The sequence below is a fragment of the Pinus tabuliformis genome, chromosome 3_2 (assembly GCF_031772625.1).
Source record: "Pinus tabuliformis cultivar Carrire ecotype Pingquan chromosome 3_2, CPIR1, whole genome shotgun sequence".
Taxonomy (NCBI): Eukaryota; Viridiplantae; Streptophyta; class Pinopsida; order Pinales; family Pinaceae; genus Pinus; species Pinus tabuliformis.
Window position 1 is genome coordinate 352495537 of NC_142302.1, and position 144179 is coordinate 352639715.

A 144179-nucleotide genomic window follows, 5' to 3' on the forward strand; every position below is an offset into this window, starting at 1 on the left:
TGGGGTAGTGATTCTATCCCTCCCGTGGTTCCCTGCATCAAGAACCCTTCCAGATCAAGGTGTTCTTTTTCTAGAATTTCTTGCAGTTCATGGTCTTCCAGATCTGTTTCAATTTGGGTCATTTCCATATCCATTTCTGCTTCAGTCTCACTATTCAGAGTTTCTTTCCTATTATAAATCTCTTGTGCTATGTTGTAGTTCTCCTCCTTCTCTTTTTCCTTATGTCCATCCTCCATTGCTTGATTTACCCTTGTCTTTTCTTCCTCTCCTTCCAGTGCTTGAAACCAGTTCAGGTTGATCTTTTATTCCTCGTTGCGTTGTTGTCTTGATCCTTTTCTAATTCCTTTTCCTTTACTTACAACTTTCTTGAATGTTTTCAGTCTCCTTCCCAGTATTAGGTTTTCCTTTATTGTCTACTTTACTAAGAGGACAGTCTCAAATTAGGTGATCATGTTCGTGACATCTACGACATATGAACAGGATATGCTCATAATCCACCATTTGGACCCATTCCTCATCAAAAAATTCCAAGATTAGTTCATCCGGGAGAGAGCCTCATAGATCCATTTCTACACAAATCCTAGCATAGGAGATATATTTACCCCATCTTGTGGTTTCCAAAGCTTTCACAAAACGACCTAGTTTATTGCCAATGGCAGCAAGTGACCCATGTTGCCAATAATTGAGAGGTAGGGAATAGATCCTTACCAAAACAAGTACAGAGGTGAATGTCTCTCTTTCTGGAACGAATTTCATCTTCCACGGCCTCATATAGAGGCTTGTAGCTACAAAAAAATAGGGTCCTCCTTCGAATATTCTGTCTTTATCTTCAATGTTAGTAAATACCACTGTAAAAAACCTTTTGACCTCAGATGTAGTTCAATACTACCTTTGGGTTTCTAGTGGTATTTGATCCATGTCTGTAATGCCTTTTCAGAGGGCCAAATTCCCATGAATTTGCAGATTATGGCGTAAGTCCCCATATGTTCCCTGTGCTCCTGTAGAGCAAGATCATTCAACACTACTCTAGGAGTAATCTTTGTTCTGGGTCTGCACGGTCCCTTTTGATATTTGTCCCTTGTTCCTTGGCTTTTGTCTTCTTCCTCTTTGTCCTTTACGCTACTATTTTTATTGGACCTGGCCCCATCTGAATCCTTTTCATTATTTTTTCCCCCTTTTTCACCAAAACCTCTGACTTTTCCCAGTGGTGACTTGTCTCTGTCGGCAATCGCTTCCTTGTAGGAGGGAGTGGAGCTCCATCCTCTACCGTGCTCCATGGGGAGTAACCTAAGAGCCCCTATGTAATCCTAGTTCCGCGCCCTCGAGTTCACAGTCCCTCCTTTCAAACAGCTTCAATCATTTATAAATAGTTGATCTTCATGGTTCGTGTCAATATGTGTTGTTATTATGTGTTCATGAGATGATTTGATTTTGTTATTACTTGTTGTTCACATATTCAATATGTTGGTCATTATTTGTTAAGTTTCTCATATAGTGTTTCAATTAATGAGTTTGAAGAAAATAATATTAATGTCCATGAGTATGCTAAATTGATTCACCCCCGCTCTCAGTGTAGTCAAGTGTTCATAACCTTTCTCACGTCATTTTTGATAAGTGTAATTGTCGACACCTCAACATGTGTACTATTATTTTGGAACTAGGTTTTTTATTTTTATTTTTAACCTATAGTCTCACCTTTTTTTATAGTTTTGTTTATTTATTTGTTTATTTTATTATTATTATTATTATAATTATTATTATTATTATTATTATTATTATAATTATTATTATTATTATTATTATTATTATTATTTGTTAAGCTTGGTGGATCTTCCTTTTTCATTAATATAAAGCAAATTTACACCACATAGAGCTCGCTAGGTGGCCTGAACTTTCCTAGTGGGAAACCAAGCCTATTGGCCACCTATCCACATTATATGCCATCCAGCAGAAAAGAATCTTAAGTCTCTCTATCCAAGCAATATAATTTTCAATTTCCTATCCATTTCCATACTCTAGAGTTCTACATACATATATAATTGCATAGACAAATTTAAAATCTATCCTCATATATAAACAAAACTATCATCAAGTATGCATGTTAATCATGTTGTTTAGCTAACGTTGATTCCACCGTGCTGGATCTTCAGCATTCATTCGAGGTAGCTCTGTCTAAACCAAGATACATGGTAGGTGCTGCTCAATTCGACCAATGAGAATATCCTATTTGTATGGTTGGAACTAAACCTTCTGAAATTCCTGCTTGTAGTTTGGTATTCCCTGAACCGTGACTGCCATGCCTATCGAGAGCTACTCCATCGCCTTTCCCAACAGGATTTTCATCAACCAGTACTAGTAAAGGGCCTATTTGAATTGGGTGATTCTTCCTCTAATGTTTCCAAGATCTAGTACAAGGACTTTCCAGTCCTCCAACTCCATATCCGTCTCTCTCCTACTTCACTTATGCTTCCCATTTCTCTAACAAATTTCAAATTTCAGCATTGGTTCCCTCTCGGTAGGCGACTACTGCTTCACTAATTAAACATTCAACTGTCTTCCGACCTCGTCGGCCACTCGAAGGACCAGGTTCCATGTCATGCTTGGTCTCTCGAGGTCTCTTACCTTGGCCTTGGTTCTTTGTAGGTCGGGCCATGGTCTCACTTACCTAGTCATGTACAATGCGACAAATTGTAACCTGTTCAGTCCTGAAGTTGCCTTGTACTAGGGTAGTTTTATCACGCAGTACAATTGTTTTCATACCAAACATTCAATTAGCTAATTAAACCTCAATGTATTACAACAAAGTTCATGTACGCAGTTGGTAAGGTTGTGTCGCTCCATCCCTCGAACTTCATACCCCCCCCGTGACGTTTGCAGTAACATGCCCCTCTTGGTCACAAGCAGGTTTTGTAGAGAGGACCTGCCCATGCCCTGCACCAGAGTTTCCAAGTCCCAAACGAAGCCCCCCCTTAGCATCACTCATGCATGCAATATCTCCCCAATCCCAGTTATAGAGGTCTAACTACCTTTGTGCCATCAGCCCAACCTAGCAAACTTGCCCTTTGTTACCCACCCAACAAGAAAAAAGGGAGCCCAACACAAGCAACCAGCCTTCCCTGATCCCCTAACATTGTCATTGCCAACCCCCCCTCCATAGCCAGTCTCAATTCCCTACCAGGTTTCATGCCCATGGTAATTTTCCACCTTCTCCCCCATTCTCAGGTCCCTCGAAACCCTCCTCTCGCTCTGCATGGTCATAATATAGAGGTTTCCTCCCAAAATTTGGGTGTATAGGTAGACATTATACCCATAACCCAACCCCCCAACTTCTCCAACGATGCACCTACATGCTCCTACACTATGCTCCCTACTCAAAGCCATCAAAATTCCCATATGGGAAAGGAGTATCTCAAAGTAGAGCAAGATGGTAAGGATGCCCAGCGGTTTCATGAGGAAGAAGAAGGCTATCACCACCAGCCTATCCCCCCAACCCTTCATATCCTTATGTTCCTTCCCCAAAACTATTTCCCTCTCCATGAGACGAAACTAGAAATAGGGTAGCATAATGAGATAAGAGAGATGATCAATAACATACCTAGTTTCCTTCACTTGCAGATGGTGGATTTTAGGCTGCTCATGGAGCCACTAAACTAGCCTATTGCTCCAATCTCCTTGCACTCAGTGATTCTAGTGCTCACCATACTTCTCTCCAAGGCGATTACAAACTAAAACTCTCCCCCTCCTCTCATTGCCACATTTCCTTAATGCATTATCCATCATCATGCAAAAGACCACTGCATCCATCGCCTTGAGCATGTGGGGGGAAGTGGTTCTATACCTCGCATTAGTGCCAACCATTATCCTCGTCTTAATGAGCTGATGTGTCAGCTCGCACCCTAATTGGGGAACTATTATTATTATTATTATTAATTAATTAAATATAATAATTTTATTATTATTATTATAATTAATTATTATTTTTAAATCATTAAATATATTTTATTATATAAATTTAATGTTATAATTATAGTTATATAATTCGTGATGGTTTATGGGTGGGGCAATGATGGTCAAATGGTGGAGGTGTGATGGTCGAATGTGATGGTTGGCGGATAGCGAGGGTCAAAGGAACTAGTGGACAATACCGTGGTAGAAGCCTGCATAATGATTTAAGGGAAGGGGCATCAGAGGAGTGATATCATGTAGAGAGGAATATGTTGATATATGAAATGGAAGACGTTGTCGATCAACAGCCAATGCAAATAGCGACAACGTAAATTATAACAACGGAAAAGCTTTAATGATTTGGAGACTCTTGTTGGGAATGTGTCGAGGCAGGAGTTGAAGGAACGATATTGTTCCTAATTCTTTTGGTGGACGACGAGATGGACAATGATTGTGTGTGAAGATTTGTTGCATACATAGAGCAGTGTACACAACGGGGAACAGTGGTGGACATCAAATTGAAACGGAGGCATACATAAATGAGGTGGTTACAATAGGTGAAGCTTGATTGGTGTTAAAGCTTCAACCAATCTCATCGTCATGAACTACACCGTTTGACTTCAGATCTTGTAAACGGGTAATGCAAGGTATAACTACATTCACCACAACATCCACATAACATTCAAATTCAATGAAATCAATCTGCATCCCCAAGCAAATGCCAAGATAGCATATTCAAATTTTTTGTGCATATTTTGCTGCCAGTATTTTTCCTTGCACACCTCGATCACCAAAACCTCGTGGAACTAGAACACCAGCAAAACCCTTCAAAATGTTCCTTGCAGAAGCATAAATTTCTACTCTCTATTTTGCATCTTCATCTTCAATATCAGAAATGCAGACCCATTCTACAAACAATTTTAGTGAACATCCAACACAAGCATGTAAAAGAGCCTTCAATACAGAAAGGAAAGAATCTGACAACCCAGTATATTTTTGAACAATGAAAAAATTTATAGGAGTTGTAAGGTTATCATGGCACACTGCTCTCACAACCAACTCCTCTAAATCCGAGGTTTTAGAAAAGCTTAATATATTCAATTGTTTCATTATTGCTGGAACATGAAAAAAGTGAGACAACTTCTCCTTAGTATTCTCTAGTAAGGGCTCAGAACCTCGACAAACTACCACATGAGGTGTCAAACCCAATTCTCTTAGTTCCGGAACACTATGTTGTGTTGGTTTGGTTTTCTTCTCTCCAACAACACCTATAATAGGTACAAGGCTTTCATTGAATAGGAAAAAGCTTTCTATCCCAACAGGATATGATAGTTCATGCGAGGACTCAATTAACGACATTGACTCAATATCCCCAATTGTTCCACCCAATTCAATGATGCAGAAATCTGCCTGGCCTTCTTTCCCATCAACAAGAATTCATGCTAGAGGTATAATCCAATCTCTAATGGCATTTGTAATATGTGGAATTACTTGTACAGTATTTCCTAGGTAGTTTCCCCTTTGTTCATTGTCGATAACAGACTGATATATATTCCTAGTGGTGATATTATTATTTCGAGTCAATCTCACATCTAAAAAGCGCTCATAATTACCATGATCCAAATCAACCTCAGTATTTTGATCTACCGCAATGAAATAAATAAGAGGACATGATATTCAAGACACCTTGGCAATATCATTTTTATTATCAGAAATTGACAAAGCCTCTTCCTGATATTTTGCATAATGTAGTGCTTTTTCATGAATAATTTATGTCGATTCATTTTTATCATTATTTTCTTCATTATGATCATCATGATCAATATCAATTTCATCGAGACTATAATTATCTTCTACATCATTTTCATCTTCAACACTATGATCTTGTGTATCTTGTAGATCTTCATCTTTGTCATTTGGAGTGATGACCATCAGTTTCATCTTCTTCATTATCTCTTTTACATTCTCTTTTTCATTGATAACTTTATTTCCATCATTATAATCTTCTATATATTCATCTTCTACATCATCAATATCAATTTACTAACATTTTCTGCAACAACTTCATCTTCAACATTATAATCATCTACTGCTTCACCTTGTTTTGTTTCTTCACCATCATTATCATCTTCCTTATTATGGATTTCAGCATATTCTTCATTTGATCCTCATCATTTTGAGTTTCTACAATTTTGTCTTCTTCAATATCTTGTTTTGCATCATTTTCTTCGTTAGAACATTCTTTAATCTTAGTCTCCTTCATGCTAATTTGTTCTTCCTTTAGACATGTTGTAATTTCTGCACATGATTTTTTTAATTGTAAAAATGTTTCTTGAATTTCACTTAGCTGCACACTCAATTGATGGCAAAAACTTAACCAAATATTGTGCAACGTATAATGTCCAAAGGCTCGCATAGCTCTGATACAATTGAAGCAACAAAACTTAAGAGTGTTTGTGTTTTTCATATAGACTACATAATTGTATTTATGAATAACATTTTATTAATATATGAAATGTACAAGGATGATTGAGTGGTAGGATGAGGCCCTGCTTATATATCTAGGGAGGTGTCCTTTAATGATTGGGCATGTCTTTTAGACATGCCTTTTCAGTTAACTAATGGCTATTTAAATAATCATTATTTTGATTATTTATTATTTATTATTTATTTATATTCATTTTATTTTATATAATTTTATATTCGTAACACCCACTATCTCTCCCTTCTTGCGTCTCTCCCCCTTCTAAATATATCTCTATCTCCCTATGTCTCTCCTTCTTCATCTCTCTATATCACCCCACAAATATACACATTGTGTCTCCATATCTATCTATATCTCCCTCGCTCTCCCTCCCCCTCTCCCTCTCCCTCTCCCTCTCCCTTCCCCTTCTCTCCCTCTATTTCCCCTTCTATCTCTCTTCCCACCTAGTCTCCTCTTTTTGTCTCTCTCCATCTCCCTTTCCACTCCCTCTCTCTCTCTCTCTCTCTCTCATTCCCCTTGCTCCTCCATCTCTCTCTCCACCTTTCTCTCTTTATATTTCTTTCTTCTTACCTCTCTCTCTCCCGTTCAACTCCATCTCTCTCTCTCCCTCCATCTCAAGTCCTCTATCTCTTTCCTTCTCTCCCACATCCAATTATCTTCCCCCATGTCACTCACTCACTCACTTTCTCTCTCTTAAGCTTCATCCTGCAACTCCATTGAATATCTCCCTCCACCTCTCATTCTCTCTCCCCCTTCTCTCCATCTAGAGACCTTTGTTATCTTTCTATCTCACCCCCAAACATACTCTGTGTGTGTGTGTTGAACTTCTTCCTTCCCTATATTTTACTCCAACTCCATCTCTCAATATCCCTCTCTTTCTCAGAGACTCTCTCCTCCTCTCCCTCTCTCCATCTTTGTTTCCCACCATCTCTCTTTCTCAACGTTCTCTCTTGTTCTCTCTCAATCTATATTTCAAAATTTTTAAAATACTTTGACAATTAAGATATTATGTTCACATATATATATATATAAATATAAATATAAATATATATATATATATATATATATATATATATATATATATATAGATATAGATATATATATATATTTGATGTTGTACAAAGTTTTGATTTTTTTATATAATACATATTTAAAATACAATATTTCAAATGTGTGTTGTGCATTCACCTAGAGGGAAAATGATAATTTTCCATGGAAATATTATCCAAAATTTTCCAAAATATTAATGTTTCAGCTACCTCCATCAAATATCAAATATACATGGAGTGCTTCACGTCTTTGAGTTAAAACTATTTAGCTTCTAGTTATTTAAAGGTAGCTTTAGGTTATGATTTCTTCAAGATTTAAAAAATATTATATATTTTATTATGTTGGATTTATAAAACAAATTGGTTAAATAAAATTAACTTATATTGAGTGAGCTTGTCCATCCCTTTTTATGTTAATGACTCTTTTGTTGAGGCCTATGGCATATATCAACCACATTTATTAATGTGGTTCTTCTAGTATATATTATAATATAAGAAATTTTATATTATATTAAAGTTAATAATATTATATTAATCCAAAATTATTAAATTGAATAATAACATTAAAATATATTAATATTCAATTTTTTATATTAATATGATTTCATCATCTAATTTAATAATAATAATGATAATAATAATACTCTTTTTAAGAGTGATGAGTCAGTTTACATTCACGATTAGCACTTAGAGATGGTGACTCAGTTTACATTCACGATTAGCAACAAGAGATGATTGGTTTTCCTCGGTGAGTCAGTTTGCATTCATGATTAGCAATTAGAGATGGTTGGTTTTCCTCGGTGAGTCAGTTTACATTCATGATTAGCAGCTAGAGATGGGTCGGTTTACGATTAGTAGCTACAGATGGTTGGTTTTCCTCGGTGACTTAGTTTACATTCATGATTAGTAGCTAGAGGTGGTTTTCCTCACTGATTGTTTGATAGGTTTTCACACTTGGTAAAAAACAAAAAAATAAAACAAAAACAAAAAGCCCCAAAAAGCAAAACTAAAAACTTTTAATATTAATATTAAATTTAATAATTCCATGGTGACTTGGATAGACGGTGATCATGTGCTTTGTTAAGGCACTCCTTCATTTGAAGTCGCCCTTTCAATTCCCCACCCAATCACGGCGATATATATATATATATATATATATATATATATATATATATATATATATATATATATATATATATATATATATATATATATATATATATATATACATACATACATACATACATACATACATACATATATATATATACATATACATATACATATACATATATATATATTAAATTTAATAAGGTTTTTATATGACATTATAACAAAAACTCTAATAAGTTTTGGAATTTTAAAATGAGGTAAAAGTTTAATTTTAGACCATTCAATTTTTTTTTATAGAGGCTCGATCAAGCATAATAGCTCGATCGAGCCATAACACTCAATCGAGCCCCTATTAAGTACCTAAATATTTAAATTTGAAATTGCACTTAATTGAGCACTTTGAGCCCTAAAAACAACAATTAGGGATAAATTTGCACTTAGGTGGCAGAGTTGATCATGTTGGATATTGCATATGTGTTTGACATTTTGGAATTCATATAATATTTTTCATCTAATTCTTTTTAAGCGTAATGTTTGAAATTTTGTTGAACTGGTTTAAAGAGGTTGAATAAAAAATCAATATCCCAAAATATACACAAAGAAAAAATTTCAAGAATACCTCTATATTCGTTTATACTCTTTTAGTTTTTCAATTTATTTAAATAGTTGAAAATAATCTTACATCAACACATATACATCATGCTCATATATATATATATATATATATATATATAGACTAGGTTATGCTATGTGAACACACACATACCTCTTAATATATGTGAAAATTTGCAAGGACAAGAATTTCATTTAATAGAAAATTGACATATTATATGACACTAAATATTTTTGCAAAAAATATCATTAGGAAAACAACATACTTATCCATAATTCATCTTTTTACTCTGAATCAAAATTCATAGTGCCTATATGAATTTTTCGGGCTTCAATTCGATCAAAGAGGAAAAACTTGAAATTTCATCGCCACATTTGGCCCAAAAGTGTAATCCATATTCTTGCTTTCATCCACATATATATATATATATATATATATATATATATATATATATATATATATATATATGATTAAAATAATTTTGGTGTGTTTTAAAATCTCACTTTGGTTCTTTTGAGAGGATGAAATTTTGAATTTTAAACCCTTTTTAAGTTTTGCCCTCTAAAAAAAGGGTTTGAACCTTAGATTAATTTTTGTTGTTTGATGAATTTAGATTTAAAATAAATCTAATATACTACCAATTGGGAAAATCATCTGGTCACCAACAAAGCTCATCACTACTAAATGGATGGATGTGCTTAAAAAGTGACAAAATATTCAATACAAACATTATTAATAATTATTTAAACGGTTGATTTTATTCTAATTTACATATGCTTTTGATACTCACATTAGAATCTATGAGCCCATTAGATCTCATAACATTGAATCCAATCTCTCTCTCTCTAGCTTAAATCCAGATCTTCTTTTTAGTAAAATACTTTTTCAAAAAATAGCATGATATATACATTTTACATGATTAGTATTAGTTAGTAAAGGTTGAGAAATAAGATAGCGTTTCCTTAAATGTTTTTTTGGTTTAAATATGTGTGAAAGAGAAATTATCTCCATAATTACCTTCTTCGTAATATATAGTTACATAATATGCTTGCTTGAAGTTGTTTGAAATTTTTAATGATTAAAATTGAACACTGAAGTCAAAGAGTCAATATGGTGACTATTAAACATGGTGGAGTATTTCAAGCTTTATGTTTATCTTTTAATGCAAAATTAGGAATACTAAATTCAATAATAGTAATTCTTCTGTGAGTTCAAGACTAAGGCTCTCTTGTCAAAATCTAATCCTTATTTTTTCAAGGAGGAAAATGAACTTATCCTTATTTTTTCAAGGAGGAAAATGAACTTCTTCGATTGTCAGAATCTGTTGGTTTAAATATGTGTGAAAGAGAAATTATCTCTGTAATTACCTTCTTCGTAATATTATGTTGCATAATACTCTCGCTGGAAATGTGTTTGAAATTTTTAATGATTAAAAGGAGTGGTGGATCATGAAATCAAAGAAACAATGTGGTGGATAATGAACATGGCACATTATTTCAATATTTATGTTAGAAATACTAAATTCAATAGTGGTAATTCTTCGAAGAGTTTGAGACTAATGGGGCAAGTGTCCAAAAAATAAAAATTTAATCCAAACAACATGGTACATAGTGAACATGGCTGAGTATTTCAAGCTTTATGTTTATCTCTTAAAGTAAAATTAGAAATACTAAATTCAATAATAATAATTCTAGGAGACTAAGGTTTAGGAGGATTTAAATGAGCCTTTTTGATTGAGTAGATCTCCCCAACAAAACTCATCATAAAAATAATATTAATGTAATTAAAAATTATATAAAATTTGATTCTCTTTAATGTATTTTATTAAATACATTAAATTATTATACTAAAATATAGAAAAACACAAATTCCTTGTCCATGTTGACCCAACAGTTTGCTAATTAATTAATTTCTATCTAAATGGTGTCCCCCCCCCGCAACACTTTTCTAATTAATTTTCTGTTCACACCTTTATAATTAATTTTCACTTAACTCATATATAAAGAAAAGAAATTTAATTTCAGATATGAGAACCGCTGAACGATACAGGAACCACAGGGCTTTGATTTCTGTCTGTATAAGAATTTTGATTTCTGTCTGGAGCACGGATTGGCTGAATTGTGAGTGCTTTCCACTGAGGATTTGAAGTTCATCAGTTTCGATCGTCACACAACTATCCTCCCATGTAAGAACCCCAAATCCACAAATTTATATAAACCTCACATAGAAGATTGTAGCACGCTTAATATAATAAACATGTTATAATTATAAAATTATTATAATTAATTTATTATTAATATATTTATATATAATAGTTGGTATAAGAATGTTATAATTATTTATCGGGTTGAGATGTAGCTTTAAAACTTATTAGGAGTATTTTAATTTTAATTTTATAACACTTTTATTTTCAATTATTTTACTAATTTTATATAAAGTAATTGAAAGTAAAAAGTTTTAAATTTTATTTGTGATTGTTGGGTTAGTTCAACTTGTGAAGCATATTTCTTACTCGGAGCTTAATTATCTCAACACATCCTTTTAATTAGATACCTTTGAGGCCAAGCTTCATGTTTGAGCCAATGGGAAGTGATCGAGTGATCCTTTCAAGTGAATTTACATCGAATAATATCTCGTGGATGTGACTATCTCTTAGTGGAAAAATACTTTGTGGATGTAGCAAGTCATTAATCTCCAATGACGATGAACCACATAAAAAATGTTTTCTGGATGTACAATTGTCTCACTACTCAATATGACATTGACGCATGGAACCCAAAAATATAGTGATGTTACACTTGAACATAAACTAGATATGTGACTTCTTGATGATGAACCACATAAAAAAAGTTTTCTCGATGTACAATTGTCTCACTATTCAATATGGCATTGACACATGGAACCTAAAAATATAGTGATGTTACACTTGAACATAAACTAGATATGTGACTTCTTTTGTGGTCAGCTAACATGTAGTATGTAGTATTTTAAATAGCCAAAAATAATATATTTTAGTGTTTATATTAAGTAACATAATTTTGCATGGACATTATATAGAGAGTTAAAGTAATTGAGTATAAAACTTTTCTTATATTTTCACTTTTCATGGTGAGGAAGATGTATAGCTAATTTAATTTTTGATATTTAATTAATATGTAAAAAATATTAATAACAATTTTCTTTTTGAATATGTGTTATAAATATATTATTTCACTATACACATTGTCTAAAATATTATATATACATTTTACTTCTCAATGTCTACTTAAAATTATACTAATAATAGAAAAAATAATTTAATGTGAATAATGTGGGTTAGTAGCCATGTTGAATAAAATACTTTACTGTCAACTGTGTACATTGTATAGAACAAATGAAAATAAAAACATTTTCTTTTATGATTAAAACATTTTATTAGTATGTTGCTAGACATGTGTGATTCGTTAAATGGTCACCAAGGAGTTAAGACATGACAATTCTTTGAATTGTAAGATCAATCAAATTTCTTCAGATGCAAACCATTCTCCAATATTGCATTTTTAAATATGGATGTACTCATGTCTTTCCTTTTCTTTTTGGTAGTTGTTGCCTTCGGGTGATTCATAATTCAAACACACACAAAGCCCAATCTAATTGTTGTGGCCTACCATAAGGGAAACGAGAGCAATGACACTAAAGATCTTGCAAAGTTCTTTTATCTATCAAAATTACCTATATCAAAGTTACCACATAACTATTTCTAGACCATGATAGATGTTGCAATGGCATCATAAAGATTACAAAGCAAAAACTACCTATAAAAAATAGACCATAGTTGTACAACATAAGAAACATAAGAATGAAATTAAGAAACATAAGAATAAAATTATAGTGAACCTGGGTTTTCAACCTTCCTAGAAAGAAGCTGCAAGGGTCACATGTTGTGTGCTTGGAGCTAGTGGGGTGTGTCTCGCACATTGAAGATGCATCTCTGTATGTGCCAATTGAGCAAAGCGGTTGAATAAACAAGAGTGCAAATTCTTTTGGCCCTATTGGATATCGTTGAATTCAACACGGATTTCATTGTGGTCACTTCCTTCTTTTCATATATGACATGGCCCAACGTTGTTTTCATCTATTAGTACAAATTAGTGTATAGTGGAAGTATTAATTCTTCTAACCCCTTGTGTGTCTAGGGTTTAGAACCCAATCAACAACATTAACCTAAATCTTAGATTTAGAGTGAGTGTTCTTGTCATGAACTAACTGAGCTTTGAGTAACTGAATTTTATCCTAAATTTTCAGGAGTTGGGGATGAAGGGTAAAGATACATTGTTTTTTGAGCTTGGGATTGGGATTAAGATTTACCATTACAACCTTAGCCTCTAGAGACACACCTCCAACTCATGCATTATTGTGACATTGTAATAGGGATAAGTTCCCAACTAGAGGAGAATCATTATATAGGAGAAGGGAAATGGGTTGAAGGCCAAGGGGAGACCATCGTGAGGTAGACATGGGGGAGAGCTTTATGGGTTGGAGCTTCAAGTATGAAGAAATCCAATCAAACTATAAAGAAGTGATGGAAGCATAATTACGCAATAGAGAGCCCTCCAAGAAATGGACAAAATCTAGGTAACCTCCCCACAATATACAACAAGTCATCATCACTAGCCCAAGGGCCAAAGCTAAGTTCTTGAATTAGAAATCCAAAACCGGAACACTACAACTACAATATGACCTAGAAAGGTCTTAAGTAATAAATATTACCAAAAATCTTGGGGCATATGAGTTCAAGAAGAGAGAGAAGAATCTGAGTACTCACTATACCACAAGAGAGTGCACAAACCAACTACATTAATCCCTACGGATAATTGAGGTTTGTAAAGTGTCCAACCAACAACATAAAATGAGTAATGGAAGGCCAAACGAGGACGATGCATACCTTCCTCAAATCGACATACCACAAGTGTGAATGAAGGGGAAATAAAATCACACAAGCATCCCATTGATACAACAAAGGATCGAGATAATTGCAGAGCATCGCCAACAACATTAGGAAGACGACGTGGTTGCAAATGTTTCTGTTATATTGTTGTATGTAATCATAACTCATTAACATGTGCTAGTGCATGGAGTCACTTGGCCAAGATAGCTAGCCCTCTCTTCTCCCTCCTTGGAACACTTTCCAACACCCCAATTGGGGTGGATAAAGTCAAAGTTAACATACATCTACGTAGGTAAAATATAGAATGGTATAATTATATTTGTAGTTATAAAAATTATATATAATATATAAATATAAATTCTAATATTTTATTATTATTCTTAAAAAAGTTAAATCTTAATAAATTATTAAATTAAACAAATCATATTTTAAAGAATTTACTAAGTTAAAACTAATTAATTGTTACACTAATAGGCCCTCTAGAACCCAAGATAAGGGAGATGTGTAGGCATAAATGTTTGCCAACATAAACATTTAACATTTATAGGGAATCTCAATTAAAAATAATAAAGTTACAAGTAATGCGGAGACCTGTATGGAGAGATGTTGTAATATCTGTAAATGTGTGTAAACATTTAAATATTCGCTCAATTCATAATAAAATATTAAAAGTAATAAAAATAAAAAAATTCAATTTGTTATATTGTAATTTTATTTTGCATGGCATCTTAGACCCTCCAACTCAAGTTATAAATCATGATTTGGGAAAAATCGCATAAATAATTATAAGCTAAGTTGGTTAATGGTAAATTCAAAGTAATAAAAATAATCAAATTCAATTTGTTATAATGTAATTTTATTTGGCATAGCATCTTAGTCCCTCCAACTCAAATGCTTTGGGAAAAATTGCATAAATAATTACGTCGCAAGGCATTTCATTTGAAATGAACATCCCTCTGGGCTTAGCTGTCTTCACTATGCACAGTTAGATGAAGTGTTAGACTATTACAATGCTCCGTGCCATTGATCCACAAAAAAATTTGAACTGAATCCTTGATTTACTCAGATAAACGAACTCACAACCTTTGATTTACTCTTTCAACCAACTTACTCATTAATTTTTCAGTTGGACCATTTTATCCCACCGTCTGAACTATCATTAATTTTTTCAGTTGGACCGTTTTATCCCACCCGCTAGATTAACTGGCTGTCTGCAGACTCTTAAGTGTTTCTGCCGATCTAAACTGTAAGCCGACTCATTAGGTTTCCCGTGCTTTCGCTTTCCTTTCAGTTGGGGTCTTGATCAAAGAATATTATTGAGCACCACATTTTCAAGGGGATTCCTGACACTTATCATTCCATGTGAGTATTCAAATGGAATTCAATCTCACTATTACGATTGCATGGTAGGCTCATAGAAGAAAGTAGCGGGAATTTATTCTTTTTTCAAGAATTTTGGAAAGCATTCTATCACAAAGTAAATGAATAGAAGCGTAAGAGCCATCTAATATCAAATGTGTAAACAAGATCAAAGATGTTGAATTTGGGTAGAGTGGAAGATACGCAGCTGAATGGAAGACGTAGAGAAACACTCTATATTAACCGAAATGGCTATTCTGCCATAATATTGCAGGATTAAATGGAATGGAGCGGGTATTGAAGGAGAAGAACGGGTGCCTTAAATAGATCTCCAAGTGCTCAGATGAAGTTATGCGGATAGACATGAGTATTGTAGATAGCATCCTCCTGCATGGCCCCATGATTTCAAGTTCATTTGATTCCAACGTTATCCGACTCCAAATTATTTTGTTATTTATATGAAGAGGATTCGTTCAGGGTTTTTTCAATTGAAAAACCTGACCTGATAATGTGTGTGCCTTGTAGATGGCTTCCTTTTCATAGGAATTTGGCCTTTTGTCAGAATTTTGGAGTCTGAACAACCAGGTCAAAGCAATGGGGAATCTACAAAGAGAATTTGAGTGGTCGCCAGGTGATACATAATTGTTCAGAGCCATTCTATAAATCCTAACCGTGGTTAGAGTGAGATTGGGAGGATGGCGATTTGGAAATGGACTCTCAGCATGTTTACTTCCTTCTAGATAACAATGGACAAAATATTTTATTGTATTTGAAGTTAAGGATTTATTACAGAATTGGGATAGTTGCCGAGTGGAACATTGTTCCACTATAAGAGCCGAATGACATTTTATGTGTGCCCTCTGAAGAGAATCAATGCCCTTTGGAAAAGGCTGGTAGAGAATTTGATTGCTTACCGATAGGATTTGCTTAACACAAGTTGCCTTTCTTTTTATTGTTCGTATGGAATATATGAAGAATTAGGTGACAAAGAACACATATTTTATCTTATCATATTCTTTTAGATTACATTCTTTTGGTAGGAGAAATAAGTTTATATTTTTATACATTTTCCCCTAGGATATCTTTTAATTTTCGCTTGTGTTTGGATTTTGTAATTTGACCTTTTATGGAATGATGCTTGGAAGGAGGATGGAGCGACTGCTTTTACCTTAATAGAAATTGAATTGGTTGCTTTTTCATTATCTTAAATTGAGGTAGAAAAGCAATCTTCTAGAATAATCTCATCGCGCACAGAATTGAACGTTGCATTGTTGTCTTTATATGGTTGTTTAGTTTGAGTGTGGAATCATTACTCATTACATTACCGTCAACTGTCAGGATTAGTTTGAGATTCAAACTACATGAAGGGGTTAGTGCTATTGTTGTGTTACTTTGACATTGCATCATGCTTCTTTCTGTTGAAAACACCCCTCACAAAGGGTAGGGATTTTCTTTGAGAGATTATAAATATCCTAATCAAATTATTTATAATATGTGTTTTTTCATTTCTAATAATATTTAATGTATTTTGTGCAGGACACCATCATGCTATAAACACTACAATCTTGTAAGAAATAGATGTGATAGAAACAATTCAAATCAAAATATCCCCTTAACACTTTGAAAATCATTACTCATTTGCAATGAAATTTATATCAAGTGATCAGATGTCGTGGAGTAAAATTATAGCTTTATCCATTTCATGTTGCTGATTTCAAGGAATAACATTTGATGTATATTAAGAAACCTATATGGGGAAACATATCCCATAGTTCCTAAAATCCAAGTGCATATTTCACCATTCCACTTTTCATAAGCAAGTTTTCTAGTCCAAAATCAAACACTTTGACATTGTAATTTTTGTCAATTAGGATGTTGTTGGACTTAAAATTCACTTTCTTTTTTACTTCTTGAGTTTATTTGTCAATTACTTTTTTAAAGACCATTAAATGAGGAGTGGTTTGAAGGCTAACCCATTGGATGGATTCCTATATTATTGAGAGAGGATAGGATCCAATTGGTAGATGCTCTTCAATGACCATTGTGCTTGCTAGGACAAAGAGTGGTTTCATGGCTAACCCATTGGATGGATTCCTATATTATTGAGAGAGGACAGGATCCAATTGGTAGATGCTCTTCAATGATCATTGTGCTTGCTAGAATTGCATGTTGTTTCTGTTCCATGAATGCTCCAAATGATCTTTATAGCATAATACAATTATGGGATTGGATGTCTGAGTCCTTATCAATGGATGAAAAAATTATTTTTGAAGTCTTTAACATGGTGGAGTGGGATGGTGACTGAATTATTGGTCATGCTTGCAATCTTGGGCCAGAAAAAGTGGCAATCTTGGGCATTGTAAATCTAATATAGGTATTCTAATATTAGGTAGAAATCTCTTGATATTGGTCAGTGGTGCTCCTAGTGCAATCAAAGAGATGTCTGTCCTGAGTTCAAGTAAAATTGCATAGATTCTAATTTCTATGTGAGCTTGTAGAAGGCCAATATAAAACATATGTGAGTTTTTGATGCAAATTTAGATTTGGAAAGATAACCATCATATTGTTAGCTATCATATTTTTCATGAATTAATGTTATTTTATTTAGCTTATCTAATGTCATCTACTAGTATTTTTTCAAAATATATCAAATATTTGCTATTGGAACTTGAAACACCATCTTTGAAGATTAAGAGGCAATCTATGTTGGAAAGGTAAGTGATTTCTCTTTATCTTCTAGTTCTGAATGATATTTTGTTTACTAATTTTTATTTTCGATGATGTTTTATATGGTAGCATTCTTCTTGAAATTATGCCTTACGGTGTTTCCTTTGCAACATTTGGTGCAATTTCTAGTTATATTTATTTACATCTTATTACTATCCATTTTTTTACGCAAAGATTTACTTAAATTATGGTGGGAAATAATTGATGGTAAATATGTTATTTACCTAAATATAAGCTATTTTGGAGGATTTTATTTTTGAATGTCTTTCCACAAAGCTTAAGAATAAAAAATTACTACACAAATATCTAAAAATCATGCATGAATATTGAAACCATATCTATAAATTATGGTATAAAATATATAAGGAGGTTATCCATATGACATTATATTATGCAAAGGCTGAAAAATTACCTTCAAGTTATGGTGCAATCAACTTTTTGAAAATTAGTTTTTTTAATAGTATTGAAAAAAAAATTCAAATTTAAACATTATAACTGAGGTATATCCATAAATTATCGCATAAAATATATAAGGAGGTATAAAATATATAAGGAGGTTATCCATTTGGCATTATATTATGCAAAGGCTGAAAAAATACCTCCAAGTTATGGTGCAATCAAATGTTTGAAAATTAGTGTTTTTAATAGTATTGAAAAAAAAAAAATCAAATTTAAACATTATAACTTGCATTGCTTAATGTTGAACTAATAGTATCAACAAATAAATCGATTATTATAGGGATTAATAATGATTTTATAATCATTTTTAAACTTAATTAATAAGCCCCTAAAAACCATAATACTTACAATAAACTTACAATATCATAATATTCTTAACTATAAATTTTCACCCTCACTTTTCCATGAATATTATTAACTTATAAATAGCTTTTGTTACAATACCATGGGCTAATACCATTGATTATCAATACCACATTCCAAAAATCCATAACTCATTTCATAATCAAATATTAAAATGTAAAATATATTAGACCATACATATATCATTGATTACATAGAGTAATAATTCTTGATCATATGAATGGAGAGGGGAGAGTGAGAGATAAAGAGAGAAGGGGGCTAGAGAGTGGGGAGAGAGGAGGTTATAGGGAGGGATATAGTGACAAAGTTGGAGGGTGGAGAGAAAGAGAGTTGGAGGTGGAGAGAGGGAAGGAAGAACAAAGAAAAAAAGAGATACATGTAAAGAGAGGGAGCAACAAGGGAGATATGGGGAGAGAGTAGGGGAGAGAGGAGAGGAGGGCAGAAAAAGAGAAGGACAAGAAAGAGAGATGAAGAGAAGGGGAAGAGATAGAGAGAGAGGAGACATAGAGATGGAGGGGGTGGAAGGGGATGGGGAGAGAGAAGGAGAGAGGAGATGATCCAAGTGGATATTAGTGGCCACCCACCTTTTCCACCTAGACTCCCCAGTCAGTTTCATCTGTTTCCTTAATTATAGCAAAATTTATTACTTTTGGTAGCTTTTTGGGTCCTGAACTTCGGGAGCTATTTTGATGCCCTAAACGACTTTTTTTTTTGGCAAAATTCATTGAGTGATTTCCAAAGAAATCATGTCAACAATTGTATTCCTCAGAGAGATCTTTCCAACGAGGTATCATTCATGTCAAGCATAGATAATATGACCAAGTTACAACCGCGGGAAGTTGGCTACCCAACTAACCTCAACGGGGACCATAAACTCTTGGTGTTACTTCTCCTCGGGTTACGGTTTCAGTTGTTTAGGATTTTCTCTTATTGTTCAATAATAAAAAGGCCCTTGATCCTTGTTGTAACTTAGATCAGAGGTATATAGCCACCACATCTCTTCTCAGAGATAAAATACCATCGCCCGAGCTAGTCTTATTTCCATTATGTTTGTAAGCATACTTCAGTATTTGATATTAATGAAATGAAGTGTTATTTCTGCTACATCTCTGTATTTATGTTTATATCAGTAATTTGTTGTGTTCTTGTTTAAATATGGATAAGTGTATCATAAATGTCTACTCTTTCTCTATTTTTCTTTGCATGTCCCCAACGAGGCTAGGATATAAGGAGTTAGGGATTGAACTCATTGAACGTTTGCAAGACAAACCTCACAAATCTTGATGGCCTCCCATGGTGGATGAAAAGAAAGACGAGGGGGTAGGAGATCATATTATCTTGCTTGAAGAAGCCCTCAAGCAACAAAGAAATGTGATGATGGACAACGTTTCCTAGATCCTTCAACAGATACCCAGGGCTGACACATCTATGTCCAGCAGCTACTTTGGAAGTGCCACACCCTTTAAGATACAAATTAACTTTGGCATTCCCATATTTGAGGGTTAGATATATGCAAATGTCGTAGATAAATGGTTAAATCTGCTATAAGGATATTTTTCTGTTCGTGATTTTTCCAACTGGGAAAAGATCACCGTCACACTTCTCAAATCTACCCCCAACATCAAGGACTAGTGGGAAACCTACTACGAGTAGAAGGATGAGATTACAACCTCACTGTTTTTAGTCGTACCCACTTGGAATTCGTTTCAGGATGCCAGCAAGGAGAAGCACTACCCTATTGGAAGCTATGAGGATAAATACATAAAGTGGGCCATGTTGTAGTAAGGAAGGGACCAAGACGTGCTAGAGCTTACCAATATTTTTCATACCCTTCCCACAAGGTTGGGTATCAAGGATTTTGAGCAACATTTGGTACTCAAATACGACAACTACCTACATAGGTACATCCAGGATGAGATGGAGTTCCTGGACATCTCCTTGCTTGGAACGATGTATCAATACACTATCAAGATTGAGCATAAGTTTAAATAAAAGAAGCGATACTTTGGATCTGAGAATCCAAAGAAAAAAGGACAAATCCAAGGTGGGGTGACCCAAGACAACCCGTTGAAGTTGCAAGAAAAGAACACCACCACAAAGTCAAAGAAGTACACAAGAAAGTGGTGTGAGTTCCTTAAAATCCCCACTCACAACACAAGTGAGTGTTGGGCCAAACAGTCGTTGGTGGCTGAGTTGAAGGCTTTAGAATCAGATTCATATTTTAACCCTGAATGAGAACCCAATAAGAGGAATGTTAAAGGGAAGCCAATTATTGATGTGGATCCCAACGCCATTGGTTCCACCACAAGATCCAAAAGAATGATCCCGAAGATCCAGAGGAAGGGGAGCGTATTTTCGACTCACAAATGTGGGTGAAGGGTCTGTCGTTGCAATTCACTGTCGACAGTGGCAGCCAAAAGAACCTCATTTCAGCAGAGGTCATGAAGCGGTTGGGCCTAATGACGATACCACACCCGCAATTGTACAACATCAGGGGGCTTCACCAAGGACGAGATCTCTGAGCTAGCCAACAGTGTCACCTTCCATACAACATCAGACCCTTCATAGATGAGTTATTGTGTCATGTTACTCCTCTCGACATTTGTGATGTATTATTAGGACAACCATACATGTGGAAGTGACATGTTGTATATGAGTCTAGACCTTGCTCTGTGATTATTTATTTGAGTAATACGTTATACAGGATACCGGAGGTTTCCCCACATATCGCCACCTCTTTGATCTCTACTAAGAAATGCAGCAATATCATCTCCCAGACTAGGAAATTTATTTTCTTTCTTGTTTGCTCTCAAAGTAAGGGGAAGATCGTAGCCACATCCATGGCCCACAAGAAGGGTTCCTGCATGTAGCAGAAGCAGGTGGATAATGTCATGAAAGAATATAGGGACATCTTCTCCTCACCCACAAGGGGTACCATTGCACTGTCAGGTCAAGCGTTCATTTGATCTGACTCCCGGAGTACCTCTGCCCAATGAGCCGATATATTGTCTCTCCATTGTGAAAAATGCCAAGTACAAGCAGTGACATGATCAACATCAACTGCCACACAAGTTTCAGGAGGGTGATAAAGTCTCATTACATTTGAAAAAGGAGCACCTCGTTAGGCCCAACTGCAAGATTCACCTGCTTCGATATGGGTCATCCACTCTCACCAAGGCTATGGGAGATAATGCTTTTGAGCTCAACATTCCCCCATTCCTTGGCCTGCAACCATTGTTCAATGTTAAGCACCTTATGTCATACTTTCCATGATTACTTGACACAAAGATCAAGATCACTCAACAGCAGAGGATACAGCTATATCGAGTTGTCAATGTAGGCCAACTCCTTCACTAGGGCAAGTGGTTCACTAGGGACCAGGTTCAACAGAAATTTCCTCACCTCATGGAGGATTTGCACGCAATGGGAACCATTGCTTCCTAAGGGGGGAGGAATGGTCCAAGTGGATATTAGTGGTCACCTACCTATTCCACGTAGACCCCCAAGTCAATTTCAATTGTTTCCTTAATTATAGCAAAATTTACTATTTATGGCAGTTTTTTGGGTCTTGAACTTCCAGAGCCGTTTTGAGCCCGTAAACGACCTTTTTTTGGCAAAATTCATTCCATGATTTCCAAGGAAATCACATCAACAGTTGTAGTCCTTAGAGATATATTTCCAACAAGGTATCATACGCATCAAACGAAGATAATATGACCAAGTTACGACCCCGAGAAGTTGGCTACCCAACTAACCCCAATGGGGCCAATAAACTCTTGGTGTTACATCTCCTCGAGTTAAGGTTTTTGTTGTTTATGGTTTTTTCTTATTGTTAAATAATAAAAAGGCCCTTGAGCCTCATTGTAACTCAGTTCAGAGGCATGTAGCCACCACATCTATTCTTAGAGATAAGTTAGCATCCCCCGAGCTAGTCATATTTCCATTTTGTTTGTAAGCATACTTGAGTATTTAATATTAATGAAATGAAGTGTTGTTTCTGTTGCATCTATATATTGACGGTTATATCTATAATTTGTTGTGTTCCTGTTTAAATCTGGATCAGGAGAGAGATAGTGACAAAGTTGGAGGGTAGATAGAGACAAAGAGAGTAAAGGAGAAAAGTGACAAAGGGAGGTGGGAGAGAAAGGGAGACCAAGGAAGTAAGAGAAATAGGTCTTGAGAGAGAGAAGAAGAGAGGGAGGGAGAGTGAGATGGAATTGGAGGGGGAGAGAGAGAGGGAAGAACAATTACATAGAGAGATATAGGTGGAGAGAGGGTGCGTGTGATGAGGGAGAGGTGGAGAGAGAGTGAGTGAGAGAGGAGAGAAGGAGCAAAGAGATAGAGAAGGAGAGGAGATAGAGAGGGAGAGAAAGGGAAGAAAGAGAGATGGAGACAAAAAATTGAAGGTGGGAGAGAAGGGGAGAGAGAGGAGGAGATATGGACGGAGATAGAGACAGAGTTGAAGAGAGAGAGAGAGAGAGAGAGAGAGAGATGGGGGAAGAGATAGAGGGGGGTGGGAGAAATGGACAGAGGGAAGGAAAGAGAGAGGACTTGAAAGAGAGAAAGAGAGAGTGAGGGAGAGAGAGATGGAGTTGGTGGGGAAGAGAGAAGGAGGGAAGAAGAAGGACAGAAAGAAACAATGGTGGAGAGAGAGAGGGAGTGACAGAGGGGAGATACAGAGACAGTGAGGGAGAGATGAGAGCATAAAAAGAGAGAGAGAGAATAGAAGAGAGATAGAGGGAATGCAAGAGGGAGGGACATAGAGAGTGGATACAAGGGGAAGAGAGATAGAGGGAGTGGAAGAGGGAGGGACATAGAGAGATAGATATGGAGAAAGAGTAAGAGGTGCATATATATGGAGAGAGTGATGTATTTTAGAGGTGAGATAGAGAGGCAAAAAGGATAGATGAAGGGAGATAGAGATTTAGATGGAATAGGGAGAGGGCGAAGAAGGGGGAGATAGAGAGAGGGAGGTAGGAAGAGGTCAATATATATGTAGAAAGAGTGCGTGTTTGTTTGGGGGTAAGATAGAGATACAAAGAAAGAGAGATGGAGGAAGATATAAATATATATGATAGGGGTAGAGGGAGGAAAGAAGAGAGAGATAGAAAAAGGGAGGGAGAGGCACAAAGAAAGAGAGGGAGAGAGAGAGAGGAAGGGGGAGAGAGAAGGAGAGATGTATGGGAGAGAAAGGGGGAAGAAGAAAGAAACATATAGAGACAAATACAAATATTATATAGTATTATATAATATTCAACATTATTAACCATAGAGGAAGAGGAAGTAAGGATTTTACCAAAGGTAAAAGAAGTTGGATTTTGAAAAGCCATGAATATTTTACTTTTTCACGGAAATGGATGTATTGATTTTAGTGTAGATGTTGGTTCTTGATCCTATTCTATTGATTGCACTAGATACATTGAGTTCAATATAGTTCTTGCTTTCTAATCCTATTTGGTTCTTTGCAATAGATATAATGATTCCAATGTAGATGTTGATTTCTAATCCTATTTGATTTCTTACACTAGATGCATTGATTTCAGTGTAAGTTTATGAAATTATCAATGACGTGCATTGATTTTTGTGTCACGTAATTCAACAATAAATAAAATACTTAAATTTTCATCTCAAATAAAATGTTCATTTACCTAAAATATTTCCTTCTTGAAACAATAAACTATTTGTAATTAACTACATTCTTATTATTCTCATTTTCCATGATTTAAAATTATTAGTCACATTGCATTCATACGAGGTAATATAAAACAACTATCATTGAAAATTACTTGGGGTTTAACACTCCGTAGGTCACAATGATTAATATTGGAGAGATATACTATTAATATTAGGGAGCAAGAGAGATAAAGTATGATGGTTAGTACAATAGCTCGAGTTAAAGATTTGAATGGTCCACAACTTTTAACCACCCTTTTCATATGATCGATATGAAAAGATGGAAAAGCTAACAAGTGTAAAAAAACGAACAATAGAAAAAATAGCTTGAGAATGATCACAATGAAAACTATTTGTAATATAACATTCTTATTACTCACATTTTTTATCGTTTAACATGGTTACATTGCCACTTTGCATTCAAATTTTTTATTTAATCATTTTTCATGACTCAAATTATTAACAGTCTCTATCATCTCAAAAAGGTAAGGTAACTCAGAAAATTGAAAACTAAAATGACAAGATTATTCCTAGATATATTTAGCATATTTAAAATGATCACAATAATTAGATGTTCAACAAAGTTTGTTTGATTGTGAATGAGTGAGACCAACCTAGATCCATTTTAACCTCAATCTATGAAGCATCAGGAGGGATCAAATCTCTCAAGATGAAAAACTCTTCTTTGAGTGCAAAATTTGAAAATACCTTTACACCTTGAAATATTTTATACCTTTTGGTGCTTTATAGATCTAGGGTCAAAATAGATCAAATTAAAAACAAGTAAAAACAAAAAACATACTTACTAAAAAATAAAATTAATAATAATAACAACAAACAAATATGAAATAACTAAAGTTTTTAATGTAAGAATTTAACTATTAAAATCTATAAAAATATAAATATTTTATTGATATTTAAATTTGAACTTCTAAATCACTTAAAAATATATATATTTCTAAATATTAAATTTATTCAAACCATACTATGTAAATAACGTAATTAATATAATATCTATAAATATAATTTATAATTAACATAATATATAAATTATAATATTAAATAGTTAAAAATGACATACCTGTTTTTTCAATTTTTAAAATTTAAATGTTTGCCTCTATGTTTATTTTATTTTATCACATAATAATTATTACAACTTAAGCTTAAATGAGAAGGAGAACAAAACAATCTATCCAAGCACCTACCCTATACACTAGCTTTACTAAAGTATACTCTATCTTCAATTGAATTTTGAAAAAAAGATAATCCTTACATGTTATATTACTTATTAGACTTTGTTTAAATGAAGGAGAACAAAACAATCTATCCAAGCACCTACCCTATACACTAGCTTTACTAAAGTATACTCTATCTTCAATTGAATTTTGAAAAAAAGATAATCCTTACATGTTATATTACTTATTAGACTTTGTTTTGAATTAAAAGAATATAATAATAATTAAATGGATATAAAAATGATAACAAAAGTTAAGAATAATAGTTTTGGGTGGTAGATAGTAGGTTTAATTAGCCCCAAGTTTTATTCACAATTTGTGTAGTAAATATTAGAATATGTTAGAAATTATGAGGAAAAATTGAATACCTAAACAGTGAGCAAGATAGTAATAATAGTTGGGAAACTTAAGTCCTACAAAATTATCAATTTATTAAACTTGACCAACCATTTAAACTGAAATCAATCTACAAAACAATAATCAACTGGCTTCTTTTAAAATCTCACTTTTCTGAATATACTGGATATTTTACTAAATTTGGGGCACTACAAAGACACAGAAATTGAGGTGACGGTTACATCAGCCGGGTCATATCATCCCCAAACACATAGATTTGGTCTTCGCTAAAAGGATAAGCACAACAGAAGCACTTTTTAAGACTTGACTTGTGACAAACCGCGATTAGAGGGACCGGCCAGAATTTTCTGGTTCACGAAAAGGTGGCCTGCTGTTAAGAGTCAATGCAACGCATACACTTTCCTGATGTAGGGCACTTGTGGGGTATAATTGAAATCCTCTTTGTCCTGTGATACAAAAAAAAAAAGAGTTTTATCCATAGCTGTTTCAAGGTAACAACTATATGGCTGTTTCAAGTTTATTAAACTTGACCAACCATTGAAACTGAAATCAATCTACAAAACAATAATCAACTGGCTTCTTTTAAAATCTCACTTTTCTGAATATACTGGATATTTTACTAAATTTGGGGCACTACAAAGACAAAGAAATTGAGGTGACGGTTACATCAGCCGGGTCATATCATCCCCAAACCCATAGATTTGGTCTTCGCTAAAAGGATAAGCACAACAGAAGCACTTTTTAAGACTTGACTTGTGACAAACCGCGATTAGAGGGACCGGCCAGAATTTTCTGGTTCACGAAAAGGTGGCCTGCTGTTGAGAGTCAATGCAACGCATACACTTTCCTGCTGTTGATTAATGTCAATGTAGGACACTTGTGGGGGTATAATTGAAATCCTCTTTGTCATGTGATAAAAAAAAAAAAAAAAGAGTTTCATCCAGAGCTGTTTCAAGTTAACAACTATATGGCTGTTTCAAGATAATAAATATGTGGTTTGTTAATGGTATTAAATGAGTTACGGGTATATATTTATATAGTTAGATAATTAGCTAGCTAAAATTTAAAAAGGATATATACAATTTTATGCTCATTTAATGTTTATTTGTAAATTATTTACTTTTAACTTTTTTAACTTTTCCAATATTATGAGATAAAAAAATAAATTGGAATATAGTTTTTATTATTATTATATATTACTAAAAAGTTGATTATAAGTCTATAATATTTTAAAATATAATGAAAATAAACTATGATAGATATATCCTGTAGACGATTGGTTTTGTGGCTAGTTGACATTTGTTAAGTCGTCTTTGCCGCTATGCAAGTCACGAGTTTGAGTCTGTCTTACCCGAGGGCCATTCTTGCGGGCTAGGTGGTTCCTTCTAAAAGGTATAGTGGTAGTCCATAGAATTCGACCCCATGTAAAAGGAGTACTATACCACCACCGTTATCGATTCGGCTAATCAACAAAAAAAATAATAGATATAAGTAATACTAAATTATTAATTTTATATTAATTAATTTTTAAAATACTATTAAATTGATTATAAAATTTGGAATATATAAAAATATGATAAAATATAATGGATATAAAATATGATCACTTTAAGTAATGTCAAACAGTTAAACTGTTCATGTTTGTTCACTTTTAAAATATTATAAACATTATCATTGAATTACCTTACTTTAAAACATCTCCTCTTACTACACCCGTCACCATATCTCCATTTTCAACATGTACATTTTGATTTGATTTGATATGATAGAGATGATTTATAAATTGTGTAATAATTCGCTACTCAATATCCATGTTATATACCTCCATTTTGAACATGTACAATTTGGTTTGATTGGATAGAGATGACTTATAAATTTTATGTAATAATTTACCACTAAATATAATAATACCATTTCTAATATCCACGCTATTATACAACATTTAATGTTGTGAGGTATGAATTATTTAATGTTATCAAGAATGAATTATAGGTTATTAAATTTTATAATAATTAAAATATAACAATCTATAATTCACATAATAGAATATACTACAATATGAAATGCTATATAGCAATGTGGATATCGGTCATCCATAACGACAACGGGTCCCATTTTTGTAAAATTGACCCTCAATAATATCTCCTCTTATTAAAAACCTTTTTGTAATGCTCTAACTAGTGACTGTGATTTTCACATCTTAAATATCATGGTATTTTTGTCACGAAAAAGACCATGTTATGTAATAATTCACCACCTATCATAATAATGGTCAAGATTCAAAACCAGCTTGAGCCTATTCATTAGGTAGTTGTATTTTTTACCATAAATAATTCATATTATTATGTAACTTTGTATCTGCTCTATATTTTACCTATTAAAAAGTGGTTTTGATTACTTTTAATTTGAATGCTAAGTGTATTCTTATTTTCACATTTTTGATATTATAATATTTTGTTTTGATCGTGTTTATTTTACATAACAATTTATTGTTTATATGGATAAGAGTCAAATTTAACTTTTATTTATGATTCAATTTAGATTTTTTTTAATTTTACATTTAATAGAGTTTAAATCAGATCAAATTTCTTAATATATATCTATTGTAAATTTATATATTTCTGATTCAATTTAGTTTTATTTTAATTTCACATTTAATAATCTTTAAATTAGATCAAATTTCTTATTATATATACATATAAATGTAAATTTATAACTAAATTTTATATTTTAATTGTTTAAAATAAATTAACATTGTAGCATTTTATTTAAGGTGGTCATTGAATTTATATTATTATCTATAATTCATGTATTTTTATTTTCTCTTTAAAAACTTATATAAAGTTGGTATTAAAATATATTAGTTAACATGGATATTCAAATAATTACACATCTTTCTGACATTGAATATATATATATATATATATATATATATATATATATAATATTTATAAATTAATATATTTTTCCAAATACCACATGTCTCCTCAAAGGAATTGCACATCTCCTTTGTATTGGGTTCTAATATTAACAATTAATAATTCTTTTAAATGAAACTAACCAATTGCTTATATTTATTTTTGTTATTTACTATAGCTCACATTGTTTTCATTTAGTGATTGTTTTATTTTTATTGTTAAAGAAACATGTGTAACTCCAAGTTGAACTCTTCCTCATGTTGGGATGTAGAATGTGCCTCCTCACTCAATTACATGGCTATGTATTGTTTTTTGTAAGTTAATATTACTATTAGTGAAATCAAGTTCCATAACTCATTATTCTTTGTTTGTCAATGGTTGGAGACATGGGAATCCAAACACCTAATGGAATAATAGTTTGCTATGGTACAAAAAAAATAATCAAAGATGATAGCAACAAGCATGTAAAGTATTGTATAAATGTTTGTAGCCCTCAGTGGAGCCAAATAGGCATATTTTCTTATAATGTCATTTATTTAAAATCCTATGAGCATTAGTACGCTAGATACTGTAAGTTCAAAAACACAACAAAAACCTAAACATATGAAAAATAAGTAGAAACAAATGCACCAACTTATATGGGCTTTCAAGCACTGAGACCTCGACAACATGGTTTGGTTCTAGGGTCCACGACCTCCTTAGTGTGCACTAGCTAGGAATTCGTACCTTTGAGATGCAACATGACATTAAAACCACTGGAAAATTCCCTTTCATCCATCTCTAACTAGGAGTAACCTACCTAGAAGAGACTACATGAACTAATAAAAATATATAGTTTAAAATTATTAATTTTTCAATATTTGGTGTGACCGACATCCAAAACATAGGTCAACATAGGCTCCACAACCTCTGAGCCTAAGAGATAGTTACATTCCGCCATTAAATTTTATTCTACCTCTTCAATTTGCTCCTTGACACATGTGGATTTCATCCTTGTAGAAGTGGGTCACTCTGTATGAACGTAGATGCACCATCAATCCAATTTGAAACGCCTTCAATCCACATTGGGAGCATCGAGTCTCTCCCCCATGGCAATAGTGAGTCCCATGTTGTTGTTGGGAAAAGTATCCAATACGGAATGACCCTATCCCACTCTAAGGGTGATAGTTCCTTAGCAACAATCAAAGCAAAGCTATCTGAGATTACTTCTTTATGAAATGTAAAAGAGAGGAGAAAGAGATCCACTAACCGATGTCTTTCGCTAATGGTTGATCCAACCTTCTCCCCTTGCTGCTTGCCCCCAGCTCCTTGTTCTTTCACTAGCCCAGCTACACCAAGATCCTGCAAAACGGCAAGAGAGGGAAACTACAAGAAGCATACATTCATAATTGATTCAAGGATTAGAATAAATCAAATACACAAGTATAACAATACACCATTGAGACACATGCATATAGAAGAACCTCAAATGCTTTATTAATGGAAGAAGTAAGGTTCAGGAAGTGATACAACCATAAGAGGCCCAATCCAGCATCACCTTCCCAGCAGAAAGAAATCTCCTCTTCACCTCCTTCAAAGCAAATCACCCAATAGTTCTAAACTCAAACCAACAGCAATTCTTTACATTCACAAGATTCCAGCCTCCCTAGACCTCATGAGAGAGATCTATATATAGGAGTTTTGGAGAAAGGATGAGTCAGCTTGAGGCTGGCATGAAGCTGACTAGTGTCCTCTCTCACTTCAGTTCTTAAGTCCACTTGGAGGTTCTTGCTTCCACTTGGAGATTTGGAACCTCTTACTCATCACCAGTCGAATTCTCTGATCCAAGTGTCATTTTGGAAGCTTCCTGGGCATTGACACCTTGAGGAATGACTCTGCCACATGTCCAAACTCGCCCAGCGCAGGTAGCCTTCTTTGCAGTTGACATTCAACGCAGGTAGACAGTGGAGCACTTGACATTCAGCGCAGATGCTCAGTGGAGCAGTTGACATGATCCAGAATTGCCTTGTTTTTGAGTGTTTTCAGGTGGAGAACTTTTATTCAGTGCTGTGGTTTGCTGACCTTGTTCCCCTAGGGGTAGGAACAACATGTTTAGGGGCTTTGGATCCCTTAGATTATGGACATTTCATGCTTCATGCTGTAAGGCACAAAAATGTCTATAACAGTTGCCCCCTAAAGTATGAGGTCGTTTATCGGGTGAAATGCTTTATCAGGAGGATCCGAAGTTCATTCAATCGCTGAGTGGTGACCTGTAATAAGATACAATACAATACATTATTTTTCATACTGCTTTCATGATCTAGCTGAGGCGGGCATTCCCATGCTCAGCTTTATAAATACATTTTTCTGTACATAGAACAGACAATCGTCTGATGGTAGACAGATAATTCTTTGTTGAAATTATCATCCTTTGAGTAGGATGATCATCTGCTGCACATGTCAATGTCTTTATTTCCTGAATATATATCGCAGCCTGGATGGATGAAACTAGATCCGGGGTCTTCAAACTCGTCCGATCTTCACTCTAAGTACAAGTCGATCCATGTGAGAATTTCTTGGAGTCGAACATGGAAAGACATCGCTTGATTACCGGTCAATGATGTAAACCGTTAACAAGTGCGAGAGGAATCACCGATAATGATGATGACCCTCAAGGTACGGCAGTACAATCCACGTGGTGTGAATAAAGGACTTGGCGTCGAACACCACGCAGAATCTTTCGGTCGAAGGTCATTGATGTATACCTGTCGCCGGAAGTGAGAAACTTGCCATTGAGGCATGCAAGCTTCAAAGTACTGGAGGGGTTGTTCCTAGATCAACTCCTTGGATAATGAGCTGATGTCGACAAGGAGCGATCCGTCAAAGGAGGGCCTTAATGAATCCCACATCAGTGACGCGGAACGGAGCTAATGATTGTGATGAAGGTGAAAACGATCTGTGAAATATGATTCAGGGTGGTGGTCATGGAAGGATGAAAGATGATGTATGGTAGTGGATGGGACACGGTTGACTCTTTCTGAACAACATTTCTTGAACATATAACGACACTGATGCGATGGATCGGTAGCATTACCCCAAATGTGGATGGTTTGGCGAGACCATGGTGATGAGACCGGTGAATGAAACAACCCAACCCGATGTGGTACGGAGGAAAAGTGTCATGTTCAAGAGCGACTTGCTACCATTAAAGCTTTGAGGTTCTCCCAATTTTTCCCCAGTCATTTCTGACCAATACCTCTTTATTTTTGTCAAGCTTGAGGAGGATAACATATGCTTGTTCTATAACCTGCCCTTCGGGCAAGCCCATCGCTATGTTTTAACGAGCCTAGCGATAGGGAAACTCATTCTCGTCTAAAGACAAGTTTGTCGCTATTTAATCATTTTAACGAGTCTAACGACAAGGAAAACTCGGTCCTTTTCATTTTTAGAGAGTCTGAAAAGGTACATAAAGTCAACTCCAAAGTTCCTTTTTCATCATCTTAATCCCTTAAGTCCGAAAAAGTATAAAACAATACAGAAGGGATGAGTTTTCGATAACTTTAACGAGCCGAATAAAACAAGCGCTCGACCTTTTTGTGCAATAATCCCTCAGGTCCAAAAAGATTAAAATCTAGAGGAGGGATAGCTTTTCCGGTCCTTTAACGAGCTGGAAGGCCAAAACTCGGCAATCTTTTCATATTTTACGATTGAAAAGAGCTTAAAGAAGACTCGTCTTTTGAGGAACGAATGATAAACAGGGATAGCAACTGATTCCAGGTACAGGTTGGAATTTTCCAATCACGGCAGTGTCACAAGGATGGCTAGGTGAAAGCACTCTTCATAGCTGTTCCTCAAAATGGGTAAACAATCATATGGAGGTGAACGATCGGCCAAATGAAAGTGGAGGTGGCAGGTGCAAACACGACCAAGGCTTTTATGGCTGATAAATTTACGATCACAGCGGTTATTTACCGGGATAGGTTCATTTTTTATTTAAAAATGAGCTTAAACTCTGGAGGAAACATTGCTCATTGCTTATATTTATTTTTTAAGCGAGCATGAAGACCGCGTTAAAACTGCTCGGATCTTGCGTTTATTTTTTAACGAGCATGAACTTTATGCTAAAACTGCTCAATTGTGCGTTTATTTTTTAACGAGCATGAACCTTGCTAAAACTGCTCGTATTACCAGTCATAAGATAAGAAATGTCCCCTCAAGATTCTATTTTTTATGGAGCTTCATCTCACTAAGCTTTGCTCCGCTCCTTTCTTTATGCAAGTTCGGAAACGGCTAATCCTACGAGTTTAAAGGGTTAGACCTACAGGTTTAAAGGGAGGACCTAAAAATTTAAAAAATAAATAGTCGCCCCTTGCTTGCACTCCAAAAGGTTTGCATGCCCCCAGGTATAAAACAGAGTTTCAAGGTTACCTCTACCTCAATTCCATTGAAACTTTTCGTTTCACCGGGAGAGGCTTACCTCTTTCAGGTTACCCAAAGATTGTCTCGTTAATCTTTCAAACAAAACACTTCCTCGGCAATGTCTACCGAAATAGACAGAGGTGAGTGACGACCCCCGCCCTCTTACATAACTTTGACAAAAGAATCTTATTCCAGAACAACCCCTCTTCCATCCACGGACGGGGTACGGACTAGTCATATTCTCTCGCGGAAATTCTACCTTATACCCAAGGTTTTCTCTGCCCAACGCAGACCAGGATGCATGCCCCCTGGGTTCCAGTCCCATCTTTCTGAATCACTCGCATTCATCGGGAAGAAGGACTGGGGGTGGAGACATCTCTTGATTGAATAGACCATTCAGGGTTGGTATGTGACTATTTGCGATGCGTGATCCCGGAAATGAAAGTTGGTCTACGAGCTTGACCATTCTTCCTTCGTGTGGAAAACACATTACTCTAAAGAGTGAGGAGACTATTGCTCCCATGCAATATATATAGTCTCATCAAAGGAGTAGGTTATAATCCAAGGGTCCTTGAACGACCATCTCGTTCATTTGAACGGCCTTCCCTTTCAATGTAATGGGCACATTGGGGAGGATCCCTAATGGTCGACTGGTTCCTTTATCGAAACCCAAGAGATTTCTTATCTCAGGCAAAAGCGCCGGGGAACCCAATGCTTTCCAAGCAACAGAGGAAAGGATACTCACAGATGCCCCTTCATCAATGATAGTGCCAGCCATTACCATTCTGTATATTTGGACCATGATTCTGAATGGTATACTGGCTGGAAATCAGGGTCTGCCTAGTTGGTTCCAATCAAAGGACACAACCAGGTTGCTTGGTGGTGGGACCGAATACACGGCCGGATATGACCCTGACGATGTTCCTTCCTGCGATAAAGGAATGGGCGCATTGCCCTGACGCTCGTCAGAGTCTGTGTTGATGAAAATAATCTGGATGGTGTCATCCTTATTCTCTTCAGTGAGGGTGTCATTTGAAGATGAATCTTCAGTGACGGTGTCATTTGAAGACGAAACTTCTGAAGGGAGAACCGGGTCAACTGCCGTTTCGACCTTTGGACTTTCGTTCGGTCTGGATTCAGTAGGTTCATTTTCAATGACTGACGCTTCAGCTGACCACTTGAGCGGGCCAGCTGTATTCTCAACCAACGAAGGACTTGGCACGAGTTTTTTGTATCCAGGAGGAAGTCTCAACGGTGAAACCGGACGATCTTCCAAAACTCTCTTCGCTTCATCTAAGAAGGGACAACGGTGGATGGCGTGATCGCCTTCACACAGTCTGCAGGGGAATCTTGCTCCCCCTCTTTGTCTTGAACCTTCACTTTCGCTGGTTGACGGTAAGCATTCAACATGGTTATCAGAGGTTGATGCTCCCGAACTGTGCAAACGAGGGGACCAGTCCCTTAGTATCCGGGGAATACAGGGACAATCTCTATGGAAGTGGTCTCCTCTACATATGACACATGGCGATTTAGGCCCGGTCTGTGCTGTGTGTGGATTTTTGTCAGATGTCTTTTGCTTGCCCCCAGTCGCCTTAGGCTCCTTCTTCTTCTTCTCTCTCTTCTTCTTCTCCTTCTTCTCCATGGAAGCTTGGCTTTTACCGGCTCTACCTTGCGAAGATGAAGGATTGGAGGAAGAGTTATAGGAAGTAGAAGGCTGGTCGGCAGCTCTAGACTGATCTAACTGTTGACTCGACTGTTCAGGAACCATGGTGTTTTGAACTACATTGGTTGAGAATAGCCAGATTGGCAGGCCAATTGTCAGTCCTGGAAGCGACAATGTGGCCATGTGGGGCGCACCAACTTCTCCCCAAGAGGAGAAAGGACTAGGATTTCCATCATGGGGAATTCTTTGGTTGGTGTGTTCCATGTTCTCAACCTACAGATCAACGCAGGAATAGGAGGTGATTATGTTCCGTTTAAAATAAATTTTATAACGACGCTTTAGACACAACTTGCTTTTTCACTTTTTAAGAGTCGAGAAAAAGCTAAAGATGACTCTAGTCTCCTTCGATGTTTTAACGAGCCCGAAGTGACAAATGCTCGGATGGACTTTTTCAGTTATAGAGTTTGAAAAAGGCCAAAAGAAACTACTCTGGAGTTCTAGGCAGAGGGTGTGCCAAACTTTTCGCAAAACCACAGAATACGTTTTACGGTACGGGTGGTCGATCTTCGTGAATGCTGTGTTCACTGCATTGCGATCAGTAGGGCGGCCGACACGGCTTCCTATGGATAAAGGCTTTGTTCCTATAGGGGTCTCCCAATATATACGCGACGGTACGTGGGAGCACAAGTCCGTATTGATACTTATCACTTCACCGTGGAGGAATCACCCAACCACTCAACGCTAAGATATCACGTTTAACGACGCCGGAACACGTCTCTAGCTTAGACCTCTATGTGTTTGCGTTATGTTTCAAAGCGTTGTTATGTAAATTCAATTTATTTTAGGTTGATCTTGTTTAGCAGTTTGCCTTTATGGATCACCACGTGATGTATGGTACAACTCCTAAATGCAGTCTAAAGATGAGAAGCAAGCTTTTTCAATCTTTTCAACTTATGAAAATCTTAACTACTGAGGGAAAAGAAAGACATCATCTTTTCACACAGATCATAAAGCACACACTAATGCACTTTTTCCTAAATCAACATGCAAGTTGTCAAAATGCACATGCACAATGCAGGTATTTCTTTTCTCTTTCTTAATGTTGGTGTACTACAAAAAGAAAGCTGTTGTATAACTTTGAATTCAATTTCAAGTGAAAGCAAACAAGCTTTTGTCCAAAATCAAAAGACACCTTAAGGTTTACTTGTTTCAACACTAGAAATACATAAATTCAAACCATATGACGAAAGCAAAAGCTCAATCAGCTATGAACAACAAACAAACTAACTCTTAAGATCAGAACGACACTTATCACAGGTCTAGATCTAAGAGGCCACAGCAAGACTAGTTCACTTTCGTTATGGGAAACTGCAAAATATGTAAGAAATACACAAAGAACAAATACAGTTTCTTTATACAACCGAGGCGGAATAGTGGCAAAGAAAGGTGGTTTCAGATAGGTACATTGACTGATAACAGGCTGCAAAAACAGGGATGAAAACAGGGCAACAGAAAGCAGAGAACCCCAGTTGCACAAGGCCACACTGGTTCAGCGCAGGTAGAACACTGTCAGTTTGACATTCAGCGCAGGTAGCCCCTTCGGGACCTGCGATGAAATGCAGACTGCCTTCACAGTGCCTGCAATGAAGAGAGAAACTCTCGTTTCTCTGGGTTCTATGTCACAGATTGCTCAAAAATCAACAGTTTTTGGCCAAATCAAAGCTACCAATCAAGTACACACTAAAGGATGATTCAAAGGAGGATGAAAAGCTATCACTAAGAGCTGTTCAGAGTCCTTGTGGATCAGCTCTTCAAATCATAAACATGCCCAGAAACTGAGCTAGAGTAATTGCCCTCTACTTTGCATTTGAAAGATCCAAATGCAGTTCGATTCGGTACTCCCTGTGTTTAGGAAATGAATAGCAAAAACACAAACAACCAACAAGATACGATCCCCAGCGGAGTCGCCAATTTGTTGTTGGGAAAAGTATCCAATACGGAATGACCCTATCCCACTCTAAGGGTGATAGTTCCTTAGCAACAAACAAAGCAAAGCTATCTAAGATTCCTTCTTTATGAAATGTAAAAGAGAGGAGAAAGAGATCCACTAACCGATGTCTTTCGCTAATGGTTGATCCAATCTTCTCCCCTTGCTGCTTGCCCCCAGCTCCTTGCTCTTTCACTAGCCCAGCTACACCAAGATCCTGCAAAACGGCAAGAGAGGGAAACTACAAGAAGCATACATTCATAATTGATTCAAGGATTAGAATAAATCAAATACACAAGTATAACAATACACCATTGAGACACATGCATATAGAAGAACCTCAAATGCTTTATTAATGGAAGAAGTAAGGTTCAGGAAGTGATACAACCATAAGAGGCCCAATCCAGCATCACCTTCCCAGCAGAAAGAAATCTCCTCTTCACCTCCTTCAAAGCAAATCACCCAATAGTTCTAAACTCAAACAGCCAACAATTCTTTACATTCACAAGATTCCAGCCTCCCTAGACCTCATGAGAGAGATCTATATGTTGGCATTATGATTCAAGTGTTGTCCTTGATGGCAACTCACTCAGAGGTTGGTACAGGTGCTCAGAGGTTGGTACATGTGATGGCAACTTAATCAGAGGACAGATCTTAGTACAGCATGCCAAGAAAGTTCATACACGTAGGTTCGTTAAGCCCAAGTCGCGTATACAAGTAGGTTCACTATATACCAAGTCGCGTATACGCAGGTTCGCTATATACCAAGTCGCGTGTACACGCTGGTTGGCTTCAGTAAAAGCCCGTGTATGTGGAAAACTTATCTTTGGTCCACGGCGTTTATTCCTTGGAAGTTGTGCCTATGGTTTTGGACCTTGGTGTCTCAACGAACGTGTTGATCCCTAGTTTTGAAGATGATGGTATTGGATTTCTATGGTTTTGGCTCTTGGTATTGAACAAGGCCTAAGGCTATATAAGGAGAAGATCATTAGGCAAGTGAAAGCAAGCATTGTGTGTCTGACGAAGTGAGAAGATATGGTATTGCTGTTTATCTGTTCGGGACGCTTGGCAAGGGTCGGATCTGACAGCGAAGGCATAAGAAACTATTTCTAGATCTGCACGGGGGTTGCCTTTGGTGAAAGCGCGTATACACGCGGTTTTGGTACAGTGAAGTAGCGTATGCATAATAAGATTTGATATTTCAGGTTGTTGCTGATTCTGGTGGTTGTTGCAGAGTTCTGGGCTCTGGTTTGGGTTCTGTGTTCTTGATGACAGGGTTTCAGTGATTCAGTATTGGGTTGTTTAATGAATTATGATGCAAGTATAAGTTGATGATTGTATTGTGGTAATGTTTGTTTTTGTACTCTTGGATCCAGTCTGAAAATTAATGAAACGTGGTCCCTGAAGGAAATCAGGTTGTAGGGTCAGCACCTACGTACTAGTAAATGGATCGGCTAGTACAAGAGCTGAGGGGGTTGTAGCTCCCTTCCAAAAGTAGTTGGAAAACGAGAGAGGGTTGTAGCCCTCTGCAGGTTGTAGCCTACGTACTGGTAAAGGACTGCACCAGTACATTATAAAAGAAGTTCTTATTAAAGAAGAAAGAGACAAATTGCAGCAGGTGGTTTTCACCCACATTGGGTTTCCACCTTATATCATGGTGTTCATGTGTGTGGCTCTTGTGTGAGGTTCTGTTCTGTTATTCTGCACCTGTTTACTGTTAATATGCTTAATAATGTCCTGATGCATTTACTGAAGATTAAGCTAACTGAATTATAAGATCTCTAGATATACGCGAGTTTCATTAGACACAATAGCGTGTACACGCGGGTTCACTTAATTGAAGTAGCGTATATGTTTCTGAGTATGAAATTGGAAAGTTTTTACTGATCTGATAATACTGATTCACCCCCCCCCCCCTCTTAGTATTATTTCCAACAATTGGTATCAGAGCGGGTCCTTCAGAGGAAGCTTGATCGCTTGAAGGAAAAGATCCATCAGAATGGCTAATCCAGAAAGAGAGGCACACATCAGGCCACCAGTCTTTGACGGGAACAATTTTACTCACTGGAAGATAAGAACCACTGCATATCTACAATCACTTGGAGCAGAAGTTTGGGGAATCGTAGAAGGAGGATACAAATTCCCATCAGCAACTCCTACAGATCCAGCAGAGAAAAAGCAATATGAGCTCAATTCCAAAGCTGTTACTGTCCTATTGAGTAGTTTGACTCAATCAAAATTTATGAAGATCATGCATTTCAAATCAGCTAAGGAAATATGGGACAAAATCGTTACAAGCTACGAAGGAGATGATCAGGTAAAAAGAGCAAAGCTTCAAACTCTCAGAATCTAGTATGAAACTCTTAAGATGCGTAGTAATGAAAGCATAGCTAATTATTTCCTGCGTATGGATGAGATTGTGAATTGTATGAGGGATCTGGGTGAAGAATTTGAGGAAGTTGTCTTAGTTGAAAAGGTTTTGAGATCTCTGTCTACTAAATTTGATTCGAAAGTATCTGCCATAGAAGAAAAGGAGAATGTGCAGAAAATCACCATGTCACAGCTTCACGGGATCTTAACTGCTTTTGAAATGCGACAAGAGGTACCACCAGAGGCCGCATTCGAAGTGTCAGAGGAAGAAGATGAGGTAAATTTTGTCAAGAATCTTGAACGGGGAACTGGACGGTTCAAAGGTAAGCTACCTTTCAAATGTTTTCTATGTGGTAGAGTTGGTCACTATGCTGCTAGATGTCCTCATAACAAAGGAAAGATATCTGAAGAAGATGGTAGAAGCTATTATACCCATATTAAAAGTTCATTCAATGATAGTGAAGATATTAGAAGTCTCATGGCACATAAGAAGAAGAATGCTTCATCCAATAATACCGAAGATATTAAAAGTCTCATGGCACATGAAGAGAAGAATGCAGAAACTGAAGAAGTTGCCAAATTAAAAGAACAATTGGAGACAGAAATCAGGGTAAGGGAGCAATTGCAGGATATAGTAAAGGATCAGAGTACAACTATTCAGAGACTTGAATCAAAGATCCTCTCTCTAAAAGAAGATCTTAAAAAATCAAGAGAACAGAACAGAGAAGATCTTGAAGATCAAGAACATGAAGTGACCAAACTAAAGCGACAAGTGGAAGAAGGAAGAAAAGCTGAAGAAGACCTAAGGAATCAATATCTGAAAAAGGAAGAACAACATCAAGTTGAGGTAAATATCTTGAAAGGTAAAATAGAAGAAAAGGATAAGCTTTTACGATTTCAAGATAGTACTAAAGTCTTGGATGATATTCTTAATAGTCAAAGGTCTCCTGCTATCAAGACTGGTCTTGGTTTTCATGAATATGTTGAAGGTGAATCTAGTTCACAAGGTGAGGCAAGAAACTCTAATGAGAAATCTGAAATGCTCAACAAGGAACAACCAAGGAAAGAAATTCCTCAAGGAAGATCCTTTACTCCTAACTATGGACGTGATAGACGATTATTTCCTCCACTGAATAATGTTGAATGTTATGTATGTCATAATCTTGGACATATTGCAGCCAGATGTAGAAGTAGAATGGTTCAAGAAAGATCATCGCATCCCAGGTATTTCAGAGGATATTGCTTTGCCTGCAATGCATATGGACACAAAGCAATTGATTGTGATAGAAGGAACATGAAAAATGTAAGGTGTTATACATGCAACAACTATGGGCATAAAGCAAGGGAATGCAGGAGCAGATTTCAAAATTCAAGACAAGAGGACCATACATCATCACAGTTGCAGGAATTGAAGAAGACAGAGACAGAAAGGTGTGGCATAATTCAGACAGCGGACATAACAGACACAGGGGAATCTGAAAGTGATGAAATTCAGTATTCCATCTTGCATACGCTGATATAACGAAGACAAGTCGCGTATATACGCGAGTTACAGGCTGCAAAGTCGCGTATATGAAGAAAGGGCAGCAGAACAGACCCAGGTTCAGTCATGGTTGGCTCAGGCTCAGGGGGAGCAGAACAGACTCAGGAAATGGTTCAGTCATGGTTGGCTCACACTCAGGGGGAGCATATACTTCAAATAATTCATTGTTGGCATTATGGTTAGAAGTTGATGATGAAACTAAATGATACATCTTATTGTTTAAGGAATGGTTTTGCAGGCTTATGATAAATAGTTATTGCTGGTCTTAGAACCTGCATCTGCTCAGGGGGAGCATGGATGGATTGATACAACTTGGCATATACAAAGGGGGAGCCAAATCAGAAACTTCAGCATGTACTCAGGGGGAGTATGGACAGCAGTATGGACAGCAGGAGGTATACTAAAGAAGAGAACATCTTGGTCTGCCCTTTGCCCTTGATGTCAAAGGGGGAGAGTGACTTGGTGTGGTGGTTGCCATCAAGTCCAAAGGGGGAGATTGTTGGCATTATGATTCAAGTGTTGTCCTTGATGGCAACTCACTCAAAGGTTGGTACAGGTGATGGCAACTTAATCAGAGGACAGATCTTAGTACAGCATGCCAAGAAAGTTCATACACGCAGGTTCGTTAAGCCCAAGTCACGTATACAAGCAGGTTCACTATATACCAAGTCGCGTATACGCAGGTTCGCTATATACCAAGTCGCGTGTACACGCTGGTTGGCTTCAGTAAAAGCGCGTGTATGTGGAAAACTTATCTTTGGTCCACGGCGGTTATTCCTTGGAAGTTGTGCCTATGGTTTTGGACCTTGGTGTCTCGACGGACGTGTTGATCCCTAGTTTTGAATATGATGGTAATGGATTTCTATGGTTTTGGCTCTTGGTATTGAACAAGGCCTAAGGCTATATAAGGAGAAGATCATTAGGCAAGTGAAAGCAAGCATTGTGTGTCTGACGAAGTGAGAAGATCTGGTATTACTGTTTATCTGTTCGGGACGCTTGGCAAGGGTTGGATCTGACAGCGAAGGCATAAGAAACTATTTCTAGATTTGCACACGGGTTGCCTTTGGTGAAAGCGCGTATACACGTGGTTTTGGTACAATGAAGTAGCGTATGCATAATAAGATTTGATATTTCAGGTTGCTGCTGATTCTGGTGGTTGTTGTAGAGTTCTGGGCTCTGGTTTGGGTTCTGTGTTCTTGATGACAGGGTTTCAGTGATTCAGTATTGGGTTGTTTAATGAATTATGATGCAAGTATAAGTTGATGATTGTATTGTGGTAATGTTTATTTTTGTACTCTTGGATCCAGTCTGAAAATTAATGAAACGTGGTCCCTGAAGGAAAGCAGGTTGTAGGGTCAGCACCTACGTACTAGTAAATGGATCGGCTAGTACAAGAGCTGAGGGGGTTGTAGCTCCCTTCCAGAATTAGTTGGAAAACGAGAGAGGGTTGTAGCCCTCTGCAGGTTGTAGCCTGCGTACTGGTAAAGGACTGCACCAGTACATTGTAAAAGAAGTTCTTATTAAAGAAGAAAGAGACAAATTGCAGCAGGTGGTTTTCACCCACATTGGGTTTCCACCTTATATCATGGTGTTCATGTGTGTGGCTCTTGTGTGATGTTCTGTTCTGTTATTCTGCACCTGTTTACTGTTAATATGCTTAATAATGTCCTGATGCATTTACTGAAGATTAAGCTAACTGAATTATAAGATCTCTGGATATATGCGAGTTTCATTAGACACAATAGCGTGTACACGCAGGTTCACTTAATTGAAGTAGCGTATATGTTTCTGAGTATGAAATTGGAAATTTTTTACTGATCTGATAATACCGATTCACCCCCCCCCCCCCCCTCTCAGTATTATTTCCAACACTATATATAGGAGTTTTGGAGAAAGGATGAGTCAGCTTGAGGCTGGCATGAAGCTGACTAGTGTCCTCTCTCACTTCAGTTCTTAAGTCCACTTGGAGGTTCTTGCTTCCACTTGGAGATTTGGAACCTCTTACTCATCACCAGTCGAATTCTCTGATCCAAGTGTCATTTTGGAAGCTTCCTGGGCATTGACACCTTGAGGAATGACTCTGCCACATGTCCAAACTCGCCCAGCGCAGGTAGCCTTCTTTGCAGTTGACATTCAACGCAGGTAGACAGTGGAGCACTTGACATTCAGCGCAGATGCTCGGTGGAGCAGTTGACATGATCCAGAATTGCCTTGTTTTTGAGTGTTTTCAGGTGGAGAACTTTTATTCAGTGCTGTGGTTTGCTGACCTTGTTCCCCTAGGTGTAGGAACAACATGTTTAGGGGCTTTGGATCCCTTAGATTATGGACATTTCATGCTTCATGCTGTAAGGCACAAAAATGTCTATAACACATGTCTGTAACACCCTTATGTTCTACTTTTTAAACATTGACTATTTTTAGACATTGAACTATTATTTGATTGAATGGTTATGGAAGCCATGATGAGACTAATGTAATGATGTAATATTTTATTTTATTCTTAAATTAATAAATACATTGTTTGGTATATTCAGTAAATAAGACTACAGTTTTGGAAGAGTTCTTTCCACCTTATACAACGTTATTAGTGATTAGGTCTACATGATGGACCTTCCCTAAAAGTCTCCTAGAAATCCCTAGGAGAAAATAATTAAAAATATTAACATAATGGGAGTCTGTGGAGAATGATCATGTTAATTACTTAGTTGGAGAGAAATACTAAGTGGGGTGGAATAAAGCATTGCGACAGAGAAAGGAATGCTTTAAAGAAAAATAAATAATAACTTTCGAAAGAAAATTAAAAAACCAAAAAGCTTAGGAAAAATGTGGGTTGAGCTTAAAGTAGGAGACTTCTAAAAATCTGTTAGGAATAAATATATAAAGGAAACCACTTAGGAACCAAAGGTTGTTGATTCATGAGAGCAAGAATATCTTAGCTTAGGGCGAACTGGTGCAGGAAATTCGTGGTTGGGATGAACGTGCTATATTCATGAGTATTCCCAAGAAGTATTTCTAGTTAGTTGAAATTCCATTCTTACCCTAGTGTTGCTTTTAATTCTTTCATCGTTATTGATTGATAACATCAAGAGATTATGGATGTAGAGTTTACTATTTTAGCTATGTTACTATATTATACTATTATAATTATGTGTGGAGACATAGATGAAACAACACAAATCGACATTCAATTAGACTCTTTCTAGATTTGCATGCATAATTAAATTATTTTCCTATATTTTACAATTATCTGTACACAAATTTTGGGTATGTGGATGGAAGGAAAGAGTGACAAAAGAAATGGTTCATATATATAAACTAGAAATCAACGGTTGATTATCCTAGTGCTCCATGGCAGAATTAGAAAAAATAAACTTTGCGCATATGTTGTGAATGTGTACCGAGGTAGTGCCTATTATTAACCATAAATTATAGGATGCAATAAACATAGTTGAATTTTTGTGGAAATTGTTTGCACAATTATGATATTATACTTAGTTTCACCCTAACTCTCTAAGCGAAGAATTTGTTCATATGAAAGGTATTAAATCTCATTCGACAAGAAAACATGTTAATATTCTTGGTCATGAAAAGATAAATACTTCTATTAGAGAGAAAAAACAATAATTAATTGTCTAATTTTTGCACGCATTTATGATAAACTCCATGACTGACTTCATGTTAGACTTGACTTAGCTCTCAATTAGAGATCAATATGAGTAAAGAGGATGATGGAGGTAGAATGGAGAACTAACATAAAAAATATAAGACCCAAGTCAACACAAATTATCAACCATATTAAGGAGATAAATTAATAAAGATAGAACATTAAGTGAGAAGTTACATATAGATGTTAAAGTTATGTATCTCATATTGAGTCTTAGTGGACACACTATCCCTGCAAGGAAGGGTGGTCACCAAATATATGCAGTGACAGTGATCCAGGTGTATATTAGTGGCCACCCACCTATTCCACTTGGACCCCCAACACTGCCTCTTTTATTTTTTCGATTTCCTTAATTGTAGCACAATTTACTATTTCTGACAGTTTTTCAGGTCCTGAACTTCTGAAGCTGTTTTGAGGCCCTAAATGACGTGTTTAGGGAAAACGGAGAGACCAAAAACACCCCAAATTTGGCTTGCCTATTTATTTATAGCCTTCTCTTTGAGATATTTGAAACGAGGTATTATAATAGCCAAATGGGGATCGTATGCCAAAGTTACAACCCTGGGAAATTGATGTACCAATTTACCCAAATGGGGCCCATAGTTTTGGCACATCATCTTCTTGGGTCAGGTTTCTGGATTTTAGGGTTCTCCATTGTTTCTCAATAATAAATAGGCCTTTGAGCCTCATTGTAACATAGTTGAGAGCCATGTAGCCACCACATCTCTTCTTAGAGATAAGTTGCCATCACTCGAGCTAGTCTTATTTCCATTATGTTTGTAAGAATATTTCTGTATTTGATATTAATGAAATGAAGTGTTAACTCTTCTGCATCTTTGTATTTATGGTTATATTTGTAATTTTTTGCATTCTCGTTTAAATCCAAATTAGTTGTATCAGAGCAATATTCTCTTTCCCTGTTTTTCTTTGCATGTCCCCAATGAGGTCGGGATATCAGGAGGTACGGCTCGATCTGGTTGAACCTTTGCAAGATCAACCTCGCAAATCACAATGGCCTCCCATGGTGGAAGAAAAGAAAGACAAGGGGGCAAGAGATCCTTTCAAAATGTTGCTCGAGGAAGCCCTCAAGCGACAAAGGGACATGATGATGGATAACTTTTCCTAAATCCTTCGACGACTACCCACAGGCGATGCATCTTCATCCAATAGCCACTATGGAGGTGCCACTCCTTTTAAGGTACAAGTTAACTTCAATTTTCCCATATTTGAAGGCATGACGAATGCAGACACCTTAGGTAAATGGTTAAATTTGTTGGAAGAATATTTTCAGTTCATGATTTTTCTAGTTGGGAAAATATTACTTTTGCACTTCTCAAAGGCACCCCACACATCAAGGATTGGTGGGAAACCTACTGTGAACAAAAGGATGAGAGTGAACCCTCGTTGTTTTCAGCTGCACCCACTTGGGATTCTTTTCGAGACGCCATCAAGGAACAATATTACCCTGTCGGGAGCTATGAAGATAAATACATAAAGTGGACCATGCTACAACAGGGAAGGGACCAAAATGTGTCGGAGTTCACAAATATTTTCCATACCCTTTGCATGAAGATGGGTACCAAGGATACTTAGTAGTATTTGGTGCTCAAGTACGCGACTGTCTACGCAAGTACATCTAGGATGAGATGGAGTTCCTGGACATTTCCTCGCTCATCATGACATACCGGTGCATTGTCAAGATTGAGCAAAAGTTTAAACAGAAGAAGCAGGACTTTGGATCCGCGAATCCAAAGTAAGGAAAAGGCACCCCCAAACCACAAAACAAAGGACCACGCTAAGGCATGGCTACCCAAGATAGCCCGCCGAAGCCGTAAGCAAAGAACAATACCATGAAGACAAATAAGGCCACAGGAAAATGGTGTGAGTTCCATAAGAACTCCACTCATAATACAAGTGACTGTCAAGCCAAGCAGTCACTAGTGGCCAAGCTGAAGGCTTCTGAATCAAATGCATGTTCTGACTTTGAATTAGAACTCAATAAGGGAACTGACAAATGTAAGTAAATCATTTATGCAGATCCCAGTGCCAGCATGGCCACCACCAATATCCAGAAGACTGAGCCTGAAGATCTAGAGGAGGGGGAATGCCTCGTCCACTCATAGGTGTGGGTGAAGGGTTCTCCGCTGCAATTCATTGTCGACAACGGGAGCCAAAAGAACCTCATTTCAGCAAAGTTCATGAAGCGGTTGGGCTTAATGACTATGACACATCCACAGCCGTACACCATCGAGCGGCTTCACCAAGGACAATATTTTCACGTCAGCCAGCAGTGCCACCTTCCCTACAGCATCAAGCTCTTCACGAATGAGGTAGTGCATCATGTTGCTCCTCTTGAAGTTTGTGATGTATTGTTAGGACAACCATACTCGTTGAAGCGACATGTTGTATATGAGTCTAGACCTCACTTTGTGATTATTACCTTGGCCAACAAGTTGTACAGGATATTGGAGGTAGCACCGCATACCGCCATCTCTTCAATCACTGCAAAGAAATGCAGTAAGATCATTTCCCAGACCCGGAAATTCATTTTCCTTATGATTCGCCATTAGGGAAAGAAGAAGGTTGTGGACATGGCTTCCAAGTAGGGCTCCTTTGCATAGAAACAACAGATGGAGAAGGTTGTGGACGAGTACAAGGATATTTTTGCCTCACCTACAGCTGTACCTCTACACTGTCATGTCAAGCACTCCATCGAAATCACCTTGAGTGCGATGTTTCCCAATGGGTTGATCTATCGACACTCTGTTCTGGACAATGATGAGATTAGGAGGTAGATTTGGGAACTATTGCAGAAAGGGCACATCAGGCCAAGCTCATCACCCTGTGGAAGCCCGATTGTATTGGTACAAAAGAAGGACGGGACGTGGAGGCTCTGTATTGACTACCCAGAATTGAAAAATATCACTGTCAGGAATAGGTGCCCAATCCCGCAGATTGATGAACTAGTGGACCAGCTCAAAGGGGCCAAATATTTCAGCAAGATTGACTTGAAGTCAACTTATCACTAGGTGCCTATCGAGCCCTCTGATCTATGGAAGATTGCCTTCAAATCCAAGGAGGGCCTCCTCGAATGGTTGGTCATGCCGTTTGGATTGATGAAAAACCTTGCAACCTTCATGATACTGGTGGACGACATCTTGCGACCCTTCACCAATGCATTCATTATGGTGTATTTGGATGGCATCTTGATCTTGATCCATATTTGGAATGAGAACCTCCACCATATTCAATAGGTCCTCCAAACCCTACGATAATACAAGTTGTGTGCTAACTTGGAGAAATTTACCTTGGGTGTACCAAGGTTCAATATCTAGGGTACATAATTGATGAGTAGGGTGTACATGTTGACCCATCCAAGATAGAAGTCATTTAGGATTGGGTAGCCCCAACCACTCTAACAGAGTTGTGTAGCTTTTTGGGTCTTGCCAACTTCTACCGTAGGTTCCTCTTGGGGTTCTCTCATATCACTTAGCCTTTAAGTCAAGACTCCAAAGGTGGAGCAAAAGCAAAGTTTTTTTGGTCTAAAACCCAACAGCAAGCATTCTTTGAGTTGCAATATCACCTCTGTTCTACACCAGTGCTCACATTACTAAACCTGCAACAACCATTTGAGATTGAGATAGATGCCTTTGACTATGCAATTGGTGCATTTCTTACTCAACATGGGCATCTTGTGGCTTACCACAATGAGACACTTTCAGACACATTATAAAAGTACCCCACTTATGACAAAGAAATGTATTCCATTTTGCAGGCCTGTCGTTAATGGAAGCATTAAATTCTAGGGAAGGAAAAGGTCATCCACACAGACCACTGACATCTACAGTTCATACAGACACAAAGAAAGTTTCCAAATGTTCGCCATCAGAAATGGTCAACCTAATTGCAACAGTTCCATTTGAATAGAAAGTATAAGAAGGGAAGCACCAATAATGTAACTGATTGCCTCAGCCGACCAACGTTCATGGCAATGATGAATGTGCTCGACTCATGTGGGCACGAAACATTGGGTTGGCCGCATCTTTAGAAGAGAAATCCAAAATTCAACAGCACATACCACACAATCCTGGAAGGGAAGCAAGTTCAAAGTTTTCACTTTCAGGATGCATTGTTATGCCACCTGGTACACATCTGTGTTCCTTCAAGTGAGCATGCGAAGATGATTTGGGAGGCATACTACAGTTGGGTCACTAGACATTTCGAAGTAGAGAAAACAGTGGTGGTATTGCAAAAGTATTTTTATTGGCCGAAACTTTGTTAGGATGTTGGGAAGTACATTAGAACCTGCATCTCCTACACCATTTCCAAACCAACCATCAAGAAGCAAGGCCTGTATGCTCCTCTACTTACTCCTAGTCATCCTTGGGAATATGTCTCCATGGATTACATGTTAGACCTTATTTCTACTAAGCACGACAATGATTGTGTTTTTTTGGTCATCGACAGATTCTCTAAGATGGCCATCATGGTAGACTGCAAGAAGAGTATCACAGCAGAGGCCACTGCTATGCTCTTCTTTGAGCAAGTGTGGGTACACTTTGGGATCCGACACTCCAATGTCTCATATTAGGACAACATATTCTAGAGTGCATTTTGGTCAAGTCTCTGGTCAATGCTAGATATAAAAGTTACTAAGTCCACAACTTTCCATCCCCAAACTGATGGCCAAACATAGGTTGTCAACATGATGACCATACACATTCTACACATGTAAAACTTGAAGCATCCATGCACATGGGATGAAATCCTCCCCTATGTCCAGCACAGCTACAATAGAGCTCTCCATAGTTCAATGGGCCACAACCCCTTTCAAGTAGGGCTAGGATTCCAGCCATTATGTCTTATTGATGTGTCCATGTCATTTGTAGCTACTCAAGAAGATTCAGCTCATGTCCAGTCCGAAGCCGATAGGGCTAACAGCTTCATTGAGCACATCTAATACATCGCTAGCAAGTCCATGATATATTAGACAGAGCCAATTCTAAGTACAAGCATCACCATGATGAGCACTGGGTGTTGCACAAGTTCCAGATGGGTGACAAAGTTTGGCTACATTTGTAGAAGGAGCATCTCAATAGACCCCATCGAAAGCTTCACCCACTCCAATATGGGTCATACACCATCACCAAGGCTTTAGGGGACAATGCCTTTGAGCTTAGCATTCCACCATTCCTTGCTCTGCACTTAGTGTTCAATGTAGACCACCTTCGGCCATACTTTCGAACATTGTGCGACACATCCGTCGTTGCAAAACAACTCACACCAACAGAGCTAAACCTAGACTACATGGAAAAGGCCACCATCGATCATATCATTGAAACACCAATTAATAACACTCACCAACAGAAGATCCAAATATATCAGGTTGTCAAAGCTGTCCAACTCCTTCACCAAGGCAGGTAGCTCACCAGGGACTAAGTTCAGCAGCAGCTTCGCCATCTCATGCAGGCACTCAACATAATGGGGACCATTGCTTCCTAAGCAAGGAGGAATGATCCAACTAGATTTTGCTGGCCACCCGCCTATTCCACTTGGACCGTAATGCAGGAGCATTTGACCCTCCTTAATCAAAAGAGGAACCCAAAGTGGAGAACGAGAGGACGTGGACCATCAGAGCAAAACAGGGGAAATTCTGTTTAAAATAGAGCCAGTTTGGTGGAATGGATAAGTCTTTAGAAGACTTAATTAAATGTAATTTTCCATGGATGCGATTAGTTCAGAGATTTGACTAAAAGATATGATTGGATCCTTTACAGTGATCCGATTCAATGTTTCCTTACATATATATATATATGATGATGATGAACCTGCGTGTTCAATAGAGAGAGCAAGATAGAGAAAGACAAAGATAGAGTATCCAAAATTTAGTCAAGAGGAGAACTCACTCTAAAGCTGAAATGACTTTTCGTGTTGTTTGTATATATATATATATATATAGATATATGATGATGGCTTAAAATCTTATGTTGTGAGACTATTGATTGACCATCGATCACTATAAGATCGATGGGGATCCAACAAAATACTGTTATATATAATTGTTGTGTCGTGTGTTGACGGAGTGTGGCACAGGAAAGCCTCAGAAAGGCATAAATCCATCAAAAGTAAGCGAAGACAAGTCCAAGAGGAAATGAAGAATTGATGTACAAGAATAGTTAGATATGTTAGTTCAACGGCTTGGATGGAATCACAGAGGAGGAAATATTTATGAATATTGCATCAACGAAACCATTGGAACGATATCAAAACAGGCCGAAGAGATGATGCGATAGTGATTGTGCGATTGAATGAGGACCATCAAATTGGAGTTGGAATCGATGGTCGTGATTTAATCGTTGATCACTAATCACAGAGGCCAAGCAGGAAGGACATCGAATATGCCGAAATGTGATTATGCGATATGCCGAAACTTTAATATAGTGATAGCTGGTAATCGAAGATCAGAGATCTGAGGTATCGATGTTTCAGAGATTGGAGCAACGCTGAAGAAAGGCTAGAAGGAGCAGATCTGATGAAGTTATAGTTGCGGGTGTAATGTTTTTGAAGTCTGGCTTATGTGTTCGGAGCGGGGTTTTCCCGTGTAATCTTGTGTAATCAAATACATTGAATGGTCCCAATTTAAAGGCTTAAGTCCTCAATTTATGCTTCCAATAGGTTTGTGGGCCATAACCCACAAGCCTCAGGATCAAAAAATTTATAAAGAAAGGGGAAATTGGTATACCCCAAAATCTCCTTTCATCTAGTGGTATCAGAGTCGGGAAAGGATTTCCTGCAAGAAGGAAGGAGTAAAAGAAGAAGGAGAAGAGGTATAGTTGATGAAGCTTGAGAGCTATGGTCTTTACTGTCATGCAGAGAACAACAGCGGAAGGTGAGAAGATTTGCAGCGGACTAAAGCATGAAATGCTCAAGTGGTTCCAAAGAAGAGAACCAAAAGAATGCCAAAAGACTAAGCTCAGGAGAAATCTTGGTGAGGTATCGTGTAGCGGAGGAAGAATGTTACTGCAGAGGTTTGGTTGCAGCTCACAGAAGATCATAAGGTAGTTTCATTGAAAAGTGGGTGGAATTGTTAAGGAGAAGGAGAAGCATATGACCAGGAGGTCATGAATTTCTGTGCCTTGGGAGTCTGATGCAGGAGCATCTGACTCTCCTTAATCAAAAGAGGAATCCAAAGTAGAGAACAAGAGGACATGGACCATCAAAGAAAAATAGGGGAAAATCTATTTAAAATAGAGCTAGTTTGATGCAACAGATAAGTCTCTAGAAGAATTAATTAAATGTAATTTTCCATGTATTCGATTAGTTGAGATATTTGAGGAAAAGATATGATTTGATCCTTCACAGTGATCCAATCCAATGTTTCCTTATATATATATATATATATATATATATATATATATATATATATATATATATATATATATATATATATATATATATATATATATGATGAACCTGCGTGTTCAATAAAGAGAGAAAGATAGAGAAAGACAGAGATAGAGTATCGACAATGTAGTTTAGAGGAGAACTCGTTCTGAAGCTAAAATGCCTTTTCGTGTTATCTTTGTATATATGTGATGATGGCTTAAAATCCTGTGTTGCGAGATTGTTGATTGACCATCGATCACTGTAGGATCAATGGCGATCCACCGAAATAATGTTATATATAACTATTGTGACATGTGTTTACGGAGTGTGGTAGAGGAAAGCTTGAGAAAGCCATAAATCCGTCAAAAGTAAGTGAAGGAAAGTCCAATAGGAAATGAAGAATTGATGCATAGGAACCATTAGATCTGTAAGATCAACGGTCTGGATGGAATTGCAGAGGAGCAGAGATCTATGAATATCGCATCAGAAAAACCATTGGAACGATATCAGAATGGGCTGAAGAGATGATGCAATAGCGATTTTGCGATTGAACGAGGACCATCGGATCAGAGTCGGAATCGACGGTTGCGATCTAATCACTAATCACTAACCGTAGAGGTCAAGCATGAACGACAATGAATATGTCGATATGCAATTATGCGATATGCCGAAACTCCAGTATAGCGATAGTCGATAATCGGAGATCGGAGAATGGAGGAATCGACGTTTCGGAGATCAGAGTAGTGCTGAAGAAAGGCTGGAAGGAGCGGATCTGATGAAGTTATAGTTATGGGTGTAATGTTATTGAAGTCTGACTTATTTGTTCGGAGCGAGTTTTTCCCGTGTAATCTTGTGTAATCCAATATGTTGAATGCTCCTGATTTAAAGGCTTAAGGCCTCAATTTACGCTTCTGATAGGTTTTTGGGAAGTAACCCACATGCCTTAGGATCAAAAAATTTATAAAGAAAGTGGAAATTGGTATACCCCAAAATCTCCTTTCATCAGACACCCAACACTGTCGCTTTCAATTTTTTGGTTTCCTTAATTATAGCACAATTTACTTTATTTGGTTCTTTTTCGGGTCCTAAACATCCGGAGTTGTTTTGAGACCCTAAACGACGTTTTTAGTGAAAACTGAGAGACCAAAATTTCCCAAAATTGGCTTGCTAGTTTATTTTTAACATTTTCTTTGAGATCTTCGAAACGAGATATTATGATAGCCAAACAAGGATCATATGCCAAACCTACGACCCCGAGAAGTTGATGTACCAAATTACCAAACAGGGCCCACTATTTTGGCACTTCATCTCATAGGGTTAGGTTTTTGGATGTTTAGGGTTTTCCATTATTTCTCAACAATAAATAGGCCTTTGAACCTCCTTGTAACTCAGTTGAGAGGCATGTAGCTGCCACATCTCTTCTCAGAGACAAGCTATCTTCGCCTGAGCTAGTCTTATTTCCATTCTATTTGTAAGCATATTTCAGTATTTGATATTAATGAAATGAAGTGTTATTTCTACTGCATCTTTTTATTTATGGTTATATTTGTAATTTGTTGTGTTCCCATTTAAATCAGGTTAGTGGTATCAATGCGGTCAGCTCTTTCTATGTTTTTCTTTGTATTTCCCCAACGAGGTCGGGATATAAGGAGTTAGGGCTCGATCTGGTTAAAGCTTTGCAAGATCAGCCTCTCAAATCCCGATGGCCTCCCATGGAGGAAGAAAATAAAGACGAGGGGGCAGGAGATCCTTTCAAAATGTTGCTCAAGGAAGCCCTCGAGCGACAGAGGGATGCAATGATGGATGAATTTTCCTAGATCCTTCGACTGCTACCCAGAGGCGATGCATCTTCATCCAGCACCCACTCTAGAGGTGCCACTCCTTTTAAGGTACAAGTTAAATTTGATATTCCCATATTTGAAGGCCTGATAGATGTAGACGTTGTACATAAATGGTTAAATATGTTGGAAGGATATTTTTCTGTTCATGACTTTTCCAATCGAGAAAAGATTACTTTCACACTTATCAAAGCCACCCAACACATCCAAGGACTGGTGGGAAACCTACTATGAATAAAACGACGAGAGTGAACCCTTGTTGTTTTTAACCACACCCACTTGGAATTCTTTCCAAGACACCATCAAGGAAAAATATTACCTTACCAGGAGCTATGAAGATAAATACATAAAGCGGACCATGCTACAGAAGGGACCAAGATGTGTCGAAGTTCACAAATATTTTCCATACCCTTCGCACAAAGTTAGGTATCAAGGATAATGAGCGGTATTCAGTGCTCAAGTACTGTGGATGTCTACACAAGTACATCAAGGATGAAATGGAGTTCTTGGACATTTCCTCGCTCGACACGATGTACTCGTACTCTTTCTAGATTGAGCAGAAGTTTAAAATGAAGAAGCAGGACTTTGGATCCGCAAATCCAAAGAAAGGAAAGGTGCCTCGAAGCCAAATAATAAAGGACCACGCCAAGGGCGGACTACCCAGGATAGCTTGCCAAAGCCGCAAGCAAGGAACAACACCATGAAGACTAAGAAGGACACAGGAAAATCATGCGAGTTCCATAAGAGGTCCGATATAAGTGAGTGTCAAGCCAAGTAGTCACTGGTGGTTGAGCTGAAGGCTTGTGAATTAGACAGACGTTCTTACTCTGAAGCAGAACCCAATAAGGAAATTGGCAAAGGGAAGAGAATCATGTATGCAGAGCCTAGTGCCACTGTGGCCACCACCAAGATCCAGAAGACTGACCCTCAATGTACAAAGGAGGGGGAACGCCTCTTCCACTCACACATGTGGGTGAAGGGTTCTCTGTTGTAGTTCATTGTCGACAGTGGGAGCCAAAAGAACCTCATTTCAGCAGAGGTCATGAAGTGGCTATGCCTAAGTGCTACAACACATCCATAGTCGTACACCATCGGGTGGCCTCGCCAAGGATGAGATCTTCGTGTCAGCCAATAGTGCCACCTTCCCTATAGCATCAAGCCCTTCATGGATGAGGTACTGTGTCCTATTGCTCCTCTTGAAGTTTGTTATGTATTGTTAGGACAACCATACTTGTGGAAGCGACATGCTGTATATGAGTCTAGACCTCACTCTATGATTATTATATTGGCCAACAAGTTGTACGGGATACCGAAGGTAGCCCTACCTACCACCATCTCTTTGATCACTGCAAATAAATGCAGTAAGATCATTTCCCAGACTAGGGAATTTGTTTTCTTTATGATTTTCCCTTAAGGAAAGAAGAAGTCTGTGGCCATGGCTTCTAGGTACATCTCCTCTGCACAGTAGCGGTACATGGACAAGGTTGTGTAGGAGTACAAGGATATTTTCGCCTCACCTACAGGGGTACCTCTGTGCTGTCAGGTCAAGGACTCCATCGATCTAACCTTGGGTGTGTCCCTGCCTAGTGGGCCAATCTATCGGCACTCTGTTCTAGAGAACGATGAGATCAAGAGGTAGATTCAATAACTATTGTGGAAAGGGCACATCAGGACAAGTTCATCACCCTGTGGGAGCCCGATTGTATTGGTACAAAAGAAGGATGATATTTGACAGCTCTGTATTGACTACGGAGCGTTGAACAAGATCATTGTCTGGAATAGGTACCCAATCTCGCAGATTGATGACATTCTTGACCAGCTCAAGGGGGCCAAATATTTCAGCAATATTATCTTTAAGTCAGGTTATCACTAGGTTCCTATTGAACCTTATGATGTGTGGAAGAGTGCCTTCAAATCCAAGGAGGGCCTCTTCGAATGGTTGTCATGCCGTTCGGATTGACAAACGCCCCTGCAACCTTCATGAGACTAATGGAGGACATCTTGCGACCCTTCACCATTGCATTTGTGGTTGTGTATTTGAATGACATCTTAATCTTCAACCAGAGTTGGGACAAGCACCTCCACCATATTTGATAGGTCCTTCAAACCCTGTGACAACATAAGATGTGTGTTAACTTGGAGAAATGCACCGTTGGCCTGACCTAGGTTCAATATGTAGGGTACATAATTGATGAGAAGGGTGTACATGTGGACCCATCCAGGATACAATTCATTCGGGATTGGCCAGCCCCAACCACTCTAACAAAGCTCTGCAGCTTTTTGGGCCTTCCCAACATCTACCGTAGGTTCGTTTTGGGGTTCTCCCATATCACTTGGCCTTTAAGTCAAGTCACCAAAGGCGGAGCAAAAGCAAAGCTCTTTTGGTCTGAAACCCAGCAACAAGAATTCTTTGAGTTGAAGAATCCCCTCGATTCTGTACCAGTACTCACATTACTAGACCTGAAACAACCATTTGAGATTGAGACAAATGCCTCTGACTATGCTATTGGTGTGGTTATTACCCAGCATGGGCATCCAGTGGCTTACCACAGTGAGACACTTTCAGACACAGTCCAAAAGTACCTGACTTACGACAAAGAAATGTATTCCATTGTGCAGACCTGCCATCAATGGAAGCATTACATTCTAGGGAAGGAAACGGTCATCCACACAGACCACTGACCTCTACAGTTCATACAGATAGAAGGGAAGTTGCCAAACGATTCCCACCATAAATGGTCCACCTACCTGAAACAGTTCCATTTGAACATTAAGTATAAGAAGGGAAACACCAATAATGTCGTTGATTGGCTTAACCAACCACCGGCCATGGCGCTAATCACTGTGCTTGACTCCTATGGGAATGAGACATCAAGGTGGCTGCATCTTTACAAGAGCGATCCAAAATTCAGTAGCACATACGGAACACTCTTGGAAGGGAAGCAAGTTCCAAGTTTTCACCTTCAGGATGCATTGTTATGCCACCTGGGACACATCTATGTTGCTTCAAGCGAGCGTGCCAAGATGATTTGGGAGGCACACTACAGTCAGGTCGCCAGACATTTCAAAGCAGAGAAAATACTGGTTGTATTGCAGAAGTATTTTTATTGGCCAAAACCTCGTCAGGATGTTGGGAAGTACATTAGATCCTCCACTGCCTCTGCCATTGCCAAACCAACCATTAAGAAGCAAGGCCTATATAATCCTCTACCTACTCCTAGTCATCCTTGGGAATATGTCTCCATGGATTACATGTCAGGCCTTCCTTGTACTAAGCACAACAATGATTGTGTTTTCATGGTTGTCAACAGATTCTCTAAGATTTCCATCATCGTGGCTAGCAAGAAGAGTATCACAATAGAGGCCACTGCTAAGCTCTTCTTTGAGCAAGTGTGGGTATACTTTGGGATCCCACAGTCCATTGTCTCAAATTGGGACAGCATATTCTTGAGTGCATTTTTGTCAAGTCTCTGGTCGATGTTGGATACAAAACTTACTAAGTCCCCGACTTTCCATCCCCAAACTGATGGCCAAACAATGGTTATCAACAAGATGATCGTACACATTCTACGCATGTACAACTCAAAGCATTGATGCACATGGGATGAAAGCCTCCCCTATGTCCATCATAGCTACAATAGAGCTCTCCATAGCTCAACGGGCCATAACCCCTTTTAGAAAGGGCTAGGATTTTTGCCATTATGTCCCATTGATATGGCCATGCCATTTGCAGCTACTCAGATAGATTCAACTCATGTCTGGTTTGAAGTCGAAAGGGCTAACAGATTCATTGAGCGCATCCAATACATTCTCCATCAGGTCCATGGTATATTGGACAGAGCCAATTCTATGTACAAGCATCGCCATGATCAACACTAGGTACCGCACAAGTTCTAGGTGGGCGACAAGGTTTGGCTACATTTGCAGAAGGAGCGTCTTGCTGGACCCCACTGCAAGCTTTACTCGCTCCAATATGGGCCATACACCATCAACAAGGTTATAGCGGAAAATGCCTTTGAGCTTATCATTCCACCATTCCTTGGTCTACACCCAATGTTCAATGTATACCACCTTTGGTCGTACTTTCCACCATTGTTGGACACATCCACTGCTGCAGAAGAACTCACACCAACAGAGCTAAACCCAAACTTCATGGAACATGCCATTACTGATCGAATCATGTCCACATAGATCAAGAACACTTGCCAGCAGAAGATCCAACTCTATCTAGTTGTGAAACATGGCCAACGCCTCCACCAAGGCAAGTGGCTCACCAGGGACCAAGTTGAGCAGAAGTTTCCCAATCTCATGCAGGCTCTCAACACAATGGGGACCATTGCTTCCTAAGCGGGGAGGAATGATCTAGGTGGATATTGGTGGCCACCCACCTATTCCACTTGGACCCCCAACATTGTATCTTTCTATTTTTTAGTTTCCTTAATTGTAGCACAGTTTACTATTTTTGACAGTTTTCAGGTCCTGAACTTCCAGAGCCATTTTGAGGCCATAAATGACGTTTTTAGGGAAAACAGAGAGACCAAAAGTATTTCGAAATTGACTTACTACTTTGCTTTCAAGTTTCTCTTTGAGATCTTTCAAACTAGGTATTATGATAGCCAAACGGAGATTTTTTGCCAAAGTTACGACCCCGGGAATTTGATGTACCAATTTAGTCAAATGGGGCCCACAGTTTTTCCACTTCATCTCCTAGGGTTAGCTTTTGAATGTTTAGGGTTTTCCTTTTTTTCTCAAAAATAAATAGGCCTTTGACCCTAATTGTAACATAGTTTAGAGGCATGTAGTTGCCACATCTCTCCTCAGAGATAAGCTACCATCGCCTGAGCTAGTCTTATTTCGATTATGTTTGTAACCATATTTCAGTATTTGATATTAATGAAATGAAGTGTTATTTCTACTACATACTTTTATTTATGGTTATATATGTAATTTTTTTCTTTCCCGTTTAAATCCAGATTAGTGTTATTACAATGGTCACCTCTTTCTCTATTTTTCTTTGCATATCCCCAACGAGGTCGGGATATAAGGAGTTAGGGCTCGATCTAGTTGAACCTTTGAAATATCAGCCATGCAAATCCCGATGGCCTCCCATGGCAGAAGAAAAGAAAGATGAGCGGGTAGGAGACCCTTTCAAAATGTTGCTCGAGGAAGTCCTTGAGTGACAAAGGGATGCAATGATGGATAACTTTGCCCAGATCGTTTGACCAGAGGCGATGCATCTTCATCAAGAAGCCACTTTGGAGGTGCCACTCCTTTTAAGGTACAAGTTAACTTTGATATTCCCAAGAAGCCACTTTGGAGGTGCCACTCCTTTTAAGGTACAAGTTAACTTTGATATTCCCATATTTGAAGGCATGATATATGTAGACACCATAGATAAATGGCTAAATATGTTGGAAGGATTTTTTCAGTTCATGACTTTTCCAATAGAGAAATGATTAATTTTGCACTTCTCAAAGCCACCCCACGTGTTAAGGACTAGTGGGAAACCTATTGTGAACAAAAGGATGAGAGTGAACCCTCAATGTTTTCAGCCGCACCCACTTGGGAATTTTTCTGAGACACCATCAAGGAACAATATTACCCTCTTGGGAGCTATGAAGATAAATACATAAAGTGGACCATGCTACAACAGAGAAGGGACCAAGATGTGTCATAGTTCACAAATATTTTCCATGCCCTTTGCATGAAGTTGGGTATCAAGGATACTGAGCGACATTTCGTGCTCAAGTACCACGGCTATCTATGCAAGTACATCCAAGGCGAGTTGGAATTGCTGGACATATCCTTACTCGGCACAATGTACCAGTACATTGTTAAGATTGAGTATAAGTTTAAATAGAAGAAGTGGGACTTTGGATCTGCGAATCCAAAGCAAGGAAAAGGCGCCCCCAAACCAATGAATGAAGTACCAAGCCAAGGTGGGGCCACCCAAGATAGCTTACCGAAGCTGAAAGCAAAGAACAACACCATGAAGAGAAAGAAGGACACAGGAAAATGGTGTGAGTTCCATAAGAGCTCCACTCACAATACAAGTGAGTATCGGGCCAAGCACTCACTGGTTCCCAAGCTGAAGGCTTTTGAATCAGACAAACGTTTCGACTCTGAATCTGAACCTGATAAGGGAACTAACAAAGGGAAGCAGATCATTGATGCGGATCCCAGTGCCACTGTGGCCACCACCAATATCTAGAAGATGAGCTTGAAGATCCAGAGGAGGGGGAACACCTCTTCTACTCATAGATGTGGGTAAAGGTTCTCTGCTGCAGTTCATTTTTGACAGCGGGAGCCAAAAGAGCCTCATTTCAACAAAGGTCATGAATCGGCCAGGCCTAAGGGCTGCAATGCATTGATAATTGTACACCATCAAGTGGCTTCAGAAAGGATGATATCTTCGCGTTAGCTAGTAGTGCCACCTTCGCTACAACATCAAGCCCTTCATGGATGAGGTACCATGTGATGTTGCTCCTCTTGAAGTTTGTGATGTATTGTTAGGGAAACCATACTACTGGAAGCGACATGCTGCATATGAGCCTAGACCTCGCTCTGTGATTATTACCTTGGCCAACAAGTAGTACAAGATATCAGAGGTAGCCCTGCCTACTGCCATTTATTTGATCACTACAAAGCAATGTAGTAAGATGATTTCCTAGACCATGAAATTTGTTTTCCTTATGATTCGCCCTTAGGGAAAAAAGGAGGTCCTAGCCATGGCTTCCAAGAAGGGATCCTCTTCACAATAACAGAAGATGGACAAGGTTGTGGAGGAGTACAAGGATATTTTCACCTCACCTATAGGGGTACCTCTGCACTGTCAAGTCAAGCACTCCATCGATCTGACCCAGGGTGTGATGTTGCCCAATGGGCCAATCTGTCGACGCTCTATTATGGAGAATAATGAGATCAGGAGGCAAATTAGGGAACTATTGCATAAAGGGCACATCAGGGCAAGCTCATCACCCTGTGGGAGCCCGATTGTATTGGTACAAAAGAAGGATGGGATTTGGAGGCTACTTATTGACTACCTAGAATTGAACAAGATAATTGTTCAGAATAGGTACCCAGTCTCATAGATTGATGACCTTCTTGACCAGCTCAAGGGGGCCAAATATTTCAGCAAGATTTACTTGTAGTCAAGTTATCACCAAGTGCCTATCGAACCCTCTGATGTGTGGAAGACTTCCTTCAAATCCAACGAGGGCCTCTTCGAATGGTTGGTCATGCCATTCAGATTTACGAACGCCCCTACAACTTTTATGAGACTAATGGACGACATCTTGCAACCCTTCACCAATGCATCTCGAGTGGTGTATTTGGATTATATCTTGATCTTCAGCCAAAGCTGGGACGAGCACCTCCACCATATTAAACATGTCCTTCAAACCATGTGACAACACAAGCTATGTGCTAACTTAGAGAAATGCACCTTTGTCCTGACCCAGGTTCAATATCTAGGGTATATAGTTGATGAGTAGGGTGTACATGTGGACCTATCCAAGATACAAGTCATTCAGGATTGGATAGCCGCAGCCACTCTAAGAAAGCTCAGCAACCCTTTGGGTATTGCCAACTTCTACCATAGGTTCATGTTGGGGTTCTCTCATATCACTTGGCCTTTGAGTTAAGTCACCAAAGGTGGAGGAAAAGCAAAGTTTTTTTGGTCTGAAACCCAACAACAAGCATTCTCAGAGTTGAAGAATCACCTTTGTTCTACACTAGTGCTCACATTACTAGACCTGAAACAACCATTTGAGATCGACATAGATGCCTCTGATTATGCTATTGGTGTGGTTCTTACATGGCATGGGCATCTGGTGGCTTACCACAGTGAGACACTTTCAGACACAGTCCAAAAGCACCCCACTTATGACAAATAAATGTATTCCATTGTGCAGGCTTGTCATCAATGGAAACGTTACATTCTGGGGAAGGAAACTATCATCCACACATACCACTAACCTCTACAGTTCATATAGACACAAGGGAAGTTTCCAAATGATCGCCATCAAAAATGGTCCACCTACCTGCAATAGTTCCATTTTAACATTAAGTATAAGAAGGGACGCAACAATAATGTCATTGATTGCCTCAGTCAACCATCGGTCATAGCACTTGCTAGTCCTTAAGAAACCAATTTCTTGGCTGTGGAGAAATTATGCTTAAGACATTAATGATTATTGTTTGTTGTCACTATATTGTTTGTTGTGTTCTCCAATGAAGGCCCTAGAAAACTTGGTCTTTAACCCTTAATACATGTATGACCAGAACATCTCAGAATGCCATTTGTTGCTAGATACAAATGATAAAAGAAGAAAGATTGAAGAAGGAGTTAAAGATAATATGCTAGTCTTTCACAGAAACTACTATCTGTAACTTAGAAGAATTATGAAAATGAGAATTCAATCATGGACAATATGCTGCTTAACACAGAAACTACTATCTGTGACTCTTGGAGAAGTTAAAGATAATATGTTGGTCTTTCACAGAAACTATTATCTATAACTTATAAAGGAATGTGAAAACTTCAAGTGTAGGAGCGCTCTTTTAAGGAATTTTAATTTTATCTACATAAACAAATAAGGACTTGCAGCTTCATTACTATACTTGAAAGAAGAAAATATAAGATTACTCATAACAGAGAGGGTTTCAAAATTACACCCAACAATTCATGGAAACTTCTGATTCCTTCATTAAGCAACAATTATATTAGGAATACAGTGGCCTAGTCTCTGGGTTCTCTAAAGTTCAAACAACCCACCCCATCTCTGTAAATTTTCCTCTTCTTATACATTTTGAAACATTTGCTGATCTTCGAAACTATCAAACCATTAAACTGCTTCTCTAACTATCTTAAGTAAAAACTATTACATAATTTTACAGAGGGTATAAGACACCACAAAGGACATACACTAACAAGAAATAACTGAACTAGAAGATGAGAATAATTGCTGGCTTGCTCTGTTAATCAGTCGCTGAGTTTTTATATATATGCCTTAATAATGATTAATCCACTTTAACCATAATAAACACTGCTTGACTTTGACTTGTGAATAAATTTGGACTTACGCATGTATCAGGCATTTTGATTGGCCAAAATACAAAGAAAACATGCCCAACGGCCTTCCTCTTCGGATTCAGCTTTAACAGTGAGTTTTCCTTTTACACAGCAAAATTCACGCAAACTTTTGATTATTATGGAACTCAAAACTAATTAATTATGCTTTATAAATCCATCGGATCCGCATTTTCAGCGCTCCGTTGACTTCCCATCGCAAATTGCAATCGGCCCCTTCCAATGGTGTATTAACCCAATCCTTTACAAACTACATTACTGCAGACCTGCTAGAGTTATAAAATGTGATATATAACAATATCGGGTCTGAAATCCCATCGCATATCACAATTGGTAGAATGAGCCAACACATATACATAAGGCGCTTTACTGACCCGCCAAAATTATAAAACACGATAAATATGTTTTCGGGTCCAGCCATGGCATATCGCAATCGGCGGAACCCAATGCATATGTATAAAGCATTATGCAATATCCCGGACCTGCCAGGGCTTATAAAACATAATATATATATATGCTTCGAGTCCAGCCCGTTCAACACTTATTTCTATTATAATCCTTTATAATAGAAATACATATAAAATGTGTAACCATAATGTATATGATGGGCTTTTCGATATAGCGGACCCGCGAGGACTCTACAACAATATATATATATATATATATATATATATATATATATATATATATATATATATATATATATATTTCGCGTCTACCATCACAAGTCGCAATCGGCAGAACCCAACATCCATGGCTCTACGCTGCGGTGGACCCAACAGGACTTTAAACCACGATTTATATACCTTCCAGGTCCGACCAGGGGTGATTTCATATAACTACCACTGTGGTTTGCGATTGCAATTTGATCACATCATTAAAACATATGTATATATCTATTGATTATGGCTTCATATAACTATCTATATTGTGATTTAAGTTAATCGCATGGGCCAATTCTTTAACAATTGCTTCCTTTGTGATTCTAATATATAATAAATAAAATGCTTCATTTCTTTTAGACTTTGTGGATAAGAGAGCCTCATTAAGGTTGAACCCCTGCAATGATTTTTAGACCACACATTGTGATAAAAATGAATAATAAGCTTAAACAAAATATAAGCTACAACATTTGGCTCCAACTGGGGATAGTGCTTTTGCCACAGAAGCACTAAGAACTGTAGATTAGTGCCTTATCCATTGGGCATGGAGTCATATATTGCTTCGCCAAGCTTAACTGTGTGAAAATTTTGTACATTGATCCCACACCGATATCTGCAGTGATAAGATGCTTGCACTTTGATAACAAAATATTGAGAATCGTAGATCAGTAGCCTTAGTTGGGCATGGAGTCCAAAACTGTGAAAACCCTGAAATTTAACAAACTAGAACCTGACAATCTTGAAATCTGAGCCTCTGGAAACTAGTTTCCAACTGAGAAAGTAACCCTTATTCATCAACTAATGATTAAACTAAAGAACTGCAACTGGAAAACCAAATGCTCAACACCTGAGCTTATTTATGTACAAGTTCCTACATATGTACATGATTGATCTCCATCAGGTGAATTCAATCTTCTAATGGTACCAGGTTAGCATTTGAGTGCTTAATCTAGAACCATTCTGCCAATGAATCTTGAAAATGCAATTCATTCTTAACAAAAAATAAATTATGCATAAAACCAGCGCACAACAAAAATTAAGAGTATATCCACAAAATGATATGTGTATACTGTTGATAAATTCTTCCATGTAATCTACCACAGGATCTTCAAAAGTATGAGAAAAAATATGTTCTTAATCAGCTCCAAAAAAAAAAATCTCTATCTATGAAGGTCCCTATTAAATTGAACCTTCTGTTGGGAGAATATGTTGAACAAAACAATCAGCAACATCTTTAAGAAAATGATCTATGTAACTTTCATGTCTCCACTTTTCATCTTTAAGCTCTGATTGAAAATAATTTTTAATTCTAACGTCACGAAGGAAAAGAATTTTTTTCACATTATTATATGACATATGATCAACTTCAAATTAGATTGTTTACCTCTGATCCATGGGCATCCTTATGTTCTTCAATGCAATGATATACAACTTCTTTATCAGCTTTCTTTTTACATAAGATAGCCTCTTTTGCTATGATAGATGGCTCAATATATTGCTATCCAACATATCCCTCTTGTTGGTTTCTTCCTATATGTTCAACACCGAACTAATGAACTTGAAGAGCTTCATCATGTTCCCCATTTAAACCATTTTCATTATAGATAGGAGGATCATCAAATTTAACAAAATAGGAACTCTGGGGATTTATTTACAACTTAATTATTTCTTCCTCTTCTCGATTGTTGAGCATAAATTCTTGATGCATGTTTGAACTCTCCTCTATCTGAATACTCTCTTGGTTTGCTTGGAACTGGCTCAACCAATTCTTTGTTTGGGAGATTATTGAAGAATTCTCTGCATCATTTTGAGAAAATGATAGTTCTTTGCTTTCAGAGACCTGCTCATAATTAGTCTCACTATAAGCTCTCTGAATGCTTGATATATTATCAATAAGATCATTAGTTTCTTCAACATGATTATCATTAGCTTTTAAAGTTTCTTCAGCATCATAATATTCACAACAACGTTCGAAAAGAAACATGTGTGGATAATAAATTCTAGAAGAAGAATTGAATACTGAATGGAAACCTTTCAAAGATGAAATGGTTGAAAGAGGCAGAGACTTGAGCCAAAGCCTAGCTTCTAGGTCCAAAGAAAACAAAAACAACTTCATCTTCACATCTTCATGAATGATTCCCTGCCACTCCATGTATTCATGCAACTCTTGGAGGTGCTGAGCTGGATCTTCATATTCCTTTCTACTGAATTTTGAAAGATACTCATTCAACGTAGAATATGTAGGCATATCATGATGATAGCCATAGATCCCAGTAAAATAAAATGGATCAAATTTATGGACTAAGAATGCAGGGAGAGCCATTAAAACCCAGAAAAGAAAACTTTGAATTACAATGGAGTCACCAATCAATGTTGTAACTGAAAATCACAGGCGTGAATGTACAACCAATTGCTAAACTTGTCACTCTCAAGGATCAGCTTCAAACTTAATGAACCCAAGAGAAAGTGTTCTTATTCTATTTCTTTGTAGGTTGTGGTCTTCGTTACAATGGAGTCGCCTTTTATTGATTTTATTCGAAACAGCCAGGTATTCCCTCCTCACTGAACAACCAGAGGAAAACATGAAAAACCAAGGGAAAAGTGTTCTTGTCTTCTCTCCCTAGCAACGACACCAATTAATGTTGGTCCTTAAGAAACCAATTTCCTAGCTGTGGAGAAATTGTGCTTAAGACATTAATGATTATTGTTTGTTTTCACTTATTTCTCACTTTATTGCTTGTTGTGTTCTCAAATGAAGGACCTGGAAAACTTGGTCTTTAACCCTTAACACATGTATGACTAGAACATCTCAGAATGCCATTTGTTGCTAGATACAAATGATGAATGAAGAAAGCTTGAAGGGGAAGTTAAAGATAATATGTTGGTCTTTCACAAAAACTACTATCTGTAACTTAGAAGAATTATGAAAATGCGAACTGCATCATAGACAATATGCTTCTTAACACAGAAACTACTATCTATGACTCTTGGAGAAGTTAAAGATAATATGCTGGTCTTTCACAGAAACAATTATCTATAACTTAGAAAGTAAGGTGAAAAATTCAAGTATAGGAGTGCTCTTTTAAGGAATTTTAACTTTATCTACATAATAAAATAAAGACCTGCAGCTTCATTACTGTACTTGAAAGAAGAAAACATAAGATGACTCATAATAGAGAGGGTTACAAAATTATACCCAAAAATTCATGGAATCTTTTGATTCTATCATTAATGAACAATTATATTAGGAATACAGTGGCCTAGTCTCTGGGTTCTCCAAAGTTCGAACAATCAACCCCTTCTCTATAAATTTTCCTCTTCTTATACATTGTGAAATAGTTGTTGATCTTTGAAACTGTCAAACTACTAAACTGCTTTTCTAACTATCTTAAGTAAAAACTATTATAGAATTTTATAGAGGGTAAAATACACCTCAAAGAACATACACTAACAAGAAATAACTGAACTAGAAGATGAGAATAATTGTTGGCTTGCTCTGTTAATCGGCTGCTGAGTTCTTCTGTATATTCCTTAATAATTATTAATCTGTTTTAACCATAATAAACACTGCTTGAATTTGACTTGTGCATAAATCTGGACTTACGCATGTATTAAGCATTTTGATTGGCCAAAATATAAAGAAAACATGCCCAACTGCCTTCCTCTTCAGATTCGGCTTTAACGCTGATTTTTCCTTTTACACAGCAAAATTAACGGAAACCTTTGATTATTATGGAACTCAAAAATAATTAATTTTTCTTCATAAATGCATTGGATCTGCCTTTTTAGCACTCTGTTGACTTGCCATTGCAAATCGCAATTAGCCCTTTCCAATGGTGTATTAACCCAATCCTTTACAAACTACATTACCGCGGACCTGCTAGAGTTATAAAACGTGATATATAACAATATCGGGTCTGAAATCCCATCGCATATCGCAATCAATGGAATGAGCCAACACATATACATAAAGCGCTTTGCTGACCCGCCGAAATTGTAAAACATGATAAAAAAAAATTCGAGTCCAGCCATCGCATATCGCAATCGGCGGAACCCAACGCATATGCATAAAGCATTATTCGATATTGTAGACCTACCGAGGCTTATAAAACATAATATATATAAACTTCGGGTCTAGCCTGTTCAGTGCTTATTTCTATTATAATCCTTTATAATAGAAATACATATAAAATGTGTAACCATAATGTATATGAAGGGCTTTTTGATATAGCGGACCCGCGAGGACTTTACAACAAAACATATATATATTTTGAGTTCGCCATCACAAGTCGCAATCAGCGGAACCCAATGTCCATAGCTCTGCGGTGCGATGGACCTAACGGGACTTTAAACCACGATGTATATACCTTTCAAGTCCGACCAGGGGTGATTTCATATAATTGCCATTGCGGTCTGCGATTGTGATTTGATTGCATCGTTAACACACACACACACACAGATATATATATATATATATATATATATATATATATATATATATATATATATATATATATATATATATATATATTGATTATGGCTTGATATAACTATTTATATTGTGATTTAACTTAATCACATGGGCTAATTCTTTAATAATCGTTTCCTTTGTGATTCTAATATAATATATAGCTTGAGTGGGCCTAATGGTTAAGAGCATGTGTTTCCTCCTAAGAGGTCACAGGTTTGAAACCGAAGGGGGATTGAGTATGTATGCCTTCATAGACTTAGCAGTCAAATCGTTGCGTGGAGGTGGGTCCCTTGTCCCACAAATAAGGGGGTCTCATACACCAATTCTGTGTCTGGCTTGGCTGTGACCTTAAAAATGGATATTATATTATAATAAATAAAATTCTTCATTTCTTATAGACTTTGCAGATAAGAGAGCCTCATTAAGGTTGAACCCCTGCAATTATTTTAAGACCACACATTGTGATAAAAATGAATAATAATCTTAAACACAATATAGGCTACAACATCTGGCTCCAGCTGGGGATAGTGATTTTTCCACAGAAGCTCTAAGAATCGTAGATTAGTGCCTTATCCATTGGGCATGGAGTCATATATTGCCTTGCCAAGCTTAACTATGTGAAAATTTTGTACACTAATCCCACGCCGATATCTGCAGTGATAAGATGCTTGCACTTTGATAGTAAAATACTGAGAATCGTAGATCAGTAGCCTTAGTTGGGCATGGGGTCCAAAAATGTCAAAACCCTAAAATTTGACAAACTATAACCTAACAATCTTGAAGTTGAAGCCTCTGCAAACCAGTTTCCAATTGGGAAAGTCACCCTTATTCATCAACAAATTATTAAATAGAAGAGCTGCAACTGGAAAACCAAATGCTCAACACCTGAGCTTATTTATGTACAAGTTCCTACATATTTACATGATTGATCTCCATCAGGTGAAGTCAATCTTCCAAAGGTACCAAGTTAGCATTTCAGTGCTTAATCTAGAACCATTCTGCTAATGAATCTTTAAAATGCAATTCATCCTGAAAAAAAAAAAATTATGCATAAAAATCGCTAACAACAAAAATTAAGTGTATATCCACAAAATGATATGTGTATACTGCTGATAAATTCTTCCATGTAATCTACCACAAGATCTTCAAAAGTGTGAGAAAAAACATGTTCTTAATCAGCTCCGAAAAATAAATAAATCTCTATGTATGAAGGTTCCTGCTCCACTAAACCTTTTGTTGGGATAATATGTTGAACAGAACAATCAGCAACATCTTTAAGAAAATGATCTATGTAACTTTCATGTCTCCACTTTTCATCTTTAAGCTTTGATTGAAAATAATTTGTAATTCTAACCTCACGAAGGAAAATAAATTTTTTCACATTATTATACGACATATTATCAACTTCAAATAGATTGTCTACCTCTGATCCATGGGCATCCTTATGTTATTCAATGCAATGATATACAAATTCTTTATCAGCTTTCTTTTCACATAGGATAGCCTCTTTTGCTATGATATATGGCTCAATATATTGCTATCCAACATATCGTTCTTGTTGGTTTCTTCCTATATGTTCAACACCCACTTGATGGACTTGAAGAGCTTCATCCTATTCCCCATTTAAACCAGTTTCATTATAGATAGGAGGATCATCAAATTTAACAAAATAGGAACTCTTGGGATTTATTTGCAACTTAATTATTTCTTCCTCTTCTCGACTGTTGAGCATAAATTCTTGATGCATGTTTGAACTCTCCTCTATCTAAATACTCTCTTGGTTTGCTTGGAACTGGCTCAACCAATTCTCTGCTTGGGAGATTATTGAAGAATTCTATACATCATTTTGAGAAAATGATAGTTCTTTTCCTTCAGAGACCTGCTCATAATTAGTCTCACTATAACCTCTCTGAATGTTTGATATATTATCAATAAGATCATTAGTTTCTTCAACATGATTATCATGAGCTTTTAAAGTTTCTTTAGCGTCATAATATTCACAACAGCGTTCAAAAAGAAACTTGTGTAGATAATAAATTCTACAAGAAGAATTGAATACTGAATGGAAACCTTTCAAAGATGAAATGATTGAAATAGGTAGAGACATGAACCAAAGCCTAGGTTTTAGGTCCAAAGAAAACAAAAACAACTTCATCCTCACATCTTCATGAATGATGCCCTGTTGCTCCATGCATTCATGAAACTCTTGGAGGTGCTGAGTCGTATCTTCATATTCCTTTCTACTCAGTTTTGGAAGATACTCATTCCACGTAGAAAATGCAAGAATATCATGACGATAGCCATATATCCAAGTAAAATCAAATGGATCAAATTTATGGACTAAGAATGTAGGGAGCGCCATTAAAACCCAGAAAATAAAACTTTAAAGTACAGTGGAGTCACCAATCAATGTTGGTGAAAATCACAGAATGAAATGTACAACCAACTGCTAAACTTGTCACTCTCAAGGATCAGCTTCAAACTTAATGAACCCAAGAGAAAGTGTTCTTATTCTATTGCTTTGTAGGTTGAGGTCTTTGTTACAATGGAGTCGCCTTTTATTGCTTTTATTTGAAACAACCAAGTATTTCCTCCTCACTGAACAAGCAAAGGAAAACATGAAAAACTGAGGGAAAAGTGTTCTTATCTTCTATGCCTCGAAACGATGCCAATTAATGTTGGTCCTTAGGAAACCAATTTCCTGGCTGTGGAGAAATTGTGCTTAAGACATTAATGATTATTGATTTTTGTCACTTATTTGTCACTTTATTGTTTGTTATGTTCTCAAATGAAGGACCTGGAAAACTTGGTCTTTAACCCTTAATACATGTATGACCATAACATCTTAGAATGAAATTTCTTGCTAGATACCAATGATGAATAAAGAAATCTTGAATGGGAAGTTAAAGATAATATGCTGGTCTTTCACAAAAACTACTATCTGTAACTTAGAAGAATTATGAAAATGAGAACTGAATCATAGACAATATGCTGCTTAACACAGAAACTACTATCTATGACTCTTGGAGAAGTTAAAGATAATATGTTGGTCTTTCACAAAAACAATTATCTATAACTTATAAAGGAAGATGAAAACTTCAAGTATAGGAGCACTCTTTTAAGGAATTTTAACTTTATCTACATAAGCAAATAAAGCCCTGCAGCTTCATTAATATACTTAAAAGAATAAAACATAAGATGACTCATAACAGAGAGGGCTACAAAATTATACCCAACAATTCATGGAAACTTCTGATTCTTTCATTAATCAACAATTATATCAAGAATACTGTGGCCTAGTCTCTGGGTTCTCAAAAGTTCGAACAACCAACCCCTTCTCTATAAATTTTCCTCTTCTTATACATTGTGAAACAGTTGCTGATCTTTGAAACTATAAAACTACTAAATTGCTTCTCTAACTATCTTAAGTAAAACCTATTACAGAATTTTACAGAGGGTAAAAGACACCTCAAAGAACATACACTAACAAGAAATAACTGACCTAGAAGATGAGAATAACTACTAACTTGCTCTATTAATCGGCGGCTGAGTTCTTCTATATATGCCTTAATAATGATTAATCCGCTTTAACCATACTAAATAGTGCTTGACTTTGACTTGTGCATAAATATGGACTTACGCATGTATCAGGCATTTTGATTGGCCAAAATACAAAGAAAACATGCCCAATTGCCTTCCTCTTTAGATTCGGCTTTAACGGTGATTTTTCCTTTTACACAGCAAAATTAATGCAAACCTTTGATTATTATGGAACTAAAAAATAATTAATTCTGCTTCATAAATCCATCGGATCCACCTTTTCAACGCTCCATTGACTTCCCATCGCAAATCACAACTGGCCCTTTCCAATGGTGTATTAACCTAATCCTTTACAAACTACTTGACTGCGGACCTACCAGAGTTATAAAACGTGATATATAGCAATATCAGGTCCGAAATCCCATCGCATATTGCAATTGGCGAAATGAGCCAACACATATACATAAGCTGCTTTACGGACCTGCCGAAATTATAAAACACGATAAATATGTTTTCGGGTCCGGCCATCACATATCACAATCGGTGGAACCCAATGCATATGCATAAAGCATTATGCAATATCACAGACCCGCTGGGACTTATAAAACATAATATATATAAACTTTCAGTCTGGCCTGTTCAATGCTTGTTTCTATTATAATCCTTTATAATAGAAATACATATAAAATGTGTAACCATAATGTATATGAACGGATTTTCGATATAGCGTACCCACTTGGGCTTTACAACAATATATATATATATATATATATATATATATATATATATATATATCTATATATATATATATATATATATATATTTCGGGTTCACCATCACAAGTCGCAATCAGCGGAACCCAACGTCCATAGCTCTGCAGTGTGGCGGACCCGACGGGACTTTAAACCACGATGTATATACCTTTCAGGTCTAGCCAGGGGTGATTTCATATAACTGCCATTGCATTTTGCGATTGCGATTTGATCGCATCATTAACACACACACACACACAGATATATATATATATATATATAGATATATTATGGCTTCATATAACTATTTATATTTCGATTTAACTTAATCGCATGGGCTGATTCTTTAACAATTGTTTTCTTTGTGATTCTAATATATAAGAAATAAAATGCTTCATTTCTTTTAGACTTTGCAGATAAGAGAGCCTCATTAAGGTTGAACCCCTGCAATGATTTTTAGACCATACATTGTGATAAAAATGAATAATAAGCTTAAACACAATATAAGCTACAACAACATTGAACACTGTACTTGACTCCTGTGGGCTCGAGACATTACGGTGGCTACATCTCAAGAGAGATCCAAAATTTAGCAGCACATACCAAACACTCCTGGAAAGTTCCAATTTTTCACCTTTAGGATGCATTGTTATACCACCCGGGACACATCTGTGTTCCTTCAAGCGAGTGTGCGAAGATGATTTGGGAGGCACACTACAATCAGGTCGCTAGAAATTTTGGAGTAGAGAAAACAGTGTCAGTATTGCAGAAGTATTTTTATTTACCAAAACTTCATCGGGATGTTGGGAAGTACATTAGATCTTACACTGCTTGCACCATTTCCAAACCAACCATCAGGGAGGAAGGCCTGTATACTCCTCTACCAACTCCTAGTCGTCCTTCGGAATCTGTCTCTATGGATTACATGTCGGGCCTTCCTTCTACTAACCACGGGAACGATTGTGTTTTCATGGTCGTCGATAGATTCTCTAAGATGGCCATCATGGCAGCCTGCAAGAAGAGTATTACAACATAGGCCATTGATAATCTCTTCTTTGAGCATGTGTGGGTACACTTTTGGATCCCACAATGCATTGTCTCAGATCGGGACAACAGTTTCTTGAGTGCATTTTTGTCAAGTCTCTGGTCGATGCTGGATACAAAACTTACTATGTCCACAACTTTCCATCCCCAAACTGACGACCAAATAGAGGTTGTCAATAGGATGATTGTACACATTCTATGCATGTACAACTCGAAGCATCCACGTACATGGGATGAAAGCCTCCCCTATAGCTAGCAGAGCTACAACAGAGCTCTCCACAACTCAAAGGGCCACAATCCCTTTCAAGTAGTGTTGGGATTTCAGCCATTATGTGCAATTGATGTGGCCATGCCATTTTCAGCTACTAAAGAAGATTCGGCTCATGTCCAGTCTGACGCCGACAAGGCTAACAGCCTCATTGAGTGCATCCAATACATCTGCCAGCAAGTCCATGATATATTGGACTGAGCCAATGCTAAGTACATGCAGTGCCATGGTCAACACCGGGTGTCACACAAGTTCCAAGTGGGCGAAAAAGTTTGGCTACATTTGCAGAAGGAGCATCTCTCTAGAGCCCACTGCAAGCTTTTCCCGCTCTGATATGGGCCATACACCATCACCAAGGGTGTAGGGGAAAATGCCTTCAAGCTTAGCATTCCACCATTCCTTGGTCTGCACCCAGTTTTCAATGTAGACCACCTTTGGCCATACTTTCCACAATGTATGGAACAGGCAACCAGTGATCGGGTCATTGTTATGAAACCAGCTCAAGAAAAGATAGAAAAGATAGATCAACACCTTAGAATTCAGCCTCTTCGAGGGGGCAACCTCCTTTACATTACATAAATGAACAATTCTTGGATGATGCAAATGAAAAGACCTCCTTTCTATATATAGGAGTCTAAGGGGTCATAACATAATTAGAGCCGACATAACAATAATAATGTAAGGGCACAATAATAACAATAGTGGGCTTCTATGGGGCACAATAGTAACAATATGGGCACTAAATGGGTACATCAATATAATAAGTGGGTTGTACTGATAACAATAAAGGGTTACACTAGTAGTATAGGGGCCTAACATGCCCCTCTCCTTCAAAAAGCGTTGTCCTCAATGCTTAAGTAGTTCTTGATGCTTCTGTATAAAATTCTTGTCCTCCCATGTGGAATTTTCAGCGGGTAAGTTCTTCCACTTGATGAGATACTCTGAAATTGACCGATTTCGTAGCTATCGGGTTCTTCTTTCTGTGACTGCTCCAGGTTCCCATATGATTTTTCCTTCCTTTTCAATATCTGGCAATATTGTTTGAATTGGGATATTTTTCAACTTTTGAATAAGTGGCCATACTTCTTTGTCCTTCCTCAATTCATCCCTTGCTTCGTTTATCCAATCTGGTTGGATAATAGAAATAGCACAAAACAATGCTTCCACATCCTCATCTTTGAAGAGTCTTCCCATTCGGTAAGGTCACCATTTTTTAAGTGCATGTAGTATTGCCAACATTTCCTTCTCATAAATAGCTTGCTTTAGATGTAGTAGTAAAAATACCCAGTCGCCTACATCAAAACATTTTTCACTATGATGTTGATCTACCTGTTGTTTCATTTGATTTTGCACCGAAGTGGCGTTATCCTTTAAAAGTTGGAGAACTTGTTGTTGATGCTTGATGTGATCTTTCACTGCTTGAACCTTTTTCTTCTTGATATGTCCTTCTATCTTTAGAGTTTGAGGAGTTCTAATTTCTTCCAATCCTTTACAAGATATGGTCGGATTCATTTCTTGACACTCGATGTGATATTTCACTTCTGGAACATTTTTCTTCTTGATATGTCTTTCTATGTTGGTAGTTTGAGGAGTGGTAATTCTAACTAGTGAATTACAAGATATGGCTGGATTCATTTCTTCTTTCTTGATGTGATCTTTCACTTCTTGCACCTTTTTCTTCTTGATATGTCCTTCTATCTTGAGAGTTTGAGGAGTTGTCATTCTTTCCAATAGTTTACAAGATATGTTCTGATTCATTTCTTCTATCTCTGGGGTCGGGTCCTGGCATATATCCTCTTCTTTTGATGTTTCTTGATCCTTTTCTTCCTCCTCTTCATACTCTATGTAAAATAATTTCTTCTCAGCACACTTATGACCTTTAGTGCATTTTCTGTCACAATTGTAACAAAGCCATTTTTCTCTTTTTTCTTCCAATTGTTGTGGTGTAACCCTTGTAGGTTGTGGAAGGCTAGGAGAAACAACACGTCCATCTTTAAATTTGTGAGGGTTAGACTTCCTTGTTGCCATAATTTTACTTTCAAATATGTCACAAATCCCTTTTACTCTTTCCAATTGTTGTGGTGTTGCTCTAAAGAAGGTGTTTCTCTTTGTATCCTCATAACGTGCTATCATTTCCTCTGTGAGAATTGACCACGTAACAAGTTGTTTATGAGAACAAAGCCCTTTATACCACAAAAGTTGATCCGGTTCTAAATATGAAGATGCAATACATACCTTTTGTAATAGTGGTACACCATGTAGATTAAAATATTGCTCCATCTGAAGTATCCAATTTACCGGATCCTTGCCATCAAACCTCCTCATCTTGCTTTTTATTGATTTTAGGACCTCGATCTTGAAACGACTGTAACTCTGTACTTGCAGATATTTAAGTTCTAAAATTGCTACCTGTAGTAGACCTCTATGTCCTCTTTCCAATGCCACCAGTCTAATCCAAATTGGATTCTCAAAAAAAGAGTTATGCACAATCTCCCAAGATGACCTGATTATAGACCTTTCCAGAAGAGCGAACTTGCATGAAGTGCCACGTGTCAATTTTTCTACCTTTGGCTCTGAAAACAAAATACAAGAAACTACAGTCCGTCCTCTTTCTATACCTTCTTACTAAATTTCAATCCAATGCTTAGAGAGAAAGTTATGACTATTTTCCCGATGTCACCTGTTTGGAATGTAATTCAGGAGTCTGCAAAAAGACCAAATTCCTCAGATCATAACTCTGCAAATATAGCGCGAAACGCTCTAAAATTCAGACCCAAGGTTCAGCGCAATTTCTTCTCAAATGGGTTTTTTTTTCGACTTCTGAAACGTCACAAAAAAAAGTTATAGTCAAAATACCTCGATGACCTGTTTGGAGCAGCGAAACCCTAGAACCCAAAGCTCTGGTACCAAATGTTATGAAACCAGCTCAAGAAAAGATAGAAAAGATAGATCAACGCCTTAGAATTCAGCCTCTTCGAGGGGGCAACCCCCTTTACATTACATAAATGAACAATTCTTGGATGATATAAATGAAAAGACCTCCTTTCTATATATAGGAGTCTAAGGGGTCATAACATAATCAGAGCCGACATAACAATAATAATGTAAGGGCACAATAATAACAATAGTGGGCTTCTATGGGGCACAATAGTAACAATATGGGCACTACATGGGTACATAAATATAATAAGTGAGTTATACTAATAACAATAAGAGGTTACACTAGTAGTATAGGGGCCTAACATGCCCCTCTCCTTCAAAAAGTGTTGTCCTCAACGCTTGAGTAGTTCTTGATGCTTCTGTATAAAATTCTTGTCCTCCCATGTGGAATATTCAGTGGGTAGGTTCTTCCACTTGATGAGATACTCTAAAATTGATCGATTCCGTAGCTGTCGGGTTCTTGTTTCTGTGACTGCTCCAGGTTCCAATATGATTTTTTCTTCCTCTTCAATTTCTAGAAATATTGTTTGAATTGGGATCTTTTGCAACTTTTGAATAAGTGGCCATACTTCTTCGTCCTTATTCCATTCATCCCTTGCTTCATTTATCCAATCTGGTTGGATAATATAAATAGCACAAAACAATGCTTCCACATCCTCATCCTTGAAGAGTCTTCCCATTTGGTAAGGTTTCCATTTTTTAAGTGCATGTAGTATTGCCAACATTTCCTTCTCATAAATAGCTTGCTTGAGATGTAGCAGTAAAAATAACCAATCACCTACATCAAAACATTTTTCACTACGATGTTGATCTACCTGTTGTTTCATTTGATTTTGCACCGAAGTGGTGTTATCCTTTAAAAGTTGGAGAACTTGTTGTTGATGCTCGATGCGATCTTTCACAGCTTGAACCTTTTTCTTCTTGATATGTCCTTCTATCTCTAGAGGTTGAGGAGTGTTAATTTCTTCCAATCCTTTACAAGATATGGTCGGATTCATTTCTTAATGATCGATGTGATATTTCACTTCTTGAAAATTTATCTTCTTAATATGTCCTTCTATCTTGATAGTTTGAGGAGTGGTAATTTTGAACAATGAATTACAAGATATGGTTGGATTCATTTCTTCTTTCTCAATGTGATCTTTCAGTTCTTGTACCTTTTTCTTCTTGATATGTCCTTCTATCTTGAGAGTTTGAGGAGTGGTAATTCTTGCCAATGCTTTACAAGATATGGTCTGATTCGTTTCTTCTTTCTCTGGGGTGGGGTCCTGGCGTATATCTTCTTCTTTTGATGTTTCTTGATCCTTTTCTTCCTCCTCTTCATATTCTACGTAAAATAATTTCTTCTCAACACACTTGTGACCTTTAGTGCATTTGCTATCACAATTGTAACAAAGCCCTTTTTCTGTTTTTTCTTCCAACTGTTGTGGTGTAACCCTTGTAGGTTGTGGAAGGCTAGGAGAAACAACACTTCCATCTTTATAGTTGTGAGGGGTACGCTTCTTGGTTTCCATAATTTTGCTTTCCACTATGTCACAAAGCCCTTTTACTCATTCCAATTGTTGTGGTGTTGCTCTAAAGAAGGTGTTGCTCTTTGTATCCTCATAATGTGCTATCATTTCCTCCATGAAAATTGACCACATAACAAGTTGTTTACGAGAACAAAGCCCTTTGTACCATAAAAATTGATCTGGTTCTAAATATGATGATGCAATACATACCTATTGTAATAGTTGTACACCATATAGATCAAAATATTGCTCCATCTGAAGTATCCAATTTACTAGATCCTTGCCATCAAACTTCCTCATCTTGCTTTTTCTTGGTTTTAGGAGCTCGACCTTGAAACGACTGTAACTCTGTACTTTTGGATCTTTAAGTTCTGAAATTGCAATTTATAGTAGCCTTATGTGTCCTCTTTCCAATGCCACTAGTCTGATCCAAATTGGATTATCCAAGAAAGAGTTATGGACAATCTCCCGCAGTGACCTGATTGTAGACTAGTTCGGTAGAGCGAACTTGTATGAAGTGCCACGTGTCACGGTTTCAATATTTGACTCTAAAAAATAAATAAAAGAAAACTACAGTCCGTCCTCTTTCTGTACCTTCTTGCGAAATTTCAATCCGATGCTCAGAAAGAAAGTTATGACGATTTTCCCCAGGTCACCTATTTTCAATGTAATTCAAGAGTCTGCAAAAAGACCAACTTCCTCGGATCATATCTCTGCAAATATTGCGCCAAAAGATCTTAAATTTGGATCCAGGGTTCAGCGCGATTTCTTCTCAAATGGGTTTTTTTTTTTTACTTCTGAAACGTCACAGAAAAACGTTATATCAAAAATGCCAAGATGACCTGTTTGGAGCAGCGAAACCCTAGAATCCAAAGCTCTAATACCAAATGTTATGAAACCAGCTCAAGAAAAGATAGAAAAGATAGATCAATGCCTTAGAATTCAACCTCTTCGAGGGGGCAACCTCCTTTACATTACATAAATGAACAATTCTTAGATGATACAAATGAAAAGACCTCCTTTCTATATATAGGAGCCTAAGGGGTCATAACATAATTAGAGCCGACATAACAATAATAATGTAAGGGCACAATAATAACAATAGTGGGCTTCTATGGGGCACAATAGTAACACTATGGGCACTACATGGGTACATCAATATAATAAGTGGGTTGTACTAACAACAATAAGTGGTTACACTAGTAGTATAGGGGTCTAACAGTCATGGACACACAGATCAAGAACACTCGCTAGCAGAAGATCCAACTATATCAGGTTGTGAAAGCAGGCCAACCCCTTCACCAACGAAAGTGGCTCACCAAGGACCAAGTTCACCAAAAGTTTCCCCATCTCATGCAAGCACTCAACGCAATGGGGACCATTGCTTCCTAAGCGGGCAGGAATGATCCAGGTGGATATTGGTGGCCACCCACCTATTCCACTTAGACCCCCAACACTGTCTCTTTCAGTTTTTCTGTTTCCTTATTTGTAGCACAATTTACTATTTTTGGCAGTTTTTCGGGTCCTGAACTTTTGGAGCCATTTTGAGGCCCTAAACGACGTTTTTAGGGAAAACGGAGAAACCTAAAATTCTTCAAAATTGGCTAGCCAAATTGATTTGAGCCTTCTCTTCAATATCTTCGAAACGAGGTATTATGATAGTCAAACGAAGATTGTATCCCAAAGTTACGACCCTAGGAAGTTGACGTACCAATTTACGCAAACGGGGCCCACAGTTTTGGCGCTTTAAATACTAGGGTTAGGTTTTTGGATGTTTAGGTTTTCCCATTTTTTCTCAATAATAAATAGGCCTTTGAGCCTCATTGTAACACAGTTGAGAGGCATGTAGCTGCCACATCTCTTCTCAGAGCTAAGCTACCATCACCCGAGCTAGTCTTATTTCCATTCTATTTGTAAGCATATTTCAGTATTTGATATTAATGAAACGAAGTGTTATTTCTATTGCATCTTTGTATTTATGGTTATATCTATAATTTGTTGTGTTCTCGTTTAAATCTGGATCAAACAGAAAATAAAATAAGAATCTCTTAGTGAAGTAGGAAGTTTTGGTCTTTTTTAAAATAATATATAACTTGCAACTCCAAGCAGAAAAGAAAAAAAGCAAACACGATACAGATTCTTGAACATAGTAAAACTATAGGAATTTAGCGACATATTAACAATTGACTAAATGATAACTTATAATAATACCGAGTACTAATAACAATAGAATAATGATTTATTTGAATGTATAATGAATTTCTAAAAAACCTACGAAAACATACTACAATGTAACACGTAGAACCACAACAAATTAAGTAGCCATATTTTGTGAAAATCTACTATTTGAAAGACTAAAATTTTAAATTGTATCAGAAAATACACACAACATTCTCCAGGCAAGAATTTCCAAGCATATAGAATATGTCTAGAGGAGAACCTTATAAATTAAATTAACACATCATTTGTATATAAAATTTGAAAGGATTTATAGCCTTATCTGTAACCATCAAAGCTCAAGGACAAATATTAAAAAGATGAAATAAAATATTTAAAACCCTAAAAGGGTGGACTATAATACACCACAAATAAGCACGACCCTAATTTGGGGTGACAATGCATAAAGTCGTAGAATGGATATATTCCACAAACTGCATAGAATGTTGGGTAAAGTGTAAAGACCAACCTTTAAGTACATGAGTTAAAACAATCAACCCTCTGTAAAATTGAGGATTTTCTCAAGTGAATTAACCCTTAAAATGGGCATAGGATATTACCTACCTATGAGCTAGTGCATAGATAGAAAAAAGAGTTACATCTAGAGAAAAGATAAACCTAAAGTAATGAGAACATAAACATTGAGCAAATATGAGACCAATAGGGAAGAACCATTTACCTATTGAAGAAGAAAAGTAACTCAATATTTCCCCTTTGATAATAGGAAAATATTAATATTAGAGGCTAAGTACTTTAGCGAGTTTTTTCCTTTAAAGAAAATCCCCAAATCAACATAAGAGGTTGTGGTTTGGTAAAAATATTAAGAGGAATAACCCAAAGAACAAATATAATTGTTAAAGAAAACTATTGTAGTTGTCACATGAGCATTGTGACTTAAATACTAGGACTCCATCAATACAATACTGAATTGACAACATAACTAAAATAGAGGAACATTCTTGGAATTTTCTTAGGGGATACCTTAAGAAACTCGCTACAAAAAAGAATGTCAGGGATACAGGGTTAAACCCCTATAAATATACCTTAATGACTACAAACTAGAAACTCAAACAAGTAACAACATAATTTTTCTTACTAATAGTCTAGTCAAGCATTGCGAGGAACTAGGACTGCCATGATCTAGGAACAAAAAATGAGGGTTGTGAATAACCCTTACCACCATTGTTGAAAAGGTATGAAGGGAATAAATAATAATAATAATAATAAACTAGAGAAATAGTAGAGCTTAGTTATACAAGGAATGAAATAACCATTAGCTCCAACTTAAAGCTCTTCAAAAATTTATTTGAAGAGGAAATGAAAAGAAAAAAAAAAGAGAAACCATTTTCCATAATTTTCCTGTTCATCTTGGTGAGAAACAATGATCCGGATCTTTCGGAGGGTCTCAACATCTGAGTAATTGACACACCAAGAAAAGAAAAAAATAACCCAAACCAGAAAAGTAAATCATCAGCCAAATTTTATTAGATTAGAAAATAATAGTAGCAACTACATTCTGTTGGACCCTCCCTGTCATGCCCCCAGGCCAGCGGTAGTCTTTCAATCGCTCTTGGTGAGATGCGGCACCACCGAGCACCTTCTTTTAACCAATACTTATGTTCATGGACTACGCCTAACCATATGTCCTACTTAGTTTGTGTTTCTCAACCAAGTGATTATTATGTTTCCTTTATACCAATGAACACCCATACACATTCATTATCATGAGCAATTATACAAGAGAACACAATTCCACAATATAAAGGGAGGGGCAACTCCCTGAACAATGAGTCTGCCCGAATAATATATCATACAATCTTTCAATGTTACGAAGCTTTACAACTATACTTGGGAAACACCAAGTTTCATACTTAGCCAAATTTACAACTTCTCACACCTCCGTGTGATAACCAAGATTCTTTGCCCAAGCCGAGCGGGCATGCCCACACACGAGCTGCCTACCACACTTCACAATCGAACCTTGTGCATGATGGGCAGGTGACTCCACCAAGTCAGCAAGACACCCTCATTTCCCCTTCGCACAACAGACTCACCAACACCATGTCATTATGTTTGCACGCCAGGCGACTTCACCAAGTCTCACCTGCGCTCCTTCGTTAGAACGACGGGTGCTCCTACTCGTGTTCTCACCCAAGACTAAGACCCATGCGTTTTCCTTCGTGCGGCCTTGCCCAAGGCTGGGCGCATAGAACTACGCCTCACCTTCTTCGCTATGGCTTCACTTAACTGTGCACTTCCTTCTTGCTCGAGTTCCTTGACTGAAAGTTCGATGTTCAAATGCCATCCTCAACGCGCCAATATATACACTCTCACACATGGTTAACCACCTCTCGGCCGACGTGCGTTATATTGCCAATTGACGCCCTTTCTTGCTTTACCGTTCGGTCGGCCCATCGGCCAACACTCCAAACGCAATCCTTCCATCGTCAGATTTACCAAGTGAACGCCCATGTTGTCCACCATATATACATGTGACTCGCTTAACACTTCTTTGCACACATGCTAAGTGTTCACTTTTCCAGGTTCGTGTAGTTCGTGCACACTTTGCCAACCAACCTTCGCACTTCATGTTTTTCCTTTGCTCATTCACCAACAAGCTAAGTCACACATCGGGTGGGTGTGCCAAGGATTGCAGGTCCTTACATCCTCCTCCACCTGAAGTCGTTGTCATCCTTGACAACATCCCATCCTGGTATCCATCTACCAAGATCATCATCAACAACTGTCTCATCCTTGGTCCACGATATCAACTCCTCCACATACTGCAAACATCCCTACAACCTATGTAGAACTACCATCTCCATCATGTGTTGTCCCATCCTATGAACTGTCCTCCTTGCCTGCCTGATGCCAACATCTCTCCATGTACTTCCGGACCCCATGTTTGAACTAGTTGGGTAGCTAATCCAACTATCACGCTCAAGCCATGAGAGTGAACATCCTTATGCCTTCACCAGTCTATCTTAGATTCTGCCACATCCTGGACTCACCAAGAATCTCACCCATGCTCAGGTCCATGGAAACTCCATCCCATCTGCAACATGTCATGATTCTTGATGCCAAACCATCCCTGCACCATCTGTCATACCTGCTCAACCTGCTTTAAGGACTCACTGCCATGAGAAACTAATAATGAGCCCCATCTTCTATGTCATCTAAGAAGATGTAGAGGGATTAGAGCGTGAAGGCTCACCCTCACTAATAAGCTCAATCCATCTGTCAGGATCCTCTATCTCCATCCTCTATAGATAAGTGACCCAATCCTCCTCCCAGACATTCGGCCTCACATAAACCTCCTCCTCATCATCATCATCCTCAACCACTTCTAGCCTTCTTGACAAATCCAAGATACTATCAAATAGTGTCCTGATGACCAATGACTGCTCGATAAGCTTTGTCTCAACCATAGACAACTGCTTACTCATATCTTCCATTTGCTTCTCATCCTCCATTTGCATCACTGCCAACATACAATCAGGGTTTATCACTCCAATGGTTGGAACACCAATGGGTACATCTTCCCTTCCATCATAAATGTACAACTTCTTCAAATGTGGAACAATCATAGCATAAAATTGTTTCAAGAATTCCATCCCCAATACAGCTTCATAGTCATCAATCCGCACTATAGTGAAGTCGAGTTTCCCGGTCCACTCACCTAGTGTTGTGTCCATTTTTTCAGCTACACCAGGAACACAATCAGGGGGAGAATTCACTGTCTTTATTTGTGCCTTCACCGGTACAAATTTCAGCCCAATCCTTATCGCAATATCTTCACTCATCAAGTTGTGAGTAGCACCATTATCCACCATAGTGAGTATATCAGCACTCCCAATCTTCATCCGAACATACTACAAACTGTTCCTCTCAGGATCTCTTCGTGAGACCACCTCTGTAGCAGCAGCAGCTCCAAGAATCTGCATCATCCCCACAGAAGCTTCTTCATTCTTCATATTAAACTGTGCAATAGCAGCCACTGTCGGTCTTGAAGGATAATTCTTCAACATATGTGGTTCAACACATATCCAACACTTCAAGTCTTTCTTTGTCTTCGACTTATCATCCGATTTCGAAGCATCATCCTTCTTATTCTCTTTTGGCTTATCGGATTTCTTCTTCCTATCATCAAAAGTCTCATCATAATGCTCCACCAACCTATCCACAGCAGCAAAAGCTTCTTCAAGTGTTTTAATCTTCTACCTCTTCTGTTCATTGTGTTCCCAAGGCTTCAATCCAATAATGAAGTTGAACACCTTGTCCCTCTCCACCATGTCAGGAAGTTCCAGAACCGCACTTGCAAACTCCTATTGATATGTCTGTAGGTTCCCTTTCTGCTTTATGAACTTAATCTTCATCCTTTCTTCCCATGTTTCATCCTGAGGATTGAAATGGGTCTGCAAAGCTACCTTCATCTCATCCCACGAAGTTATGTCACCAGCACTGCCATTGGCAATCTGATCCATCCTCCTTTGCCACCACATCTTAACATCTTTCGTTAAGAATTGAGCAGCCACTTTCACCATTGTCTCATTGTCGGATAGACAGAAGCGTTCCAAGTATTGCTCCATATCCCAAAGAAAGTTTCCAAGAGTTTTTGCACTCCTTGTACCATCATAAGATTCTAGTTCCTTGACTTTCACATGAGGCACTCCTCCACCTGAGTTATGCCTCACGGCCTTCTTCAACACCACGATCTCATCTCTGGCTTCATCAAGAGATTTCTGCAAGATCATGATCTCTGCCAGACCGTCATCTCTTGCCTCTTCAATCTCCTTGACCTTCACTTCAAGTTGTGTACACATAAGATTAGTGTACTCATGTTGAGTCCGGAGTTCATCGAGCTCTTCCTTCATCCTCGAAGTATCCTCTTGATCTTTCATGACGAAGTCCATATTCTTAGTCCAGTAAGCTTCTAAGTCCTCCATTCTTTCCAACACCTTTTCAATGAATGCCATAGTAGCATCCTTCGCACCATGACTATATCCAACCTGAGAGTCACCTTTCATTGCTATCAGTTTCCTTCTTTGTGATCTAGTTTCAACCATCCCACAACTTCACCAAGTTGCCTGCAACTTGAACCAGCCCTTGTTCCACTTGTATGTGAAACAACTTCCTTCACCTGCAAGTACCTGCTTCACTGTCACCAACTTCCAAGTGTATGCACACTTGCTTCACCCAGCTTCCTGCAAGACTCCTCCAAGTCTTCAGACTAGCTCTGATACCACCTGTCACGCCCCCAGGCTGGCGGTAGTCTTTCAACTGCTCTTGGTGAGGTGCGGCACCACCGAACACTTTCTTTTCACCAATACTTATGTTCATGGACTACGCCTAACCATATGTCCTACTTAGTTTGTGTTTCTCAACCAAGTAATTATTATGTTTCCTTTATACCAATGAACACCCATACACATTCATTATCATCAGCAATTATACAAGAGAACACAATTGCACAGTATAAAGGGAGGGGCAACTCCCTGAACAATGAGTCTGCCCGAATAATATATTATACAATCTTTCAATGTTACAAAGCTTTACAAGTATACTTGGGAAACACCAAGTTTCATACTTAGCCAAATTTACAACTTCTCACACCTCCATGTGATAACCAAGATTCTTTGCCCAAGCCAGGCGGGCACGTCCTCACACGAGCTGCCTACCACACTTCACAACCGAACCTTGTGGACGATGGGTGGGAGACTCCACCATGTCACCAAGACACCCTTGTTTCCCCTTTGCACGACGGACTCACCGACACCACCGCGTTATGTTTGCACGCCGGGCGACTTAACCAAGTCTCACCTGTGCTCCTTCGTTTGAACGATGGGCGTTCCTACCCATGTTCTCACCCAAGACTAAGACCCATGCGATTTCCTTCATGCGGCCTTGCCCAAGGCTGGGCGCATAGAACTGCGCCTCACCTTCTTCGCTACGGCTTCACTTAACTGCGCACTTCCTTCTTGCTCGAGTTCCCTAACTGAAAGTTTGATGTTCAAATGCCATCCTCAACGTGCCAATATATACACTCTCACACATGGTTAACCACCTCTTGGCCAACCTGCGTTATATTGCTAACTGACGCCCTTTCTTGCTTTACCGTTCGGTCGGCCCATCGGCCAACACTCCAAACACAATCTTTCCACCGTCGGCTTTACCAAGTGAATGCTCACGCTGTCCACCGTATATACATGTGACTCGCTTAACACTACTTTTCACGCATGCTAAGTGTTCGTTTTGCCATGTTCGTGTAGTTCGTGCGCACTTTGCGAGCCAACCTTTGCACTTCATGTTTTTCCTTCGCTCATTCACCAACAAGCTAAGTCACACATCGGGTGGGCGTGCCAAGGACCGCAAGTTCTTATGCACCCCCTCTTACAAAAAGAGGCTTGTTATTTATAACATTATTTAGCTACATTACCATGGGTAAATAACATGTGCGAGAAAATACCATGAACGGATTTCCATTTGGATCATTACCATGGGTAAATACCATGGGCATATTTCTATTCGGATCATCCCTCCCTCCTTAGGAAGCAACGATCCCCCATGGTGTGAAATGCCCTCCAGATAAGCTTTTGTCAAAGATGAGTTGTGGATGACCAAGCGTTGTTGAAGAAAATGGTTTTGCATGGTTGACCCATAATCGAGGGTTTGTGGATGACATGTAACTACAATGAATAAAGAACTAAGGGTAGAGATACCCTATAATGTTGGTAGGCCAACTGTGAGGTGGAGAGTGTGTTGCCAAGAAAATGGACTTCGTTAGCAAAAGGGTTTGTGTTGTTGACCCATAACCATGATGAACGAAGAGTCGAGGATAGAGATACCCTCTAATGATGGTGGGCCAACTGTGAGTTGGATAGTGTGTGGCTGAGCAAATGGACTTTGTTGGCAAACGATTTTGTGTGGTTGACACATAAGGATAATGAACGAGTGTTCGAGGATAGAGATACCGTGTAATGAACCTCCAGATCACTTCTCGATCTATCCAGTAGAAATATGGTGGCTTATATTTGTAAATTCTCACCATCCAATGAGATGATGTAAATACTTCCTCCAAACACTCAAATTTCACATTTCTTATTCCCATTTTGAAAATATTTGGTAGTTCAACATATCTCGTGCCATAGTAGATAGCTTCCCAACCACTAATGTAGTGTGTAAGAACCCCAAAGAGATTTGTGTTATAAGCAAAGCAAGTGCTGCAAGAACCCCAGGCACCCTAGCTGCTAAATGCATAGCTAGAAAGGCAGAATACAAAGCTCCAACATGCCCTGTTTGGCTTGCAAACAGATAATGTATCATGAAGTACGATGCCTAAAGGATCTCAAATGTTCTTGGCCATATTAAAGAGAATGGTGCAAGTGATTTAGCAACAAATCATCGCAACCACTGCATAATGACAAGGTTTTTAAGTCGGCTCGCCATGCCTACAAGAACTCTAAACCATGATAAAGTGTCTCAAGAAAACTTCTCACTCAAATAGTCATCCCAAGTCCAAAACACCTAAAAGTAATAGAATAGAAAGACCAAGCATTGTTTCCATGGCGCTTGCAATCCCGAGTGCATCCCCCAAAACCCAGAGAAAAACTACAAGAACCATCATTCCAACCATAGCCCATTCATTTCTTGACACAGGTCCCATTTCCCCCAACCTTTTTTTTTTCAAGGGATTTTCCAGAACTTTAAAATTCTCAACAGAAAAAGTTTCTTGGTTTGCTTTACAGTATTATCAGCAACTTCACTCCCTCTTGTGATAAATTCCAACTTTCGTAATGGATGTTGCTTGAAATTTTATTGCAAAGGCTGAGTGTGAATGGAAAGTGCGTGCTGCCTTTCTCTCTATACAACACTCAACCACCTTCTCATTCTAAAAATTATTATGTATAGACATGACATGATTCCTGAGTTTCGAGTCCCTGGTTGAAAGTTGTGGGATCCCATTATTTCTCACGCTCCCTTCGGCCATGCCCGACACTTAAACTCGTGACCTACAACTCGAGATTGTGATTTTTTAAGATGCAGGGTGCTACTGAGAACAACATTTCTCACCAGACTAGCAACTCCCAAGAACTCGAGATAGGATGAGATCGATGTGTACATGTCGGGCTGGTGATGACTGTACATATATTTGTGCACCTCTTTTGCAACGATATCCCACATGAGTGCCATCAAGTCGCTGCTCACAGGTGGTGGGCTGAAGCCATGTGGCGACGAGTTTAGAACAAGTGTTAGCGTGCTTTCCACCGTGGCCTTGATGACGGTGCTAAGTCGCTCCACCACCGCTTCGTCTGCTGTCATGTATTCCACCACCGACGGAGTAGGAATATTTTTATTAACTATGATATTGTTGTGTGAGTCCTTTTGAGTGGATGACTTCGGGAAGGGGATCGCGGGATCGAGTCTAGGAAGCGACAGGCTCAGCGAGGTCGGCGGATCAACACTGACTGTGCCAGCCACCATTTCTCGTAGATTCACAATGGTTTTCCCGAATGAACTGAAAAATGGCGTGACCGGCACGGTCCTGTGCAACATGCGTCCAGGGTTGGCATCGCTCCGATGTGAAACCTTGACCTTGGCTTCAAGCTCGGGGCCCTACTCTATTTCCAATTCTTCTAATCTCTTCATCTACTTCAAGTCCACTTCTAGTTGCTACGGTCGTTGTTCTCCAGCGCGCTGCTACCATCGTGGGAGAATCCATCGCTACTCTGTTGGAATTTTCTGATAAATTCCATAACAGACAGACAAAAATTGCTCTGTTTTTGCACTCTGTTTTTGCACAGAAAAACAGAAAATCGTTTGCTGGAAGCGGTGTAACAGCAACGCTGAAACTGGTGTAACAGCAACGCAGTTTCGTCAGTTGCTGTTCGCAGTGTAACAGCAACGTAATTTCGTCAGTTGCTGATCTTGGTGTAACAGCAACGGTGATTTGACGTCAAGCCTATTTTTGACTTACGGTGTAACAGCAACGTAAAAAATAACTTGCATTCATAAACAGTAAACCAACTGATACAAATTCGTCTTCCTCACATAGAGGGATTTTCACACAAGATTTATGCTGAAAAGCATCTTCCTCTTGACAGAGGGATTACAACAGGAACGCTTCAGTTCCACAAACCAATTTTTGCTATCTCAGAAAATTACAGTTTCAGCCACACAGGCTGTTGCTGAAACACACAGTTTCAGTCACACAGTCTGTTGCTGAAACACGTGTTTCAGCATCTGGTAGACAGTTGCTGAAACACGCCTGTAGAATGCATTGCTGCTCCAAAACACAGCGAGAGCATCTTCCTCTTAACAGAGGGATTCACCAAGGACTGTGCTTAAGAGCACCTTCCTCTTGACAGAGGGATTCTTCAAAGACTGTGCTTAAGAGCACCTTCCTCTTGACAGAGGGATTCACCAACATGCCTTCTTCAGAGGCACTTCAATCTGTGTCTGCAAACAGTTGCTGTTACAGCAACGGGCACACAGTTATGAAATACATAGACAGTTGCTGTAACACGTGTTTTAGTCCCTGCACTGTTGTAACCTTACGCTGCTGCGCCTGTCTCTTACTTTTCAGTCCCTGCACTGTTGTATAAGAGGGCTTCATTCATGTGAGCTCGTGCTGCTGCACATTCTTTTTTAAACACACAGAAATTACATTTGAGCGTTGATGTGCTACATTGCAGAGGGACACCGTAAGTCAAAAATAGGCTTGACGCCAAATCACCGCTGTTGTTACACCAGTTACAGCGTTGCTGCAACACCAAACTACGTTGCTGCAACACCATTTCCAGAGAACAAATTTTTCTTGTTTTCTGAGTTAAAAGAAGAGTATTTTTCTGTGTCAAAAACAGAGTGCAAAAACAGAGAAATTTTTTGTCTGTGTGTTATGGAATTTATCAAAAAATTCCAACATACTCGGCTTCCAAGCGATGTCTAAGCTACTAATTTTGTCGTCCAGGTGGATAATGATTCCCTTCTCGGGGTCTTGTACAACGCCTCCGCAACGTGGAGTTCCAGTGTTGTTTTTAATCGCGTTTTCAGTGCGGCCGAGGAGGGATCGGGCAATCATTGCCCATTTGTTTCCGTGCTGCGCGTGGGCCAGCAGAATAACAACATCCTCAGAGGGGTTAAAAGGTATGTACTCTATGTTAGGGCTCAGATGATTTCATCACCGTAGCCTACAAGATTTCCTGGATCGCCCGAGGATTCCTTTACTTATTAGGGTCCAGTTCCTCGGCCCATATTTCTGAACAAGCCTTTGCAGCGACGCGACCTCCTCAGGGCTCCACGGCCCCTTAATCCTATCCAAATATTCACAAAATATGCCATAGCTCATCGCCATAACTATGCCATTTTTTCAGAATCAATGAAGCTTGAGACAAAAATTTCACCTTTCATTCCAACGAGATTTGAACTCCAGACCTCGGGGTACTACCACTTTAGTCCACCATTTTTGAACTAGGGAAGCTAAGCCAACTCAAACAGGCCACAATTCAGATCGATTCATGTTTCAGAAGCACAATCATTAATGGCATGGGGATAGATCCTGGTTCCTTCTTCCATAGTCGCGTCAAGCCAATATGGAGAATGTGACGAAGCTATTACCAGCGGTGTAGATGTTAGCAGGCTAAGAAATATCAATACCAGACCAGGGGATACCAAAGCCCTGAGCCTTGTAGCAGCTGAAGCTGCCATCTCCATTGACTATTTTGTATGAGGGATCAATAGTGTTACCCTCGCTCATCATGGGAAAAAGGATGGGGTTGGTCAGATAGATCTGTCAAAGGTCAAACGATTAAAGAAAATTTCCAAGTACGTAGCTTTGATCCTTTGTTTCTTATGGTTTCTTATGGGAGTAGATAACCCTCTGCCACTAGCTTTCGGCCACAAAATTGGTCTCAACCATGATTAAAAACTTCAACAAAACATGATAGAGCCAGGAACGTTGATATCATCGCATTTAAGAATTTCTGGCAGAAAGTGGGTTTATACTACACACAAAATTTCCAGCCAAAACTTGACATCGAACAACCAAATATACATATCATGAACTCATTCAAGGTCTATATTAAATCAAAAACATCATCACCAAATTAGATACGTATATCTGGAAAAACTTAGGTTAGGAAAAGCTGCTCTGATACCACTAAATTAGATCTTGGGGAGGGCCTTAATATCTGATTAATTGCCACACCAAGAAAAGAACAAAAATAACCCAAACTAAGAAAAGTAAGTCGTGAACCAACTTTGATTAGATCAGAAAATAGTAATAGCAACTACATTTTTCTTGACCCTCCCCCTCTTACAAAAAGACGCTTGTTATTTATAACATTTTTTAGTTACATTACAATAAGTAAATATCATGGGTGGGAAAATACCATGGGAAAATTGCCATTTAAATCATTACATGGAAAATTTCTATTTAGATCAAACAACCAAAAAAAAGTGGCCTACAAAATCAAAAGTCCTTAGTGAGATATTGAGGAAGAGAATTGTTGTCTATGCGACCACATGAATTACACTGGAAAATAATAACCTGGTAGTAACATTTCAAACGCTCACCTGACAAATCAAACTTGAACCCCTTCTCAAATTCCATCCAACAGATGAAGGGTGAGACCCAAAATTGCCCTCACAGAAATAATGAAGGTAAGAATCGAACACAATTAGGGTTTCCCTTGTTTATAAAGCGACGCCCTACCACACAACTGAAAACAAATGGAAACCAAATTTGAGCCGAGCTAGTGAAATGATATTAGGGTTATCGTTGAAATGATCACCACCCTTCAATGCCCAAGAATTCATTGCGACTATTTCAGGCTAATCGTACATATCAGAAGTGAAAATCACATGGGATTGGTTGTGTGGCCATCAGCCATTAGGCCAAGTTTTCTAGGGAGGACAACCACCAACTTAATCCCACGGAGAATTTAGAATCGATTATACCATATATAATGTAAGAATGAACTAAACATGAACTAAGGAATAATAGTAGAGGGAACACCACATAATGTTAAACTTTGAAACTGAATCGACATGCGATTATGAACACTATTAGGGAAGGGGAACAATACATTAGTTATGAGGTAAATATATGGCACGGACCCTGAACGGGGATATATATTTTAACAAGAAATATAATGTAGTACATAGACACCTAATGCAATCAAATGTTCAAATCTTGATTGCAAGTATAAATTCATATGAGGATGATATTGGAACTCGATGTGGGAAATAACATGATAATGAAAAAACAAGCATATAGAGTTTATGTTTGCCTAGTCAATCTCAAACGTTAAGTGTAACAGGAAGAAATAATGACTCTACAACACCATGAGTTGTATATATGAAAAAAAATTATAAAAAAAAAATAAAAATTGGTATGACAATTGGGTATGTGACATATGGTATGATAGCAGTAGGTTCAATATTAATGCATATGGTCTAACTCGTAGTTGTGAGATAATAATAAGATTCAGCTAGAGCAGACCTAGGTGTGAATAGAAGAGGAAGTGTCACTTTTTGTAGAAAAAGTGTTGGAAGGATAAAATAATTGAAAACTAGAACTAAGAGATAGTAAAACCATTCATGAATAGCTTGAGGAAGAGAGATATCATTAATGTGATGTTATTGCTACAACTAGGATGAGAGAGTTGTATTATTAGGAAATATTAGGTCTGTTTGTTTAAAACAAATTGCATGAAGAGTTCAAATGTATACATTCTAAAGGACCCATGTAGGGTAAAAGGGAGTAAGAATAGTAAATAGATAAAAGATGCAATAATAAATACACTACTCAATTAAATAGATTTAACAAAATGCTATGAGGCTAGTGGATAAGGCATGTGTGGGTGATAGTTATGCAAAAAGGGGTAAGGTATCTAGTCTTAATCTAGGAACTATACAAATAAAATATAAAAGCAAGGTACTGATATATACATATACATATATACATATACATATATACATACATATATATATATATATATATATATATATATATATATATATATATATATATATATATATATATATATATATATATATATATATATATATATATATATATATATATACCTGTTCAAATCTAAAGAAAATGTAATACCATTATACAGTAGATGAGAGATGTAATGAGTGTACTGATCTTGTCCAAATATTATGCACTCATCTGTAGTGTCAAGTAATATAACGTCAATAATGTAACTACAACCTTACTCCTAACATAAATATTCTATAAAAAAGAGACAACCTCTTTATGAAATCTTGAACTTGCATCCTATTGAGAAGTGTAGCAAGAAAGGTTCAATTTGACTTAGCCTTGGTCAAATTAAGAAAAATCAAAATTTCCACTTCAGAAGAAAAATTGGAGGTAGTTAACTGAGGTGACATGGATATTTTCACTCAGTTAGCTTAGTAAATTCAAGTTAGTGGGATTGGAGTTCAATTTTCATGTGTTGATTGCTAATTTGTAGCAATCTAGTTGAGTTATTTATAGTTGTACTTAGTTAAACTATTTCTAACCATTAATAGAACTACTTGGAGGTCAGTTGTGTAGTGGGACAATAGTATAACTTAGAGATCATCCAGTTAACTAATAAATCACCCAAAAATAGCTCACACATACAAGGAGTTCAAATTTCGTAGCTGTGGTGGAGATTCCAAGGAAGAGTAACATCTGTTGTAGAGTAGTCTTGAGTGTATAGGTGTTGCATGAAATCAATGATCAATTTTAGGGAATTTCGAAATCATTTTGGAGAAAATTCCTAAAGAATAGGGACTAATTTTCTCATTATTTTTTCAAGGAAATAGGAGCTCGAGTGGAGGAAAAAACTGACTAAGTTTGTGTCAGAGGTTTTTGTTGAGCAAAGAGAATAATTATTCACTTGTAGGTTGATCTCAGATCAAACAAGCAATTGTAATACATTCTTTATTCATCTGATTAATGCAATCAGGGTTAAGGGTATTTTACGAGTTGGTTTCCCCTTTATAAATCTATGTACTTGTTTATCTGATTGATGCATCTTTGTGAATGTTGCTCTAAATTGTGAATTAATTTCCACGGAGAAATAGAGTAGAATTGTGTCTCTTGATTTAAATTAAAACTCTTGAAAAGTTGCAATTGTATCACAATATTTCTACATGGTATCATAACAACATTCACATTAGAACAATAATTTTTAAGTTGTTCCTCAGGAGGTTAGAATTTGTAGCTTCAATGTAGCAGGATTTCTTTAGAGTTGGGAGAATGCCCTTTAGTGGACTAAGATTAGAGTATGCCTTGGAAGGCAGCACGAATTACATTTCCTGGAAGGATTCGATGGCGACAATGCTTCATGACAATGGATTACTAGATTATGTCAAGATAGGAATTCCAAAAATAGATGCAACTAATGCACAGAACCTAGCCCAATGGAAGAACTATGTACCCAAGGTGAGGAGAATAATCGTGGAGGGAGTGAGAGACCACATTGTCTCAAATCTCCATGGGAAAGAAACTAATTTTGCAATGTGGAAGGCACTGACTGAGCTATTTGAGAATAACAATGAAGATAGAAAATTGGCCCCCTCAAAGACAAACTTCAAAACATTAAGATGCAGAAGAATGATACTCTTCTGTAGTATCTCACCAAATTTACACATGTTCGGGATGAGCTTGGAGGGGTTGGAGTGAATGTTGTAAAATATGACCTCGTAAACCTAGCTCTTCTAGGCCTTCCCAAGAGCTAGCATAGCTACCAAAACTCAGTGAATGAGAGGGAGTAATTACAGAATTAGGAACTCTTATGATCCTATTTGGTATAAGAAAAAATCAGTTGGAATATCAGAGATGGAAGTTCATCCAAGGGAGAGGATGAAGAAAATTTATCATTGGTTGGAAAGGGAAAGAAGGGAAAAGGGAATAAATCTCAAACCAAACTAGAATATAGCAAGGGGGCAAGAAGAAAGGCTTGTCCAAAATAAAATGCTTCAATTGTCTTGAATTCAGGCACTATGATACAAAGTTTCCACACATAAGTTCTAGCGAGAAGAACTCATGAGGAGTAGCAAGTGAGACATTGGCCTCACATTTTGAATTAAACTTCACCCTGATCGCATGCATGGCTAGCACTATTATGGGGAGTGTGTGGTACTTGGACGCAAGTACCTAGTTCCACATGATAAGATGTAGAGATTTTTTCGATGAACTCGAGGACAAATATCTCTGTTCATATTGAGCTTTTGGATGATGGAAGGTATAGAGCTACGAGGATTGGTACATTAACCTTTAATAGGGAGTCAAGATCCCCTCTTCTCCTCAAATATGTCATGTTTGTACCAGGACTGCAGAAGAATCTCATATCTATATCATTTTTGGAAGATCATGGCTATGATTTGATCTTCAATAAAGGGAAAAAATTTCTAAGAAACATAGCTATTGGGAAGGTGAAGCATACTAGGGTTTGTGCGAATAACTTGTATAAATTTGATGTGGAATATTGCGCTTCATTAATAAGTAATGCATACAAAGTGCAGAGTCATGATTTCGGTGAACTCTAACATAGGATATTGGCCCATTTGCGTCATGGTGCCTTAAAAACAATGGAGCAAATTAATAATGTCCTTCCTAAAGGATTGCTTGAGCAACAAGATCTACAAGATCTATGCTACATGACCAAGGCCTATCACTGCATTTTTGGATAGAGGAATGTAACACAATAGTCTACTTGTAGAAGTAGAGTCCTCATTGGATTCTTGGTTTGATTACACTAGAGGAATATTTCCTAGGGAGAAAGCCATATGTGTCTCATTTCAAAATTTCTGGATCCTCTGTTTACTGCCACATCTTCAAATATTCGAAGAAGAAACTTGAGATGATAATAGAGTTGGGTGTTTTTGTGGGTTACATCGAAATTCCACACAATGACCAAGTGTACTTACCTTCCCTCAAAATGAAAGTTGTACGAATGAATGTATGTTTTGATGAGGAGAAAGAAATGAGATTCTCTCTTGAGAGGGAGCTTCTAATCCCACCAGAAGAGGAGCTTTTAGCTCCAAAGGAGGAGCCTTAGGAAGTTGTGGAGAAACCACAAATGGAGGAGTAGAGAGGAGGTAGAGTGGAGACATGCACTCAAGCAGAACCATCCAAATAAGGTAGAAAAAGAATCAGGGAAGCTGATAGATTAGTGTAGGATGCAAGGGAGAATGTAGGAGCTCCTTCAAATTTATGCAAAGGAGGCCACCTCAGAGGTATACTGGGTACATCGCTCTAATGATTGAGCTTGTAGGGACTAAGCCATCCTATTTTGAGAAAGAAATTTAGCAACCTGTTTGGGTTGATGTAATTGTGGAAGAATATGAATCCATCATGAAGAATAGTGTTCAGGAAGTGGTATGAAGGCTGAAAGATAAACCAGTTGTGGGTTCGAGATGGATCTTCAAGGTTAAGCATGCAATAGATGGAAGCATAGAGACTTATAAGGCCATATTTTTGGTGAAACGATTCTCTCAAGTTTAGGGAATTGACTATGAGGAAACCTTTGCTCCCATAGAAAGGTATTCATTAATTGGATTAATTCTTTCACTGGTTGCACATATGGGGTGGAAGATCCACTAGATGGATGAGAAAACAACAATTATCAATGGTGTTATTTAGGAGGGTGTGTGAAAAGAAAAACAAGAAGGATTTGAGACATTTGATCGAGAGTCTCATGTGTGCAGACTCAAGCCAGCATTGTACGGTCTCAAACAGGCACCATGAGCTTGGTACACTAAGATTGATAGTTATCTCACTAGATTGGGCTTCATAAAAAGTGAAGTGGATGCGAACCTCTATCATATTTTGGTAGAAGGTGAAGTGGATGTGAACCTCTATAATATTAATAGGTGTTGAGCAGCTGATTAGGTCTTGGAAGGAGGACCTTGCAAGGGAATTTGATATGAAATACATAGGTCTTATGCACTATTTCCTCAGGTTGCAAGTATGGAAAGGTGATGGGGATTTTTTTGTGGCTCAAAGAAAGTATTTCGCCGGTATACTATAGAGATTTGACATGGAGAGTTGTAAGCCCATGAAGACACCTCTAATGACTAACTAGAGGAAGGATAATTCCACTTTAGATGAAGAGGTTGATGCTACCACATACTGCAATTTGTGGGTTCACTTATGTATCTTGTGAACACATGACCAGAATGTGCTATGCAGTCAACTAGCTAAGCCAAGCTATGGTTAGGTCGACCAAATTATATTAGAAGGAATCAAACCATGTTTTATGATACCTTAGAGGCACTACCTAGTATGTATTATGGTATATATGGATAGAGGGATTCAAGTTGTGTGGCTTCGCAGATGAAGATTAGGTAGGGACTCCATCCGAATGAAAGAGTACATTAGGTGGAATTTTTAGTTTGGGTCTGCAATAATTTCCTAGTACAGCTGGAAGAAGAGTTTTATGGCACACATCTTAGTAGAAGTTGAATACATGGTTGAACATCAAGCAAGATATGAGGTGATCTGGATGAGAAAGAAAATTGGGAGATGGGTCCAATTTTGATATATTATGATAATCATAGTTGCATTAAGCTCTATGAGAATATGTTATTTCACAATCAATTCAGGAATATAGATATCTGATATCATCATTTGCGGGATTGTGTGCAGAGGAGGATAACGTTGCTATAATACATTCTCATAGAGGAATAATATGATGACACCTTGAGAAAGGATTTTTCAAGAGGGAAGTTTGAATTCCATAGGTGAAAGATAGGATTGGTTGATAATCCCTTTCTTGCTAAGTGGGAGTGTTGAGAAGTGTATGAAGAATGGCTCAATTTGACTTAGCCTTGGTCAAATTGAGAAAATTCAAAATTTTCATGTCAACAGACAACTTGGAGGCAGTTAACTGAGGTGACATGGCCCTTATCATTTAGTTAGCTCAGTTAATTTGAGTTAGTGGGCTTGGATATCAACTTGTATGTGTTTATTTCTAGTTTGTGGCAATCTTGTTTATTTATTTATAGTTTTACTAAGTTAAACTAGTTCTAACAATTAATAGAACTAGTTGCAGTTTAGTTGTGCAATGGGAAAATAGTCTAACTCATAGATCATCCAGCTAATTGATTAATCAACCAAAAATAGCTCATGCATGCGAGGAATTCAAATTTCTCACATGTGGTGGAGATTCCATGGTAGTCTAATATCAGTTGTAGATTAGTCTTGAATGTATAGGTGTTGCATGCAATCAATGATCAATCCTTGTGAATTGCACAATGACTTTGGCTGAAATTCCTAAAGAATAGGGGTTGATTTCCACAGTATTTGTGCAAGGAAATAGGAGCTCAGGTGGAGGAAGAAATTGACTAATTATGGGTAATATATTTTCATTGACTAGAGAGGACAATTATTCACTTAGAGGTTGAGGTTAGAGAGAGCGGGCAATTGTAATACATTATCTATTCATCTAATTAATGCAAGTAGGCTTAAGGGTTTTTTAAAAGTTACTTCCCCCTATATAAATTTGTGTACTTGTGTATGTGATTGATGCATTTTTGCAAATGTTGGTATAAATTGTGAATTAATTTCCACATAGTAATAGAGTAGAATTGTGTCCCTTGACTTAGATTAAATTTCTTGAGGAGTTGCAATTCTACCACCACATTTATACAAAATTGAAGTGTTTAGAGTATAATAACAGAAGATTTTATTCCATTCATGGTGCCAAATGTAATGACAATTTAAAGAACAATCAAATAAAGTTTGTTGTAAGGAATGTGAAAAGGAATAATACCCAACAAAGGTTAATTGAAAATAAGGGGTGTAAAATCATTTGTTATAACTTGAAGTATTTATTAGTGTATAAGAAAGAAATGATTTAAGGTTGACTATTATATGCAAATAATTATTTTATTAGATTTCTCTACTTGATGAAAATGGGAAATATGCACACAATGAGAAATTATCTTCTAACTAATTTGTTATACAAAAACTTCTATGGGATTAGATAAGTTATTATCATTATATAAGCCTCAGATGCCTTATAGTCAAGGGAATCATGTGAGAAAAGTGATCACTTATAGGTTAAAACTAAGAACTATGCAAAGAAAGGTGGTTACCAACGAATTTGTTTGGATATGCGGAGATGTGGGAAGAAACAAAAGAATAGTCAATGGTAAATAATATGCATACAAAACTCAAAAAGGGATGTTACACCAATAAGTTTCCTACAGAATACTGTGTAGCAAAGTAAGTGGTGACATAAGTCTGGTAAAAAATAATAATGTACAATATGCAGAACCTATGTAGGAAAGAACCCGTTTGGAATCGGTACTTATTAATATATGGTTTGGAGAGCATAAATATTGACTCTTTAATTCTTTCTATAGCAAGGAACTGTGAAATATAGAGTACAGAAAATAAAATGAAATATCATTAGAGTAGGAATAGAATATACATTGACGAATTAGTTGTTACGAACTACATGAAATAATTACATTTCAAGCATATTTTTTACACAGTATATTGTCACACCTCTTGCAATTCCCCGTGACATACCCCGAAGTGCCTGAAGCATGACCATCATGCAGTGTACTCATCTAGATATGCAATTCAGATCCTCCCAAAAACAATGATGGAAAAATACCTTGAGCTTCCCCTGAAGGAAATGGCTCTAAAAACCTAATTTTGGCATCATCACCCCCCTAGCACTGAAAACTGTGATGGTCGCTAGTTTCACTATACTAGCCCTATGACGTCAACGTGGTTTTTTCTTGGATATTAGCGATGATCCTGAGAAGGAAATTTTCCCAAAGAGGAAAAGAAGATTCGTGATCTAGAGGCTTCCAGAACAATGAATTGGAGGTTGTTCAACATGGATGGGGTCAACTTCTCTCAACTTGGCCTTTTGGTCTTATCCCTATGAGATACCTCCTTGAGATGATGCCCTTCTCCTACCTTTGGAGAGATCATAACTCCCTTTCCCTACCTATATATTAATCCTCTCCCATTCCGAAATGGTTGGTATTTGTAGGAATTTACAGGGTAAGTTCCTCAGAAAGAACACCAAAAGGACACCGCTCACAACCAGATCACAGATCAATACACCAGTATTTTTGACGTGGTTAAAACCCTCAAAGAGGGAAACAGTCCACGGCCTGTGCCAACGTGGCTACTACAGGAAATTTATTAATCAAAGAATGAAAATTTACATAAGCTTCTCTCATGCACGGATTACCCGAATAATGACCCTCCATGCGCTTTAAATAGAACTCATGGACCAATCGGGTGTCAAGCCACGGATCAAGTGTCGGTAATACCGAGGAGAGAGTGAACCGTCGGATCACTACATATCGTGACCATCGGATTGTAAGTTACAAAATGTACAACGGTAAAGAAACACACTTTACCTAACTCTACACTAGACCAACTTGAACTTAACTATATCCTATGTGTCGGAATATCCTAACATCCCCCCTTAAGAACAACTTGGGATAGGACTGAAGGATTTACAAATATGACACAATAGGAGAAGGAAGGAGGCACTAGAGCCTATCCCCCCTTAGTGACAACTTCCTAAACTCCAAGCATATATCGAAGTTTAGTGAACTTCGCCTCTGTGAGAGCCTTTGTGAAGATGTCTGCAACCTGATCATCTGTTGAACAATATTGCACTTCAAGAACATGGTCATGAATGAGCTTTCTGATGAAGTGCATGTGTAGTTCAATGTGTTTGCTGCGGTTATGCTGGACTGGATCTTTGCATAGCTGAATGGCACTTTGATTATCACACCAAAGTGTGGTTGGATGCTGCTGCTCAAAGCCAAACTCTGATAGGATCTGACGAAGCCACAAGGCTTCCTTACTGGCTTCCACGGCACCACGATACTCTGCTTCTGCTGACGAAAGAGAAATGGCAGCCTGTTTCTTACAATCCCATGTAATAGGTCCTGAACCAAGAGTGAAGACATAACCGGCAGTAGACTTCCGATCATCAGGGTCACCAGCCCAATCAAAATCAGTGAAACCAACTAATAGAGGAGTTGCTTTGGCACTGTAATGAATCCCAAACTTTACTGTACCTCGAACATAACGAAGTATTCTTTTAGCTTCTTTCCAATGACTTTCATGGGGGTTTTGCATAAAACGAGCAACAAGGCCAACAGCAAAGGAAAGGTCAGGACAAGTATGGGTTAAATACAAGAGTTTTCCTACAAGTTGACGGTATAAGGTAGCATCAACTTCAGGAGAAGTACAAGAGACTGAAAGTTTGACTCCAGACTGAAAGGGAGAAGGGGCTGGCTTACATTCTTCCATGTGAAAATGACGAAGAATATCACAAGCATACTTGGACTGGGAAAGGGAAATACCCTCCTTGGATTGCAAGACTTGAAGACCGAGAAAATAGTGTAAGTGTCCTAAGTCTGTCATTTCAAATTTCTTTTTAAGGCTGGAGTCTGTTTGGATGAAGCGAATGGGTTGTTCCATATAGATTTCTTCATGCAAGTCCCCATGCAAGAAGGCAGATTTAACATCCATCTGATGGACTTCCCATTTTAAAGAGGCAGCAAGGGAAAGAACAAGGCGGATAGAGTTCATTTTGGCAACATGGGAGAAGGTTTCAGTGTAGTCAATGCCTTCAACCTGTGAAAAGCCCTTAGCAACAAGACGAGCTTTATGTTTATCAACTTTCCCATCTGGTCCATACTTGGTTCTGTAAACCCATTTACATCTAACAAGTTTGTGTCCCTTTGGTAGAGGAACAAGATCCCATGTATCATTTGTCAACAATGAATGATATTCTTCATTCATAGCTGCTTCCCAATGTGGATGGCCTGAAGCTTCTGCAAAAGTGTCAGGATCATGATTTACTGGAGCTTGAGCCAGTAAAGAAGAGGCTCTTTCAAACTGAGAACGTGTACGTTGCTGATCTGTAGGATCAACAGCAAGATCACCTGCTGCATCCCGAGTAGCACGGACCCATCTTGGAAGTTGAGGATCCTGAGAAGGTGGGGGAGGATTGTCATCCTCACTTTCATCATCAGAAGAAGAAATGTTTTCAAAAGTAGAAGAGATAGGAAGAGGTGGCACATTCGCCGGACTAGGCTCGCAGGCCGATTTATTTTCATCAAATTTTACATCTCTTCTAATGATAACATTTTTGGACTTAAATGGAATAATTCTATAACCTTTTACATCTTCAGAATATCCAACAAAAGTACATTTCTTACTCTTAGGTTCTAAAGCTTTATGCTTTTCATCTGGAATATGGGCCCATGCTTCACTTCCAAAAACACGAAAGTGACTTACATCTGGTTTAATGGAACTCCAAGCTTCTTCTGGAGTGATATTCTTTAGAACCTTAGTAGGAGTGCGATTGATTATATAATTTGCACAATTAATTGCTTCGGTCCAAAAACTAAGACTGAGTCCTTTAGATTGCAGCATACAATTATCCATTTCCTTTAAGGTGCGATTTTTCCTTTCAGCTACACCATTTTGTTGTGGAGTGTATGGAACAGTATGTTGCATTTGAATTCCATTTTCGGTGCAAAAGTTGATGAATGTGTTTTTAACATATTCTCCACCATTATCAGTTCTTAGCTTAAGAATTTGATGTCCAGATTGTTTTTCAACAAAGGCTTTGAAGGCCAAAAAAGTGTTAAATACTTCGCTCTTGAGTTTTAAGAAGTATACCCAAGTGCGTCTGGAGAAATCATCAATGAAAGTTAAGAAATACTTGCAGCCAGAGAATGAAGCAACAGGAAGTGGACCACATAAATCACTGTGCACAAGTTGTAAAGGGGCTGAGGCGTGCCAAGAGGCACGTTTTTCAAAACTGTCCCGATGATGTTTTTCGAGTACACATCCGGAACAAACGCCATCTCTGCAAGATACCATAGGAAGACCTGTCACCATATTTTCTTTACATAGATGCTGAAGGGAGCGATAGTTTAAGTGACCAAATCGCTCATGCCAAAGTTTGCTCACTTCATCATTATGAGCAACAAATACTGAGGGAAGATTTGATGACCCAAAGTTGTGAAACTTATACAACCTTGTGGAATCATCAGCAATACCAGTAGCTAGAATATGTTTAGGATCTCTCAGATCCTTGATTACAACATCATGAGGTGAAAATTCAACAATTTTACCTTCACCTGAATGAGTTATCTGATATACAGATAGAAGGTTGCAGGATAAGGTTGGAACACATAATACATCATTAAACTGACCATTGTCTAAATGAACAGTTCCAGTCCCTACAACATTAAGAGATCTATCATCACCAACATATATATTTTTGGTGTTACAATCATTTAAAGAAGAAACATGGATTTGTTTTTGGCCATGTGATAAGAGGCTCCAGAATCAATGAGCCACTCATGAGAATGAGAAGAAGAAGATACATTTAATGCATAACCAGACTGAGATGATTGACAACGACATGCAGAAAGTGCCATTCCTGAAGATGAAGTTGAAGTTGAAGTTGAAGAATGCTCCACATGGATGTTATGTTTCTTCATTGCGGCTTCCAAGGCTTCCATCTTCTTAAAGCATTTAGATTCTAAGTGGCCATCTCGATTACAAAAGTTACAATGTCTATCAGTCTTCTTCCATTTGTTTTTATTGGTCCTATCATTTTGCTGAAATGATCTTTCATTTTGAGGCTGAGTTTGCTTAGGACCCTTGTTTGGTTTAGGACCATTCTTTTTAGGATATGACTTCTTAGGATTCTTTGAATTTGGTTGCTGCTGGGCGGCTAACGCTTTCTTGGAAGAGTTTCCAAGATTAAGAAGACCAAGGTGTAAGAGTTTTTCTTGTTCTCTTATTAAAGAATCACAAAAAGAGTCAAAGGAAGGGGCCTTGTAGTCTTTTCCCTGACAAATGAAAGCTTCCCTTGTAGAATGGAAGGTGGAAACAAATACAGAGTAGGCTGGTCCCAACTTAGTAAGGATGGAATAAATAAGGTTACTATCTTCTTTCTTAACCTTAACACCTTCCAAGAGATATCTAAGGGTCTTGAATTCTGACAAGAAATCTTCAATGCAAGAAAAATTATTAGGATCCAATGTAAGCAACTCATTTTCAAGTTGATGGGCTCTAATTTCATTTTTAATCCCAAAAACTTTAGTGATTTGTTCCAATGCTTCATGAGGAGTCTCAAGTTCTGCAATATGGAATCTAAGATCAGGAGAAATAGACATCCCTATCAAACCACGTGCTTGATCTTGTCTATTTTCCCACAAAAAATCCGCCCCCACAAAATGGAGACTTGAACCCAAGACCTCTACTCTCTTAAAATAGCTTTGAACCAATTGATCTATACAAAAAATTTGAGAGAGAGAGAGAGAGAGAGAGAGGGGGGGGGCCTTGGTTTGCGTGCTTGCCTTGAGAAAGCTCTTTTTCCCTACAAAACACAAAACACAAAAGCCAACACGGACATGCAAAGAAAACGAACCTTATGGCTCGAAGTTAGCTTTAGCCAAAAAACTAGATATTTTAAAAAATGAACCTTGCGGCTCAAAGTTAGCTTTAGCCGAAAAAATAAATATTTTTCTCAATGTTTCTGATTTTCCGAGATCACACTAAGGTGCAGGGAAAAGAGCATACGCATGAGAAAAATCCTTCCTTTCTGTTTCTGATTTGCCCAGATCGCACAAAGTCTCAGGGCAAAGAGAATACACACAAATGAAAGGTATAGATCCGGTTAAAAAAAAGCTAAATAAACTGAAACCGAAATAAGCAGAGAGAAAATAACAGTAAACTGCAAATAAAGACTGTATACCTCCAGATCTTAAAAATGACGTAGCTAGGGCTACCGGAAACCTTTTCGCGTGAAACGAAAGGGGTTCCTCACTAAAACAGATGCTCCGAACACAACAGAGCAGTCCTCTCAGCCCGAAAGCAGTCAGAAACAACAGATCTAGGAAACAGCAGCCGGATGCAGTTCTACCGGCTTCAGATTTGGATCACCAACGGACGCGGCCCTCAAATAGCTCTGATACCATGTAGGAATTTACAGGGTAAGTTCCTCAGAAAGAACACCAAAAGGACACTGCTCACAACCAGATCACAGATCAATACACCAGTATTTTTGACGTGGTTAAAACCATCAAAGAGGGAAACAGTCCACGGCCTGTGCCAACGTGGCTACTACAAGAAATTTATTAATCAAAGAATGAAAATTTACATAATCTTATCTCATGCACGGATTACCCGAACAATGACCCTCCATGCGCTTTAAATAGAACTCATGGACCAATCGGGTGTCAAGCCACAGATCAAGTGTCGGTAATACCGAGGAGAGAGTGAACCGTCGGATCACTACATATCGTGACCGTCAGATTGTAAGTTACAAAATGTACAACGGTAAAGAAACACACTTTACCTAACTCTACAATAGACCAAGTTGAACTTAACTATATCCTATGTGTCGGAATATCCTAACAGTATTTGGCTATTTGCACCCTTATTCTAAGATTGCGCCTACATGCTACTCATTTGGCTTGAAGAACGAGTGCTTGGAGAGCTTGAGATTGGACTTGGACTTTGACATTCACTCAAGGAGAGCTTATTCAAATCAAGGCTTGGTTGTATGCTTCCTCATTTATTCTATTAATATATACAACTCAATGGTTCATTTTCCATAAATGTGTATGTTAATGCATCATTTATCTTAATTCTCCTTGATCTGTTAAGTAGGTTACTTTTGATTATGCTATTTGTACTTGTATGCTTTGTTGTGTCTTGATCTCTTATGCAGGCATTCAAAAGCTGTGAGCAGTAGGATCGAGCCTGTGGCATAAATGATTGGAGGTATTCAACAAAGGAGTATATTGTATCATCAGAACGAGGTAGGCCATCTTCCTATTCTTCTATTCCGATTGTAACTTAGGAAAGTGTCAAGTAGATTGTCACGTAGGTTGCTAGTCCTACTCATTGGGCTAGAGGGATATTTTTTGTCCGCAGAGAGGATTTCCTAGACAACAAAATGGCGACTCCACTGGGGAAAATATAACCCTTTCCATCCAATCCTTCACCCTGATTATATGATGAGTTTGACCAATCGTCTGTTTTTTGACTTGTTTGGTATTTGTACTTACTGGTTATTGCTTGAGGACACTCAGTCTATTCTAGTCTTGAAGATTTTTTATTTTCCCTCTTTTTTCTCGCCCATCGCGGGTTTAGCATTAACAGTCCCGATGTCATTGTTAATTTTTTAATTACAGTCATGTTGATTTCCATTGCATCGCCATTTTTCCTATAACAAGCACAATGATCCCAGAGGATAAGAAAAATTAGGGTCCTTCTTCATATTCTCAGTATTTTTTCCATCTATAAGTGATTTTCCAGTTTCCCTGCAATGTATTTGTCTTGGTTGTTATGCTTGTATGATTGCAATTGTCTCTTGACTTTGTCAATGTGTGTTTGAAGCTTCATTGCTTTCTAGGGTTTTTAGGGCTTCTAGGTCACCCTTCACTCATTGTTTGGTTTGCTTTTCTGAGATTGATTGCTCCCATTCAAGAGTCTTCCTACAATCAAGGCATGTTTTCCAAGTTTCGTTTCGTTCATTGAGATGAAGTTGTTTTCATTACTATCAAGTTGAGTTGATTATTTGAATATTTCTTTAGTTCCATTTTCAAGAATAGATTAAAATTGTTTGATTTGGTTGAATTGAGATAAAGTACTTGTCTTCATTCTTATGTTTCAGAAAGAAAAATTGAAAGATCTTGTCATTTAAGTATTTTTGAGATATTTCTTGCATTCGAAATCATAAAGTGAAATAGATTTTCATTTTTATTGAGTTGATTGAATTTTTCGTTGCTCATTGCACTAGTTTGCATTGTTTGAATCAAAGTGAAAGAAAAATCATTATTGCATTTTAGTGAAAGGAAGGTGATTTGCATTTCTATAAGATTTGCATCTTGGTAGTTCATTTGTTAAAGAAATGAAAGATTAGATTTAGTTTTTACATATTGCATTGGATAGAATTGTGTTAATTCTCTTTGCTTGCTTGATGCATTATTTGGTTGTCTCTCTTCCTTTGTTAGTTTAGCCTTCATCGAATGAAAATGTTTCATTTTCATCATTTAGTTGCATTTTAGGAATAGGTGACATCATTGAGCCATCAAAATTGAAACTTAATCCAAGATAAACGTAAAATTGACCTCAATTAACCTAAGAAGCATTTATCACTTAACACAAATATCTAAAGGTATAGGCTAGAGCTATGTTCTAACATATTTAAACATATCAGCTATCACTAACTGCCTCGAGTGTATCCCGGGGGTGAAATCTCATCCCAATATGGAAGTATATAGAAGGTTCTTGAGTACTTTCGAGTATATCGGAGGCACTTCAGTATGATAAGTATATAGGGATGCTCTCATCGAACGGTTCTGCATTAGACATTGCTAACACAAACTTATGCTCTCTGTACTGTCACGTGTATATTGGGACCCCATTAGGATGCTATCCTTGAGCCACAGGTAACTGAGTTAGCCCCTTTGTAAATTTCATACATTGAACATAACATTTAGGGATATTGGTTGCCGTATGTTAAGTCCTTGGTTTCGGCTTGGGTGTATATTGCGGTTCATGGATACTTGGTAAACCCTCTTGCCTAATTATTACCCATTTGTATTTATTTTTTGTTTCGTGTCAATAAAATTAACTAGCAACAATAACATGTTGAACCTATGTAGCTACTTCTTGGCCCAATATTGAGTAATTCCTTGTAAATTTTAATTTCAATCAACCCGCAACAAATCATCTCTTATTCTTCTGCTCGTGAGAGAAAATCATAATGGTTGAACCATTGAGTTTACCCCAAAGTTTCCTTTCGTTGTCTGATACTGAAAGGTCTTCACAAGGATTTCATTTGGAACTTCCTCAGTCACTTGAAGCTTAAGGCTTCGAACTTGGGATTGTCCCAAGCATACGACCTCTTGCTTCTCGTCCACCACCTTCAGATTCTTTGTCCCCTCAAGATTCTGATCTAGAAACCCCTGAGAGTCCACAGAGGTTTGTCTTGTATCCTTTGAATATGTTATTGTGATATCTCCTTAGTGTCCTTACAATCCTTACGATCGACCTAGTGTTCCTTTGGAGTTATCTCCTCATACATCTCAGATTCCTCCTCGCGAGCTATTTCAACCCATGGATTCAAAAGGTGAGATTCCAACCTCTCCTCAAGATACTTCATAAGTTTCTGCTACTTACACTCCTCATGTTGATGAAGAGCAAGAATATGACTTTCCTCGAGAATGTTTTCCTTTTACGAGAAGAGTTTGGTCTCAAACACTTCTTGAAACTAGTCGGCCTATGCTTCCATATGGTTATACAACATTAGCTCAATTAGTCTCAGGAACTCCCAATGCTTCCTCTTTGTACCAAAATCCTATTGGGTTGTTAAATGTCATGCATTGTTGTAGTCCATTTATCCCAAATGTGACCTCTCAAATTCATGCGTAAATGGTCGTCATGTTAGTTCCCATTCAACCGATGGTTCCATCGAAACCTTTATCATTGTTCCAACCTTCCATTTCAGTACAACCATTTCGGCCCATGCGTCCATAAGTTCCTCAGTCCCTCCATCAAGTGGAAAAAGTATACCACCACTTTATTCACTGTCTGGGGGGGAAAATCCAAACATTCCTCTTATGTCAGTTGGAACCCATGTGAGTGGATCAAAACCTAACATGGTTGGATTAAATCAACCTTATCCTGGTGGTATTTGCAACCCCATTGATCCATCTAGGTCAGGTAATATCCAGTGTCAATAGCCTTACACAACCCAGATACCACTCCAACAAGCTTATGTCCCATATGGTTCACATGAATTGACAAATCCACCCTATATTCCACAAGAAGGACCTCATGTGCAACCTATTCAATCCTCTCTTTCTCATGCATATGGTAAAATTCCATTCGAAACTTACCAATACCGATAGGTTTTCTCTCAAGGAATTTTCCAACAACCATTATAGTAGTAAGGGACACCTTTGCAATAGTAGGGGTAACCTTTGCAGCAGTATCAACAATCTTTGCAACAATAAGTGCATTTTTTTCAATAACCCACTCAACCCTTGTATCCACAAGGCCAACCTTTGCAGCAGTAAGGTCAACCCGTGCAGCAGCAAGCTCGACTTGTATATCAATAAGGTTAAACCTTGTAGACCTAATCTCAACCCCTATAGCAGCAGGGCCAATCAATTCACATCTAGGGTCGATAGATGCAACAACCTTACAATCCATATGCCATATATAATTCTTATCAATGGCTTATGGTAGGTCAATATCAACCCTACCCTAGAAAAAATCCACCTTATGGTCAAGGAACCCCCTAGTGGGGGCAAAATCAAATCCCCTATGGTCAAAATCCTGTACTATGGGGACAAAATCCCTACAAACAGCGATGGAACCTGAAGGTTGGGCCTCCTCAAAGGCCTTACATGCCTTTTAATCCACAATTTCCATTCTTAGCTACATTGGAGCTACTTAATGTCTTGAGGCTTATTAATGATCCTATTTTTCATTCGCCTTACTGGCCTCCAATTTCTATTAAAATTTTGAGTGATTGTCCCAAGTTTTAAGGAAAACATATAGAGAACCCTCAAGCCCATGTGATGACATATCACTTATGGTTTTCTTCCAATTCTTATGTTGACAATTCTATTTGCCTCTGCTTTTTTCATCTAACCTTGACAAGTGTTGCCGCAAAATGGTATATCGAGTTGTCTTGGGTACCTATGCTGAATTTAACTCTTTGGCTATGTCCTTCCTCACCCACTTCTAATTTCTAGTTTATTATGAAACTTGTACTCATTTGCTCACATCTCCGAAGCAAGATATTGCGACCCATATTTCCAATCATATCCATGAATGGAGATGTCGGTGTCACCTCATCAACTTCGAAATTCCTGATGAGTTGTTAATTGAATGGTTCACCAAATCATTCGTAAAAAAAAATTCTGCAGCTATAACAATGGGTTGATGTGTTACCAAGGATCAAGCTATTTCTCGTTCTGAGTATTTAGACTTAGTTTATTTCCAATCTGGCACACTATATGAAATGTTTCCTGATGCTCGCGACCATCCTTGGATCCATCATATTCAAAGTCTCCTGATGTACCACATATCAATGGTATAATTGGATCACTATCTCAAACTTCTACCAAAGCTTCTTTAAATAAAAAATATGCTTTGGATATTTGTTCTAATCATGCTTTAAAAAATCCGTCAAATCCTGGTAAAACCTTTGAGGTCCACGTCATCCAGTCTACTATGACAGATAAAGCATCAAAAGCTAAGAAAAAGGGTAAAGGAAAGGAAAAAAGAGGATCCTCCCAAGTCATGTGCTGGTAATGCCTCCAAACGAAAGCCGAAATACCCTTGCCTCATTTGCGAGGAAGACCATTATAACAAGGATTGTCCCTGACGTGCTAAAGTTAGTTGTTTGTTGAAAGGGACTCTGGTTTTTTTGGAAGAGCCATTTCCATCTCAGCAGACTCACTTGGTAGACCAACCACAATCCTCTACCTCCTCTGGTTCTCAAGCTTTCATGATGTAGAGTTCATTTCCCATCTTTGTCACTACCAATTGAAAGATTATCAAACTCCTCAAAAGCAGATGGTGGAGAAAGAAGCCACTGATATACCATATATTTCCACTCCACCCAGTTCTGGTCCACTCCACATTGAGCGACCTAATAATGAATCCATTCTCCGAACACCTCCCAAAGGTGTGCTTTTGAAATCATTCTATAAACCAAACACTAGAGTTGCACAACATTATAGTATAGTTCAATATCTAGCTCAGGTGCCTTCAACGATGTCTACTTTGGAAGTTCTCCAAACATGCCCAACGCAACAGAAATTAATGTTGTCTTCTATAAGAGCTATTGATCTTGTTGATTCTAGTTTGATTACTTTCGATCTTGAAAACCATGTTCCTCGTCTTCCTCATCAGATTGATTTTTTGATTCAAGTTATTATAAAAGGAAAGATGATCCATCAGACTGTCATTGATGAAGGTGGTTCCACCTACATCATGTCTGTTTAATGTGGGAAATCCATTGGCTCTCAACCCCTTAACCAGTCCTCGAACACCTTGGAGGCCTTTGATGGCAGAGGCTCCTGCTCATATGGTATTCTCACATGTTTTCCTATCACTTTGGAAGGGAATATTATTGATCTAGAAGTGGAAGTTGTAGATGCAAATCTCAATTACAACCTTCTTCTCGGGCGAAGTTGGACCCATGCCATGTTTTTTGTGCTTTCCTCTTTGTTCTAGGTGCTCTGCTTTCCTCATGAAGGAGAAACAGTCACCATCAACCAATTATATTTTTTCTCTTCGGTGCCTCAAACGACAATGTCCCATATGTGGGAAATACCAAAATACCATGTGAGAGTGTGGGGGAAGGTATTTTTAAAGATTCTAATTTAATGGGAACCTTTTCTCTCCCACCTCTACATGTCGCCTCGATCAATATCATATTTTTCTCTACAGATCCTTGGATTATTCCTTCTCTGGATCATATTCATTCATTTGGTGATTCCATGTTGCTAAGTCCGTTGGAACAAGATTATCATGAAATTGTCTCGGCTTCAGCGGCTGCTTCAGAAAGTCATGTTGTTTTTAGTATGAACCTGGATACTTATGCATAATCTCCTTGGCTTAGTTCTTGGGATTCCCCACATTCTTTGAATGAAACATTCCCCATCGACGAGAGCGTTTTTGAGGTTATGTCTCCTGATGAATCTCCTTGGAATGATATTCATCATTGTTCTTCATTTATTCCAAACCTAAGTGAGATTCCATCATGTCTTGAAGCTTTCGTTTCTCATAATCCGATGCATCCATTTCAATCACCTGTTTTGGTGCACAAAGTTTTCTCTGAAGGTAATATAGGAAATATTACTACACCCTTTCCTGTTGACATTTAATTTCAACCTAAAATTGTCAAAATCCTTCAATTGGGGTCACCTTTTCTGTGTCATGAGATTAAGTTTTTCTTGCCTCCTTTCATGATAATTTTTCACCTCGTCTCTATAGTTTGCCCATTATCACAATGGGGTTTTCCATCCTATGACTCGTAACCCTCACTTGCTCGAGGGGCATGGGGGCATAGAATTTTATGAGTTTTACTCCATTATTTGGCCGAGTTGATGCTTAGATGTCATGTCAACAATGAAACTTTGGTTTCATTCTCTGTTGTTCGATTACCGAGTCCAAAAATGGACCGCATATGAAATTTTTTATGCATGGTCATCTGTGTAAATATTATTTTTGTACATTAGTGTGTGAATTTATTAGTGTGCATCTTTGATTTTTTGGTGTGATTGTTTTCTTTGCAGACATGTTTTTTTCTACTTACCTTGTGTTCCACTCAGTTTACAAATGTTGTGAAACCATTACGTTGGTTTTGCTAATGGTTCTTGTCGTAGCACACGAAACTTGTCTTCCATAGCTTGGGCACTCTTTGCCCTTTTGGAAGTTGGTTGATTTACAAGGTATTTTCCTCGGACAACCAACTAGTAATATTGCCGAATATAGTGCAGTCATTGAACCATTGTCAAAAGCAGTTTCTCTTGGCATTAGAAATTTAGTTGTTAAATTATATGCACGACTTGTTGCGTTACAATTTAATAATAATTACTTAGTAACAAATCAACAAATTTTGTGTACTATTCGATTACTGGAAAGAAATTTTTATTTTATCGTGTATCAAGACATTCCACGTAATTTGAATACATTAAAAAGTGCATTAGCAAATTATGCTCTTGATAGACATTTGCGTAATTTGTAAAAAGGATCATATCACCATGACACATGAACACATAAGTAGAAAATAAAACTTGCATATATATATATATATATCACGTCTGTCAGAGTTTTTCCATCAAAATCTCAAAAAATAAAGTGTTCTGAGACATATCGCTTTCAAAGCCTACAAAGTGCAAAAAATAACTAGAAAGACTATTCTCCTGCATGATGCTCATGATAACACGAGATTGCTCTAATCACTTGGATTAATAACCAACATAGTCTCGCATACACTCTGACTATATGCCCCTGATATCACAGTGGCATGTCAACTATAGTCGCATATTATGGAATCCATGGGTGATCACTTCTAGATTGTGTTCCATCTCCAACATGGGATTTGCTCCTTCCTCATAGGGAGCATCTTCTACCTGATGTTCTACTCATCGTGCTATTGGAGACATACCAGGAGGCCTTTCTGGTCCAACATCTACACATTTATCACAAGTTAAATCTCAAATACACTTTCACAAAAAATTCATAAAAGTTGAAAAATCCAAAAAAAATCTTTTACCTACATCTGTCCATTGTTCACTAGGTGGAAGAGGTAGATTCAGATCCCATCTAAGATCTGTTCTTGCATAGGGATAGTCATCCACAACGATCTGTTGGCAATGTAACCAACCAAAAAATCACGGAAAGAAATGCATTTGTTGACCCCTCCTCCACGAGGCATGACTTCACTCCATCTGACCAACCTCAGATCTTGTGGAGTAGGATCTGGTACCTCTGTCAACTGATACCAAAATAAGGGCACTCACTCCAGAAAAAAAGTGACCAATATCGAACCGAAGTCGAACTGCTTCAAGTTTCCTCAGCGACCTTTGGTTAGTTACCTCTTCATATTGGACAACAAACAACTGCACCAGTTGAATAATGTTGGAGTAACACATTCTACTGCATACTCGAATTGAGATTTCGAAATCTTGTGTAAATCCTGCGACCTGGATACGTGAGCTATGTTGTATAGAATCGTTGTCAAGGGAAGATTGTTGACTCTCACTATCTTCACCTTCCCACCCATTGTCATTTCTACACCCGGGAAATGTCTCTTGATTAGAGCACTGGTGCTCTCACCTCCAGGATGAGATCTGAAGAGTTGAACTCTTTCCCCTATTCTAGACAATCCAATAATGAATTAAATTTCTGTTTCTTCTAGTTCCAGTTCCTGGTCTCCAATAATGAAGATTTCCTAATCAATATCCCATAGACTCATCAAGTATTGTAGCAACTTGTTTTCGGCTCTAAGTCCTATGGTTCGGAAGTATTTCAGTAGCCCACTTTTCCTCAAAGAATTCACACATTTCGGATCTTAGGCAGCCTGATGATCTTTTGCCTCATGGACTCTTTCCTTCCATTGACTAACCGAGATGCCAAAATATCCTACAAAACAACCATTAAATATTAATTAAAACTAAAAGCTTTTCCATTGATTAAAACTCGAAAATTTCACTCTAAGAGGGAGATTTTTCTCCAAAAATTCCACCTCCCGGTCATCACATCTGTTTTTATTAAACCCGTGATGTCATCGCGAGGACCTTTCGGCTCAGGGGTGACCATCGCAGGTCTGATGAGTAAATCTGTGATGATCTTCCTTGCTATGAAACATTAAAATCCTTCCCTCTGGCAAGAAAAAAATCGATGAAAGTGAATGAAAACAAAATGAAATGCAATAGAAAAGGGGGATCTCTTACCTGCAGCTGACGGTTCAAGAAATGATGCCCTTGATCTGCCGTACTGCTCGCGTGAAGAATCGAAGAAAATGGGTTAAAAATGTACTCTCAAATTTACTTCAGGTGAAATGGTAAAAATGTTTTTACTTTTAATCTATTTATAAGTTTTAAATTCATTTTTACCAATATTGTATTAATATTTTATTATTTTCCTTCATATTAGTGAGGTGTGGTTATCTTTGTGTAGTTACAGGTACTTTTTGGTGGATACCGTAATTATCCTTAACTGATTCAACGAGTTGTATTTTATCTCTTTTTTGAACTCATTAAAAATAAATGAAAAAGGAACCCCCCACCCCCGGAGTCATCTTTAAGCTCTTTTCTGACTCTCGAAACATGAAAATATTGTGAAGTACTAGTCTTTTGAAACTTGTTAAATCTAATGAATCGACATCATCTTAGTATACATTTACCACTTTTTCGAGCTGAGATTGACTATTTACGAAAAAGCTACACCTTGGTCGACACGGTCAAGAGGTTCTCTCAGATATTATTTTCTACCTTTTCAGGGTCGAGGGAGAAATTACAAAAAGGGACATAATGGAGTTTTCTTTTTTGTCTCTTTTTCAAACTCTCTAAAAATGATAAAGATACCAAGTTATTATTCCATCGGAATCATTAAAACTTTACGACGAAAGACTCATCATTGTGATGAGACCAAGTTTCACCTTCCTAGGACTTGTAAAACTTTCTAGGATGGATTCATTTGAAGAATGAACTTATATGACAAACATATGCTATCCCCTCCAAGTTTGTGATAAAAAATAATTGGGGTACTCACTAGAAATAGTGGGGGAAAAGGAAAGTGAAAAATTCTTTGTATAGGCAACATGTCACTACTGAACATGACACTCTTTTGATTCTCATGTTTGGTTTGGGATATCCTCACTTAGTCACTTATCCTCCCTGGTTTGGCTGATCCATTTTGCCTTTCATCTGACAGTTCCATTTCATCATGACCCTTGGTCTTATGTTGAGTCAAATATTTCCATACTTTGGAGTCGTGTCGTCAATGTTCAACATAAGTCCTATCTGCAGTTCATTACCTATACATTGTTTGACCCTTTTTTATAGTGTTGAATCCTATTCATTTCATTCCACTTTGTTCCTCGTCTCGTGTCGATGATGGGGTAAACATGATGGCCCTCCTTCGATGAAGCACTTGTTTTCGACTTCAGCTCATTATCCAGGAAGATGACTTGGAGACTCCCTTTCAGTACCTTAGAGCTTGCATGCCTTAATGACAAGTTCTTCACATTTAACGATCGACTTTCATGATTGGCCTTTGATCGGATGATTCTACAAGTGTTCGAGTTCAGCTTCATTTTCACATTCATGGATTGTACTATCGTACCTTGAGAACCATTGTCATTACTAGTGGTTTCTCTCATACCTGTTAACGGTCCACGTTATTGGCTGGTAATCAAGTGGTTTTCTAGCATTTTCGACTTCTACACATTCACTAGCATTTTAGAATTCGTAGTTCGATTGGGTTGGAATGGAGCAGAAGACATTGACTCTTATCTGGTATGAATTAGATTGCGTGGAGTTATGTATTATTCATGATTGTACATATGTTTCTACTATACAGATGGTTGTGACCATACAGTGGGACTTTACATTTATGATGATCCTTCTATATCATATGGTTGCGTCCATACCTTGGATCTTAGATTTACATATGATCCTTTTCATTTAGATGGTTTTGCCCATACCATGGATCCTTTCACATAGTCCTTACTATCCGAATAGCTGTGTCCATGCTGCGGATTCATGTTTTGATATCAAATATGTATAGTATATGCATCCTTCATTTGCAATTCTGCTGACAATGTTTGTCCTTGTCCTTGCAAAAGCTTGTAAAGCATCTTAGCCATCAGTCATTGTTCTACCTTCATGGTTTAGGGGGCATCTGTTACACAATATTTTGTCACACCTCCTGCACTTCCCCATGACATACCTCGAAGTGCTCGAAACATGGCCATCATGTAGTGTACTCATCTAGATATGCATCTTAGATCCTCCCTAAAACAATGATGGAAAAATTCCATGAGCTTCCCCTGAAGGAAATGGCTCTAAAACCCTAATTTGGGCATATCACCCCGCTGACACTGAAGACCGCGATGGTTGCTAGTTGAACTACACTAGCCCTACGATGTGAGTGCACTTTTTTCTTGGATACTGGCATTGATCCCTAAAAGGAAATTTTACCAAAGAGGAAAAGAAGCTTCATGATCTAGAGGCTTCCAGAATGACAAGCTAGAGGTTATTCGACATGGATGAGGTTGAGTTCTCTCAACTTCGCCTTTTGATTCTTATCCTATGAGCTACATCCTTGAGATGAGGGTCTTCTCGTATATTTGGAGAGATCCTAACTCCCTTTCCCTACACTTTTTTCTTGGATACTAGCATTGATCCCTAAAAGGCAATTTTCCCAAAGAGGAAAAGGAGCTTCGTGATCTAGAGGCTTCCAGAATGACAAGCTGGAGGTTATTCGACATGGATGAGGTCGAGTTCTCTCAACTTGGCCTTTTGATTCTTATCCCTATGAGATACATCCTTGAGATGAGGGTCTTCTCCTATCTTTGGAGAGATCCTAGCTCCCTTTCCCTACACTTTTTTCTTGGATACTGGCATTGATCCCTAAAAGGCAATTTTACGAAAGAGGAAAATAAGCTTCGTGATATAGAGGCTTCCAAAATGACAAGATGGAGGTTATTCGACATGGATGAGGTCGAGTTCTCTCAACTTGGCCTTTTGATTCTTATCCCTATGAGCTACATCCTTGAGATGAGGGTCTTCTCCTATCTTTGGAGAGATCCTAACTCCCTTTCCCTACCTATATATTCATCCTCTCCCATTTCCAAATGGTTGGTCTTTGGCGATTTTCACCCTTATGCTGAGATTGTACTTACATGCTACTTATTTGGCTTGGAGAATGAGTTCTTGGACAGTTTGAGCTTGGACTTGGACATTCATTCAAAGAGAGCTTATTAACATCAAGGCTTGGTTGTATTCTTCCTCCTTTATTCTATTAATATATACAACTACTGGTTTATTTTCCATCAATTTTTATGTTAATGCATCACTTATCTTAATGCTCCTTGATCTATTAAGTAGGTTACTTCTGATTATGTTATTTGTATTTGTATTCTTTGTTCTGTATTGATATCTTGTGCAGGCATTCAAATGTTGTGAGCAGTAGGACCGAGCTTATGGCACCGACGATTCGAGGTCTTCAACAAATGAGTATATTGTAGCATCAGAACGAGGTAGGCCATCTTCCTCTTCGTCTGTTTCGATTGTAACTTAGGAAAGTGTCTAGTATATTGTCACATAGGTTGCTAGTCCCACTCATTAGGCTAGAGTGATCATTTCTGTCTGCATAGAGGATTTCCTAGACAATAATATTCATGGAGGAAGATAATAAAATTAGTAATTTCTAAATCTTTTTAATTTCTTAAAGATATAATTAAGCAGATAACGACAAAAGGATGCCAAAAGAAATCCAAATAACCAAGTACATATTATAATTCTATGAAAGTAAGATCATAATTGCGTGTAATCATCTCGTGTAGTACTATTCTATTCGAGGAAGAGATGAAGTGGAAGGGAAACCTGGTAGACAATCTCATTATAAAAGTCTTGGGTAAGTCTTATAGGCCAATAAGTTAGATTGTAGTGTTAGAAGAACCTTATAACAAATTTCTCCATCTAGAAAAAAAATTATTTATAACAAAGGGAAACTTCTAGAAGAATTTGGGAGCATGTGAAGAAAAAAATATTCATCTATATATATATATATATATATATATATATATTTATGTGTGTGCATGTGTGTGTGTGTGTGTGTGTGTGTGTGTGTGTGTGTATGTGTGTGCGTGTCGAACAATATAAGAATGCAAGAGCTTAAATTATGAATCGAGAATATAGAGTATTCTTATGAACAAATTATCTAAGAAAGGTTCTAACACTAGGAGTGAGGAGCATGCAATGTACCCACAAAATACAAGATGTCATAAGCTGTATAAATATCAACAAAAAATGGATTTAACGAGATATTAAAAACCAACATCCTATAAGTATAGTATAGCAAAATACAACAAGTATTGAAAAGATAAGTTTTCTTGATCATATTTCATATTAATATTGGCATAGTTAACACATATATAATAGAAAATAGATGCTAATAACATAACTAAAGCACAAGAACTCTAAATGTTATACCCTTCTGTTTCAAAATCAAACTTCCATGGACGTCCTAGATATGATTATTCTGCAGAGTTGATAAGGTTTAAGGAGGAATTTGATCGAGGTGGATATTGCTGGCCACCAACCTATTCCACTTGGACTAACAACATTGTTTCTGTTAGTTTCTTTAATTGTAGCACAGTTTATTATTTTTGGTAGTTTTTTAGGTCCTAAACTTCTTGAGCCATTTTGAGGCCCTAAATGATGTTTTTTTGGAAAAAGTGAAAACCTTTGAACTATAATAGCTTATTTTAGTCTAAATTGTATTCTTTGGATAGATATTTATAATGAGGTATTGTACACATTAAAAAAAGATTGTATGCCAAAGTTACAACCCCGAGAAGTTGATGTACGAATTTAGTCCAACATGTTAGACATACTTTTGGTACCTCATCTACTAGGTTTAGGTTTTTCGAGCATCGAGTTTTGAATCCTCCACAAAATGTAGGACATGTTCCTCTTCCTGGTCTAGGATGGAAGGCTCATAGAGTTTCAAATTCTTTAAATTCACAATTGAGTAAATGTGCATATATGTTTGTAAATGGAGTCAATAGGCATTATCACTCACGTTTTCCAATATCTCAAAGGGAACATGCCTCAGAGCCTTGATTTTATTAACAGGCCCATGTAGCCTCTTCTTGTTCAACTATAGCCATATTATGGCTCCCACTCTGAACGATTTCTCTATTTTGTGTTGATCATCCCTGGCCTCGTACTTCTCCTGCGACTTGTATATTGTTTCCTAAACATGGATGGGTACACTGCACGATTGCCAAGATTCAGGCACTTCGAGGTACGACACAAGGATGTGTAGGAGGCATGACAAAATACTGTGTAACAGATTCCCCCTAAAGCATGAAGGTAGAACAAGGAGTGATGGCTGAGCTGCTTTAAGATATTTTGCAAGGATGAGACCAAACATTGTCAGGAGACCTGAAAATTAAGGATGCATATGCATATACATATCTGATGTCAAAACATGAATCCATGATATGGATGCAATCATCAGGATAAAAAGGACTGGATGAAAAGATACATGGTATTGGTGAGCTCCAGTATGCAACAATAATGCTGCAACTCGTGGAGCTTCCTACTTTACCTTTATCAACCCAGTAGTTCATAACAAACTTGGCAGCGACGGTGTTGTATGCACAAGTACTAGTTCTTATTGCAGGCTGCCACTTGTCAGCTGGCACAAGATCACTAGGAGCTCAAGCCAACTTCTATGATTTCTAGAAGAAGCTTTATGTGTGATGAAAGGAAGAAAAGCTTACTCTACAGAGGCTATTCTACTTGCAGAAAGAGAAGGAAGACTGAAATGTGAAGTAACCCTAGCAAACCCTAATTAACCAACTAACCCTATTTTTGCAAAAAGAGAGATGAAAAACCATAAAATGAATTCCATTACCTACTTAGGAAGTAAACAACATCTATTCAAGCTATTTCTATAAGGAAATGAGAAAAAACATCTTTTTGGGTTTTTATGTGAAATTGTCATGCATGTAATTTATTTGTTTGTGGATATGGCAGCGATTAGGTGGCAATGGAGGGCGACTTTGGGATTTTTAGAGGTGTAGAAAGGTGTGAAGAGGTACTAGGAGGCCTCTAGCAACCTTATGGGGGCTTTCCCTACAATTGAACTTCAAAAATTCACCTATAGGAAATTCTACAAGAGGCTGCAGGGGATCTACAGGAGGGTCTACAGAAGGATCTACAGGAGGATGTCAAGTGTTGTTTTAGAGGTTTTAGAGGTGGGAAAATGGTTGGAAATGGTATCTTAATACTATAAGGATGTGTTAAGGTGTCTGAGGTTCATCAAGGAGGATTAGGGAAGGGAATGATGGTTGGAATTGTTCAAAGGACGAGAGGAAAGCTTCTGAGAAAAGTGCAGAAAATTAGGGCAGATTTATGAGGGGCTGTGAATGACCTGTGGAACATGTAGCAAAGAGAGTTGGTGATGGCTGATTTATTGACTTATTATGAGAAGAGATGTACTGCAAGAGAGATGCAAATCAAACAATGAAATTGAGCAAGCAAAGAAACTAGCTGCACCAAAAAACAGAACTATATCTCATGGTAACCTAAATTTTGATCTAGGAAAATAAAATGCTAAACAATGCTATATGGAAAGGAAAGCATGGGAAGATATTTATTGTAGAAATAGGAATGAGTATGGAAAAATGGATCTGAAGCAAAGCATTAACCTCTACACCAAACTATAACACCAGAAATTGCATGGAGAAGGTAAAACTATGTTTTTGTGGTAGCAAGAGGGTCTTGACCTTAGCTCATGGTCCCAAAGGGAGGAAAGGAGGTCAAGGCTCTATTGATGGCCTTGTTGTACCTTTCTCCTAACACTATTTAACCTACTTTAGTAAACTAAAATGGAAACAGCTATGTAAATCACCAAAAGCAACCTATTCTAACCAATGAAGAAATCTATCTAACAATAACTAATTCATAAACTGAAACAAAACATATAAATACAAAACAAGAGGTGCTTGGAATTTTGTTTTGGGCCCTAACCCAAGAGCTTCAGCCCTCTGAGGTAACTTAGTGGTGGCTCAGAAAATATTTCATATTCATTATCAAAATAATAGTCACATTACATGAAACTGTCCACAAAAGTAAGCTCAAAGTGAGTTGAGCAAAAGCTGCAACAAAAGTGTGAAAATTTGACTAACATCCAACAACATGATGAGGCCCTAGGCCTCTTTACTTCTACAACTGGAGATCCCAACAGCTCCCCTCAAATCAAGGAGGCTTGGCTCCCAAGACTTGAGATAGACAATAGTTATTCTTCACTTACTCGACTACCTCTTTGATGCATTGATGTGGCTGCTTCTGCTCCAAGCATTCTGAAGGAGGATTTGAAGGAGGAAGTCTTAAATGAGGGGGACACCCTCCTACAAATCCTATCCCTTGTCTTCTTTGAATATTTGTTGCCAAATTCTCATTAAACCTTTGAATTTGTCTCGAAAGTTGACCAAAAATCTTCATTAAGCACACATTAGACTTCATGGCATAATGACTAACCCAACTCACTCTATTAGCATAAATATAATAAAAAAACATGCAATAAACTAATGAGAATGGTGGATTAATCTAAGTTAGGAGGAAAAATGAGCCCATATAATTACCCATTTCTGGGGCTCATCATCACCCCCCTACTGAATGTGTTGCTCATCCTCTGAGCAACTAGTCCATCTCTTCATCTTTGATGGCCCTGATGGCCTCCTTCACATCCCATGCTTCTAATGTGAGATCCTCTTCTTTATCATGGAATCCTGCCTTTCTATCCACTTTTTCCTACTGCTGTTTTTCTTCTTCCTCTTTTCTGCCCTCTAGGAGTCCTAGCAGCAGTGGGGGACATAGTTTGAGGCCAATCTAATTGACCTTCAAACTTTTCATAGAGTTCTTGTACAATGTCACTCTCCTTAATGCTTCTTTCATCCTGGTTGGGGAGTGATACTCCCTGATCTGCAAGATACGTGGTAGTGTGTTCCACCTCCTCATAGAAGCATGAATACAGTCATCTCCAAGAAATCTTTCCATGTCCTCAAAATGTGCAATGGCCTGAGCTTGATCATTAACGTATTTAAGGGTAATTTGAAGATTATTTGCAAGTAGTTGATGGGTGCTAATGAGATCCATAGGGTTTGATGACTCTGCTCTAATCATGAGGGGTTCATTTTGTTCTTTTTCCATCAACTTCTTGATTTCTGTTGCCCTTTTCTCCTCATGACTCATCCATGATGCCATGGCCATCAACTGCAAGTCCCCTAACCTAGCATTGGGGTCCCATAGGTTCATATCAGTTAGGGCCATGTTATGCAAATAGAACTCTGCTATCTTTGCCTTGTCTTCTGCTGAATTATGGTCACATAGGTCCATGAACTGTTTATAATCCTGAAAAGGCATGGTGCCTCTCTATGCGAAGGTCTTTATCTGAAACTGTAGCCACTGGTCTTTGAGTTATACTCCATAAGATTTTGCTGGTGTCATGCACTGCAGTGCCTCCATAGACTAGCTGGCCATGCATGCCAATTGTGTTTCCCTTTCTTGCAGTTGTTTTCTTAACATTTCATTTTCTACTTCCAAGTGAGATCTTCTGATTACTTATGTATGTCGTACAGTGCTTAACTCCTTACCCATTTCTCTAAGCTTGCTTTCCTTGTGGCCAATATCTTCCACCCCTTTGGACTTGGCGATCTGCATCCATCATGTATCCTTATCCTTTCTTTTTCGAATTCAAAGAAAAGTGGGACTGCAAATTTCTGTGGAATAATTTTTCCCCCTTCAAGAAGGTTGTAATAAGAACCCAAACAAGGCTAGGGGTGAGGTTCTTGTGTCTCTGTTGTTTCATCCTTCCCCTTGGTCTACTCTTCTACCCTTTTCTCAAGTGTTTTGATCTCCTGTAGCTTTGTTAGGGTCTCTTGTAGAGGAGTCTGTGCCTCCTGTAGGACTGTTTTGGAGTCCTGTAGTTTTATTCTTTCCTTCCAAGTGAAAGATCTAGGACTTCCTCTTTCATAAGTGATGGGGGTTTTGGAGGGAGATTCTTCCTTTTTGTCAATAGGGGAATCTTCAATTGTGATAGGCTCTTTTGAGGATCGTTGGGGCTTCCCTGTTTTTATCCTTGTTATTTTTCGATCCGTGAAATACATTGATGGTTGCCTTTTCCTCTTTTGCTTGGGCTTAACTAGGGTGCTGAGGGCAGCAAGAACAGTGGCTGCCTCCCTTTCTAGTGTCTTAGGAGACACTTCTATCTTCTTTCCCCCTTTTTCCTCTTCTTTTGTCTTCTCTACCTTTGCTAGCTTTGTTTCGTCTAGCTATGTTTTGGTTTCCTTCTCATCTTGTTTAGTTTCTTCCTTCTTTGCTTTAGTCTTTTTCTTCTCTATTTTAGGTTCTTCCTTCCGTGTTTTGGTGTCCTCTTCCCCTGTTTTGATTTTCTCCTCATCTTCCCCTTTTTGTTCTTCCCCCTCACTTTCAGAAGGACTGAGGTCATATGTGAGGGCTTTTATGTCATCTTCTCCTGTCATATTTCTGCATATTTCCCAGGCTATGGGGATTGTGAAGGTGTGAAGGGCTTCTTCCACTAATAGTTTAATTAACCCATGGTGGGACAACTGATCTCGACCCCATGCCTTCAACTTAATGCTAGAGTCTATAAGGGACTGTAGGAGAAAATAGGGAATGCTGAGTTTTTGTGTTGTGGGAGTGTCCATGCCATATCTCAGCTCATGGAGAAGTCTAAAATGGTAGCCATAAACTAAGATATACCTCCCTTCACATGAAATGTACCTGATGATTTGATAATTGACCTCATCCCAAGGGTAAGGTATGCTTGTTCTTCTAATGCCATTTTTTTCTTCTATAGGGTGTTCATTTGGTTGGAAGAAGGTTTTCTTGGCAACTTGACCCAGTGGCTTTTCATCTTTGCTCCAAGATAATCCAAGTGGAAGACTAGTAACCCTACTAATAAATTTTGTGGTGATTTCCATGGTGAGACCTCTAAAAATAACAGTGGCATGGGTCTTTTAGTGGGGTACCAAGGAAAGGGAAAACTCCTGAGCCACTTCTTCATCAAACCCTCGAAATTTTTCGAAAAATGACATCCAACTGGCTTTGGTGAAAATGGCTACTACCTCGAGATGTTCATGGAGCCTGACTGAATTTGTCGGTTCCTTCCTCATGAACCCCCTGTTATTTTGCTTGCACCATTTTGGAACACCCCAGGTGGACAAGGAGACAAGAATTTTTACGAAAATAGGAAACAGAGAAAAACTGTGTTTTTTTTTTAAGAAACAGGCAGAACTTTTTGATGAAATTCCCCTTCCTTTTTAGGCTTAATTCTTCCTTAAAATTACATCATTCCTTGCAGATATTAATATCCACGGTGGGTTCGTATAGATCCTACCTCTTTAAGTCCAAATTTGAGTGAAAACCCCGTGTTTTTTCATGAAAAACTGCTTACTGCCCCTCCTATAGAACTGGTTGTAGGTTCTCATGTAGAACCTGTTACTGCTCCTGTAGAACCCGATAATGCTCCTGTAGAACACTGATAGGAGGAGGACTGAAAATGACAGAGAACGATGGTTTCGAGGCTATGGAGGTGGTATGGTGCTTGCTGCAGCTACGGGGACGATGATGAAATGGAAACAAATGTGGTGGAGTTCAAGGGGGGGTACTTATGTCTATTTTGAGATATTTTCGGTGATGACGTGAGTTGGCAAAAAGGGTACATTGCCATTATTCGGACCGTTGGTCCCCACTACTATGTCATCATGACTCCTCATGATTTCTGCCCGCAATCACTTCCCATCATTTGCATCGAAGTTTATACACCCACCACTACCCGTCTTTTGGATTTTCTGTGAGTTGACTAGGCACACATGTGGTGGGTCTTCAGATGAGCACAGTTGAACTAGATGAGGGTGGCCAGTTAACTGGCCACCTTTCTAGTTTAACCCTAACCATATCATTCGTTCATGCAATTTTTGAATTATACAAATGCAACATAGGAGAGGGTTAGACACTTACCTGTAGGTCGAATGTTCGTGTTGTGGTGCTGCTTGGTTTTGTTGCTGCTGCATGCTCAGATTTCAGTGGTACATCCCTGTATCTCTTTTGCTATATGCTTTTTTCTCCTTGATATGTGGCTTGTTTATTTTTTACAGGTACCCTTTAACTGAATCTTTCTTCAGACATCCTCTGCATTCCTATGGCTACACCTACTTTGCTACGGGAGCTTGATTTTAAGGGGATCAACTACTACAGGAAATCCTACAGGAGCTCCTGTAGCTGCTTCTCCCTCTAAAAATTTTAGCTGATTCTTGTTTTAGGAGTTGTGAGGATACTACTAGAGATACTGATTGTGTTGGAGAGGTATTTGGTAAACTCTAGGTGAGTTGTGGAGATGTTGTTATTTTTATTTCCTTATTTTTTAAACTGGTTTCTGAGTTTTTTCTGCAGGAAGGTAAGAAATCGATGGAAATGAGGTGGTGCAGGTGAGGGATGGACGGTTAGGATGGTGGATAGCTGTAGGATGGTCTACATGTTCTCTATGAAAATCCCTAGCTCCTTAAACTATTTTTAAAATATATTTCAGGCTCTCTGTGTTTTCTATAGGAGCCTCCTATAGAACATACAGGGCCTCTTGTAGGATACACAGTCTTCAGAGAAAAACACAGAGAGGTGGAGAAAAATGTTAGAAATGATGGAGAAGAGGATAGAGGATGAGTAATAGGCTTTGTGGCATTTCCTCTTGCTTCCTGTGGTCCACCTGTAACCTGCAATGCATCTTAAAAGTCAATTTCTCTTCCTTTTTTTCTGTGTTTTCTTTTCTTTTGAAAAGACAACTAGGGTGCCTCCAGGATGTTTTCACCCTACTTGCTTGCCCTGGGCGCATCCAAGGGAGATTTTCACCCAGGGATATTATTCTCTCTCTCTCTCTCTCTTTGTTTTTGTCATCATTGGGCTGCCCCAAAAGAGGTTTTCAACCCAATGATGGGACTCAAGCGCCTCATAGAGGTTTTCACTTGAGTCCTTTTTTATTTTTCCCTTTTTCCATAGTGAGTGGGTGGAGTGGAGGCTAAGACCTGCTCCACTACCAACACTATCTTATTCAGATCTTCAATGAACTATCGCTTGGAGAGGGGATTCTTGTAAATTTTCAACCTATGTCCATTGATAAGCATGGGGATGGATTCCTCATCAATGGTTCTGATCAGAACTGAACCATTGTCATTGCATTTTTCTATAGTGTAGGGTCCCAGCCATCTTGTCCTTAGCTTGGCTTTGAAATCTTTATACCTTGAGTCATATAGCAGCGCCCAATCTCCTTCTTGGAATTACTTCTCCTTGATATTTTTGTCGTGCCATATCTTCCTTTGAAGCTGGACTACCTCTGTGTGGAGAAGGACTTGCAATCTTTGTTCATCCAATCCATTGAATTGGAGTAACCTTTCCCTTTGTGCATGGTTGAGGTCTAGATCCAATTGAGTGGCCATACTTAGTGCATTGTATTCAAATTCTATTTTCTGCAAAGCCTTCTTCCCATAGACCAGTTCATAGGGTGTGAACCTAGTGGTGGTCTTCCATGTGGTGTTGTAGGCTCAGGTGGCCTCAAGCAATCTATCTGCCCAATATTTCCTATTGCTGCTCACTACCTTGGTCAAAATTCCTTCCAAAGCTCTATTAGTGACTTCCACCTGCCCATTGGCTTGTGGATGGTAAGGGGTGGAAGTCTTGTGCTTGATTTTATGATATGTGAGCAGGTCTTCAATCATAGTGGAAGTGAACTGATTTCCTTGATCTATAACTAGTTCTCTTGGATACCTGAACTTATAGAAGATGTTCTCTCTTAAAAACTCATCTACTTTTTCCTCTGTTGCTGCCTTGATTTCTTTTGTCTCTGCCCATTTTTTCATGTAATCAGTGCACACAATGATGTATTGCCTTTGTTTTGAAGGATGGTTGATAGGACCCACAAAGTCCATGCCCCGCTTCTCAAATGGCTCAAAAGTCACTTGAGGTTGCACGAGCATCTCATCCTTTGGAGTAGGTTTCCGCATCCTTTGGCACCGATCACATTGGCTGGTGTATCTCTTCACATCTTGATGAAGAGTGGGCCAATAGTAACCTACTTGCAAAATTTTGAAGGCAGTCCTCTTTGCTACAAAATGGCCTCCACAAGGCCCATCATGACAAGTCAGGAGAATGTCAAAAACTTCATCCTCCCTGACACATCTTCTTAAGATCTGATCTGGTCCAAGTTTGAAGAGATTTCCCCCAATCCAGGTGAAAAGGGCGCTTTTCCTAACGATCTTACTCTTCTCCTTTGAGGACAGGTGTGGTGGGAAATGTGCTGAAACCAAATAATTTGCTATGTCAGCAAACCATGGAGACAGTAGTGAGATCAAAAATAGGTGTTCATCGGGAATTTTATCATCCACCATTCCTTCCTCACCTTCAGGCTGGTTTATTCTAGACAAAGATTCAACAACAACATTTTCTTTACCAGGCTTATCAACAATGGTTAAATCAAACTACTACAATAAAAGCAACCACCTAATAATGTGAGCATTCACATCTGGTTTGTTCATTAAATACCTAATTGCAACATGATTAGTGTGTACAAAGGTTTGATAGCCTGGGATGTAATGTCTGAATTTATTTAAGGAATCTACTACAACTAGGAGTTCCTTCTCGGCTACCGTGTAGTTTAACTCTGCCTTGGACAAATTCTTACTTATAAAGTATATGGCATAAGGTAAATTTTCATCAACTTGCCCTAAGGCTGCTCCTATTGCTTTGATCGAGGCATATGTATGAATGTGGAAAGGTAGAGTCCAGTTTGGGCCTCTCAAAATTGGGGCAGTCACAAGTTTGCTTTTCAAGGTATCTAGGGCTTCTTGATAGTTTTCGGTCCATATGAACTCGACATCTTTTCCCAAAAGACCAAACAACAGAGAGGGTAACTTAATGAAATCTTTAATGAATCTTTTGTGATATCCTGCTAAGCCTAGGAAACTTCGGACATCTCTCACCTTTTGAGGAGCTGGGACCCTTTGGATGATGGCAATTTTGTTGGGGTCCACCTGCAATCCTTGTTAAGATATTGCATGACCTAGCATGGTCCCTTTAGTCATCAAGAATTCGCATTTTTCCAGACTGAGGGACAGGTTCATTTCAATACACTTTTCCAAAACTTTTCCTAAGTTCAATAAAGCTTCCTGGAGGTTACAACCATAAGGAGTAAAATCATCCATATATATTTCCACTACATCATGAACCAGTTCAGAAAATATACTCAATACTACTCTCTAGAAAGTGGCTGGATCGTTGCACAAACCAAAAGGGAGGACCCGATATGCAAAGGTACCCCAAGGATAAGTGAAAGTGGTCTTATCTTGGTCTTCCGGGCTGATTTGAATCTGGTTGTACCCGCTAAACCCATCTAGGAAAGAGAAGAACTTTTTTGGCCACCAGACCATCTAACACTTGATCTATGAAAGGCAAAGGAAAATGGTCCTTTTTAGTGGCCTTGTTTAGCTCTTGATAATCAACATAAATTCTCCACTTACCATTTTCTTTGGCACTAGCATCAAAGGAGAGACCCATTCATTGTTAGAGATGGTGTAGATGAATCGTGCATCAAGTAGTTTTTGAAATTCTTCCTTAACAATGTCTTTAAGGGCTGGATTCATCCTCCTTTGAGGCTGCCTAACTAGTTTGCAATCTTCTTTAATGTATATGTGATGAGTACAAACTGAAGGGTGGACTCCCTTCATCTCCTTATAGCTCCAGGCGAAGGCATCTAAATGTTTTCTCAATAAGCTACACAGTTCCTTCTCCTGGGAGGTGGATAAGGATGAGTTGATTTTCAGGGTTCTTTCAGGGCCAAACTCCACATTCTCAATACAGAGAGAGGTCAGGTCGGCCACACAGAGATCAGCTAAGGGATTGTCTTGGGTTTCTTTCACTAGATCATCTAATGGAAAAATAATGGGGGGTGGATTCTAAATTAAATTTTCAATGAAATCATCCTCATTTTGCGGTTTCCCCCCCATAATAGTTTCTACTGTACATAGTGGTGCAGAATAGACTTCATCCTCATCATCCTCCTCCAACCAGAGAGCTAGATCATGTTTTAATAGGGGTTGGGCAGGAGGGTATAGGACTAGCTGCTTGGACATATGCTCGTTCTTGATTGTCATGTTCCTAGCTTGACAGCTGATGTAGGCATCTGTAGTAGCCAACCAGGGTCTTCCTAGGATGATAGGATACCCAGTGAGCTTCGCCTTCAGCTGGAGAACTAGGAAATCGATGGCGTACTCCCAAGAATTAATGGATACCATCACATCTTCCACAATCCCCTCGGGGATCATGGTGGAGCGGTCTACTAGCTGCAGTACTATCGTGGTCTTTCTCAAGGAGCCCTGGAGGTTGAGTTTGAGCATGGTGTCCTTTGTCATCACACTAATGGCAGCGCCCAAATAAATCAAGGTATGTGGGATCATCGTGCCATTGATGTGGACATCAACTACTGGGCTTCCAGGGTCTAAATATTTCGGACAGATTACCTGCCCCAACATTACGTCGGACAGTTGTCCTATGACATTGATGGTTGGGGCATCTCTTTTGCACCTACCTGGATGCCTGAAGCACTTATCTTTGATCATCTTATTGTATATAGGAACATCCTTTATGGCTTGGAGAAGTGGAATCTTTACACATAACTATTTCAATCCTCCCAAAAGTTCAGTTTATTTTGGGGTGAGTTGTATTGTCCCGGATAGTCTCTCAGGAAAGGGTGGATTTTCTTTTGGTTCACTTTCCTCTTTATCTTCCTCAACCTCCTGAGGGGGAGGCTGGCTATCTAGGAGAACCTTCCCAGATCGTAGGTTAATCTCCTGAATCTCCACAGCATAGGTTGGGTATGATGGTTCCCCACTACATACTTGCTGAGCCTATCTATTGTTTGGGTTCAGGTTTAGTTGAGTAGACATTTGGGGTTGCCTTGGTGGAGCAGGAGGAAATGGTTGCGGTTGAGCAAGTGGTGGAGGCAAAAGAGTGAGAGGAGAGTTGTATTGGGGCCTCCACCGTTCATGAGATGCATTACACTGAGGTTGTGGCTGAGCATATTAGTGAAATGAATGAGTGGCTAGATGGGCATGATATTGAGATGGATATGACCAAGGAGGAGGGGTGGACCAGGAAGGATGAGTAGGGGGACCACAAGAAGGTATGGAAGTGGCTTGATTGGGGTTGTGGTATGCCTGAGAAGTCCCTTGCATTCCCTATTGGTATGGTCTAGGTCCATGCAGTCTCCTTTGGTTCATGAAGTAGAGTGGTTCAGTGGCTCCTTCAAGCCCTTGGTATACATCTTTAAGTCCAGGCAAGGAAGGGCACTTATCTGTAGAATGGTCTTCTTCACAGACTGAACAAACCTATATAGAGTTTAATGGACATTCATTATTAGGATGCCTTTTGGTGCACCTAGGACAAAAAATGGCCAAATCCCTCTCTGCTTCCTCTTGTTTCCTTTTGATATGCAAGGTATCCATTTGCATGGCAAGAGTCTACAACATCTCACTCTTGAAGTCTTCTATCATGTTTCCAAGTTCACCTTTGAGGGATGAACTAGATGAGGGTGTACTGGCTATGGGTTGACTCCCCCTACCTCTCTTTCTGGTTGCCCTAGACTGGTTTCTAAAAACAGTATTTATGTCTTCATAAGATAGTTGGTAGATGTCTCCCCCAGCCAGCAAATTGAGGGTGTATGGAAGGTCTTCCGGAATTCCCATGAGCAGGACCAACTTCAAAGATTCGGGGTCAAGTGTGCACCTGGCCCTTTTATAACTGAGTTGGAATCTCTCTTCATAATCTTCCAAAGATTCATCACTTCCCATGGTCATTCAGAAGATTTCTTCCTTGGTATCTTTTGACCTATAGTAGTCTCGATATTTGTTATTGAAGGCTTGCTGCATCTGAGCCCAAGTTGTGATGCTATTGGCAGGTAACCCCATGAACTAGTGCAATGCTACATCCTTGAGGGTAGAAGGGAATAGTTTCAACTTTTGCTCATCTTCTACATAGTCATAGGTTCGAGAAATAACAACAAACTCAAACAAGAAGGTGTCAGGACTTTCTATAGTCAATCCATGGAAGTGAGGTAGGGCTGAAGGGATATGCTCTTCATTTTAGTGTCCCCATTGGTTTCTCAGATGGGAAAGGTACCCTCTACTCTTTCTCCATTCCCCCTAGCATTTCTGTTTTCAGCCATTGTCTCAAGAGGGATGTTTTCTTCCTCTTCTTGTCCTATAGATTCTTCAAATATCTATGGTTGTTCCCCTAAAGGTTCTTCTGGATCAGTGTCACAGAAGAAGAGAGAAGGGTGGCTTTGTGATGTGGTGGGGGTGTTGGGTAGGAATTTACTTGAATTATCTCTGTTGCTACGAGGCATGAAAGGAAATCTCTTTTGGGTGATTTTTGTTTTTTCCAGCTTGTACCTACAAAATTGAAATTGATTGAACAAACAAATTGCAACTATTGAAATGAACTTGCTGAAAGAAATTTGTAGAATTGAAATGAAAACAAGGAAATGACTAATCTACCTTTGCTGAAATGGAAATTGTAGAATTGAAAGGACTAATCTACTTTCACTGAAATGGAAATTGCAAAATTGAAAGGACTAATCTACTTTTGCTAAAATGGAAATTGCAGAATTGAAATGAAAGCAAAGAAATGCAAAAATTGAAAGAAACAACTACTCTACTTTTGTTGAAATGAACTACTTAGCAGAATGTTGCAGTAGAAAATAGAAGAAAAGCAGTAATCACAAAATACTCTCACTCTTCCTCGGCAACGATGCCAAAAATTGGTGAGAACCAGTATTGCAGCAATAATGCTGCAACTCCTAGGGCTTCCTACTTTACTTTTATCAACCCGGTAGTTCGTAACAAACTTGGAAGCGATAGTGCTTTATGCACAAGTACTAGTTCTTACAACAGGCTGTCACTTGGTCAGCTGGTGCAAGATCACTAGGAGCTCAAGCCAACTTCTATGTTTTCCATAAGAAGCTTTATGTGTGATGAAGGAAAGAAAATCTTACTCTAGAGAGGCTATTCTACTTGCAGAAAGAGAAGGAAGACTGAAATGTGAAGTAACCCTAGCAAACCCTAATTAACCAACTAACCCTACTTTTGCAGAAAGAGAGATGAAAAACCATAAAATGAATGCCATTACCTACTTAGGAAGTAAACAACATCTATTCAAGCTAGTTCTAGTAGGAAATGAGAAGAAAACATATTTTTTGGTTTTTATGTATTTTATGTGAAATTGTCATGCATGTAATTTATTTGTTTGTGGATGTGGAAGCTATTAGGTGGTGATGGAGGGTGAATTTTGTATTTGTAGAGGTGTAGGAAGGTGTGGAGGGGTCCTAGGAGGTCTCTAGCAAGCTTCTAGAGGCTTTCCCTGCAATCAGACTTCAAAAAGTCACCTATAGGAAATTCTACAGGAGGCTGCAGGGGATCTCCAGGAGGATGCCGAGGGCTGTTTTAGAGAATTTAAATTTGGGAAAATGGTCGAAATGGTAGCTGAAGGCTATAAGGATGTTTTAAGGTGTCTGAGGTTCATCAAGGAGGATTAGGGAAGGGAATGATGGTTGGATTTGCTCAAGGGACAAGAGGAAAGTTTATGAGAAAAGTGGAGAAAATTAGGATAGATTTATGAGGGGTTGTGAATGACTTGTGGAACATGTAGCAAAGAGAGTTGGTGATGGCTGATTTATTGACTTATTATGAGCAGAAATTTACTGCAAGAGCGCTGCAAATAAAACACTGAAACTAAGCAAGCAAAGAAACTAGCTGCACCAAAAAACAGAACTATATGTCATGCTAACCTAAATTTTGATATAGGAAAATAAAATGCTGAACAATGGTACATGGAAAGGAAAGCATGGAAAGATATTTATTGTAGAAATAGGAATGAGTATGGAAAAATGGATCTGAAGCAAAGCATTAACTTCTAAATCAAACTATAACACCAGAAATTGCATGGAGAAGGAAAAACTGTGTTTTTGTGGTAGCCAGAGGGTCTTGACCTCAGCTCATGGTCCCAAAGGGAGGAAAGGAAGTCAAGGATCTGTTTATGGCATTGTTGTGTCTTTCTCGTAACACCATTTAACCTACTTCAGCAAAATGAAATGGAAACAACTATGTGAATCACCAAAAGCAACCTATTCTAACCAAGGAAGAAGTATATCTAACAACAACTAATTCCTAAACTGAAACAAAACATATAAATACAAAACAAGAGGTGTTGGGTAGCTTGGGTTGGGCCCTAACCCAAGAGCTTTAGCCCTGTGAGATAACTCAATGCTCGCCCAGAAAAGATTTCATCTTCATTATCAAAATAATAGTCATATTACATGAAATTGTCCACAAAAGTAAGAACGAAGTGAGTTGAGCAAAAGCTGCAACAAAAGTGCAAAAATTTGACCAACATCCAACAACCTAATGAGGCCCTAGGCCTTTCTACTTATATAACTAGAGCTCCCAACAACTCCCCTAAAATAAAGGAGGCTTGGCTCCCAAGACTTGAGATAGACAACAATTATTCTTCACTTACTCGACTACCTCTTTGATGCATTGATCTGGTTGCTTGTGCTCTGAGCTTTCTGAAGGAGGATTTGAAGGAGGAAGTCATAATTGATGGGGAAACCCTCCTACAAATCCTCTCCCTTGTCTTCTTTGAAAATTTTCTGCCAAATGCTCATTAAACCTTTGACTTTGTCTCCAAAATTGACCACAAATCTGCATTAAGCACACATTAGACTTCATGGCATAATGACTAACCCAACTCACTCTATTAGCATAAATATAATAAAAAACATGCAATAAACTAATGAGAATGGTGTACTAAGCTAAGTTAGGAGGCAAAATGAGCCCATAGATACCCATTTCTAGGGCTCATCAGGTATGGGTGTAGCCATCCAAATGAAAAGGATCATTTGTAAATCTAAGATCCAAGGCATGGATAAAACCATAAGATATAAAAGGATCATCATCATAAAATAAAGTACCATAGTATGGTCACAACCATCCATATAGAAGAAACATGTGTACAATCATGAACAATACATAACTCAATGCAGCCTGAGTTATATGAGACAAAACTCAGGGTCTTGCGCTCCATCCCAACTCGATCAAAGTATGATTTCTAACATGCGAATGAATGAGTTGAAGTCAAACATGCTAGAAAACCACCTGATTACTAGCCAATGATGTGGACCATTAACAAGCATGAGAGAAATCATCAATAATCACAATGGTTCTCAAGGTACAACGATACAATCCTTTAATATGAAAACGAAGTTGATGTCGAACACTCATGGAATCACCCGATCGAAGGTCAATAATGAAAATCTATCGTTGGATGCGAAGAACTTTCCATTAAGGCATGCAAGGTCTAAGGCACTAAAAGGGAGTTTCTAAGTCATCTTCCTAGATAATGAGCTGAAGTCAAAAGGAAGTGACCCATCAAAGGAGGGCCATGATGATTCTGCCATCATCGACACGAAACAAGGAATAAAGTGAAATGAATGAGTATGATCAAGACCATAGCAAAAGTTCAAACAACGTATAGGTAACAAACTACAGATAGGACTTCTCTTGAACATATCGGTGACATGACTCCGGAGTGTGGAAGCATTTGACTCAACGTATGACTAAGGGTCATGATGATGAAGTGGAATACTCATATGAGAGGCAAAATGGATCACCTAAACATGGAAATCCAAGGGAATGAGCGATGATATCCCAAACCTAACATGAGATGTAGATGAGTGTCATGTTAAAGAGCGACATGCTACTTGTACAAGAGATTTTTCACTTCCATTTTCCCCACTAATTTCTAGCAAGTACCCCAATTATTTTTATCACATGTTTGAAGGGGATAGTATATGCTTGTTGTATCAGTTCATTCTTCGAATGAATCGATCCTAGTAAGTTTTACGAGTCCTAGGAAGGAGAAAATCGATCTCGTCATAGTGATAAGTCTTTCAGCGTTTAATTTTTAACAAGTCAAAAGGAATAATAACTCGTGTCTTTTTCATATTTGGAGAGCTTTAAAAAGAGACGAAAAAGAAAACTCCAAAGGTCCCTTTTCATAATTTTTCTCTCGTACCCAAAAATGGTAGAAAGCAATATTCAAGGGAACCTCTTGACCATGTCGAACAAGGTGTTCCTTTTTCATAAATAGTCAATCCAAGCCTGAGAAAAGGGTAAACATATACTGAGATGATGTCAATTTATTTAATTTAATGAGTTTGAAAATAAAAGTACTTGGAAATCTTTTCATTTTCGAGAGTTAGAAAAGAGCTTAAAGATGACTCCTCCTGGAGGAACGAGTGGTATTAAAGGATAACAATTGGTTCTAGTGATGATGGAACTGCTCAAAACATGTAAAAGTCAAGAGGCTAGCTAATAAGACCAATCATCGCAGATGTTCCCCAGATAAAGGTAAAACAACCAAGTGAAAGCATATAACCGGACAAAGAGATGGTGAAAATGGAATGAAAAAACCAAGGCTCATCTAGAAAAACAGACTAATAAAAATGAAAATCATGAGATGTAAAGAGGGAAATGGTTTATTTTTTACACAAGCTTGTAACATGGGAAACTATGATTGAGGATAATTGAAAATGGTTTCATTTTTTCACAAGATTGAAACAGAAACAAACTATGATTGGATTTGGTTTCATTTTTACACAAGATGGAAACAAAGATAAACTATGCTTTAGATGAGTTTGCATGCCCCCAACATAATGACTCAATTCAAGGTACATGCCCCCAAAACTTCATTTCATTCACCTAAGTAGACTACTCACTACTAACATGTGGACGGAATGAAGGTTCACTTATGAGATCAAGTGAAAGACTCGACATGAATTTTACAAGATCTAATCAAAGACTAAAATTGGAAGGGGATTTGTTTCAGTTTTTGTATAGGCTTGACACACGAAAAGAACCATCCTCATGACACCTTGTTTCATTTTTTAACGAGCTTGACACAAGTAAAATAACCTTTCTCATGGTGACTTATCTCATTTATTAATGAGGTTGACATAGTAAAAGAACTTTCCTCGTGGTTCTTGTTTCATTTTCTAATGAGTTTGACATAAGACAAGGAACTCTACTCCAGACCCTTCATCACAAGTGAAAAGAGGCCATGGATTCCAAGAGTCTCTCATCAAATGGGAGAAAAAAAACTCAATAAGGGATACATGTCCAGGGATCCAAACAAAAAATTGGGCTCCAATTCCTCGAGTACATGGTGTACTACATGACCTACTAGATCATCTACAGATGCGAGCACGCAACAGGTAGCCACCTAATTAACTTGTGGCGAGGGTGATACTGTTGCATATGAGAACCATTTAGGGATGATGGTTGATGGGGAGTTTATTCAGGACCAATGAATGTAAGCTGATCAATGCTCATAATGCTTCCTTCATGCAAGAAACACATCACTCAAAAGAGGGAAGAGACAAGAGCTCCCATGACATAAACATAGTCATGACCAAGGAGTAGCTTAAAATGTAAAGGGCCTTGGAAAACCATAAGATCTATATAGGCAGTCTTTCCTCCCAAAGTAATAGGAAACTTAGGAAGGATCCCTAACTTTTGACTGGTTCCATTATTAAAAGCTAATAGATTATGGGTGACAGGGACAAGCTGAAGAGAACCTAAATCTTGCTAAGAAGTTGAGGATAAGATGCTAACATATGTGCCCCCATATATGATTATGCTAGGTACAGCCATATGGTAAGCCTGTACTATAATCTGGAAAAGCGCATAAGATGGAAGACGATATCCTGCTAGTCGACTCCAATCAAAAGAAGTTACTAAACTACTCAGAGGGGGTATCATAGGAATGTGAGAGTTCCCCCATTGCTCTATGGGAATAGAAGAACTGCTCTCATGGACCTCAGGAATGGGAGGATTTAACTCCAGATCATTCGAAACTAAAGAAACCAGAAGAACCTCAGAACTACGAGGTTAACTCTCTATCGGAAAGGTATGGTTAACTAAAGGTAGAAGGAAGTCTACCATTTTCTCTACCAAAGGTTTGTCGAGAACAAAATCACAAGACTCACATTCAGAGAGAGGGGGGTTGACCAAATATGGTTATCAATCAAACACTTGAACAACTAATGAAGGATCAAAGGAAATATTCTGATAACCAACCAGAAGATGAGGCTTGGAAGCAGTAGGGTTTTCTAACTCTTTGGAAGCTTCTTCCATCAAAGGAAAAAGATGAATGGGATGACTACCTTCACACAACTTACAAGGAAATGTGACTTTTCCCTTTTACCCATGGACGTTATTATTAGTAGTTGAGGGTTTGTCACCACCATGAACTCCAGAGGTTGATGACAAAGGTTGATGTGAACTTGTGGACCACACTTATAAGACCTTAGGAATACTAGGAAAATTCTGAAGAAGGAGGTCAACCTTACATAACATGCAAGGGAATTTTACTTTCTAGGGTTGGTTGGATGTTTTTTCTTGATTATTTTCGTCCATAGAAATGGATGAATAGTTGTACCCATGCTTTGTTTTGTTCTTCTTCTTCATCCTCTTCTTCTTCTTCTTAGATTCCTGGTTACTTGAATCCATACTTTCACCAGGCAAAGAGGAAGAATGGGGTGAAGAAATAGGTGAAGAAGGTGAGGGGTCAACTTTAGGATCAACACAAGGTTGATGCTGTTTAGGTAGAGAAGAACTCGGTTGAAAATCAATTTGGACACTCGGAATCACCGAGGTCGAAAATAACCAAACTGGTAGACCAATGTTCAATCCAAGAAGGAAGAGGACCAACATTTCCAAAATCAGGAAGAGGACTAGGATTCTGATTAGGGAGGTTTCCTTGGTTGGTAGACTCAGGAAATGTTGTCATTGGTACCAACCCAAGATCTACTAAGGAGTATTTCCACATAAAGGATGTTGTTCCATGGTCATTTAATTGATTTTATAAATTAAAAAAACAAAATAAAATAGGGGTAAGTTAGGCAAGAGGGTTACCAAGTATTTGGGAACCACCATATACACTTTAGTTAAAACCAAGGAGTTAACTTATGGTAGTAATCTCTCTGAATGCTATGTTTGGTGTATCATGTTTACAAGGTGAATGACTCAGTTACCTATGGCTAAAGGATATAAACCTAGTGGGGTCTCCCAATATATACTCAATGGTACAGGGAGCACAAGTCTGTGTTAGTGCTTTCTAATGTAGAACCGTTCAATGAGAGCATCCCTATATACTTATCACACTAAATTTCCTCCTACATACCTGAAATTACTGGAGAAACTTCTATATACTTCCATGGTGGGATGGGATTTCACCCCTAGAATACGCTACAGGTAGTTAATGACAGTTGCTATGTCTAAAGACACCGAAACACATCTCTAGCCTAGACCTCTAGATATGTGTGTTAGGTTACAAATGTTCCTTAGGTTAATTGACATAAATTTTAAGTTTATCTTCAATTAAGTTTCAGTTTTATGGCTCAATGATGTCACCTATTCCTATGATGTAACTAAATGATAGAAATCAAATATTGTCATTGGATGAAGGCTTAAGCTAATGAAGTAAGAGAGAAAACCAAATAATACATCAATCAAGAAAAACACATTAAAACATAACTCTTTATCTTTCCAATGAAAAAATGCAAAAATGAGATCTAATCTTTCACTTCCACAACCAAATGCAATGTCAAGATGCAATCCTAAGGGAAAAAAAAATCACTTTTCTTTCACTAAGATGCACTAATTCTATTTTTCCTTCCTTTTCACTTTGATTCAGAAATGCAGACTAATGCAATGAGCAAAGGAGAAAATGCAATCCAAAACAACTAAAAAGAAAATTTCATTCACTTATAGTTTTTGAATGCAAATCATTTTAAAAATACTTAAATGAGGAAATCATTCATTTTTCTTTTCAAAACAAAGAACTCAAAGAAGCATTCACTTTCAGTCGTTCCAAAGCATGCAACTATAATCTATGCTTGACAATGGAGTAAAAGCAATCTTCAAAGCATAAAAACTGACACAATACTAATGAAAATGACTTCACAATCACAAACTGAAAGAAAATTAAGAGCAATGTCCTAAAGGCAGTAAGACTCCTGAATGGAAACAATCAATCTCAAAGAGGTAGACCAAGGAATGAGTGAGGGGTGACCTAGATACCCTAGAAACCCTAGAAATCACTCAATCTTCAAAAACACTCCAACAAATCCAAGAGACAAATTATGATCGAACAAGGATGTCAATAAAGACAAGTCATTGTAGTCACACTAGAAAATCACTGACAAGGGTCAAAAACTCTAAAAATATGAAGAAACCCTAATTTTCTTCTACCTCTGGGATCAACGCACTTGTTAAAGGCAAAACAGTGATGTAAGGTAGATCAACGTGACTTTAAATTTAAAATCAGCACTACTATCAGAGAAGAAAAAGCGTTGGGCGAGAAAACTAAGGAAAAAATAAAAAATATTCAAGATCAGAGCAAGCTAAACATTCTTAAGAAATAACCATTGAGTTCAAATAGCTATATAGATAGACACAAACCAAGAAATTGATGGTTGGTTAAAGTCATTAGAGAATCTGATTGAAGGAATGGACAGAAAGGGTCATAGCTTGCCAAGTGGAGTTTCCATTTTGTCATCTAGGCAAATCATCTCTACGGAGAGAGATGATCCCTCTAGCCCAATGAGTGGGACTAACAACCTATGTGACAATATACAAGGACACTTTCCTAAATAACAATGAAAATGAGAGAAGAGGAAGATGGCCTACCTCATTTTGATGCTATAACGTACCCTTTTGTTGAAGACCTCGAATCACCTATGCCTCAAGCTCAGCTCTACTACTCATAGTGTTTGGGTACCTGCATAAGAGATCAAAAGCACAACAAATCATGCAAGTACTACAAGCATAATCGAAAGTAATCCACTTAACAGATCAAGGAGCATTAGGATAAATGATGCATCATCACAAACATTTATGGAAAGTGACCTAGTAGTTGTATATATTAATGAAATAAAGAAGGAAGCATACAACCAATACTTGATGTCAAAAGATTTTCCTTGAGTGAATGTCCAAGCCCAATCTCAAGCTATCCAAGCACTCCTTCTCCAAGTCAAATGAGTAGCATGTAGGCACTATCTCGACATAAGGGTGTAAATAGCCAAAGATCAACCATTTGGGAATGGAAGAGGATGAATATATATGTAGGGAAAGGGAGTTAGGATTTATCCAAATATAGGAGAAGGCCCTCATCTCAAGGAGTTATCTCACAGGGATAAAATCAAAGGGAAATATTGGGAGAATTCGACCACATTCACATCAAACATCCTCTAGCTCGTCATTATGGAAGCCTCTAGATGACAAATATTCTTTTCCTCTTTGGGAAAACTTACCTTTTAGGGATTAGCATAGGTATCCAAGCAAAACACGTGCTAGAATTGTGAGGTTAGTATAGTGAAACTAGTGATCCATATGAGTTTCTAGTGTCAGGGTTGTGTTGATCCTGAAATTAGGGTTTTAGAGCTCACTTCTTCACAAAAGGCTCAAGGCATATTTCCAACAGTGTTCTAGGGATGATCTTAGCTGCATATCAAGATGGGTACACTGCATGATTGCCAAGATTCAGGCACTTCGGTATATGACATAGGGAAGTGTAGGAGGTGTGACAAAATATTGTGTAACAATGTCCAAATTCTACCACAATGTAGTCTAAAATGTACTGAGAAAGGATGTATCCTTGTTCGAAATGATGCTCCTCAGTATCTCAAATTGCACCCAAAACTGTCCAAAGAACAAGTTTGTTGCTTCTTCCCATTGATGGTCCTTTTACAGGGCATTATAACACACATCTTGTTGCACTTGTAACCTATCGATAATAGGTAGTCATGTCCCTTCTTGGTTGTTGGTAAACCTCCCACAAAGTCCATGCAAATGCTTTCCCAAGTGTGAGTAGGTACATGTAAGGGTTGATAGAGACCATGTTTCCTATTTCTAGGCATATTGGTACAAAAAATCATACATCCTCTTCTGAAACTTTCTACCTTCTTTTACATCTTGGGCCAATACACATACGTCTACAATTTATCCATAGTCTTCCCTACACAAATGTGCCTTGAAACCTTGGAGCTGTGAGCGTGTTTGATCAACTGAAATTGGTCACCTTTAAGAACACATAACTTATCCAAACTATAGAGTAACCCCTCCTGGAGATGGTAGTCAATGGTGTTGTCATCACCATGAAAGTGACTTTGAATCTGCCACTGTTGATACACCTTGAAGTACACATATTCTGAATATACTTCTGTGTATGCATCATGTGTGAATGGCTCCATGTGCATAAGAGTACCCAAAGATGTGATATTTGATGTGGGTGGCCTTGAGGGAATGTCATCCAACTTATCTGTGTTTCCCTTCTTATATTTTATCACCAAATGAAACTCTTGTAGAAGCCCCATCCACATGTAATGCGTCCTCTATTATAGCTTACTATGCGCTTGCAAGTACTATAACAACTGGTGATATATGTTTATTACTCTCTCCTTTTCCATGAGATAGTGCTTCCAATTCTTCATATATTAGACCATGGAAAACATCTCCTTGTCATAGGTAGCGTAGTTAAAAACTACCCCATCAAATACTTTAGAATGGTAGCATACATGCATTCCTTCCTGCATCAAGGTAACTCCCATGGCATACCCAATCACATATGAATCCACTTCAAAGTGTCACTGCAAGTTCGGAAATGAGAGAAATGGTGCTTGAATCATCTTCTTCTTTACCTCCTTGAAAGCCTTATGTTGACCTTTTCCCCACTAGAAACTCTTTCCACTTACTATTATGGCATGGAGCGGCGTTACTACCACTGAAAATGAGGCTATGAATTTCCTCAAGCACTGTGCTGCCCCAATGGAACTCTTGAACTTAGAAACATTGGTAGGCACTAGAAATTTTATGATGGCCACCATCTTGGTTGGATATATCTTCAACTCTCCTCCATCAAATACATAGCCCAGATACACCAAAGGCTACTACAAAAACTCACACTTCTTGACATTTTCTAGTAGGAAGTGCATTACATGGGCCAAATGGCATAACTAACAACTCATACAAACCTTGCCTAGTTTTTAAGGAAATACTCCATATATCTTCTTCTTTGACTCAAACATGGTGATATCCATACTTCATGTCCAACTTTGTGAAGTATTTTTCTTGTTGCAACTGATCCAACAAATCATCTATCCTTTGCAAGGGGTATCTGTTATTGAGTATTATTTTTTTGAGCACCCTATAATACATATACATATGCCAAGTCCCATCCTTCTTTGGCACAATGATGATTGGCGATGCCCATGGTGATGTACTCGGTCGAATGACACCATGTTCCAATAGTTGTTGCAACTATTTCTTCACCTCACTTGCTTCTATAACATACTACCTGTATAACCCAATATTTGGAAATGAGGAGGTTCACAATAGTTGGAACTCATGTTCACTTATTGCTTAGGTGGTAACCCTTTAGGCTCTCAGAACACATCTGTGTATGCCTGTAAAAACTCCTGCAATTTGTTTTTTGTTTCTTAATACACCCCTCCAGGGATACCTTGCCTCTTATTGAATCCTCTTCAAACTAACTTTATCTTATAAACAATAAAACATACTTCTCGCTATAGGTGATGAATTTATTAACTTGGTTGGCACTTTTGAGTGAAATTTTTGACTTTCCTTTGTGCTTATTGATGATGAATTATTTTCCATCATTGAAAAGTTAATACTAGTTGACTCTCCTTATGAATATTTCGTCACACATATACATGTATAGACTCGCAAACGACACCACACACATCAAGGGGAACCACATCTAAATATACTTCATGAATAAAATCAACACTGATAGCAAATCTATTTTTTCACTCTTTAGGTACCTTCACCTTTACATGCTTATTTACCCATCCCAATGGATATGGGTTTGGATGATCACGAACTTCCAATCCCAACTTCTTGACCAACTATTTCTGGGAAAGCTAGTGTATTTTCGATCTACTAGTCCCACTAAGATGGGTAGCTATCTTAGAAACAAACATTCAAAGCAATTTGTTATTTCCTTTATGTATGATAGATAAGGGAGAGGTAAAGAGGACCAACTTGGATCTTTCGCTTGGCTCCTTGCTTCATTTCTCTCTCCATTGATAGACCTTGCAACTACTCTCCTACTTGTCCCGC

The 144179-nt window shown here is 38.1% G+C and overlaps 2 pseudogenes; both read right to left on the minus strand.

Moving 5' to 3' along the window:
• Positions 1 to 4527: 4527 nt before the first annotated feature.
• On the minus strand, positions 4528 to 84401 carry LOC149180917 (uncharacterized; annotated as a pseudogene).
• A 4135-nt stretch (positions 84402 to 88536) lies between these two features.
• LOC149180918 (transcription factor MYB44-like) lies at positions 88537 to 90919 on the minus strand (annotated as a pseudogene).
• Positions 90920 to 144179: the final 53260 nt, after the last annotated feature.